The sequence below is a fragment of the Lagopus muta genome, chromosome 2 (assembly GCF_023343835.1).
Source record: "Lagopus muta isolate bLagMut1 chromosome 2, bLagMut1 primary, whole genome shotgun sequence".
In the NCBI taxonomy this organism is placed as follows: Eukaryota; Metazoa; Chordata; class Aves; order Galliformes; family Phasianidae; genus Lagopus; species Lagopus muta.
The window spans coordinates 11396925-11541103 of record NC_064434.1 but is presented as its reverse complement, the minus strand read 5'-3'; the positions used below and the strand labels follow the sequence as shown (position 1 = coordinate 11541103).

General features: G+C 37.5%; 1 protein-coding gene across 6 annotated transcripts; it reads right to left on the bottom strand.

Moving 5' to 3' along the window:
• Positions 1-65077: 65077 nt before the first annotated feature.
• CYRIA (CYFIP related Rac1 interactor A) lies at positions 65078-119223 on the bottom strand. 6 transcript variants are annotated; one of them, XM_048936236.1, is made up of 13 exons: positions 119044-119223; positions 102670-102720; positions 100675-100743; positions 84965-85044; positions 75642-75763; positions 74671-74776; positions 73197-73333; positions 73038-73115; positions 72633-72749; positions 72454-72533; positions 70808-70934; positions 68536-68657; positions 65078-67131 (listed from the first exon to the last, which is right to left on the bottom strand). In XM_048936236.1, exons 4-13 carry the CDS (start codon positions 85035-85037, stop codon positions 67068-67070), a joined length of 1026 nt encoding a protein of 341 aa, XP_048792193.1. In that variant the 5' UTR covers positions 85038-85044; positions 100675-100743; positions 102670-102720; positions 119044-119223; the 3' UTR covers positions 65078-67067. The 6 variants fall into 6 exon arrangements, with proteins under 6 accessions (XP_048792193.1, XP_048792195.1, XP_048792191.1 ...); XM_048936238.1 differs by lacking the exons at positions 84965-85044; positions 119044-119223 and adding exons at positions 85237-85316; positions 118784-118936; XM_048936234.1 differs by lacking the exon at positions 119044-119223 and adding an exon at positions 110090-110160 and having other exon boundaries at positions 68536-68606.
• Between the last annotated feature and the right edge of the window lie 24956 nt (positions 119224-144179).

Genomic DNA, 144179 nt, shown 5'->3' with positions numbered 1-144179 from the left:
CATGACATATGTAAACATTTTTATATTCCCTGGCTTTACATTCCTTGTAGCTCACAGAATTGACAGCTTTTTATTGCTTTTTTTCTGCTAATATTCTTCTCAAACCATCCTTTTTTCTTCAACTGGCTAATTTACTACCACAATTCAGTTTAAAATGGAGTAATTACTATCAGTACGAATTTAACTTGCTTCTATTTGAGCCTTTAAAAGCATGTTTCTCAAAGCTCTCTACAGCAACAGTTTGATTGACTTTCTCCACAAAATTTTATTTTAACGTCATTGATATAATATTACAGTTTTTTCACGTGAGTCATATAGCGTAGAATAGTGTAAGATATACTCTGCTACATAAAAATATTTAGTGCTACTTAGTAATGTACAGCATTTTCAGCTGAGTAATGAAACTGCAATTTTGATTCCTTTGTCTCTCATTTACATGTATTTATATCTTCTCAAGTTTTGATTTATAAGCCTTGAGTGACCACAACAGATCTAATGAAAATACTGCTTAGTTAAAACTACAGATTTTTGCCTGCCTTTAAGTAAAAATATAGTAACCTTTTTTTCCCCGATTTTTATGCCAATTCAGAGAACAATATTGAAGATTGATAGTGAGGGATAAGTTTGTCCAAATTATAGTGAATCATCAAATTTAATAAATTTTGGCCTCATTTGTTTTTTTCTTGTGCATCTGATCTTCAGAATCAGAGAATCACAGAACTGTTTTAGTTGGAAGGGACCTTTAAAGGTCATCTAGTCCAACTCCCTTGCAATGAATAGGACATAGTTACATCAGGTTGTTCAGAGCCCCATCGGGCCTGACCTTCAGTGTGTCCAGGGACAGAGTTTCCACTGCCTCTCTGGGCAACTTGTACTAGTGCTTTACCACCCTTAGTATGAAAAACTTTTTTCTTACATCCAATCTAAATCTCCTCTCTTTTGATTTGAAACATTTTTCCCTTGTCCTATCACAATAGATCCTGCTGAAGAATCTGTCCTCTTCTTACCTATAGCCCCCTTTTCAGATACTAAAAGGATGTTTTCTTGTTCATAAGATGATAGTGAAGTTCAAATATAAGTAAAATAACAGTAAATTTGAAAAATATTAGTAAATAAAGAGTTTAGTTTCTTAATAGTTTTATTTCATTTTAGAAATGTCTGTCACAATTTTATTGCTAAAGTATTGATTCAAATTTAAAATATTGCTAATTTGAGATTTTTTAATTCATCTGCTAGCATATTTAGTTCCTCCAAGACCCTCTGTAAAGTTTGGTTCCAGAATGATAGAATCCTTTGGAGCTTGTTTTTAGTTTTGACTAATTTCAGTAAACATTTTTCACTCAGACATCTGTGTTCACCTTTCTTGTATTACAAACTTCACAGCATAAACAAAGGAATAAAGCATTTCCCAGATAAAAAGTCAATAATATAAGCGGTCACAGTTTAGAAGATTTAAGCTGGCACATTATTATAGTTTAGAGATGGAAATAATTATTTCAGGTATATTATTATGATGAATTGATTCATTAGGTTACCTCCCTGCCTTTTTATGAAACAGCAGAGAGAAAGCTACTGCTCTGCCCTGCCTAGTGCAGGGAACTGCTGAGCCTGCTGTATTTCATGTGTGTCCCATCGCTAGCTTGTTGAGTATAACAGCTGTATAACTCTTGTGTTGGGAGTTGATAAAGCTTGTAATAATAAAATAGTTTCAGCAAAAAACCCCAACACTATTTAATATGTAACTCTGTCACTAGGACATTCACCAGGAATACAGCAGATGTGTCTTCATGTTTCATATCATGCATGTTTTACACTGGAAGCCTGTTTTCCTATGCCTTAAGACTATGGGACATCAGCCAGGTTCTTGATCTCTGCAGTTTCTGTTTAACTCAAATAAAGCCTGAAATCTCTTTTCGATTCTGTGAAGCATTCCAAGAGTAGTTCCTTCCAAATCTTCTTTTACCTATAAAATGTTAGTTTTTGCACATTTACATGTTCAAATGGAAATCCATGTAGTTAAAAATTCCCGATCAGTTCTACTGCGGTTAATTTTTTTCCCCTCCAATTCTCATAAAAAGCACTTCCTGGAGAATTATAAAATATAGCTAGCCAGTTTTTAATCTAATCTGGCTTGGCTTCCAATGTCTAAATCATACAAAGTTTGCCATTGTGTGTTTCTAAAAGAATTATGAACTGCGGTTTTCCCTAACTAAGTGAAAGGATGTCTTCCTTAATTTAGATTTCCCTGGCATGTCCAGCAAACAATGATTCATGAAAACTCTATTTTAAATTCTTCTTTACAAAAAGCCTTTTCTTTGCTCTATACGCAGGGAGAAAATTGACCACAAGCTTGTCTCCTGCAGAAGTGGTTTCCTCATCTCATAACTCTTCCAGCAGAGGACAATGCCTTTTTCATCCTAGTCAGAGCAAGGTTAACCAGTGAGGAAACTGTGTCCAAAACTGATTAAAGGAAAAAAAAAAGAAAAAGAAAAAGAAAAAAAAAAAAAAAAAAGGAAGAAGAAAAGTTCTGAAACAATTGGGAAACAGCCTTGCACATAATACGATGAGAAAATTAGTTAGAAGTGGTATAGACTTTTCATCTTGACATGGCCAACTTTTTGTCTCCCATAACCTGAATACCAAGACAGATATCTAAAGAGCTAGAAATGAATTTTATCACTGGGTAATCTGGTCCACCTATGTAAAACACTGATTAAAATCTATTTCTGTTTTTAAATTATGGTAAAAAAAGAAAAGTGTTACAGGAAGAATTTTCTTAGACTCTTTTCTATGCTGTACCATTCATGTCAATGGACATAATTCCAAAATGAGGCCTGTGCACTGTACCTTACCAGTCACTATTCTCATTGGAGTTTGTCTAAGAATGATACAAAATAAAATACTAATCCAAAACACTGCATTGGGAAATATGAAAAAAGTGGGAATAACAAATGCAATAAGATTTTTTTTTGTTTTTTTAATTGGTGTCCCATAGTGTGCTTTGCAATGTAGACTGACTATTCCAGGGACAAAACAGTATCTCCTGTTTACCTTTTTGTTTATAATATTTTTTTACAGTCCATTTCAAAATGTCAGCTATGTGGAATGTGTTTTCATAAAGTCATGCACCTAGAAAACTAGCAAAACTCTAATTAAAAATAAATCTTAATTATTAGCATCTTTCTGTTCTCCAAATTTATTCGAGTTTGTGAATTTTTAAGGTTATTTTTGAAATAACTATAGTTTACTATCCACATCCATAAGAATTATCTATGCTTACATAAATACCATGGAGTTTTTATATGCAGATTTTACTTACAAATTCATTTCCATACATTCAACTGAATGCAAAGGGAGCTGCAAAGAAAACCTTGATACCTCCATCTTTCCTGGTGATTTGAATGGGCTTCCAGAGATAAGTTATCAACATGAAATAATTGCACATGAAGTATATATGCAATTAATTCTGTAATATTTTGGTTCTGTTTAATGACCTTACCTGTGTATTTTCAAGAATGACAATAAAATCACAATATTTTTGACAATATAATTACTGATTTCAAAGTGCGCATTATTTTAGAAGAAATAAATTCCACATACATGAGTTCATGACACCCAATTTCCACATCTACCAATGTACTTAGAAATAGTTTTAGTAGGCCAAACACTACCTCCATTTTCTACTCCTCCCCCACAGCTATCAGAATGAAACATAAAAGAAACAGAAGAGTGGAAAAAAATTATTTCCTGAGATGAGAATTTCAGTTTTTTATACAAAAAAAAAAACATAGTTCTTGTTAACTAACTAAAACTGAATGGTTCATTTAATCATGGAATCATGGGGTTACTTAGCCCAATTGTTTAAAGCAGTTTTTTTCTTTGTTTGTTTTGTTCCCTTTTCCTAAGGAATTAAATATTCCTTCAATATTATTTTAAAAATCTCTTTTAGCTTTCCCTTTTGTTTCCACAGTTATTTCTGTAATTTGATTCTTAAGGAGATTTGGTACTCCTTGAATTCCATTTCAGGTTGAAATTGCTGTTTCTTCTCTAAATTTTCTCTGATGAAGTTCTGGATGTAATTAGCTCTTGAAGCTAAATCAATCCTATGAATAAATAAAGAGTTTCACTGAGCAAGTGCAACAGTCTGTCATCTTTCACACTGCCAGCTTTCACTAAAGAAACAGCAGGCAATTTCAGTTGTAGTCATAATGTGTCCAATTTTCCTCTTGTTTACAATATCATTCAATTGAATTTTGTTAAATTTTACATTCTACCCTTGGAAAAAATACGTGTAATGTAACAGAATGCATGGGTACCAATGTTCTTGCCTACTTTGTTATTGCTATTCTACAGATGAAGATAGAAAGCATCTTACACTGTATTGACTATTTACAATATAAAAAAATGCACCTTCATGTCTTGTCTAAGTAGATTAGGTAATACTAGTAATCTTTACACCCAGTCACTCATGATCTACAGACAACAACTTTTATCTCTGGAAGAAAAATCTCATTTTCCTCAAGGACGAGGATAAGTCCAAGTCATCTGTCTTGTTGGCGCCAAAGTTAAGAAGAGATATTGGAAAGATTATCAGCCTATAATTAGGGATTTATAATTACCTAATTAAAAGACAAATCCTCTCAGGCCCAACCCAACAGTTTCTGTTCAAACATGTAACTCCAAGTAACGTGCTAATTGGAGAGTCCAACTGGTGAAGGCTGCAATCTGGAGAGCAGCCTGGTATATTCTGGTCGCTCTTAATGAGGTGCTGCCCAGTGAGAGGTTATTTGCCCATTTCTTCAGTGCCATGACAGCTGTTTACAGTAACGGAATAGTCCTGGTGTTATAGTACTTCTTTTGGAGTACCTGTTGGACAGGTTATGTTTGAGGTGGAGTAGAAGAGAAATCCATAGGTCATTATAAGTTTACAGGGTTTGAATTCCAGCAGTGCTGAGTGGATTACACAATCAAATCTAGGTTTAGGACTGCAAGGAAAGCCATCTGTTGTTTGTATTTTGAATCTGAATGCATAAAATGTAGGGCAAATCAATCATCTGCATTAAACTGACTTTCTAGCTGAGAAGGAACAGCTTCCTCAGCAGAAAGGAAGGTTTCTGGTGGGAGGAGAAATCCAGCTATTGATTTATGTGGCAAAATGTCAACTGATTAATCCTATCAGAGAACATGAATTAGACACATGCTTGTCCCAGTGCTACTGCTGTGTATAGTATTGGCTGGAATGGACTTGCTGGTGTCAGCAGTGTCAGTCAGTTTGTAATATGCAATGTCATCACAGATTGCAACTGTGCCAAAAAGCTATTTAAGCCAAAATAGATTGATTTATACTAAAGTTTAAAATTAAATATATATATATATATAAATGAATATTTAAAGTTGTACTTTATGGTCCTTAGAGTCATTTTATTATGCAAACCAACAGATAAAGGCCAGATGGTGTGACACAAATATTTCAAGGCCTGTGTTAGAAGCAGCCAGAGTTCTTAGTGGAAGTTCTCTGAAAGAAATATGGATTTGCCAGTGTGGTAGCTAAGGTGGCTGAAATGTGTTCATGCAGTTTCAGGCAGAGCTGCAAACCTGTACTTATCTCTTGTTTTGAAACAAAACCCCCTCACAGCCCAAACCAAACTGCTGTCAAATATAAAAATCAGGTCAGGCAAGATGTGAAATTCGTACCTAAAAGAAAAGCTTTACTTGTCCAAAGAAAGAGGTGCCTTTTCCAATTCTGTTTTGCAGAGCAGTTTGGCCATGTTTTGCATGTAGGATTTTAAAATACCTCAAAAGAAACTTGAATATTGACAATAAATGGAGTTTGATCATTTTTCTGATTCACACTGCTTTCTAATACTCCATTTACCTGTACACTATTTTGATCTTCATAAATAAGATTAAACAGCTTCTTCCTCTATTCATCCAAAAAAATGATAAAGAATAAGATTACATTTTTCAACATCAGATGTAGGTTATTTACTAAAATAGTGATCACAGAAACATTTATTTCAGTTAGAGATTTCAACAAGATAATATTTATATCAGTTAATATTTATATCAGTTAATATTTATACCTGTTGCAGTGAGGGCTTATATACTAGTATAGTTACCTAAGGATGTCCCAGGTGGAAAAGGATTTTCATAACATCAATCATACAATCAGTTGTTTTCCCCTTTTCTGGATTATAGGTAAGAAAGCAGCCCATTCTCAGTGGACACAAGGTCTTTTTTTTTTGTTCTTCTCTTGAGCTTGTCAACAAAAGCAATTGAAAATATTGAAAAAGCAAGTTGCCAATACATTAATGGAAAGTTGAGCCCTGGGGTTTGAGCCTGGACAAACTGCATCTAAAGAAAAACAAAAAATCACTTGGCATCTTAAAACTGACAAGATGGACAAGTTTTGCTTTGAAAGGTGAACCCTGAAAACTCTGGAACAGATTTGACTCTTGGAGGTGAGACTCTTGGAGGTGATGTGAAGCCAGACAAATAGACAAATAGTAGCTTATATGTATGTCCATTGTGTTCAAACGTTCAAATAAAGAGACCTAGAAAACAGAGATAGTTTATCTCACAGATAGAGAAACTGAAAGGGCTAAAATAATTCATAAAGAAGGTCAGTAAATTAGAGAGGGGAATAACAAACCAAAAGGAAAATGAAGGTAAGCATTAGAAGAACATCAGCTTCACCTGAAAGGAATTTTGTTCATGTTCAGTTGGAACACAGTAGCAGGGACCATCAGGAGATTTCTTTCACATTTGCTGAAATGGTTGCCAGTGCTAGTAAAATACTCTGATGCATACTTTCCTTGACACAACATCCTTCAGCCTCAGGCCTCTCTTTTTGCCATTAGAAGAGTCCTCCAACACAGTCATGGATTCTGGCCCTGCATAGGTACTTAAGCCTCTTGCTATCCTAGCACCTGTCCTGGCTCCCCATCCCACTTCCCTCAAACACTGGTAGCCAAACATATTCTCCAATCTCCATGTTCCTTCTTTATACTGAGTTCACATACCTCCTCCTTTTATTCTTTGTACAACACATCACTTAGATAACCTACAAACATTGCTAGTATTCACATCTGAACTAGCTCAGTGGAAACATTGCAGAGGAATGTTTGCCAGAACACTGAATGAGGAGAAGGCAACACATTTATCCAATCAAAGTTCCAGAAAGAAAACCTTGTCACAATGTTCAAAAGGCACAGGGACAATGTCCTCATTCTAAGGAGAGCTAACGACACATCTCACATCAACTGTCTTTTGGTGACAAAGTGACAAAGGAGTGCATGCATGGCCTAAAAGACAATATCAAGTAACTTTATGCATCAGAGAGATCACTGAAGTCCTTGTGCCTATTCAGAACTCTGTGAAGAATTAAGATTGAAGGATGCTGTTCTCTGTAATAGCAAACAGAAACAAGGATCCATTCTGTGAAAATTAGCACAGCATTCAAATCCATTATGGAAATTATTTTGAGAATATAATATTTACACCTAGTACAGGCTGATATATGGAAATATCTAACCTAATCCAGACAACTAGCCAGTATCAGATGTTCACAAAAAGGCCATCACAGTTTATTCTTTTTCCCCTGAAATTTCTAGGGACCACTTAAATTGCATTTTCTGCTAGTTCATGTTTCTACTCATAGTTGAGTTGTCCACTGGTTTTGAATTTTGTTTTTATTTTTAATAAATAAATATATATTTTTTAACTACTCCCCAAAATGCTGGAGGTCTATTTTTCATTGAAAAGAAGGAAGGAAGGAAGGAAGGAAGGAAAGAAATAAGCACGCAATCAAGTTTTAAAGCAATGGTCTTCTGCAGGTTTTGTACTTCCATTAAAAGAAAACACTCAGAAACTTCAGGAAAATTATGAAGTTCTTCATAAGATATGTAATCCCTGAACATTCCAAAAGGATTTCAGTTTGTAAGAAATATTTAACTGAATATTTTTTCTTACCAAACAAAATCATACTCTAAATAAAAGGCCAATTTTCTCATGTTTTTGTGGAAAAGCAGATTAAAAAACGTAAGACACATGATCACTTCCATTCCATGCTCCCATCTTATAGACTGCAACACGCCAAAGCAGATTATAATTCAATAGAGTCCATTACTAACATATTAAACCTTTAATTCCTAGCTAATATGCTACAGGCAAAAAAAAAAAAAAAAAAAAAAAAAAAAAAAAAAAAGATTCAGTCTTACCTTAAAATTCAGTTTTTATAATAAGATTAAAAACATTTTGCAAATTCTACCTAGAATTTTTAGGGACTTTATCATATAAATTTACTAAACTATGAATAAAATTCTATACAGCTCACATTTATATTCTTGATTCTTACGAGTGCTGCTCAGTTAACAGAGATTGGAATTCAGTTTGAGATTGTTTAGCCACTAAAATATTGATTCCCCAGTTCCTCATATACTTCATATACTCCTATGTTGATTTTTTGTCTTTTAATTAATTTCCTTTTAATTTAGTAATAATTACAAATTAATTAAGGATCTCTTATTACTCTTTGCTTTTCTACTTCAGGTAGTTGAAATATCTTTCAACATATATGCAATGTATCAATCTTGAGTAACTGTAAAGTCTCTTACAGTTGTAGAAATACTCTGAATATGTTTCAATTTGAAAACATCCAAATAAAAAAATAATCAAGTAAATCTATATAGTAATCTTTGGCTGCACCCGAAAAGTTGTGGTCAGTGGAGTTAAATCCAGTTGGCCGCCGGTCACAAGCAGTGTCCCCCAGGGCTTGGCACCGGCACTACTTCTATTTAACATCTTTATTAACGATCTTGATGAGGAGATTGAGTGCACCCTCAGTAAGTTTGCAGACAACACCAATTTGGGAGGGAGTGTTGATCTGCCTGAGGGGAGAAGGGCACAACAGAGGGACCTGGATAGCCTGGATCTATGGGCCAAAGTTAATTTTATGAGTTTCAAAAGGGCCAAGTGTCGGGTCACAACATTTTGGTCACAACCACAAGCAACTCCACAGGCTTGGGGAGGAGTGGCTGGAAAGCCTCCTGATGGAAAGGGACCTTGGTGTACTGATGGTCAGCTAAATGTGAGCCACCAGTGTGCCCAGGTGGCCAAGAAGGCCAATGGCATCCTGGCTTGTATTAGGAACGGAGTAGTGAGCAGGACTGGGAAAGTAATCCTGTCCCTGTGCTCAGCACTGGTAAGGCCTCACAAGTATGTGTTTTGTTTTGAGCACTGCAGTACAGAAAGGACATTGAGATGCTGGAGCAGGTCCAAAGGCAAAAAGGCTTGTGAAGGACTTGGAGAATATGCCCTATGAAGAGAGATGGAAGGAACTGGGGCTGTTTAGTCTGGGGAAAAGGAGGCTGAGGGAAGACCTTACTGCTCTCTTCCAATATCTGAAAAGTGCTTACAGCGTGAGTAGGGCTGGTCTCTTCTTATTGGTGACAGGTGACAGGATGAGGGGAAATGGTCTTAAATTGTGCCAGGGTAAGTTTAGGTTGGATATCAGGAAAAACTTCTTTACAGAAAGGGTTGTTAAGCACAGGAATAGGCTCCCCAAGGAAGTGGTTGAGGTTGAGTTTTTGGCTGCGTTCAAAAACCGTTCGGATGTAGTGCTCAGGGATATCGGGTGCTCAGGGGTTGGACTCGATGATCTCTGGAGGTCCCTTCCAACCCCTACAATTCTGTGATTCTGTGATATGATTTAGTGGAGGATTGTTAGAGTTAGGGTAGTATGGTTAGGTTGTGGTTGGACTCAGTGATCTTTAAGGTCTTTTTCAACCTGAGCAATTCTATGATTCTATATGAAAATAGGGATTCATTTTAATTACTGATTGATCTTATTGAATCTAGAATCTAACATTAATTAAAAGCTAATACATTTATAAATCTTTTGAATGAACTTGTTCTGAAAGCCTTAGTTGCAAATGTTACCTAACAAGAATTCTGACCTTGAGGAAAGAGCAGACCTTCAGTGCATAAAATATTTTTGTTGTGTTCATAGTAGTGACTGATAATAAAATAGGGTTTGTAACAGATGGGAGGAATAGAAGTCAGTTTGTAGCAGAAGGCAGACATGCTAGCTAATGGAAAATCACAAAAGTGTGCTGCAAACAGTTGGATGAGGTGCACAAATGAGCTGTGTCTGTTATACAAACTGCATTTCAGTTAAAACTGTGAATATTTTAATAGAAGAATTAATGCTACCATTCCACAAGTATGTAGATTTCTAGTGTTTTTCAGTATGACTCAAGTGTACCAGACGGATCCACTTATTAAAAAAAAAAGAAGGAAAAAAAAAAAAGAAAAAAAATTCCAGCTGAGTGGCAACCAAGAAAGGAATGTCATATCTTGATTTACAAGAACTAACTGAATAATAAGTAGATACTAATAAACTTTCAGTAGCAGAATTTGCTATGAAATGATAATAGAATTAGTCACAAATATTTGAACAATTTCTATCAGCACTACATCTGACTGTAAAGATTAATGGGAGTTCTATGGGGAAAAAAAAAAAAAGGAAATAATGAGCCAATTCCTAGAAATGCTGATTAAATTATATATATTTGAATAGTGGTAGATAGTTCATAAATAACTGAATAATAATCAGTTTATTAAATGATCAAAGAATGGAGGAGATATTTTTATATCTATACAGAGACAAAATAGGAGCAGTTCAAGAGAGCAATATCAAGAAATGTCATGATTATTTGGAAACTGCCCTAATTTCTTAACAAGTCTTAGAGGAACATATCTGGAAGAAGTCTGTGAAAGAAAGTTAAAGCACGTTAAAGTCAGAACCATCTCCAGCTCAAAACTGCAACTCATTAGTCAGACAGAAGGAAATTGGAGACCTGGTCATGAGGGACATGGAGAAAGCTGAGGTGCTCAATGACCTCTTTGCCTCAGTCTTCACCAGCAAGGACTCTAGCCACGTCAGCTAAGTTGCAGAAGGCATGTTGCCGGCTTGTGTTGAATCTTTCATCAATTTCATCTTTCATCAATGATAAATCCTTCTCCTCAGCACTACTCTCAAGTCATTCTCCACCCAACATTTATCTGTGCTTGAGATTGCCCTGACCCGGATACTCTTGCACTTGGCCTTAATCAACATCTTACTGTCTTTTGCAAGCTGTGAGACTGTGTGAACAAATGACAGTAGAAAAGGTTTTGACTTTGCACCTCCAATTTCCTAAGGAGATTTAGGAGATTTAGAAAAATACCTAAGCATTGTTACCAGTCACAGAATAATACACATCTTTTAAAGATAATGTGTTATTTAAAGATAATTTTAAAGATAACATGTCATTTAATCTCTTTCTCAGATGTGTATATTAGTTATGTGTACGTGAAATGTCTTCTTCTGTAAGAGTTTTCTCTTGGCAAAGAGGAATCTGTGAGCTTGCCAATGTAAATTTAAATGCAGCATTCTGAGAAAAATCACTATAACTGGATAATTTTAAACTATTTATGTTAACAAAGGTCTCCTACACCTAGATCTAGTACAACTTGAAATAATAGCTGACTTTACATTTATGAGACAGTCTGTGGACAAAGGACCCATTACTTACCAATACCGTAAAGAAAAAATATATAAGCGTCTGATTATAAACTTCAGTGAGATGTTGTTTAAAATTGGAGTTGAGTGGAGACAAAAGCATACAAGAATCATCTGGTATGGCTGATTTCTCTCAGTCCATTTTATTTAAGTAGCTTTACTGTGCCACTGAGATGGGAAAATGCCACAAATTTGTATAAATTCCAGATTTACACTCATGTCCTTCAAAATCTCTGAAATAATCAGCCCATTATCCAAAACATTATATTGCAGACTTCATGAAATTTTTGTGGGTTTCTTTATTTGTTTGTTTTTGTTTGGCTATTGATAACTGGTTTAACAATGTGGCATTTAAAGACAGCATTGCTAAGCCATCTGATCAAAGTTCTATGCTGCTTTCCACATTATCATGGAGCTGTCATAGATTTGTGCAGGGAAGGTGACCAGCAGCTGTTGTGTATATGGCACATATTCCCGTCATACTGCATGAGTGCATCTCTGGGTTAATTCTTAGTTTCCCTTAAAGTGCAAGATGGTTTATATAAACCAATAAAGGATGTGGGAGAGATAAAAACATTTTTTGGATATATTTTTCCAATGAGTCTTTATGAATTGTTTTTAATGTAATCTTTTAATAATATAAGAAACAGGAGAAGATGCTGTATACAATACAATAACAGAACGGAATACTTTAGCAGAATATATAATTTTTATATTTCACACAAATAATACATACAAGTTTTGGATGTTTTATAAAGACCAAATGGCTAGTATTAAGGGATCTGGGGGAAAAAAAAGGGAAACCAACAACTGCAATAAAAAAAAAAACAACAAAACACAACACAAAACCCAGCTAAGGAATCTGTCTAGACTTTGTCTGATCCCCATCTCAAGTGTGTGCCTTGGCCTCACTAAGACCTGATTGCTCTTCCCTCCCATCCTTGGTTTCCATACAAAGAAAACAAAGGTATGCAGCTCCAGGCACGTTTGGATGACCTGAGGATCACACTGATAGCCGGCGCTGGCAGATAAAAGCACAACATGAATTCTGACAAGATGCTACTCAGAAATGTGAGATGCTTTTCTTGGTAAAGAGGGTTTTCCTTGGTTGATTTTTTTTCTTTAGTATAAACATTTATAGTTGTCATGTTCCCTCTGAAATGCCGACCTGCCTTTCTTACACTGAATTCCCTTTTGTTTAGCTGTGGTCTGGTAAAAAGATACAGTTCAGAGAACTGTACTTTTGTCTTTATCTAGTAACAGAAATGTAACAAAGCAGATGAGAGGGAGCTCATTACATCACAGAGTATATTCCTCATTGTGTGTAAACATAGACATTGTATTGGCTTCTTTATTCTGGTAACACTCTGGGAAATAGGTTCATAGCACAGTTACCAGCTTTGGCCCTGGAAGCAGCATGTATACTTGTGGGGTGTCAAAACCTAGGGAGTGCTTTGTCTTGTGAGGTAACGGGTAGGTTGGGAAATCTTTAGGGTGTAGCAGATAAGTGTGAAAGTGCCCATTACAATTATAGTCCTCAAAGCCTTCATGTCACAGTTGGGTACATTCAGTGAAGTCACTGGGTCTCCATCTGAGATAGGAGCTATCCGCCTCTGGAAGATCAGAGGACTGATAAGACTCTAGATGTAAATATAATTATCTCCTTTTACACTCTATTTTTTTCCTTGAGATACAAACAAAATATATGCCCTTATGTTCTCAGGTTGCAGTATCAGGAAAAGAGCATTCAGATTTGCTCAGATAGGATAATTTTGATTACTCTGTCAAGAAATTTTTTTTGTCTTAGGTCAGCTTTGCATTTCTATGTGAAGATTAAAAGGTTTGAGAAAAGATGTATAAGAAAGTAATGGGAAAATATCTCTTTTATACTTCAAAAGCAGAAGCAGTGTATTTTGAAAGTTATATTTGAGGCTGTTATTATGCCTCCTTGTCTGCCTCCAGAAATGAAGCTAGAATACAGAGGAGTCAGCATTAAAAATTGTTTTCGGTCCATTTTACTTTCCAAAGAGGAAGAAAATGAAAGGAATTTACTATACCTAAAGCAGCAACATACAATATATATATATTTTTTAAGCTGCAGAATCACAGCACAGGTTTATAATGTAATACACTGCAACAATTAATTAAATTTGAATTTAATTTAAAATTAAGCATCTTCACAGTTATGCAAGTGCTCTTTCTAAAATGAGACCCTGGGCCCAATATCCTAGTAAATAATGTTCAGTGTTGCAGGTAGGTTTCAGTTTGTAATCCTCTACCTAGACCAGATTACAGCACAGTTCAACTTCACTTTGAAATGATACTAGCAGTGATCAAAGTGTGTTAACCAAGCATCCTTTCTTTGTTTAAATTCTGTACCTAGTAATTATATGAGCTCTTTTCACCATTGCCAGACTTCTCAAATGCAGAACATTCTTCTATTTTTCAGTACATTTTTTTTCAATGTGTTTCTTCCATCATGCTGGATTTTGTTCATACACCTGTTTTTTTCTGTGTCATTTGCTTCCCTTTTCTCTGATTTCCCACTGTGAAATATTTTTATGTTCCTCAGCACTTAATGCCTTTGGATGGTTACTTTACAGCAATTGTAAAAATTCCGAGTGGTGCCATCTGAGAACATCACTATTAATGACACAGAAAACAGCAGTATATTGAAGGGGTTGCTTTCAGTTCAGTGCAATGTTAAATAAAAGAATTACCACTGATAAAGCTTGAAGGATTTAAGTCCACTTTAAAGGTGGGAGAAGAGAAAATAAGCAAGGCCCCATTTGGTGTGAAAGGGGAAAAATTAAAGGCATAGCAAATTCACTGGTGGTATCCAGAGAGGACAGCTCACATGAAATGAGCACATTAGAATCTTCCCAGCCAGAGCAGCTGATTTTGTAAAACATCTGTGTCGGTGCAATAGACAGAGCTCCCTCAACACTGACCCATAGTGGGAAATGAATTCCCATGGGAATGAAACCTTAGAACAAACCTCAACACTGCCTGCTACAAAAGCAATCTGCACATCTTCGACCTTACCTTTACCAGTATAAGTTTGTAGGCTGTAGTCTGAATACTCCACTGGTCACTGCAGATGACTATTGCCTGGGAAACAGAGGAATAAACAAATAGATAATAAATGTCAGCCATGTTCTAAGTCTTGATAAGGACTTAGATGAGGCAGAGGTGTGTCTGATTATTGAATGTACAGTAGAAAAGGGGTTGTGGAGGTTAATCACAAATAATGTTTCCCATGCAATCTGACATGAAGGCAGTTTGAGGTCAGGAGAATTACTGCAGTTTTACATGGTCTTGACCAAAGTGAAAGTAATTCCCTGATTTTTGTAAATATAAGTACAGAAAATCTAATTATTCACTTATTTTTAGTAAATGTCATTATCCTGAGGATTTTGTGAAGCTGACTTAATTCAGTAAAGAATGAGCTGCTGTAAGTATTTATGAAATACCTTTGCAATATACTGATAGCTGAAAAGCAGGTTTTGCGTGCAAGACTCCAGGCGTGAATTAGGTTGTCTGTTATTTGAATCTAAGTACCTGCCATTGTTTGGTACAGTTGTGTGAGTGTGTGAGAGTGCATGTGCTCTCCTGAGGGTGAAGTGAAGAAGAAATCCAAGTATTTACAGCATGATCCTAAAGAAAAAAATAATCAGTGCTGTTGGGGGGAGTGTTTAAAAAATGTGAACAAAGAAATCTCCTGACTCCATCTGCCACCTCTACCACAAATCATCCCTGCACAAATATTAACTTAGACAAAAATCAAGTGCAATGGCATAAACATGGCCTATGTGGTTGTTACTGTATTTCCCTTCTCAAAAATCACACAGAGAGAATAATAATTTATTTAAAACTCATTGCTAAACAGTAGGTCATTCACATTCTCGTTCTGCCTGGAAACATTAGCTAAAGAATATTTAAGACAGGAACAACCCTATTCCATTAATAAAAATGCTGGCAAGATATGAAAAGGCCTAAACATTACATGATTGTTGCAGTTAGGTGAGCTAAACAAGCTCTGGTTTAAGTAATTGCTTTGTGCATAGAGAAACTCTCCTGAAAGAGCAAGCATTAGACCATTAGGAAATTAAATATGCTATGCTTAAGAGAATGCTTTTAAGATCTATAATACTGCAAATAAAAACAAGCTGCATGTTAAATACTTACTTATTATCCCTAAAATTCACAGATCATTCAAACACAGTTAAGCTAATGAGACTGAGACTATTGATTTTGCATGTAATCTTTTGGTGAACAAGTCCAATAGGTGCATACTTCTCCATCAGACTGATGATCTTATGAGTTCTCTGGGCATAACACTTATCCACTGACAGAGCTGGTAATGCTGAAGATCCTGCATAGTTTCCATTATTAACTCCTTTTCATCCAAGCACTCTTTGCACTCTACCTTGAAAAATTCACTACGGAGCTGCAACCAGACACGTATTCATTCTCTATGTCTATGTTTCTAAAACTTTTAGTTTTAGAATGAAATAAAATGGATTTTTAAACTGCATGTTTTCCCTTAACACTAATAGTGAAATCTGCCCTCATGCTAAGGGTGTGTATCCCAATCTAGCTTTACATTCACTTAGAAACAAACTATTATTCTAGACAAAGCTTTTCAAAATATAAGAAATGTCAGTAAAGAGGAGGTTTCTACTGATGCAGATAAGTATGTTTTCAGGAACAGTACAGTGGCTTGAGTCATTTCTATTGCATTACAGACTAATTTAAAAAAATAATAATCTGTAGTTACCTGAGGAGAAAATTCTTTAAAATGGAACAATTTTTTTGTTGTTGTTATTTGGATTTTACAAATTTTTCCATTGCTGGCTAAATAATGTGTCAAGTTTTGTTTTTATCCCATCCCTTTTTCATTTCTTCCTTCCTTCTTTTCTTTTTTATTAAGTGATTTTTTAACATGAGGGAAAATTTTTCTTACCTTCTCTGTTCCATCTCGAAAAAGTACAACCAAATTCTAGAAAAAAATTTCTCTTTACATTTTACTTACGTGAAAATATTTCAAAGGTTTGGGTGCGGTCATAGGTTGATATCAGTTTATTTTTCTTATTTCATTCTTTCCTTTCTCATCATTATTATCAATATCTTTAACCTCAGTGAATTGTCTGCTTTGCTTGCCAGTCTGGAAAGGAAATGTTGGAGAGGAGAAGGGGGATGAACAGCAGCCTTAAGTTGTTAGGCTTGATACGTTTCTCTACAGTCAGGGGGAAGCAATAAACAGCTCAGGAAGACAACTGAAGGCATAAAAATTAAAGCAGGGCCTTTAGTCAGCTGAATCAGTCTCTAGACCCATAGACATTATGGACCATATCTTTGCTGACTAGAAGAGTTTAGACATTCAGCTCATATGTAAGCACATAAATACACCTGTACACCTAAATGTCTCAGTGAACCTCCTGCTGAGCAAGGCAAGTTGAGAGGCATGTCTCTCCCAGATGCCCTGAAACTTTCAATGTGTTGACACGAGGAAGGATTTTTTTTTTCACTGTCTTAGGAAAAAACCAAACCAAAACATCTACATTCTGTCAATTCAGTAATCTTGTTCATTTCTTCCAACCCTTCATTAATTATAGATTGCTGATTTAAGGCTCAAGGAAATCTTTCAACTGGAAAGATTTGAGACAGTAGGGAGAAAGATCAATATGCAAGCTCATTTTCTTACTACAAAACTTACTGAGGGGCAAAGATGCCGTTGTTTATTAATCTGCAGTGTAAATGAGTGAAAATTTCTATGTGACACGTGTAAGGAAACCTTTTATCAGGAGAGCTTAACCTTTCTTTTCCCATATTTCTCATCCAATACATTATAAGGCATGTTCTCTAGAAAGCAGCTTTTCTCATTGCTCATTCTTGTCAGCATTTCTTAGGTGTAATATTTTGGCTGCTCTGGGAAAGATTGCAGTGCAACTCCTTACTGTGGACTTGGTGCTTAAACAACAGAGCTATGAACTAACTATAAATCCTTAATGGTTGTCTACAGACTTACAGTAAAGAGCCCCATTCTGCAGTATAAACAGAGGCAACCTCCAGCCCAGATGTCATACAGTGAATGCTAGAACAACCTTGCGTTAGAAATACACTGTGTTACTGAGAGTTGTAGCATATTTGCAAGAACACAGCATGGCACAGTCATGGCTATAAGATTTCTGCAAGGGATATTAGCTCAAATGCAGCATTTCACTAATGCAGGTACTTAGCTTCCCGACAGGATCTTGCCCTGATTAATGAATAGGTATGATCTGTACACATCCCTGGACAGGCTGTCTGTGTAATGACTATTCCACTGCAGATGAAGTCTTTTTTTCTTTTTTTTAAACTGAGAATTTTTTAAAACATAAAATTACACTACTAGATTCTTGATGTACAAAGAACATTAAAGAGAATTTTTATAGATCTTCAGAAGCTTTCCAAACTTGTCCACAGCCCTTCAGATCTGAGATAAAAGATACTCTGTACCTGATGGGACCACTAATAAATTATTTTCCATGCTGTAGAGTCAGATTGTTTTGAGGCATTCTACCTTTATATAGAAAATATTAAACATTGTAGGTAATGACATTGGCCTCAATTTTAGTGTCAGATTCTTAGCAGCTGATGCTGGATTCATTAGCTTCTTTGAATGGCTTAAATTTACACCAGCTGAGGATTTGTCTCCTATACTTGAAAATCCAAGCCAACACAAAAGGACTTTCCTCTCTGCTTCTTATAGTCTTCCCAGTATTACATCTACTAATCCCAGATGTATCTTGTGCTGCTGACAGATGTCCTCAATAATTATATTGTTGGGTCTTCTACTTACTATGTTTAGCATGATACTGACATATGGCAATGTTGCGATGATACTGGGGCACTGAGCCAATGTTGTCATTTCCTATTTAAAAAGTAATATGTTTGGGAACTAACATGAATTCAAATAGGAAGGAGCTTTCTGATGAGGACCTCGCAGCCAGCACTGGTTAGTGGGAGGCATAATATGTAAATGGAGAGATTAAGTGCTTTATTTTAATTAATCAATTACTTAATTAGAGGGGCAGGGTTGGCAGCTGCATAATGAGTGTTGGAAATTTGGAGATTGAAACATTTTATTTTCAGTCTCACCACCTTCATGTCAACTTTCATTTCTGTCACCCCTTTTCCCACCCTGATGTCCTGCTGCTTTTTCTCTACAATACTTACAAAATCAGTTTCTTCCTCATCATTCTTGCTGTCCAGACATATTGCCTATTTGGCATAATTTCTTTTCAAGACTACTCCAATCTCTCTTCTTCCCATCTTTTCCACATAATTTGCTATACAGCTGCAGGCATTTTCTGCCACAGCCTCCTACTGCCTTGGTGGCTTTCTTACTCTGTGTTCATTGCTCAGTTCCTCAGTGCCAGAATGTTTCACAGGGATAAGACTGGCTCAAGGATTTTGTGTCTCTTCTCAATTCAAGTCCATAACGTACTTTGTAGTGTTTCCACTGCAAATAAGAGACTGTTCCCTGTTAGAACAGCTGCATGCCTCTTTCAGACAGATATTTTTCAGACAGCACTTTACCCCAAAAATTCCTGATGAGCCCTGTTTATTTGTTTGCTTTGAGGGTCAGGCTCTCAGCACTGGTTTGGGCAATCATTAGTGTTTCTTTCCTCAGTGTTGTTTTTCCTATCTCAGTGCCCTGCACACAGATGATTCTCTCATAACACAGCATTCCCCCAAATCCTCTGGCAACAAAAACATCCCATGGACATTGTTTTTGATGTGTGTGCTTTGCAGCAGGTTTTCTACAGATTTGGCCATCTGGTAACAAAGTGTTTAACAGCGTATTATCTAATAGATCTCACAGGCTGCTGGTTTTAAGTGAGGCTCAACTCAGACTATAATTCTGAAACAAAATGATAAAAGACAAAGACTTTAAAATAGCCTCCCTTGTAATCAGGTGCAGTTAACCTTAATAGTGCATTGGTCATTTCCAACTGCTAAGAGTACAGGAATTTTGCAGAACATAATAATCTTGCGTAGTGTCATATATGCTGTTCTGTCTCAAACAGGCAATTTGAGTAAGCAATACAGACCTTAACAGAGGCTGCGTGGAAAGAACAATCCACTCAGGCTGAGACAGATGCATGGCTTCATCCAGAAGTTCAGCAGCCCACAAGACATTTGCAATCAGTCTGCAGACTCAGATTAATTCAACAATTTTGACAGAATTAATCACCTACAATGGTTGTAGCAGACACAGATCTTTTTCAGTTGTACTGGTCCCAGTATGAATAACTGGATACTTAGGGCCTGAAGTTGTCAGCCAGTTAGAAGATGGAACAGTTGTCTTGATAATTTTCTGGCTGTAGTCCAGAAAATCCTACATACCAGTCTCAGTTGCTTCTCTTGAATCCTGTCTCACTCCAACACTATCTCTGCTGCAAGAGTACAATATCTATACCACGGAGCCTGTGTTTCATCCATTTATGTTTCACATCAAACAACTATACCAGTTGAAACTTGACCATTAGAAGCCTGTTAGTCTGTTGTTAAAAACGATAGCTCCTTCAGTGGCAACCACAGTGCAGAAGAGGATTGCCTATGTGAAATCCCGATTTAAATAGATCTGAAAATGTAAAAAGATGAGGCAATTTTTTTGTTACATCCACAGAGTAAATTCACAAAAATCCTGTGACTAAAAGATTCGGAAGAGAGAGATGAAGGGGCAGTGAGAAACACCACATTGGTTAGGTTGCAACATGCAGTTGGGTTAAACTGAGAACTACGTGAAATCTGAGGTCTAACTGCTGCTCACATAACCAGGAGCAAAGATTTACCACTGTCAGCCCACAGAATTGCCTGTGCTCCCCAGACTTGACAGTTCTCTTTTGGAGTTCATACACTTGTGAAGAGATGTACCCCATTGTTATAATGCTGTTTTGAGGCTGAGAAAACAGCTGAAAGGCACTGTTTTGACTACTGTTCCAACAAAACAACTTTAGAATAAAAACTGCCTATAAGTTTTGGAGTGAGAGTCAGCTGTTTCTTTTACACTCAAACGTTATTTCAGCAATGCAGTTTATATTTTTCTTACACTTTATTTTGTGTTATGGTAGACATTTTTAGCTACATCTGTTGGACATGTAGTATATATTTCAATAAGCAATATCTACATTAATGTGGAGAGTAGTCTTGTTACCCCTATAGTTGTCCAAAGATTAAAGGCTGGGTATTTAAATGAATCAAAAACTGTAATCAAGGTGAAAGTTCCACTCCATGGTGCAATCACTGTATAGGCAGAAAAACAAGAATGTCTGAATGAATGCTTTGATGTCACACTTTCACTCAAGCTCATGATTGTGGAGAAACCACAAGATACAAATAAGAAACTACGTAATCTTGTTCTTCATGACAGTGCATTATAAACAGAAATGTGAGGTATTCATACCAGTTTCAGGACTTCCTTCTAGCTTCTTGAAATACATCTCAAGAAGTGGATCTTCACCATCACAGATGACACAGTAGTTACAACCCTGAAACAAACAGATTAATGTGAAACAGCCACACAGAGGAAAATCATGCAATTGTGTGTCTTTTTTCTTCTGTAACTTTAGAGGAATGGCAAACACTGAGGCCTTCATTCCCACCCTCTCCCCTCACTTTCTCGTGCCCTTTATTTCTATGCCGTCTTTGCATATCTAAAGTCCACAATGTCTTTAATGTAAAGCTTCCTTTTGACAGACAGAGCACATTGCCTGGTGAGACTTCCCTTTTCCAATGGAGGCAAAGTCCCCTCTGCAGGCAGCACAAGGACACACTGCTTGTGTAGAGGAGTCCTCATCTCCAATAAGTGCAACTCCCTTGACTTTAATGACAGCAAATAATTTGGCTACAGGATCATTTTTTGTATTGTAGTGATTAAAATCCCTTTTGCTGTTATTATCATATGGAGAAATCAGTTAAAGGCACCTCAATTATTTGGCACAGCGCTGAGCACTCTGGATCTGATATTTCTAGGGCTTAGCATGTGGGCTGGTTACCATGCAACTGGGATTTTTGTTTGTTTTGGAAATACAAGATTTCTTTTTACAGTGCACAGATTGGCTGAAATTGCCAAATGCAATAAAGAAAATCTGAAACAATAAAAAAAAATTATTCCTGAACCTAATATCCTTTTATGTGCTTGAAATCACTGTTCTTTGTCTGCAACTGTTAAAAGATATACATATTTTAAAAACTGGAAATTGTTCAAAGCAAAAAGCCTACCAAAAATCAATCAAAGAATCAAACAAAAAACCACACACAAGTAGTATAAAATAGGAAAAAAAGCAAGAAAAGTGAAATAAAGTTCCAAAACACAACCTACTTATCTTTAAATTAGAGAGATTTAGATTTGATTGACGGACTATTTGTTGGATTAGGAGTTGACTGGATGGTCCATCTGAAGAGTAGAAGTCTGTGGCTCAGTGTCCAGGTGGTGACACTGACAAGTCCCTCAGCGTTCTGTGTTGGAGCTGATACTCTTTAATTTATGCTTTGGTGACATGGGTTGTTGGACTGAGTGTACACAGCAAGTTTGTTGACGACACCAAGCTTGACATGCTGGATGGGCAGGATGCTGGCCAACAGGACCTTGAAAAGCTTGAACATTGGGCCAGTGCAAACCCCATTAAGTTCAACAAAGCCAAGTACAACACTCTACTCATGGCTTGAGGCAATCCCAAACATCTGTATGGATTAGGTGATGAGCGGATTGAGAGCAACCCTGTGAAGAAGGATTTGAGTGGATGAAAAGACCGGACACGAGCTGACAGTGCATGCTTGCAGTCCCAAAATCCATTTATGTTCTGGTCAAAAGCAGCATGGCCAGCAGGGGAAGAGAGGTGACTATCTCCCCAATTCCACTCTCATGAGATCTTGCCTACAGTTCTGCATTCAACGCTGGGGCCACCAGTACTTGAAGGACAAGGAGCTGTTAGAGTGGGTTCAGAGACAACCATGAGAATGATCAGATAAATGAAGCACCTCTCCTAGGAAGGTAGGCTGAGAGAGCTGGGGTTCAGCTTGGAGAAAAGAATACTCCAGTGGAGTAACATTGTAGCAGCCTTCCAGTAAATAAAGAGATCTAGTGATAGGACAAGGGGCAATAGTTTTAAACTAGAAGGGGGCAGATCTAGATTAGATAGGAGGAAAAAATTTTTTACTATGGGAGTGGTAAAACACTGAAACAGGTTAGCCAGAGAAGTTGTGGATGTCTCATCGCTGGAAGTGTTCAAGGACAAGTTGAGGAACCTGATCTAGCAGAAATTGTCTATGCAAATGGCAGGAGTGTTAAACTCAACAATTTTTGATGATTCCTTCCGATCCAAGCTATTCTATGATTCTATGATTGAAAACGAACATTTTGTCTGTGGACATACTGCCCTAGAAAGCTCTCCATACTTTTACCTCCTCTCTAGAGAGCACAAATTAATGGAATAAGTTTCCTGTTATTCTAACATCATAAGTATTTTTGTTTTCAGAAACTGGTTCATCCAGAAGAATTCCATTGTTGCTGTTTACCAACACACTGATCTTTTACTTCTTCAACTGGTGAATATTATTAAGGAAATCACTGAAATGTTAAGATGCCACATGCCTGAAGTAAGTATGTTAGATAATACATCTTGATTACATCTGTGTAGGGCCCAATTCAAAGGAAGATTTTTTTTGCAACATGTAATGTAGCACCTAAAACCTAAACTCTTAGGTGTGGAAAGCACAGCTACTTACTCATGGGAAAGAGTGCTGATAGTGGTGAGCTTGTTATTTCAGCTAGGAAAAAACAAGTGATGGAGACAGAAATGTATCTGTAACTCTTCACCTGTCTCTGTCTTGAGCTTCTTCTACATATCCACTCTAGATGTGCAGCTGATGTTGGCCTCTCAGTTCAACCAGAATGCAGACCCTTGCTACCTATGTTGATTTGTGAGCGGGTACACAAATCAGCAGCAACTGATATCTAGGACATAAGAAAGTCCTTCTTAGCTTAAGGGAGTTAAACTCAGATTTCCTCTACTCTGAGAGGATAACCACAATCTTATAAATACACTAGATTGAGTCATTCACCACTCTTTCACCCGTTCACTGCATAACGGCAGTCCAGTTAACAAGTGTGAGACCAAAAAACAGAAAGTAAAATAAGAGATATGATATTTTCTGTTCTGCTGCTGTTGAATTGCTTCAGCATTTCAAATTAAATGAATAAACAGAATGAAATGGTTCAGGGAGTAAAACCATTTATGCTTTCTCCCACCAAAGTTTAAGTCACTGGAATACAAAATATGCTTTATCCTACCTTCTTTTTCTGAGGTATCATGACTGTTACATCCTTTTCTGCAAAGATGCCAATTTTCAAAGGTAAGGGGAAGAAAGGGTGTTGCAGTTTTCTGAAAGAAATTTTAAACTACATGTGTTCTATTATGTGTGAAAATGCTCAATGAATAAAACTGCTCTACCACCTCTTTTTGTCATGTTTCAATGAATGCCATGTGACTTTTTTATTTTATACTGAACTTCATGCGCTCAGCCTTTGTTAAGTCTGACTTATGGTGCACAAGCAGACTTAGAAGACTTCCAGTGTCTAAAGAGATTCAGGACTAGTGTCCTTAATTTAAAAGTCTATTTTCTATTTTAGAAACATATTCTGGACCTTTCCTCAGAAACTCATTTTCAAACTATGACTAATAGGTATTAAACTATATGTTATTTATGGGTTTATACTGGGTTTGGCATAGATGAGAATATTCTCCCAGATGTCACTGAAATTTTTTGCCACACTCCACCTCAGAAAAATGAAATCTGTTTCCATTTACATCTTCATTGAAAAGTAAGAATTTCTAACTATCAGCAATACAAAATAATCATTTTGACCTCAAAGCCCCTAGTGCCCAAATTCTCAGCTAGTGACAGTAATGATTTACGCCAGCTGGCACTGCCTCCAGATAGCCAGCCCATCACTTTGGGAACTTAAAGTGTCCATTTAAGCATTTAACCTTGGACTTGTAAGTTTGCAATTCAGGTCTTAATGGCTTTGTACTCATCTCCATAAGAGAAACACCTCCCTTAAGAAGATTTCACATGTTATCAGGTCTGCTTTTCATTTAATCAACAAGTAGCGTAGCAACTGCCTTGTCTGTTATTAGCTGTGAGAGCCTAAGCAGATACTTCAAAGCCCCTCTTGAAATTATAATGAAAAACAATTTCTCACTGAGAACAGTAGAAACATTTGCCTTATGTTCCCACGGCACCAGAGAAGAGAGAAGAGCACTATGAAGTTGAAGAGCAATGTGTTGACAGAGAGAGAGGCTGAAGGGTAGAAAGACATCTAAAACAATATACATCACATGTTACACAATCAAAATATTTCAGAGGACAAAGCAGTTCAGGAAAACTGTTTGCTTTTGCAGCCTTATAGTTTGATTTTTTTTTCATATTTACTACAGTATAATCATAGTTGATGTGCTGTAACTTTCCATTGTAGGGAATCGCCAGTAATCAAGCTGCATTGTTACCTCAAAGTCTACCAGAAATGGCCATTTAAGTATTATAAAGTTTATTTGCAGAAGACCCCTTCTCACTGCAGGTGTTTGAATTTTTTTGTTTTGCTTACAGTCATATTTCATATCAAGAATTGCTTTGTTTCTGGATGTATGCAACGTTTTCCTATTTCTTTCCTCTTATTCCTGTCTACCTCTGTTGTGCTGTTGCAAATACCCGGAGGAAAAAGACTGCCTAAGGCGAAGCTTTCTTGGTCCTCCTCTACAGCTGAGTTTTTTCTCTACAGGCAAGGAGGAGTGGGGAATAAGTCTCTGAACATACAATTCAACTTCTCTGCTGCCCTCAGTAGTTCTCCCCTCAGTACTCAGTGACTTCTCCCATTGTGTCATTACTCTCAGATTAAGCAGATTTATGCTCAGTCTTCTATCTGGGACTGATGGAGGACGATGGGATTGGGCCATGACAGAGGTGGCTGTAGCACTTGAAGCTGCAAATACTGTTCATCTTCAGTCAAAACTGGGGTGACTGAAGAGAAGACCTGAATACACTAATGCAGCCCCCAAAAGGCAGAGAAAAATATCATCTAAAATCCTTTTACTGAGCACATCACTGCTTCAGGTTGCTACTGAATGGAAGCCCTGAAGATGCAGCAATGGCCCACTGTTCATGAGTTATCTACTGCAACACCCATCGCTAATTGAGAAACTGGTGTTTAGTCCTTCCTGTGCCAACAGAACTGGTCTAATCTATTTTTCATTCCTGGCATATTCTAACTTTCCATATTATTCATTCATGAGTCTACATTCCAGATTTTTCCATGGTACTTCATTTCTGCAAGTAGCAGGGAAATTTTCTGCTTCATTGAACTTCTGAAAATTTAATTTCTCAGGGATTTAGGCACTGGAAGAAAGAAGAGCATCGATACATGTTTATGTAACTTACAAAGGTGTACAAATTGTGTCAAAATAAGCAAGTCCCTTTGCTCTGTCTTTGAACACACACTGTATGGCCTGATGATCCATCTCTATCAACTGGCTAATTACTGCTTGCATGTGGAACTAATTTTCTTTAGCCACATCACAGACTGATGTAATTATACAGCTTCAAATTAAGACAACCTCTGCATGGTCTGCAGTGTCTCCATGTGGATATACCATCTTAGAATGATACTCTACAATTTCCAAATAAATAGATCCAAATAGGCCAACAATTAATTGGCAGATATATTTAATGACTAAAACTCATGCTTGTGTCTTGCTTTATGGAAATTTGGAAAGTGTATTCATTTTTCATAACTTGATACACAAATCGATGTAGTTTTTCTTATGTATTTATCTAATAACTACTTTTTTAAATTCTCAACCTTAGCACATACCAAGTCTAGCCAAAATCCCTTCCTTCCTTCCTTCCTTCCTTCCTTCCTTCCTTCCTTCCTTCCTTCCTTCCTTCCTTCCTTCCTTCCTTCCTTCCTTCCTTCCTTCCTTCCTTCCTTCCTTCCTTCCTTCCTTCCTTCCTTCCTTCCTTCCTTCCTTCCTTCCTTCCTCCCTTCCTCCCTTCCTCCCTTCCTCCCTCCCTCCCTCCCTCCCTCCCTCCTTCCTTCCCTCCTTCCTTCCCTCCTTCCTTCCTTCCTTCCTTCCTTCCTTCCTTCCTTCCTTCCTTCCTTCCTTCCTTCCTTCCTTCCTTCCTTCCTTCCTTCCTTCCTTCCTTCCTTCCTTCCTTCCTTCCTTCCTTCCTTCCTCTCTTCCTCCCTCCCTCCCTCCCTCCCTTCCATTTCTTCCTGAGTGCTACCACTTCTGATGAGTTATTTCATCATTTCTATATTCCATTCACAAAATTCTATATAAAATATTTCTTTCTTCTTTCTCAATTTCATATACTCATTTACTGGATTATTTATTTGTGTTGATAACTGGGTGAGTTGTTCCCAGGTCTGGAGCCAATCTGTAGGTCAGCCAGTTGGAGGTTTGACAAAAACACTGAACTGCATATCATTCCCCAGGGGCCAGCAGCTCTTCTCTGAAAATGTGTTAATTCTTTTCTCATGTTCTGCTGGCCAATGGCCTTTAACTTGATGTCCACTCCTTCATCCTCTAAGTTGGCAATTGCCTTTTGGTTTCGCAGTGATTATGTCTGAGTACAAAACCTGAAGGCTGTACTGAAAATAGAATGAACTGTGACAAGATCTTATTTGAGCATCTCATTTTCTCCTTAACTGGTATTACAAGAATCAACATTATAAAGTTTAAACATTCAGGACTGTTGAAGTCTTCAAATATACAAAAACTCAGAGCTGAAGTTACTTCTTTTCACTTGAGCTTTAGACCAAAGGGAACTCTTTAAGTTCAAAGACTTCTCTAAGTTAAGGGTGATTCAGGAATAAAGGGAAAGCTGTCATTCTGCCATTCCAACATCTTTTGATTTTAATAGTTTCAATTAAAAATTAAAGGTTAGTTCTTGCCTTTGGCAAGACAGCAGCCTTGCATATATTCAGTATAGTTTGGCTACAGTTTAAAGTAATGAAGGCGTATCAGTTCAGAGGTGTTGAGATGAGCATAGATAGTGTAGACACAAGAATATGCTGATACTGTGTACTTGCATAATTGAATCTGTAGGTGAATTTTTGCCAGAATAACTCCTCAGAAACTTATAGCAATATAAACTCATGCTTTCAGCAGACTACAAGTAGTGCTCCAACAGAATTATTTAGGAAAATATCTTGGGTGACCTCTGTTTATACTAGAGTGGTAAATTCAATCCATGCTGCAGAGAACTGCAAAATACTGACTTACTGAAAATGCCTTGAGTCAGCTTAAAGGTTTCCCTCCAGAGTCATTAATGAGCCAACACAATTTTCTTAAAGCAAAGGGTAATTTAATCTCCACAAAAGTAACACAGAGTAACAAGGGGAAGTGTTAATACATAATAAGTCTAAAGAAAAGCTTGTCTTCCACATTAGGTCTTTTCTTTATTGTTCCCTTTTGATACATTAGGCTCTAGGATTTGCTTTATTTGAGCAAAATGAATGTCTCTTTCAGACATACTATTAAAATTCTCTGCCTCCAACTTTTATCAGTTTGATCTCCCTCACCTGTATTTATTATCTTAAGGAAGACAATCCAGCGAGCCTTCAAAGGAACAGAAGCAGTACACCACAGGTGCTGGGGAACAGCTACCTTGGCTGCTGTTCATCTTCCTGATCACAAAGCTATGGAATTTGGATAGAAAATGTATGACCTGCTCAAAATCTCTCATCAACCAGTGCCCACAGATTATTACAAACTGCTTCCAGCCTGTTGCCTCAGTATTGTTTATCAACTGTCAGTGCAGTTTTCAAGCACTAGATTATCCTGAAGGGATAGTGCTTGTAAAGTCCATTAGATAAAACATTATGGAGACACAAGTTGCTTATGTACTGCCTTTGCAGTTGGGAAACAATAGCAAAGCCATCTACATAACCTGAATTTGAAAGAGATTTGCATGCTGCATGTTAACTTTCAAGGCCAGATTGTCACCTTGTGTATAAATAGCTGTTAATGGAAAAAGGGTTTATCTGGAGTTCCCTTGGATATTCTCATGCAATTCACTACTTGTGCTGCATCTGTTTGTTTCTGTCACCTCCTTTCTTTCACTTTAAGATCCTTAAAACCCAGTCAGGTACAATTTTTTCTTTGTATCTTTGCATCACACACAGGTCAAGAAAAGTGTCCTCAAAGAACTGTGGTGTCTGCAGTGATTGTTGGAGCCTTTCAAGGTAAAGCCAGTGGTGCCTACAATGGATGCATGGCCTGGTACATATGTAAGCCAGGGTCCCTGATGGAGGCCGGTTCTACTTGCATGCACCGAGAACCAGGTATACTCCTCACTGACTTAGAAACTGACTGAATGGCTGGGTCCAGAGAGTAGTGGTGAATGGAATTAGACCAGCTGGTGGCCAGTCACAAGTGGTGGCTCCCCAGGGGTAGGTAATGGGGCTGCAGTTAAAAAAAAAAAAAAAAAAAAAAAAAAAGGCATAAAGCTATTAGAGTGTCCAAAGGAGGGCTACCAAGATGATGAAGGGCATAGAGGGGAAAATGTATGAGTGAATAATGTCCTTGGGTTTGCTCAGCCCAGAGCAGAGGAGCTGACGAGAGGCTTCATGGTGGCTGCAGCATCAGGGCCCAAGAGAATGGCATGGAGCAGTGTCAGGGAAGAGGCAACTGGGGGTTAGGGAAAGGCTCTGCAACGGAGGGCAGTGGGCACGGCCCCAAGCTGCTGGAGCTTAAGGAGTATTAGGGCAAGTTCTCAGATACAGGGTCTGATTTTTGGGTGGTCCTATGTTGAGCCAGGAGTTGGACTTGATGATCATTGTGGGTTCCTCCCAACTCAAGATATTCTATGGTTCTATTTAAATTGATCTAATATATGTATCCTAGAACATATTCTATATTTCTCTAGCCTGTACAACTTGTGGCTGTATGATGTAATTCCACTAGATTCTGCAATTCACTGTCGTATGCGAATAAATGTTTAGATATTTCCCAAAGTAATTGTATCAGTTTTTCAATTCTTACATACTTTTATCTAGGAAGACAGAGAGTATCTCTTCCAATATTTTTTTGTATTCAGTTTTCAGAAGTATTAATGAGAGAATATTATCTTATATTCTCAAATAATTCATAATGGAAAATGATGATTGTCTGCAGCAGGCTCCGAAGTTCAGTAATATTCTCTAAACTGCACTACTGAAGGTGTACATAGTACATTTAGAGCTTAGAAATGCTGATTAGCATGGGATTTTTAAGTTCATTTTATAAGAAAATATTTTTATTTAAATTTATTTAAATGAAAACTACTGCTTTTTTTTTTTTTTTTTTTTTTTTTTCCCCCATATCAAGGACTTTTAAATTGAAGATCCTGTTGTCAGACAGAAGAAGTGCTTCTTGTTTTAGCAATGTGCAGGGGGCTGTAGACAGGTTAGGGTACTGACCGTACAGTCCTCATATACTCACAGAATCACAGAATCACAGAATGGCCAGGGTTGGAAGGGGCCTCAAGGATCATGAATCTCCAACCCCCCCTGCCACATGCAGGGTCACAAACCTCCACGTTTAATACTAGACCAGGCTGCCCAGGATCCCATCCAACCTGGCCTTGAAAACCTCCAAGGATGGGGCATCCACAGCCTCCCTGGGCAGCCTATTCCAGCACCTCACCACTCGTCAGGGCACTCTTTAGTTCTGGACCCAAACTAGTTTACCAGCACAGAGATTTATCTGCAGTGCTCTCTGGGTTTGTAGTCCGCAGTCTCTGAGAAAACAGCATTTTAAAGATTCTTCTGAAAGGATCATGCATTCCTACGTTGTATGAGAAACTCCTGTTATTTCCTATGAAATTCCCAGAGTAGGGGGGGGGGTTCAGTTGGGCTTGAAGTCATTTATGTTGTTGTAGCAGAAGCATTTTTTTATACCTGTGCGCTTAACATTACTGGCATTTCATTTTTCTCTTAATCAGCTTTCACTGGAGTTGATCTTGACTTAAGATAGGGGATGACCTCTCAAGGTCATACCCTTTCTGTCATCTGAAAAGTATTAACTACGGGACAGCCTAGGACTTTTTTTCAAAAGGCAGGCATGTTGCCTGGGAGCACAGTTTTAGATTTGACTTGTTAGTACTTTCTATTTTGAACGGTGTTTTGCTTTACAAATTCTTCTGTACCTACTATATTCTTCTGCCCGTGAGCATGAGGTTTCAGCTTCTTCCAGTCATAAATCAGTGTCACCAAGATAATTTTTCTGCAGAAAACAAAAATTGCTACCAGGTCACTGTTCTTAAAAGCAACATTGAAAGAGTTAGACAGTGCTTTTCACCTTGATCTAAAAGAAAGTAATTGCCAGCCCTTCATGCAATATGATATATGTATATTCAAAAGCAGAAAGTTGACTAAAGGTGGAAGTTCCCATTATGATTTCTTCCAGTGATGTGCATACACTAACTATAATACTTTTTAATTCAAAAATACATATCTCAAACTTCCAGCAATTGCTTCTCATTATTTATTTCTTCCTAGACTGAGTAGTTATTTAATATCTATGGCTCTCTCCCTGTAAGTGTACTGTGATTCAGATCAAGAGCAAACCTACATCAGAGGCATCTGAGGTATCTGAGCTGTCTTGGTTTATACTAACCAGCAGAAGAGGAAGTGTAGAGCAGTGTAGTACAGAGACACCAGAGCTGACTGCACGTTAAAGAGCCCAAACCCAGAGAACAGCATACTTGTGTTTGCAGGCAGGCTACAATTAGAGCTAATTATCAGCACTTTTAGCATGTTGAGACCTCACATTATGTTGCTCCTTCACTTTGATCCCCGAGTCTGTTTCAAAGTACTGTTTATGAAAAGATCCAGATCATCCTGCCTGCATCGGTTTATCTTTATTTACTACTTTACCAAGTTTTTTTTTTTTTTTTCTTCCTTTTTCCCTTTTAATTACAAATGTTATCATAAGTGATTTATTGTTTACTTTCAAAAATAATCAGTGAAGTCGTTGAATGGTATCAAGTCTGCTACTGATCCCCATGAAACTCCATTATAAGTATGTTCAGCTGTTGATAATTTCCTGGAGACAATCTCTTTTCAAGATCTACCACTTAACCAGTTCTTAATTCATAAAACATTTGCTTTATTAATAGTATAGGATGCCAATGTTTAAATCAGAACATTCTGTGTTACTAAATTCAAATATTTTACAGAAATCTGATTACTCAAACAAAGCTTGCAATTTCATCAAAGTAAGAGGGAGATCTTTTGACATGATCTGCTTTTACTAAAACAGTGTTGTCAGGAATTAATTTTATTTCTATCCTTTAATTATTTCTCTTCTCAACTTTTCTGTTACATTTTTTGGAACAGATGTCAGACTAATTGACCGACACTTACTCCAGTCATTTTGTCAGAGTTTTTGAAGCAATAATTTATTTTAAGTCACCTGGAATTTCCCTTGTTTTTTAAAATTTGCTGAAAAAGGGGATTAAAGATTTCCTAAATCTATTTGAGTGCAAACCGTCTATGTCCACTGAATCAAAAAGTGTTCATTTCTACTGGAAGTTGTTCTGCATTCCCCTCAGACTGTAAGAAGTCAGAAAGAGTTTATTGTTTTTATGTGGTAAAAGTATATCAAATACAGTTTGTTTCTACAAACTCTATTTTATCACTTGTAACTATATAATTATGACTTGTATCCAACATCAAGGCAGTTCTATATTGTCATACTTTTCTTCTAATATCCATTAAAAAATGCACTGTTATGCCAGCATTTATCCTCATCATTTGTAGTTTGTCATATTCTCTTGTGGGTATTTTCTGTCCCTCAAGTCATACAGATGTGTATTTTTATTTACTGTAAACACTGTGGGTTTTTCTCCTAACTTTTGCCTTACTTACTGATATAACCAGGCATTTTAAATAAATAGCTTAGAAACTTGTTGTGAAGTAAACTTTGAAGTAATTAATAAATACAAAAGAAATAATATTTGAGATATCCATTCTAATTTCTCAACTTAAATATAGACAAACTACAATCAGTGGTCTTTAAGCAGCATTTCCAGCCTGCCACTCATACTGTTATCTGTCACTTAACCCAGACTGTGACACTGCTGTAGAATCTTGGAAGCACAAAAAGAAACTCCACTTATCCACAAAGAAAGTTATCAGTACAACTGACTTTTAATGATCATAGCAGTCTGTCCTGAAGAATAAGGTGGAGTTATCCCACGTCTTTACTTCAGCTGAAGAATCTTCCTCATGGTTTCTCTTGCAACTAATTTAAAAAAGAAATCTGTTTGAAAAGATGTTTGTCATGACCAACTGTAGAGCAAAGAAAGGGGCAACTTGTAACGGTAGAGTAAATTCACTTATAAAAGAACCGACAAATGAGTGAACAAGATAACCCGATTCCTCATGAAGAACAGCAGCCTGTATGTAAAGGCAGGCAAGCTTTCCATTGAGCACCTCTCAGCTTTCGGCTGAAGCCAATTAGTAGAGCAATTTGCAAAGTATTACACTGCTTCATGAGATATTTAAATGAATTCATTATCTTTTATCTGAGTATGTCATAAGCTTTTCAACCCTGCAAGAAAAATCTTCTCTGCCTTTTGCTGTAGTTTTGTTGGTAATGGAAAACTGAGGTTCAAGTGAAATGTTCAGGATCACATGTAAAATGTGCAGTAGAGCAGGGATTTGAATGCTGTTCTTAAAAAGCTTTGAGACATTAACTCATAAACTGAACTCCCCTTCTGTAAAATCTACAGCTGTTCTTTGGCTGAACAAGGAATTTACTTCCTGCACAGTCAATTCATCCCCTAGCAGCTCTTACTTCCTGTTCTATTACATAGCTTATCTGTTTCTAAATCTGAACAGATAGAGAAATGGACAGCTCTGGAATGAAGTTCATGATGAAATAAGTTATAATAATTCCAGGTAGCCCACTAAACTTTTACCAGTCTACAGTGACAATAAACTTACAATAATCTACATTCCCATCTCCACCTTTCATTGTTCTAGCTGTTTGTTTAAGCCTCTTCACCTAATTACTGAAATTCATTGTTCTCATTAGCACCATTTGTTACCAAAAAATAAAAAATAAAAATTCCTGCCAGAGTTGGAAAATTCCCAAAACGTGCAGTTGGCTCCAGCAATTTTCTCATTCTCACTAGCTTAGACCAGCACAAAACATCTTTGTTTTGCAGTTGTCAAGGCTCTAAGCAGTTGTTGAGGTCTCTGCATACTGCACATTTGCCATCACTTATGAACAATATAAAATATGTTGACAGTGACATGGGTTTAATTCCCAGATGAGATTACTGAAGGCAATTTTTCAGGAAATTGAAGTGTTGCAAATTGACACTGGAATAAGGGTTGTCAGGAGAGAAAATAAAAAAACAGACTTTTCTGTGGCAAGTTTGAAGGAATTATAGTTTGCATTCCTTGCCATCTCATTCCAGTTCATTGGCCAAACTCCTTTTCCCACAGAGAATCCAAATTGCCTTTTTGTGCAAAATGAAATTCATCTAAGAATTCATCCTCTTCTTAATTGACAATGTGGGAAGAATGAGGTTCTATGTTAGCATTTCTTCAGTGCCATCATTCAACTCTAGCATTTGATGTATCAGTTACAAGCCAATTTTTACTATGGAACGTGGCCATGGTTGGATAAAATTTTAGTTGGAAGTGCAATTTTTATTTGCATAATCAGTGTACTGAAATTATGTGACATAAATTCTTGGAAAATAGAATACATACCATTTTTTATTTGTGGCATGAATGAAAAAAATGTGTACTTGCTCTTGTACAAACTTCAAGAACTTCCTTGTAAAAATATCCAATTCTTTAGGATGACATTGAAGCTTTCTAAACTTGCTGAATATGAAGAGCTTTGAGATGCATGCATTTAGACATCTAAACCATGTGAGAAAACCTGTTTCTAAAATATGTAAGAGTTGCTATGTCCCCCAGGTTTGTGTACATGAATGATCCGGCATCTCCACTTAATTAGCCTATATTTGTTAAGTTATATTTTTCTGAAGGCCTTTTTTATCCTGAAGCTTTGTCCATATATTAACAAACACATTGTATCTTGTACATGGAAGAAATAACAGAAAATACATTATCTGACTTAAACCTTACTATGGTTGCTTCAAATCTTACTTGAATTAGGTTGAAAGCCATTGGTTTGAATAGGAAATCATTCTTTAGCTAAATCTTTATGATAAGCCAATATGGAACCTGTAAAGGCTTTGGGAAGAGTGGCCAGAAAGCTGCTCAGCAGAAAACGACCTGGGGATACTGGTTGAAATCTATCTGAGCATGAGGCCAAGATGTCCAACAACTTCTTGACCTGCATCAGAAATACTGTGGCCAGCACAGTAGTGATTGTCCTTCTGTAAGTGGCACTAATCCAAGTATTGATCTACCTCCAATACTGGATTCAGTTTTGGACCCCTCTCTACAAGAAGAATATTGAGTTGCCTGAGTGTGTGCTGAGAAGAACAATGAAGATGATGAAGGGACTAGAAAACAAGACATTTGAGGTGTGGTTGAGGTAAATGTGGTTTAGTCAAGAGTAAAGAAGGCCGAGGGGACGAGGAATCATTACTCTCTCCTCTTCCTTCATTTTCTCCACCTCCAATCTAATTTTACTAGTAAAAACTCTCTCTTACTCTGCACTCAGCAAATTTCCCGTCCGATCACAGGCCATAAACATATATTTCTTTCTTGAAGTTTTTCAGCAGTAGTGAACAACCTCACTTCTTTCAGTAGGGGCATTCCTTCCTGACACCAATAAATTATGAACTGTTCAGACACAATTTAGCTATTTTAGAAGGTAACAAACAGAGTAGTTACTTGAATAGTTTGAGTTGTTGTTTGTTTGTTTTCTGTAAACAAGGCCATCTCTTTTAGCATTTAAATAAACTATACAGGAAAAATAAATTACTAAGCCAGCTTTCATTAAGTGTGCCTGTAGGATGTGTTTTTATTTCCTTTGTGAATTAAAAAAAAGTGTATATTACATCTGAAGAGTATGTTGCTGAACTATTGTTATTTCAGAGAGTCAAAAGCTGAAAAATCAAAGCAGAATTCTTAATTATTATGCACTGAAGTCCTGCCTTCAGTGCATCAAGGGGACCATAGTATTTATTTCAATGGCACTGAACTTTCACCCTCTGTAGCAAACTCAGCAATTCTCTTTACTCACAGAGTGCTTCGATCAGGCCCTTAGGATATTGCAAAGACCAAAGCATTTTCCTCTTCAGAAGCATTTCAGAAAGCTCTGGAAATAAAAGCTATCTTTTGATTTGGAAGTGTCTGTCACCCTTTCCTTCCTGGAGCTCCTTCAGTGATGAACCATATGCTTTTCCCAAGTAAGAATAATTCTATTACATGCATGCAGCTTTTTAATTTGAATTAACAGAGTAATATTAATATATAAAAAATGTATATATTATATGTATAAAATTTAATTGCTTGGGCTAGGCTTGCCAGGTTGTGGTATTTTATATTGAACAGATATCAAGTACAACATGGAAGCAATGTCAACACCAGTAAATTAAACGTGGTCTGCATTTTTCATTGTCACTGAGGTCAAACTGCATAGAAGAATCTCCACTGAGAACACTGCACTCAGTGTGAATGCCCAAATGGACAGCATTCACTTCATGCTAGCTTCTAAACTGTTTCTGAAATGCATCTGGGATAGGGAGGCTGACGTGCCGAGGATCTTTCTATCAGCTTGACAGCACAAATGATAAACTTCCAGTCCATAGGGATGTTCAGTGGGGCTACTCAAAGTACACCTATATGTGACACAGTCAAAGAGCCACAGGATGAGGAGTCAGAGCACACCCCTAGTGATGCCAACCACCTGCCTGTGTTCTATGCCACTGACTGGAGGACTTGAAGGTGCTAACACACTCGGAAGAATACAAAGCACCTATGATAGATGCCCTACCAAAGCCAGTCAAATAACTAATTTAAGTGCTTCTCAGAGTGAATAAGGAGTTGACAGCTGATCTCTGACTGTAGGATGAAACAGAGTTTAGCACTTTCTGTTAATTGCATAGCTGAACCACTATGGAAGTGCAAATCCTCTGCAGCTCTCTTCTCTGAGCTAATTCCCTGACCCCTGATTAATAAGAGTTGGTGGAAATTAGACAAGCTCACATCATCGACATAAACTGAAAGCGAATTCTAGTCTTGAATCAAGTGAATCAGCAAGCTATCTACAGCATTTCCTGCCTTTTACTAGTATTAGTATTTAACTTACCTCAGTGAGTTCGGAACATCAGTATGTTTCACAATTCAATTAGTAATTCCCAAGTGAAGTACTGTAATTGATTCTTTTTTGGTCTCCACTGGTGATAAAAGTAATAGATTTGCTTTTGTCAAGCAAATGGACTTCCTCTGAATATCTGCTTCTCCATGTCACTGCCTCTTAAGTTAAGGGCGAGACATATTTCTATAAATAGACAAGTAGTTAGCAAAAAAAAAAAAAAAAAAAAAGGTGAGAGAGGTAGAGAAAGGGAAAAAGTGTGGAGAACCATATATTTACTGACATTGCAACTTCCATGATTCCATGATGGGTTAATTACCACGAATACACACTCAGGAAGCCGAGAATAATTTGGATGTTAGCAGATACTGCTTAAAAATAAAAAAGGAAAACAAATCAAATGCCCCAGTACAGCATCAGTGGTTTCAGTGTGGGGGACCTGGAATTCTTAAAAAAGGCAGCAGGAACACCTCAGTAATAAAAGCTGCAGCTTACAGCAAAAACTGATATATCATTTCCTAGCAGCTGGTCTGCACTTGAAAACCAGGAGAAGCCGAGCTTGAGAAAAGCAATCAGCTGTGTTTGTCACAACTCTATGAAGTCCTCAGTTATGGATATAGTTAACTGAATACAGCTTCGCTGCATGCAGTGAGGGGCACCATGCCAAGAGCTGGGATAGAATTACCTTGAGAAACACTCCGACTGCCAGGTTTTAGGGCCCCTCTGCACAGAGCAGTACCTTCCCCCCTTGCAAAGCTTCCTCTTGCCACCTAGAAAAGAACAGGTGTACCTACGGAACATCCTGGATCACATTAAAATCCTATCACGTCCAAAAGCTCTGGGAAGAATTTTATTTTTTTCCTCTCGGAAACTCAAACTGCTGATTCCTTGGCTCTTGGCCAGTGCTGCAGTGTAACAGAGCAGAAATGCCTGGATTTCTGCCAGGATCGTGTGCACGGATTCAGGAAGTACAAAAGTAGCCGCTGGAGGTAGAAAAATATTAGCATTTGTCTGCCAGTAGTGGTCCTTTCCTTCTTGACATTCATGTGAAGATGTCAAAAGGAGAAATCCTGGTATTCTGGGGTCTTCGGGAGACTGAAACAGAATAGATGTATTCCTGGGTAGCTCATGTAGTGTTCCTGGTGGTCTTCTGGCTTTTGATCCATCTTTCAATTCAGCTGATTGCATGAAAGAAGAGCATATAACACCAGCAATGGATTATATTCGCTGTATTCACCATTCTGCCAAATCTTCACGTTAAATTAAGGACTTCTAGAAGCAGGTCTAGAGGAGAAGTGTTTCAGAAAAGGCTGATGATGCTTTCCCTAACTGTGTTTAAGTCCCCCATGTTGTTGGTCCTGGGCGAAATATAAAAATGTATCTGAGGATTTTGCATGTTTTCCGAAAGCATTTTTACAAAAGGAAGCCAACTTTGTATGGGAATAGGCATTCAGAATTTCTTCTGAAATTTCAGAGCTAACACAGCATACGTTAGAACTTTTCCTCCTGCAGTTTGCTTCTCAGTTGAGAGTGGTACGACTGTCACACACTTAAAAACTGCTGCAGAATTTTACATTAAAGATGGATAAAGAAGTCATTTTTATAATGACTAGGAAAGTAATCTGAAGCAAAAAGCTTTTTTTTTTAAATTAAATTTAAAATATGTTAATAAAAAATTGGATTTATCATAATTAAAGTTTTAAGGGGTTGATTAGGTTGTTATTCCATGATTCCATAAGTGTAAAATATAACTTTCAAAAAAAAAAAAAAAAAATTAACTATTGTGTTTCCTTTTCCTTGTAAGTTATGTAAAGTGTCTGAGCATTTAGAGGCTTTTAAGAACCTACTAGTTAAACCGTCCGATTTGAACCTATGCGATGATGGTACTCCAGAAGGATAACAGTTTAATGGTTTCCCTTCTTCCACAGAGAGATAGCACTGCAGGTTAAATGTGAAGGGAAGCTAACATTTCTGTGTGCCTATGGCCATTGAGCAGGGCTGTATCTTGGTGCACATTCTTGGCAGAGCGAATATGGAGCTTCTGAGTGAGCCAGAAATAGGCTGACTTCACTGAATTCTTGCTGGTTTGGATTGCTATTAGAAAAGCCCACTTGACAACAGTTTTTCCATACGGAATTTCTTTTTGTCAGTCGCATGCCAAGTTTTACAAAACATTCGTGTGTCAGCGCTTCTTCCCCTGCTGGGCGAGGAGGTGGACATAGAGAAAGTGTGGCAACTTGCTTGGTTTTTCTCAAAAGCACAGCTGCCTGCCTAGCATTTTCTATTTAGTGAAAATAAAATCATGTTATTTTAAATAAGTCCACATCTTTAACTGGTGTTTTGTAACATGATCTATTGATTTTGATGGCTGCTGATACCAGTTTCTTCCAAACGTGGACTGGGCTGTCGTCAACAAATCACTTACCTTCCCAATCACCTTGGGAGTTGGCTAATACATTCTGCTTTATCCTATTTACATTATAGTTTATGGTCTACATGTTTTGAATAAGCTTTCTCTCTTGCATTTTCAACCATGCTAAAACTTATTTATATAATCTAATAATAGAATCATAGAATCATAGAATCACAAGGTTGGAAAGGACCTACAAGATCATCTAGTCCAACCATCCTCCCATCACCATTACTACCACAAGCCACTAAACCATGTCTCACAGCTCCTCATCCAGGCACCTTTTGAACACTGCCAGGAACGGCGACTCCATCACCTCCCTGGGCAGCCATTCCAGTGCCTGACCACTCTGTGAGAGAAAAAGTTCTTCCTTATGTCCAACCTAAACCTCCTCTGGCATAACTTGTGGCCATTTCCCCAGGTCCTGTTTGTTGCTTGGGAGAAGAGGCCAAAGCCCTCCTCATCACAACCTCCCTTTAGGAAGCTGTAGAGGGCAACAAGCTCTCGTCTGAGCCTCCTCTTCTCCAGACTAAGCCAAAACTAATCTACTAATCTAGATGCCCCTTTATCAGTAGAGCACATAGGCACTTCCATAGAGTGATTTATTCTGTCCTAAAAACTATCTGACATGAAAGGTTCTCTTTCAGAGTGGAGGGTGATCTCATAGGCAGTTTTAAAAACAGGAGAAGCCAAGGTATATGAACCATTGTTTTGGTGTCATAGACACAAGAGAAACACTTTATTGATAAAAGAAAGTTATACCAAACTCATTCAAACACCTGTTAATTTAGGGATGAAATGTGATGGTTCCAAAAGCAACTCACTGACCTCATTAGCCATGCTGGAAAACTGGAAGTAGTCTTTTTGGAAAAAGATGACAAAGAAGGGAAATGTAAACATTTTTTTTTCCCTCCCATATATATCTCAGGATTCTGTGGCACCTTCACTGAACCACAGCTGCACTATGGTAGTTGAAAGTATGCAGAGATATAAAGGTAGCAGCACAGCACCGGCAGTGAAATGGCACAAGATGAGTTCACCAAGCAGCTCTCAAGGACCTCCTACACCTGTTTCTCAGAGCTTAGCAGGCCACTTTTGATGGAGAGAGGTTAGCCCAGAAGCAATGGAAGATGAAAATTCTGGTGAAATTACTACAAATACTGAATAGAGAGGATCCTGGAGAGATTTGCAGCTCCATCTACAGCAGAACTAATGAAGCCTGGCTTTTTTTTTTAATGCGTTTGTGTCTTGTGGTTAGATCCTATGGTGTGAGTACCAATTAAAACTTTTCCTGTGGCTGGAACAGCCATAATGGCTGTCTCCTGCGTGAATTTTTCAGTGGATGGAGTGCTTGCTCCAACCCTGTGATCAGAGAAGGTATGTTTTGATTAGACCATTAATGACGTCCCTCCTTTCTGCTTAGCCACCTATTCTTACAAAAGTGGATACTTAACTCCTTCAAAATTTCATGGAGTTGGATTGAAACTAGCTAAGTTATTGGGATACAGATGGAAATGATAAACAGATCTGTGTACAGAGTTCTGCACATGAACAAATGCACTGTAATTTCATAACAATAATTACTTTAGAGGAACCGTCATGAGATGGGAATGTATGTATATGGATCTGTGAAACTATCTGCCGGGTAATGCTGTCTTGTGAATTAAAAAACAAAGGCTGAAATGTGTCTTCTAGCAAGATGATGTTGTTTACTAAGATGGTAGGGATTACAGAAGTGGTTTTGAAGACATATGCCTTTTGATATAATAAAAGTCAGTACAGGCTTGTGGGTAGACAGCTGCATGAGGCAAAGGCAATGTCAAATCCAACTTGATGTGGTAATTTTTGGAAAGCAGTTTCAATTACAAGTTTTCCCGTTAGTAAGAGAAAACTTGTGAACCCTTCCATCCACAGAAGCATCCTCTTCATTAATTTGCTACCACATTTTCATTGACTGATACTTCTAAAGCAGGGAAATGCTCACTTTTTACAACGGTGATGGTAATGACTATTGATTATGGGTGCCCCACTTGTGTGACCCGGGATTTCAGGTGACAGTACTTTCTTTTTCAGGAAGCAGAACTCACCGTCAAGAGAAAGTCCAGAGCTCTAATGTAAAGGTCTGTGAAACATTAGCAAAATCTGAATGGATTTTCTTGACGCTCAGTTCTTATTGGCATTGAAATAAGTGGACTAGTTCTCTGAGCTACTCTCTGAACTGCTATTTTTAGTAAACATTTAAAGTGACAGTAAAAAAGGAAAGAGTCTCATATTTAGCACTGTTTTGGCTTCATTTCCTGGCTTGACTGCATCCTGCTGTATGACCTCAAATCTTGTAACGTCCTTCACTCAATAATATTTTTTTAATTGTCTAATAGAATCTTTGTAAACCACTACTTCTTCCTCTTTTTAGGTGTAAAGGTATTTATTAACAAACAGAAGTCTGCATATATCTATATGAATATTAAGATTAATATAGTTCTGAAGCTACTTAGTACCTCACAGACATAGGATAAACAACTGAATTCAGACATAAAAGCTAACATTTTACAGACTGCAGATTTTTGGGGGGGCAGAATTCTTATTTTGTTCTGGAATTTTAACAAAAGTCAAAAAACCCAAATAATAATAAAAACAAACAAAAAAACCCACAAAAAAACAAACAAACAAACAAACAAAAACAAAACAAAACAAAAACAAAACAAAAATCAACCAACCTTACCCCAGCTAGAGATTTAAACACTAAACAGAAAACTTCTGTAAAGGCAATTATTCTGCATCGTGTCCAATGATTATCTTGATTATAATACTATTGACATGCTCTGCTCCAGAACCATCAGCCCAGATTCACTGCTGTGGATTTTGGTGTAGCAGAACTCTCAGAATAGGACCATTTCTATAATCTGGTCAAAATGGTGATCCCATCTGCTTGCAGTCAGAGACAGAACATAGAATAAAACTGACTCTTCTCAGATGTCAGCAGAGAACTGCCTTGTATTCGTGGATCTTGTTCCTGAGGAAAGTTATGCCAAGAACACCCCCACCTGGCCAAGGAAAGAAACTGGAGTCACAGAAACATCACATCTGAAAAACAGTTCATGAAACCCTACTGTGCTACCTTACTGTGGAGGGAGAAAAAAAGTAGAATCGATCATTTTTAGACTTTTGTTGTGGTTCTTTGAAAATTCATCACACATCATTACTATCTGTATTTCAGACTGTGGTACATACTCAAGTTGTATATATACATACATGGCATCAGCAATCAGAAGTCTGTAACACCAGACTCAGCACAAACTAATTTCATTTGTTGATACTGAAGAACAATTGTTTTCTTAATTAGCAACCCCAGAGCTAGATATGGAATTCCTGTATTTACAGGAACTGTGCTATGCTGCACTCATTTGTTATTGAATCCTCTACGTATGTCTGCTTAAGTTGCTGTTTGTGAATTCATGATATAATCTTACTTCTCAGAACCTAAGAAAAAAGCACATTATCCATAAACTGTTTCAATCCTCTTTGAAATTCCCCATAACTTTTTCAGTGATACTTCAGTGATTGGTCAGAACCTATTGGGAAGCTAAAGCCAGCAGTCTATTATATCGCTCCACGAATTGAAAAAGTAATGGAAATGAAGCATGAAATCAGATTTGCAGTCTCATACAGGATTCATGTAATAATATTTCTACCACTCCGTTCAAAAGAACTCTTAAGTTACAGCTGGATAAAGCTGGAGTTTCTACCCCTTGAGAAATGAGAGCAGGCACATTCACTGGAAAGAATTTTGTGAATTTTAAACATATGGATTTTTTTTTTTTTTTTTGCAAGGAGATTTGTGTGGTGTTGAATACTCACACAGATCTACCACCCTCATAGAGCAGTGCAAAAAAACCAAAACACCAACATGATTTTATTCTCTGTAGTAACTATTAGCTTTCCAAGAAGAGCAGCAAAGCAAATCAAGAAGGCCTGTTTTATTTACTGTAGAAAATCAGCTTATAATCATTGCTAATTCAAAGTTCAGAAGTCCTTAATTAGCTGATATAGTAATTGATTTCAAGGGAAGTTTTATCTGAGTCAGGATTTCAGTTGAGGTCAAGGAGTGAGCCTGGAGGAAACCTCACCCCTACCCAGGTGTGTGGGTGAAGCTGCACAAAGATTCTCCAATCCCTGTAATCTCCTTCATCCCTCTGTATGGAAAAGGCCATATTTTTACTGTACTACCACAGGAATGTAGAAGCACCCAGGCAGGGTTAAATGGGTTTCAGAAAAGATATGAGTAAAAAAAAAAAACAATAAAATAAATTAAAAAAAAAAGATTTTAAGGTAAAGTTTGGGAGTAGGAAAGCTTTAGAAAAATGAAATGAGGGGCTGAACTTGACACTAGGTTTCTATGAAAAACAAAAAAACAGAAAAACAAGAAGCATATGACAGGAGACAGGGAGGAAATTGTAAGCAGGATGTGAAGGAACTGAGGCTGGATGGAGAATGGGAGGTGGAACCATATGGCTGGGAGAGGCTGTGGAGGGCTCTGGACAAACCTCCTGCTCAAGCACAGAAGTAAAATTGCACCAAAGAACTGGTGGATCTCTAAAGCTGCAAGTATTGCAGTGAGACAAGAGAATGAATTTACAGGGAGAATGGGCTGAGATATCATGCCTCTACAGGAAGACTGGCAGGCACTGAGGCGCTGCAAAAGGCACGATGCCCCTGCCAAATGTAAAGCCTCCTGGCATTTGGGTCATTGAATTACTTAATCACCTCTGGGACATGAATGAAATAATGTACTTTTCTCAAGAGTTATATATTAATTGTTTGAAACAGCTGAAGAATTTTGGACAAAATTTTCAATGCACATAGACAGAATTGCATGTGAAGCAGATGCTCAGCCTAAAATATAATAGCCCAGAAAATAAAGGAAATTCTTAACAACTGCAAACAGATTCCCATGTCTAGCAATGGCTTTAACCTTAACAAGATATAGGTGCCCCTCTAAGACTTTAAAATATGAATTAAAAGATTTAGCAGAATGCACATAACTATAGGTAGATGATGATGTCCAGTAAATATAAGTATAGCAATCAATAGGCTTGTATCGGCTTTGTAATTAGTTTGCTATTAAAGCTAAATTAGCTAAGGTATATTTCAGACATTTGTTATAATCTAAATGATTGCCAATAATTTTTATTTTATTGAAAAAAACACTGCCCCTTACTGAAAGGGCCATAAAGCAAATCTGAAAATCTTTATCCACGGAGTTTGCCTGACAGCCCGTGGTGCCATCAATAAAACATCTCCTGAACTGCTCACTGTGCTATGCAGAACACTGAATCACTAAAAGCAGTAGGTATTGATCATCTTCTGTGCCGACACACTCTAACAAATGCTTTCAGTGCTGGCGTTGCTCTTGGATCATGTCTCACCCCTTTAGGACGTGTCAGTTCAGCATCCAGCTGACCTATCCAGCATTCCTGGCATGCCTTCAGTCAAGCCTTGTGAGCTGATATCCATAAAAAGCCACTTTAGCTGACAGGAAGGGTACAATACAATACCTCGCTTTTAAATGCCGACTTTAAAAAATGTTTCATAAAACTTCTTTTTTGCTTTTGCTTGAGCCTCCCTTCTGTTGTTCTTTGATGCTGCAAGAAGCAATCTCCCTTCCAGGCTCACATCTTTCCCCATTGATGTTACCAAACCATCCTGGGAGAAAGAACGCATGGTTAAAACTCTCACAAACCACCCGTGGGAGAAGGAGTCTCTGTAAAATATCCCTCGTATGTATTCTGGGCATGCTACAGTTCCTCTCCCATGTGAACCAGGCGGTTTTCTTTGCATCCTGTCATTTACATTCTGCCTAGATTCATCAAGAACCATTCCTCTACAGAGGAGTGATTTTTACAGATTTACTCTACTGGCCAGACACCAGGGTGGCATTTGAATTTTTTTCTGATTTCAGTGGGATTCACAACAGAGCCTCAATAGTGGGAAATCTCCCAGCTGCTGCAGCTTCAGCTGCTGTGGAAATCATCCCTGTCTGAGGTGGAAGGACCTTTCCAAGGCACAATCCCTGCCTGAGACTTTTGAAGGAGCTGAGGATAGCTGACACTTGATCTGGCTAATGACTATTAATGAGTTGCTATGCATCGGCTGAACCACAGCAGCTCACTGCATACTTAATCATTGCCCATTGCTACTGCCAAGGATAACATTAAAGATTTGTCTTTTTCACTGAGGTCTGATGCGACTCACTTGGTCTTTTGGTGTTTTCTACAAGCTGCAAGCTTAAAGCAGTCAGAGAGTCAACTACTGCCACTCAGCTGGCATATGGTAACTCAGGGAACTATTATCACAGGGGATACAGGGAAATGAGGAGTCAGGTTCATGAGGCCTCTTCTCCCATGTAACTAGCAATAGGACTAGAGGGAATGGCCTCAAGTTGCACCAGGCGAGATTTGGCAATTAGGAAATACTTCTTTTCTGAGAGAATGGTCAGGTGCTGTAATGGGCTGCCCAGGGAGGTGGTGAAGTCACCGTCCCTGGAGGTGTTCAAAGAGCACTTAGGTTTTGTGCTGAGGGACATGGTTTAGTGAGAAATATTGGTGACAAGAGACAGTTGGAAGGGATGGTCTTAGAAGTCTTTTCCAATCTTGGAGATTCTATGACTTAATGATTCTATGATCAGAGGTTCTCATGCATTTCTGCAACATGGTAAACAAAACACCAGCAAATATTTCCTGACTTGAAAAAAGAGATACTTCAGCTGTCAGGAGAACAACTGGAGTGATACATGGAACACTGCTTGCACTGCACATACACAAAGGCTCTGTTTCTATATTCCCCTGGACCCAGGTCTTTGTACTTCACCCCAAAAGAGACGGTCTCTTCAGATCTCCTTCACATGATCACCATGCACATGATAAGAGGATGAAGAGACAGTTTGTGGACTACTGCAGCCCCATCCAAGTAGATGTAGTCTAGTCATCTCCTATTCAATGTGCTGCACAGTTTAACTTTCAAACATACATTTTCAAGTTTATGCATGCAAACATATTGATCAAGCCTTGTAGGTTATTGAGAAAACTGACCTCTTTGATCTTTTTGATTTATACGTTTAATTGGTTGCTTGCGTTAATGCACATATCAATCATAGAATCATATAATGGCCTGGGTTGAAAATGACCATAATGCTCATCTAGTATCAACCCTCCTGCTATGTTGCAGGGTCGCCAACCTCCAGACCAGGCTGCCCAGGCCGCTGTGTACATAACATTTAAATTCCAGTTCCACAGAACTGATCAGCACAGTGCTGTGCCCACCACCTAACATCCAAATAAGGATGTGTAGCTTCTTCTGTGAACTATTTATGGGATAGAAATGTGTGGTTTTCCTGAGGTCAGAGGGCCTAATAGCCTATGTCTTTTTCATTATTGGCACCAGAGGGTGTCTGTACTTAGAAATCAGTCTATTAAAGCCTGTTCCTTGGGCTGACCACATCTTTGTTACTAAGCTGCTGGCACTTCCAAAGCAGTTCTAACTTCTCTGTAACTCTGAGCTTTGATTCTCCAAGGTGGAGAGACGATTTCTGCTTTTTAATTAAGATTCCCAAGATAAAGTTACCAAGCTTCCAGTGTAAAACATCAGAAGGGAAGCTGCAAGTCCTGGCAAAAACAGGCACCCTGGGGCAGACTGTGTTTCTCGTATTTTAAATAAGCATGATAAAAGTGTTCAGTAATAGATGTAAAGAGGAAAATAATAAACATAGAGAGAGAAAGTGTATGGGTCATACAGTGAGGACACGTCATTCATTTCTCAGCTGTGCCTGCTCAGAAAGGGATCACTGCTGGTTTAGAGACTTAAAACCTGCCCTGTTCTAACCTTGCAGGAAGTTCTGTGCAGCTTTTCACAGACCACAACTTCCAGGATCCCACAGTGGGTGGAGGGCTGCAGGCACCTGTCAGCACATCCCTGGAGGGAGCACTGGCATTGATGGGAAAAAACTAGTGCAGCTCGCAAAGACATGGAGCAACGTGATAGGGATGATAGTTCAGCAGCTTGCCTACTTCCAAAGTGACCTTTTACTAAATTATTTTTTTACAAAATTGCTGACGTGTCATCTGACAACACCTGCTTCGCCGGGATTCACATCAAGGCTGCGGTTCCAGAGGGACCGGCGGGGAAATTATGGGCAAAGCAGCACCAGTCCATCTGGGGCTGCTCGAGCAGAGTCCTGACAGGTGATGGACGGGCAGAAACCGGCACGGCCTCCCTGGATCCTCCCGGCACAGCGTGGCTACAGCCCAGGCCACCACACTCATTCAATAGCCCCACTGCTCCCAGCTGCCTCACCCTGGGGCAGCACCACCCAAAGCCGCCTGCAGCATGGGGGCTTTTCCCCTTCCCCTTTCCTCCTGTCCCATCAGATGTAACTATTGCACAAATGCTATGGGATGTGTGTGAGTGCTCCTGGGGGTGGAAGGGAAAGCCACATTTCCCCCACCTTGTTAACAGGACAGCTGTATCAGCTCCTCACCAGGCTCAGCCCAGGAGGTTTTTAGTCTATGCATATGGTACTTGTCCAAAGAGTAGAAGTTACCTAACTTGCTCGGCAAATCAAGATCTTTCCATCTGGTTTCTGCTATGTGAGGAACTGTTCTTTAAATATATCTGCAACAGCTTGATTAGCACCTCAGTGACAGAGTTGCCTCCTTGATTCAATCATTTTCCTCAAAATTCTCTGAAGTCTAAGATGCTTTGAATTGTCTATAGTCTTCTTGATTACCTGCTTCAATCTCACACTTCCTAATTACAGAAAAGGATTGTTTAAAACCTCTGGTAACACAGCAGTGGTGCCACTTTGTAAGACGAAAAATAAAAATACCTGTTTAAAAATCAGGAAATTCTCTGCAGTTTAACCTGGGATTTTTCATTCACTTTCTATTATATGTCAGATAACGATAATGATAATCATGGAGGATTAAGTACAAATATCATAGAAAAGATAATAGTATAATTGAGCATTAATTAATTGAGCATAGGAGGAAACAAGAACTGAATGAAAAATAATTGATCTGTAAAGAAAACCAGATTTTACTGTATTATTATTATATTAATATTTATATCTGTCTTCCTTCAGATAGATATAGGAATATCACTTTCATGTCCTTTTTTTTTTATCAGTATAAGGGTATGCCTTCCCTACAGCTGCAGTTGTTAGCAGCATTAACGGGGCTGGGGAGGGGGGAAGGGGGTTGTGTGCTTCAGGGATAGACCTCCGAGAGTACAAAGTGTTTTGGTGTGCAATACAATGGATTTGTTTCACCTCTAGATGATGATTCAGAGACATCAAAAGATGCTTAAGGAAGCAATCAGAAACCACCTGAGCTGGCTCTGGAGAGGTCCTAATTGATGTGCCACTAATTTCTCCAGTATTCCCTACATTACTTGTCGATACACAAAAACCAATATGTCAGCCCAAGTGATTAATACAGAGGCCTTTGAGTCCACAGCATTGTACAGCTGACAGTTTCGTAAAGCTAAGCTTCACTTGAGCTGAATAATCATACTATGAGGTTAAACAAGAGACCATTAATAGAAATGATAGCTGGATGGACTGGAAAAGCAACAAGACAGAAAGTTGAGGTGAAGTGCTGTGGCTTTAAAAGTAAAAAGATAAACCTGATTGTCAGCTTTCAGAGTGGATTGCTTCACAAGAGTGGCATTTTCCTGACCTCAGAAAAACACAGAGCTGTTCTTGCTAATTTCATGAAGCACACGTATAAACAGATTTCATTTAGGTTTTATTAGCATATAAACTGATAATTTTAAAAGCAGTGCAATAATTTTATGCAGCAATCCTGCCATATTAAATTACATACATTAGAATTTGACAGGATCTGAAACCTTCAGAAATACTCAAGCTTTAACTGGCATTAGTTGCCAAATGTTATCCTCGTTAAATAATCCAGCTGCAAGGTGCATGGATTTATGTTTAAAAAAATCAACTTCCTTTATTTCACTAACCTGCAGTACTTCAGTTGAAACTGCCAGTCAGGTTTTTGCCCCTTCTTAAGCCATTGCTGATATCTCTACAGCTCCCTGAAAGCAGGTTGCAGTGAGATGGAAGTCAATCTCTTCTCCCAGGTAACAGCGTTAGGACAAGATGTAATGGCCTCAAGCTGTGGCAGGGGAAGTTCAGGTCAGATATTGGGAAAACATTTCCTCAGAAAGAGTGGTGAGGCATTGGCACAGGCTGCCCAGGGAGGTGCTGGAGTCACAGCCTCTGGAACTGTTCAAGATGAGGGTGGATGTGACACTGAGGGACGTGGGTAGTGGGCATGGTGGGGGTAGGTGGATGGTTGGACAGTGATCTTAGAGCTCTTTTCCAGCTTTAATGATTCTGTGATTCTATGATTGGATGGATTTTGTTGATGCTGCTCTGCCCAATTTAAGGCATGAACTGACACTTGGAAAAATATTTCTGTGATACTTTGCAAAAAGTGGGAATAGTTCTAATCTAACCTAGAAATACTTTCAACACTTTATTTTATCTTATTATGATTAGCAAATGGAGATAGAAACAAGCAAAGTTCTCCAACTGCTGCTCTACAGGTTTGCCCCCAGCACATGCTTGCTTTCTGTTGCTGTAATTTTGCATTCCTGACAGCAGCTTTAATAAGGCCAGAGGTGTGGTGGGGCACAACTGTTTACAAGCACATAACAAGATTCTACTGTTTTGAAAACTGTAAAGGTTTGCTTTGACATCATAGGTGATCTTGACATTTCCATTCAGTGTAGAGATAATGGATACTGTCCAGAAAACTTGGCTTAGATGAATGAACAGAAACCCTGGGAACACCTCTCTTCAGTGTGACTTACAGAGGCACTGCTGAGCATGATCAAACTCATGCAAACACTGCTTGCTTTGTCACACATGGCTTTCGGATGATTTTAATGTTTTAATGAAACAGTTCACAGAGAGGAACTGAGCACTATTTATTTCATAGAATCATAGAATCATAGAATCATAGAATCATAGAATCATAGAATCATAGAATCATAGAATCATAGAATGGCCTGGGTTGAAAAGGACCACAATGATCATCTAGTTTCAACACCTCTTTTATGTGCAGGTCACCAACCAGCAGACCAGGCTGCCCAGAGCCACATCCAGCCTGGCCTTGAATGCCTCCATGAACGGGGCATCCACAACCTCCTTGGGCAACCTGTTCCAGTGCGTCACCACCCTGTGTGTGAAAAACTTCCTCGTAATATCTAACCTAAACCTCCTCTGTCTCAGTTTAAACCCATTCCCCTTTGTCCTATCCCTATCCACCCTCATAAACTACCATTGCCCCTCCTGTTTATATTTCATTCATCCTATTTGTTCCAGACTCTACCATATTACATAGCACTGTGTTACTAATGTTCTGGTGTTTGCAGTAGTAAAAATTATCACAATATTTATTTTAAATTGCGCCATTAATATTCCCGTGAATTACAGTACTTGATTGTTCTATACGCAGTTCCTGTTTGTTTGTTGAGAATTCAGCTCAGTGAGCATTCTATAGTGTTCATACCAAAGAAAAACATTAATATGAGCAGTTTTAGATACGCATGTATTAAATATGGATTGTTGAGACTGTCTAATGAGCTTTTAATTCTCTGTTAAATATTTATGATGGAGAAATCCAGTATAGAATTTGAAAGGCATGATTTCATGATGAATCCAACCAGCAGGTCTGGTTGGAAATATTTACAAGAAAGCCTTTATGCTTCAGCAAGAAATCATTGTGTATAATGCTAATAAAGAACTAGCTCAGATTGTTGTTGACAGCAAAATCTTCTCAATTGCTTCAACCAATCAGGCTCCCACATTTGGAAAGTATTACAAGCAACTACTAGGAACTAGAAAAAAATGAAAAAAAAAAAAAAAAGAAACATGGGAAAGAGTGGAGACAACGTTCCTTTTCTCCCATTATTCTTAGCAGGTTGGGATGACCATTCTGAGTCCTGACTCAGCCATCACCCTCAGTGGGAGCCCCTCTCAACACACGAGTACAAATTTGCTTCTGTGTTCTGTATGTTATCCAGACTTCTGGTTTGTGCTTTATTAAGCAAGACTGGAACTCTTAACGTTTTAAAACATTAAGATTATTTTGATTCTGTGATTTTCCTCAAATTTATTTTGAAGTTAGATGCTGCAGCATTGAAGTGCTTCACAAAGTAATGCTCACAGGCAGGAATTTCAGTTGATTGGAGGGAAGGTGGGCTTTGAGATGCTCCAGCTCTGGTCAGCTTGATGCAGAGGTTTTCTTAAAATGTTGATGCAAGTTATGTTTTCCTATGATTGTTGGCATCAGGGAATATTACTTGATTATGGTAAATAATAATGAAAGTTGTAATGCTGTCACTAAACTCTTTAGTAGGGTCTGTTGTGATAGGACAATGGGAAATGGTTTCAAACTAAAGGAGGGGAGATTTAGATTGGATATACGGAAGAAGTTTTTTACCATTAGGATGTTGAGGCACTGGAACAGGTGGATGCCCCATCCCTGGAGGCACTCAAGGTCAGGCTGGACAGAGCTCTGAGCAACAGAGGAGTTGGACTAGATGACCTGTAAGAGTCCATTCCAACTTAAACGATTCCATGATTCTATGGTTCTATGTTGTTAGCTGACCATCTTTGGGTTATGTCAAATTTCAGGAGTTATGTGGCCCAAAAATAATGGATGTGTAGTGCAAAATAGTTTGTGCTGAGGATGTGATATTCCTTGTACACATATTTTGGAGGTGTTATATAAGTTCAGGTATATTCTTGTGATAATGGGCGTTTAGCATAGGGAAAAGGAATCACTTCATGTGCTCCCAGTAACTGGAGGTGTCTGAGAGAGCTAATCCAAACCAAAACACTAATGCAAATGCTCCCAAATATGTAGTTTAATTGTTATTGTGGGCCTGAGTATGGACACAAACTCTCATATCACCTGCCGTCATTTAGGTTTAGCCTCAAGCTGCTGTATTTGCAGATGGAGCCCCAGCCTGCCTTGCCATACCAGCATCTCTTTTGCAAGAGAAGAAGAGGTAAATGCAGCTCTCATTTCCTCTATTTAATCTACAGACTGTATAATAAGGAAGTGGAAAATATGTGTTTGATGACCTCAGGCCATGTCTCTGCCTGAAAATAAAGGCACATATCTTTGTGAAGATCACAGCCTGGCTCACACCCATGCGTGGTAGCTCTTTTCCCTCCAAAACCAAGGTCAACTCAGGTAAAATACTCACTCCTCCATAGTGAAATTGTAAGTCTCTCTCATCTTTTTCCTTTTCCTTTTCCTTCTCCTTTTTTTTTTTTTTTGTTTTGTTTTGTTTTGTTTTGTTTAATCTTGTTGAGACTTGAAGAAAAATGCAGCAAATCCAGATAGACCCTCTTCCTGCCGTATCTCTTCATGCAAGCAGCACTATTGGGCTATTACAGTTCTTTCTCATGGGAACAATGAAGTTTCCAAAAGCAGAAAGATGTAGCCATATATCTTGTAGTGTAAATTATATGAATGTTATAATCCTCCTTTGTTTTGTTTTATTTTGTTTTGTATTGTTTTTTGCCATTTTAGAATAATCGCAAGATTGCAATTCCCCTTTTGAAGTACGTTTTGCTTCTGTGCTGACTTCTGAGTGCACCACCTAGATCTTGTGCCACCCTATTATCTATCTGAAATTTGGTTTGGCTTTCCAGCTTGGTTATGATGAAGTATTAAGGCAAACCAGAGAGCAAGTAATTCTACATGTCATTGAGCTGATACCCAACCTGCTGCCAACAACAGATACCTGTGGTAGTCCTTGTGTCCTATATTTGTTTCACTGACAGCCTTCAATTTCTGCCTTCTTACACAAGACAGAAGACAAAACAAACAGAAAATCTGCTCTCACTAGCAAAAGTCACAGCCTGAAAAACATGATGAAAAGACTTCACGTCTCCGATGTTGTATATCCTCAGTTAAATCAAAGCGTGAAGTCTCTGTTCAATCTTCAAGTAGTTTTTATTCAGACAGAAACCTTGTGGCAGAGAGGCACTTCACCTCACCGGAGACCTCAACTGCCTTCTGAAGGTATCAGTCTTATATTCAGGTTTGCAATAGATAATCAGCCCAAAAATGCTGCTCTGCCCCTCTACACATCAGTAGGGAATTAAAACTGCGGTTTTTGGTATTGCCCTCATTGCCTTCCCATGACGAATCAAGCAATATAATAAATATCTAACTTAGAAGATTTCTTAGGCTTTTATCAGAGAGATAAAATATATTTTTCTAGAATTTGGAAAAGAAGAAAAATCAGTACTTTTGAAGAATTATCTTCTTATGCCATTACAACTTAGTGAATTGCACTATAATAGAAACAATATGTAAGAGGAGTCTTGGGCTCCTAAATCATGCTTATGTTGGCATTTGAGTGAGGAAACCTCTTCTCAGAGCTGTACACAGATCATTTTCTGCAGAGCATTGTTTGTAAAAAGCTGTGTTGTTCCCTATTCCAACTCACTCAGAGAGCTTTTTGTGTTTTTTTTTCTTTCTGCTTTTATTCCCCCAAATTTTACACACTGCCCATTCTTTTTTCTTTTTCTTTTACCACTGCTGTGTCATGCTTCCTTCTTTGACCTCCTTCTGGGGTGCAAAGGAAGGAGTTCAGGCTTCTACCTTTCCTCCCATAAGTAGTGTTTCTCTCTTACAGCAGCCTGCAGCATGGCCGAGGCACAGGAGCATCCCAAAATTAATTCTGAGACCCACAGTGACTGGGCTGGAGTAGTCAGGCTCAGCATTTCATATATTCAGAATCATAGAATCATAGAGTCATAGAATCACAGAATGGCTTGTGTTGGAAGGGACCTCAAATCCCATTCAGTCCCAACGCCTCCCCATGAGCAGGAATGTCACCTACCAGATCAGGTTGCCCAGGGTCCCATCCAACCTGGCCTTGAACACCTACACTTAGGTTGTATCATCATTTAGTTCACACACTCCTGGTTTTACTCAACAGGCATTAAAACAACAACAACCCACAAAGAAAATACAAAATATCTTGCACTGCATTAAAGATTCCTTACTGAGAGAATGCCCAGAGAAACTGTGGATTCCCCAACCCTGGAGGTATTCAAGGCCAGGTTGGATGGGGCCCTGGACAGCTCTGATCTGATGGGTGGCAACCCTGCGGAAGGGTTGGAACTGCATGGGCCTTGAGGTGCCTTCCAACCCAACCCATTCCATGATTCTATGAAAACAGAGAAGATGTGTCTTTGTCAGGTGACATCAAGGTGGAATGCAAATGAGATAGAATTCACAAAATTCAGTTTTTGTCTGGCACGCTGTTTTATTAAATCAGTTGTTATCACTGTTATATTATCTTCTTTTCTTTTCTTACATGGACTGTTTGCTGGTAATAATTGCTTAATAGGCATAAAACACCAAAAGCAACATTCTACTCATTTAGTTATGCTGCATTTCACCTTTCTCAGATTATATTAGTTATAATTCATGGCCTTAGCAAACCAGTCTTATAAAGGGGACTCAGATAAAAAGGAAAAACAAATGTGATGTCTGTCTCCAGTGCACTCACGCAAGCCATGTTTACCCACTGATTAAATGGTCTATCCTTGTGTAATTATCCCTAGATCACAGACTGGTAAACAAACCCAAAAGGCTGGCTTTCCTCAGGATAGTCAGCACAAGAATATCTTAGCCATTAATTTCAATTGAAGAAAATGTTAAAAAGTTAGTTTTTTGCTTTAATGTTTGCAAACTTCAGTTAGGGGACATTCTTATATTTGAAATCAGCTTTAGAAGGGGATGAGAAATGTGGTATTAGTCCCTCATATAAATGCGATATCAGTCCCTTATATTTTGAAATGCATGGCAGAGTTTATATTTCATCTGCTGACTAGAATTTTGTATAACATTGCTTAATAAAATTTCATGTTTTCCTTAACACAAAAGAACATTTTCTGGTGTTTGCTGAAAGGAATAACTGCACAGCAAGTGTAATATAAAGCAAATATATAAATACTTATTTTCTTTCCCCACCCAACATCTGTCTTCTTGTCACACAGTTATTTGGGGTAAGATTCTAGGTGCCTGTGTGGTTGTCTGAAAAGGATCCAGGACTGGCCTCTGGTTGGCACATTCTGGCAACAGGGGTAGACTTTTTCTTTCACTGCCTCCAAAATATCACATCTGGGACGAGCCCCACATTGAGCAAACCCCTGGCTGCAGGTTTCTCTCTGAGGACAGGGCAATGGGCTCAGCCCAAATCTTGCCACTACACTGCTACTGCCAGAGCCTTTGCGTGCAAGGAAGCTGTAGCAGGTCTATCTGGACAACATTTCTTCAGCTCCATACAGGAAATCAACGTGAGGTGCCGTCAAAAGCCTTACAAAGGCAAATTACTTGCCACTGCTACTTCTCTTCCACTGCTTCTTCCTTTCTCTTTAGGAAACTACAGTCCTTTGAGATGGTCTGAGATGGCCTATTAGTCTGAGATGGCCTATTATCTAACTGGGCTCTTATTTTCCACCTCATTCTGATATTTAAGGACAGGCACTTGCTTTACCACTCCCTTCAAAGTAATCACACGTAACAAGAATCTGTGCTAAGCCAGTTCATTAAATACTTTCCAGTGAAGTTCATCAGGCCCAGTCTACTTCAAGTACTGAACTCAGCTGAGGCATGGAAGCATGAACTTGATATTTAAGGATATTACTTCCAGCGTATCTACTGCTTGGTATGGGATAACTGTGAAAGAACGCTAGCTAACAGACATCAGCAAGTAACTGCAATGCTCTTAGGGCATTGCTTTCTCATATTGCTATTGTCAGTGCTGTGTATTGTTGGAAAAAAAATTGCTTTCTCTCAGCCTGTTTAATGCTTCCAGGTCTTCACTGTTTTATGTTGAGAAAGATTCTCTCTCTAGGAATATTCCCACAAATACCAACCCAGAGCAGAGTAACTCCACAGAAGCCAGTACAGCAGTACCTATAGGAGTGAATGAGGCTTGTTAGGTGTTCCAAAGAGCTACGTTGTTTTGCAGTACCTCCTGATTTTCTGGCCTGGATCTATAGGCTTTTTGTGAAGTCCTAAACATTTCCAGGTCCCCCTGTCCCTTGTTGTTTGTATTCGTCTTTCACGTTCTGATTTCACTGCTTAAAGGGCAAGGAAAGTTTACTGAATGGAAAGACCTTGGAGTGTACAACATCAAACAGCAGAGTGGCCTCAAAGGAAAACATATTTCATTAAAAAGAAAAAAAAGTTTCCTTGCAAATCCAGCTTGTTTTACCCACCCAGATCTGTCTTTTTGTTGCCTCTGTGGTAACATATGTTTTACGTGAGCCTATATTAAGATGAATTTTAACCTACAAATAACTGGATACAGCTCTGAAGTAGGAGGGAATTCCTACAAGATGATGTCAAGTATTTTAAGCAGTAAAATTAAAAATAGCACATAAAATCTGACCAGTAGATTTGGATCTGAACCAAGGCAACACATTTGGGAAACATTATCAAGTTTATCAGGGGTAACATATCACAGAAAATCTGCTTCTGTTTATACGCCATTTATTATTCATTTTTGACATTTCCCTTTTTTCTTCAACTTTTTTACCCCGAAGCAAATATATGTTAGACTTAACTGAAATGTGAGATAACAGACTGGCATTTTTATTTCTTTCTCTGTAAGACAGAAGCAGACCTGACTAGAAGAAAAAAAAACAAAAAAACAAAAAAACAACAACAACAAAAACCAGACACACACACACAAAAAACCAAACACAAAACCAGTTGACAGAATAGCACTGGTAATAAAGGAGAAATCTGTCTCACAAAGAAAACTAAGAAAAACTGAAACGTCACGTAAAATGAAATTAAAAGCCAAGTTGTGTCCTTCCTTGCGCTGTCTTGTGCTTCACGATGCATGAACACCACATTACAAACTGCTTCAAGCTAACCAAATTCATGAAAAAAAAAAGATTTATTTAACAACTAGGACACCTGCATCAATACGAATGCCAGCAGAGATGATTTTGCCTATGTTTTTCAGGATGTTCGCACTTCATAGTTGTCAAGTCTATCTCAGGTGATAATACAAACAATAAAAGCAAGTTAAACCTTGGTAAGTGACCCAGTCCCACAATATTATTCAGCAGAATTCTCACTGATGCCATTGCACCAAATTTTAAATGATAATTTTTTTCTAAGACTGAACAGCCATATTGATACTGATCTATCCTCAAGATAACAGCCATTAAGTCTGTTTAAATGTGATCCACAGTCAGCTGGGACACATGCAGCCTTTCTACTGAATGCAATTCAGCTTGGAGCTCAACTTAAACTGCAGTTATTTTGTGTTAGTCCTTTGTTCATTGGTAGTTTGTGACTTTCTTCAGTGGATCGTGTCCTTGAGACCAGTTATGGAACATTGTTCTGTTTTTGAAGCTCAGATCCCAGCTGAGGTGAATGTCTGTTATTCTGAACTTGCAGGAGCAAAACTTCTGGACTGTTTTCAGGAGCACATCTTCCACATGTATGCACTAGAATACACATGTATCAGAAAGGGCTCCTCACGAGTCAAAGAAAGCAAATGCAATACAGAGCAACATGGTGAGACATTCGTTTTAAACTGCAGGCAACATCCCAGAATTAATCTAAACATACATCGTTCAAGTTTTAGCTTAGCGCATACTGCAGTTTTGAAAATAGAGATTTTTTTAGAATCTGTGTAATAAAATTGCTCAGTGATTTTAAGATTTGTTGCATTCTGTTGCTGATGCGAAAGCTTCATTAGAATAACAAACTATTGAGTATTTTCAATTAAACAGTTATTTATGGTCATGAAAGAGAAGATTTAAGAATCTTGTAATTACAATGTATGATTGAGTTTTCAGATTCACATCCCAGTGCTACAATGGAAATTTTAGATAATTCTCCACGTCTGTGGCAAAGCACAAAACTGGTGTTTTGGCAAAGGTAAGCTAACATGTCTTAAAACATAGTGTTTAGAGGACATTTGTTCAAAGTGGATACAGATGGAAGAGACCAGAGAGAGTAAGTCAAAAGGAGTTCCTCGTAACCCAGTAAGGTTGAACTGCTGAACCCTATGGTGAAAATTAGCATTACTGGTTCTGCTGTCAGGTAGCTGAGTGCTAGTAGAAAAAAAAGATGATTTATTAGAGCACATGAAGAGCAAGCTACAGCTTGTACGAATGAAGAGGGTTTTTGTTTGTTTGTATTCAGCTTGGCTAATGACTTGAACAGACTTGGAAACACCCCCAAAAGTCAGCTAAACCAGTATGAGAACCAAATCACTTATTTATAGAGTTGCTTTTCTTCCTCTCTACCATTTTTGCAGAAATCCCAGCAGAAGACAGCTGTGACATCACACTAAACACTACTCAAAGGAAAAGCTTTTGCATACTGGGAACACTGATGAATGCAGTGCTTCACTTTAGAATTAGTGAAAATGTTAGCATTTTGTCCAAGCCAAGATCTTTGGCATTTCAATCCAACCAAAGATCTCTATGGTCCACAGTGGAGAAGCTGAGACATTAATAGAGGAATGATTCAGTCCATTATAACACAGCAGATCATTAAAGAATTAGGCTCTTTAGTAGCCTGCATCTCCCATATGTGACATATAGGTCATAATTTGCTACCTTAGACAAAGCCCAGGGCTTTGTAAGTGATGCTACTTGAAAGACTAAATGAAAATTTAGGTTCTAACACCTGCCACCTCTGTTAGTTAAGATGCTGCAGGCCGGACTCAGAAGTCTATGCTTCAAATGGCCTGTCAGGCCAACCCAAACTAAGGAAGAATTTATATGCTCCTAACACAAATAAACCTGCATTTTCTAATTTTGAAAGGAGATGATAAAAGAAAAAATTAATGCAATTAAAAATAAGGCACTGGAACAGGCTGCCCAGAGAGGCTGTGGATGCCCCATCTCTGGAGGTGTTCAAGGCCAGGTTGGATGGGGCCCTGGGCAGCCTGGTCTGGTATTATATATGGAAGTTGGTGGCCCTCCCTGCAGCAGGGGGGTTGGAACTCAATGACCCTTGAGGTCCCTTCCAACCCAAGCCATTCTATGATTCTACGATACGATTCTATGATTGCATAACTTTCCGAACACAGAAAATTCCAGACTGACTTTCCGAAAACCTGCTGCTTTTTAGCCTTTTATTTTACACAGAAATGGTCCAACTAGCATCTAGTTTAAAAAATAGTATGTATTAAATTGAGGACTGTAAATTCCCACAGTTAATATACACAAATGTTTGCTTGCTAGTCTCTTACTACAAAAAATCACCAGATTTTTTGTATAGTATGATATTTCAATTATTATTGGGACAGGAGGGTAGGACAAGTTCTGCTTTTATTATATTTTAAATTTTTTAAAAATTTCCTAAGTATGACAAAACTGAGGGATATCAAACTTCCCAACATGAAGAATTATCTGTAGCTCAGGCCATGTCAAAGTCTACCAAAATATTTCTAACCATGCCTCTCAATGCAATCTACTTACATACTCACTCAGGTAATTCTTGTATTGGAAAACTCTAGTTTCCATTTGGAAAATACATACAATAAGGAGGACTACTGGTGCTTGTTTGAAAAATAATCTTGTCTCTGAAGTAACTTTTTTTTTTTTAACAGATAAATTTAAACTACTTTGCAGACAACACACTTGAGTGTTTTATTGGCTTCATTTAACTTATACTGGATTGCATTATTTATAAATAACCAATTACATCATGAATGAAAAAAAAAAAGAAGAGTAAAATATTTGGTTTTACTTATTTACCTCAATTAAAGTGATTACAGTTGTACAGTATATTCAAGTCCACTGTAAGGAATCATTTGGGAGGGTTTCTGTTAAAGAAGTGATAGGAGGTAAGGTTAGATAAGCCCTTAAGCTTTCTGTAATCATGACAAGTTCTTCATTTTGGGTAGAATCTTTTCCTCACCAAAGCCCTTAAGTTCCCTCTCCATCTAACATGATCCTGGGACATTGCCATGTCACACAACCCACAGCATAGGATAGTTTCTGAATTGTACGATGCCTACATCCACACCAGATCTAGAGCTTCCTTCTCTTTTTCTTACGCTTTCTTGCGTCAACTATGTTGAGGTTGATCTACTACTGCCATCTTCAATCTTCTTCTGTATGTCTGAAGAAGACAGAGAAATTCTGCCGTAGTTTTCATGTCTGAAGAGAGCAGCTGTGTGTAATTTCACTAAAATTCAGGGAAATATTTTATGAATCCATTCATTAAAGTCAATGTAGCATCAGAGTAAGAATAATCATATGGACTGTAATAGCAATTTTCATCCAAGCCATGTAACAGATTTCTAAACTTTAAATTATTTATAATCTTAAAATGGCAAGAGGAATGTCAAAAATGTAATATCCAGGTCTATGTATTTGTCATGGTCCAAATATCCAAGACAAATTTTGATAATCCCAGAATGGACCCAAATTAAGATCAGTTCATAATTCATGACATATCCTCTCTTTAAACTAGGGATCAGTGTCTGGTTGGTCTATTTTTTAACTATATACATATTGACTTTCTAGAATACCTACTGCACTGTTCTTTTTAGTTTTAATTTCAAAGCAGTCAAGAGTCAGATTGCTGCAAGATTATCAAGTTACGTCATTGATCTGCCCTAGCAGAAGACTCAATTTGCTCAGTAATAAGCAATTAGGGTCAAAGGCCATAACTGAAAAAAAAACCCAAAGGATATCATTTACACCCATGTCAATCAGAAACAGCTCTCTTGCAATCGACTTACATTTGTATCAAATTGATGCAAAGGAGAAAAGGGTTTTCAGAATTTGGATTATCTGGCAATTTGGAATTCACCTTTTTCAGTCTGTTGCTACCTAAAATATTAGATCTATTAAATTTGCTTTTTAACTGAACTGGGTTTTATTTACTTATTGATGAATTATAATCATATCACTGTTTCAGCTCACTGGCTTCATGTCTGTAGATTCTGGAGTTATGCATTAGAGAAGCAATTTGCAGGAAGAGAACATCAGTGAGTGGACTACTCTTAAAGTAAATTAAAAGACTCTCTTAAAAATATTAACATTTTGAATAAGCAAGATTTGTGTTTCTTGACATTTTATGTTCTTCAAATCATGCATTTCTAATAGTTTTAGAACACATGTAATTATTAAGGCGTATTTTCAAATATAAAACCATAAAGCAATTTTCAGAAAATATTAAATTTGGGATATATATCTACATATATATTTTAAAGGCTCTGGGTGGAAGAATTGTATGGGTTACATTCCTGAAGAGGAACCCAGGGAAGCTGGCTGATCTTCAAAGATCCAAGCTCATCCAAGCTCAAGAATGAAAGGTCCTGATGAGCAGGAAGCCAAGCCAAACTTAAAGTAGCATGCAAGAAGAGGGAACAGGGAGAAGTGACCTAAGAAGATAAAGCCTCCCTGGAGTTAAATGTGGTCGAGATGAAGACCAAACAAAAGGGCTCCTATCAGAGTATCAGCAGCAATAGGAAGGCTACAGAAAATGTATTCCCACTGCTGAATGTCACAGAGGACCTAGTTACAAAGTATGAGGGCAAGGAACTCAGTGCTTTCTTTGCCCATTTCTTTAATGGTTGGATTTGCCTTCAGAAACCTCAGAGAGAAAGTCTGGAGTAAAAAGTTACTCTAAGTGAAGGAGGTTAGGTTAGGAAATATTTAAATAAACTGGACTTACACACATTCATATGACCTGATTGGAAGCACCATCAATGCTGAGAGCTGGCTGATGTCACTGAAGATAGGATGAAAACAAACGCCACTAGTTGTTAATTCAAGAATTGCAAGGAGACTTTAGAGAGCTTCAGGCTTCTTGGCTTCACCTGACAAGCTTGGCAATCCATGAGAATCTGATGTAACAAATGCTCCTGGAAACAATTTCTGAATGTAGAATTGGACAACATTCACTGTTGACTGATAATCTGGACATTGTATCTGATAAACCTGCTGGCTTTCAATAACAAGATGACTGGCCTGGTGAATGAGGGTAGAATTGTGGTTGTTGCTTATTTTTTACTTCAGCAAGGCTTTTGACAGTACCTTCTAAAAGATTTTCACAGAGAAACTGCTGAAATACAGACGAGATAACGAGACAGTGAGGTATACTGACAAACAGCTGAACTGCCAGGCTCAAAGGTGCAGTGAGTAGTAGCACAAAATCCTTCTGGATTCCAGGCACTGGCGGTGTACACAGTGGTTGATACTGGAGCCAATATCGTTTAACATCTTTGTTAATGATTTGGAGGGTGGGGTGGGAATTTTGTAGATGAAACAGAACTGGGAGGAGTGATTGATACAGCAGATGCTTGTGCTGCCATTGAGAGAGAATCTCAGAGATTACTGAATTATGAAGTTTAACAATGGGAACCATCAAGTCATGTATCTAGAGGAGAATAACCTCCTCCATCTGTACAGGTTGGGGGCCAAGTAGCAACAAAGCACTTTGTCAGAAAGAAAACTGAGGCTCATGTTGAGCAGCAGAATGCACGAGTCTGTGATATGCCCTCATAGGAAAAAAAGAAAAAAAAGTGAGCATGAGTAAATAAAAGGCCAGGAGCATCCAGGGCTGCATAAGGAATAGTATCATGAGCAAACTGAGGAAGGTGATTCTTCTGCACTGTTCAGCACTGGTGAGTCCAGTCCAGACACATCTGGACTGCTGGTACAGGGTATGGGGTTCCTGGTACAAGAAAGACATGGACTTACAGGAGTGAGTCCAGCAAAGGGCTGTGAAGATGATGAGATGATGAGGAGACCAAAGCATCCGTCACATGAGTACAGGCTGAGAAAACAGGGACTGTTTAACTTGGAGAAAAGATAGCCCAAGGGGCTCCTACCAAACTGCACAACATGGCAGAAAAAAAAAAAAAAAAAAAAAAAAAAAGACAGAACCACTCTTTTCAGTGGTGCCCAGAGACAGGCAAGAGGCAAGAGCACAAATGAGATTCATGAAATTGAGCCTAAATATATGAAACTTTTTTTTTCTTTTTTTTTTTCTCTTTTTTTTTTCTGTAATGGTAGGCTAACACTGAAACAGATTTTCCACATAAGCAGCACAGTTTTCACTCTTGGAAATATTCAAAACCTGAAAAAAACCTGCTTTAGTTAATCATGCTTTGCGCCGGGAAGGTTAGAATAAACCTTCAGAGGCCCCTTCCAATCTTGACTACTCTGATTCCACGAAGTTCATAATGCTGTTTAAACATTAAGTTTTTCTTTCATATTTCTCATTGTTTCTGAGGCCTTGTTTTGCAAATGTGAAAAAAAAGGATATTTGTCTACATTCAGGTTTTCTTTAAGGCCTGTAGAGATATTTCAAAATGCATACAAAGATCTCTGTAGTCAAAACTAGGTACAGGATGAAAAAAAGATGCCATATTTCCAAACACTTGCATAGGTGTAATGATGCTGTATTTCTGTAGGAATACATTGATTCTATTAAGCTTCTCAAGAATGGAAGTGGGGAAAGAGATCATTTTATATGACAAATTTATGTCTTATTTTACTTAATTCAGTGTATTTATAGAATACAAGTTATCTTATATACTACTCGCATCCCAATATCAGTGTAAGTTTAGCAGAAATACAATAGAAAAACAGAGATGATTTTTTGTTGCTTTGAAAGCACATGGAAAACATCAGATAATTTATGAGTGATGCTGCTCATCGCATACTAGTAAATATACTTCTAGAGACTATGGTTATTGACAGCTGCTCAGTGGCAGCATAAAGCTTTGAAGTTACGAGTTATGCTTCTGAATAGAAATTCATATCAACCTAAAATAGCACCTTTTTCTACCACAGAACAACCTCAACCCTTTTTTTTTTTTTTTTTTAGGGCTATTCTGATCCAAACTAGTCAAACTTATTTAAGCCAATTCTGAAATGTTCTCATTATGATATGATCTCTCATTAAGATATCATCTTACGTATTCTCATGTAATGACGAGTCACAGAAGCAGCATTGCCAAAATGGAGACCTAGCTTTGACCACTAGCTTACAGAGCCTCTCTTCTAAGAGTAATTCATTTGCACTTAAGATGAAATGAATCATCCTCTAGTGATCTTACTGATTATAAAGGCAGTCTGAAATGTCCACCACAGCCTAGGATGACTGATGTGCAGATATAAATTTCATGGATGGCCTCAAGTTGTGCCAGGGGAGATTCAGGTTGGATGTTAGGAAATGCTTCTTCTCCAAGAAGGTGGTCAGGCACTGGAATGGGCTACCCAGGGAGGTGGTGGAATCACCAACCCTGGAGGCATTCAAGAAAAGTTTAGACGTTGTACTGAGGGACATGGGTTCAGTGGGAAATATTGGCAATAGGTGGACTGGATGATCTTGGAGGTCTTTTCCAACCTTGGTGATTCTGATTCTATGATTTATCTCCTCTGCTATGTAAACCATTATCAACAATTTCCCCATGTCAAGATGACAGACAGCTGACACTAACTGTCAAAAAATCAGGAACTGTTTAACTAACTTGAAGTTGTGTCAGTGTGGCATGCAAGTGAAATAATTCAGATGATATTTAAATAAACTATACACTGGATATATATATATTATATATAAATATAAAAGTGAGCCTACTATATTTCAGATCCAAAACTTAAATGAAATCCTTCTCAACTTTTTAATGTTGTCTAAATACAGACAGTGCCAATGCTTACTGTACCAAACTTTTTATTATTTCCAACAAACTTCTGTACAAAAACATCACAGCAGGCAAAGAAATTCAGTTTTTTCAGCAAACAGCACATAACAACTTGCAGAATGCTTTAAAGTTTACATTTTTATTACATAAGTGATGAATATCATTCCTCTGGGCAACATAAAGATTTCATTGCTTGACAAGTGATTGCAGGTAAGCATGTATTAAAATTAGATACCAAAAGTCAATAGAATGATGTGTAATTCATGTTGATTTAACTAACTGAAAGTGACAAGAACAAAACAGAATTTCCCCTAATATATATTTGTAAATGCCTCCCCATTAAAAATGGAGTTTGTAAACAGTGACTTTACTACTATAAAATAGTAGTGTGAGCACTGCTTCTGAAAAACAATTAGCAATTTCTAATTCTGTTCCCGATGATAACAGTGATCTGCTAAAATTGCAGATCCATGAAACGACCTCTACAGTTGCAGTGCTCTCCTGCATTGTTATGTGTATAATGCTAACATCTGTGGGTTCTCATGACATCTGAGAAGCCTCATATAATTCTGCTCACAAATAAACTCTAACGCAATTCTAAAGAACTTATGAAAGTTAATACTTTTTAAGGACAGAGTTGATTGGCTAAATTTGTAACAGTGCAGCTGAGTTTTAGCAGACCAAATGCATCTTCAAACTCTTATGGTTAATATTTTCCAGAAGTGAAAAGCATAAAAATTCCAGTGACAGCACACAACCTCTGATTACGTACAGAAGAATAAACAAATCTGAACCTGTGCACAAGCACTGGAGTTTTCATGCACATATGCAAAGTACACAATTGAACATATTTTCAGAATGTGACCTCTGCAAGAATATGTACAGCAATTGCAGATCACTCAGAGAAGACATTTAATAGAGCACAAGCACTTTGCTGCTTTTGGCAAAATATTTCTATTCCATTTACTGGAGAGAATTGCTAGAAAGTAAGAACAACTGAGTAAGGAAATCAACTCCTTGAAGCATCAATCACACCTAGAAAAATAGTGAAAAGCAGTGAGCTGAAACATATCCGTGCTGATTCTGAATCAGCTGATGAATATTACCATCAAGGAAATTGACCGAGTGCTTAGGAACAGCTCAGGTCTTGAAAATTCTTTGTATCATCCCTAGTCTAATTAGACCAATTTGAGACTAGGCAAGTCTACTCTACAAAAGAGTGTTCTCCTTTATTCAACCTTGTATTAGCAAAAATAATAGAAGAGCTGTCTCTAACAGATGTTTGCCATTATGTGTTTACACAGCAAAACCTTCTCTTTTAAAGACATCAGCATTTTCCCTTACCTTTCTAAATCTAATAAAATTAATCAGAGTTTTCAGAATCTAGCAATGGTCTTGAAATACACTTTATATTTATTTATATAATATCTGAAAACGTATTAATTTTCCCAGTGATGGAAAAGAACAGGCTAAACATATTAAGAGAAGCAAAATGACCTCTTTACAATACATTTTTGGATGTTGGCCAGCACATAACCCTTAAAATTAGATAGATCTCCACTAGTTACAGGAAAAACAACATATTTAATGAAGCTGATGAACATTCAGGTATTCTCCTATACCTACAATTTTACTTTCTCTTTTATTAACTTTCTCCTCCTTTGAAGTTCATCTCCTATGGCAACGTTGACATTTCAGTTTATCTGATTTCCTTTTTATCTTCCAGAGAAGGCATTTAAGAATTAAAATGCACAGATAAACTGTTTCAGCTAAAGTATCTAAGTAAAAAAGTATTTTAAAGGTCAAAAGATAAAGGCTAGCATATAAACTTAGGCTGCATTATATATAATCAGTTGGGTAATGACTACAGGTTCATATATTTTAGCAATGTGAAGAAAATGGTTATGTAAATACACACAAGTATTAACATCAAACTGTATTAAATTATGTAAACATACACATCTTCTGTGGTCAATACAAACATCTAAGTTGTCTCAGGACACTACTGCAGCATAGCTCGGATTTGTTTGGAAGTAGATTCATCATTCAGGTGTTTTGTAGTGAACCTAGAAATTACAAATTAGAACAGTATTTAACAAAACAAGCAGGGATTTTAAAAGTCTAAAAAACTCATTGGCTGTTTTTGAAATCAATGTGGTTCATTTACACAAAGATGCATAGATGGGGGTTGGACTCGATGATCTCTGGAGGTCCCTTCCAACCCCTACAATTGTGTGATTCTGTGATTCTGTGATATATATTCCTTTGCTCATTGATCACTGGAATTTAATTACTAAATGTCCGCTGCTCTTCATTTTCTAAATATGCCTTACATGAAATTATTCTTTGTTAATAGGTTGAGAACTGAGGCTAAACCCTGGCCTGGAGCCAACAATCATAGCAATGTCAGTGCAGCAAGATTTAAAATGTCAATTTAAAAGAGAGGTCTGCAGTCAAATGCAGTGTCTGTGATTTGGTAGGAAACTGAAGTCAAATCATCTTATTTCAACAACAGCACTTGATTCTGCAGAATTCTCTTTCTTTCAGTTAAATCCTCAAAAGAAATACAGTACATGAGATGACATGAGAAATAAGGTAAAAACTACTAAAAGGATTTAAGAACCTAAATTGAATTTTGACAAAACCTGAAAGCTTAATGTTAAGAATCTGTCTTAAAGGTCCTGTACTTTTGTACCTTATGACATAAAGTGTTTCCTGTTTTTTTTGTTTTTTTGTTTTAACCAGAAGTCTGTTTGGTGCTGAGCCGCACATTTAGGAATATCCTAGGAGGAATGAAGAGCTTTTAGCGTGTTTCTTCCATTTAAGCCCAACCATATTCTTCACTGTGTACGTTGGTAGGGAAATCAATCATCGCACAAGCTCAAAAGACATCTGATAGCCATAGGATTTAACTCCACATCAATTTCAATTCAAAAGATATGATAAGCAAAAGCAGAGATGGTCGTGGCAATACTTCTTGCTCTATCCAAACACTCAACAGCTAAAAAATTCAACACAGCTGTAAAAAATTTGGTACTATGACTCCTTTCTGAGTTTCAGAGAAGTCACATCATTGTGTCTTGTTTTCCAAAACAGCACTTTTAACTCTCAGCTACAGGACTCACATTTGGGTAGCTGTCTTCAAGTTGTATCATTAAGCAAAATTAAAATAGAATGGTTTACTTGATCCAAATGAAAGAAAAAAAGGGGAGTATAAATACTATGAGAAAACAGGCAATTAAATGAACTTTTACTATCTCTGTCATTCATAGAGATTATGACTTCCAGTATCAATAATCATTGCCTACAGAAGTGAAATGGAACTAAGACGAAGAATGTAACTTAAGAAAACCTCATGTGATAAAGCCAAGCCTGAAATGACAGTTTTCTTAACAGAACAAGATTATAAGGTTAAAAAGTCTTAAATTTTTAAAAAATTAGGAGGAAAAAAATTAAGGCTCCATACATACCTGAGAGCATTCAGAAGTCCTTCCACAGTGTCAGGTGGTTGTTCCTTTAAAACTTTTATGCATCCCTTCATCTGGGAACAGAAGCATGCCACTACTGAACAATAATACATGAATTGCACTAGCTGAAAACAAGGAAAACTTTCACCAAAGATAGGCAGCCTCTTTTTCCTACTGAAATGTTAATGCTGCTTTATATGAAACAATGAATGTGTATCTTATCTAAAATGATGTTCAATTAAAAAATTAAAATATAATTAAAATTAAAACATAATCTTCTTTAAAAAGCATGTGCAGATACTAAATTATAAATGAAACATATATATTTTAATTCACACACAATTTCCCCAGCTGCAACTCAAAAAAATATTCCACAACAACTGATAAACACAAAAAGAATACCCAGGATTTTAAGAGACTGTTCCCTGTCACTCCCAGGAACTGTAAGAAGAAATGTTTCAACTCTGACTTTTATATTTATATTTGTACACAAGGAGTACATTTTCAGTATTCAGTCTCCAGTTGTAAATAGTGATAGCTTACAGTTTGTTTCATAACTAGCAGTTTCTAGCTTCATCTGAGATGAGAAGTACCTGATGCTGATTTTAAACACCACAGTGAAAGAACATCTGCTTGAGAGTACAAAAATCAGGCTGAAAACACTGTCCACATTTACATCAGAAAAAATGAAGCAGAGAAAGCAGACAGAACTCATCTGATTCAGTCTACAGAATCCCTATGTAGTTCACAGAGAGGAATAATAAATTCCTCCAACCTATTCAGAATATAACTTCAGATGTAGTTAATCATGCTCTGGAAGTACTCTTTTCTTCCATTGCTAGGTATACACCCAGTACTTATCCAGAAGCCAGTCTAGGTGAAACTCAAAAAACTCAGTGCACAGTATGCAGTAGCAGTGTGTGTTGAGATCAGGCAAACCCAAAGTGGAGAAAAATTCAAATGATTCAATTCCACTTCTGTTAGAATCAGGATCCTTAAAACAGCCAGAAAAGAGAAGCTCTTGGACATCTAAGCTAGGTGCCTGCAGTCAACAGCTTGAAATAGTTTTGAAAAAGTAAGGAAAGGTTAATTTGTGCCACTGTCCCTGAACTCTTAAAATGGATTCCAATAAGTGATTGGCTTGGAAAACAGAATTGTTTATTGTAGTAATACAAATGCATCTACTGATTTTTTATTTTTATTTTTTTTAAGAGAATAATCCCCAAACTAATTAAACTGATTAATATTTGAGACCATTTACTCATTAAAAAAAAAAACAAACAACAGCTAAGTTTCTGCCTTTCATTTACATTAACTATAAGGTTACAAGGCTTTTGGTTAAACGTGAGAACCAAAAGTGCACACACTATATACAGGACTGCGAAAATTTTTACTTCTGCTGTCTCTGTAGAGAGACTGCATTAGCAGTCAGGAAGTCTGCATTCAATTCCCAGGCTCTATCTGCTGCGTGACCTTCAGCAAATCAATTCACCTCTTTCTGACATATCTTACCCTCTGTTAAGCAGAGTCAAAAAAGGGATGTGGTAAAATAGTGTTATCTGCAGATAAAAAAATGCTAACAAAGAGTGAAGCACAGTAATATTATATACATGTATTTATATATTTTCTTTAGAAGTAGGCTGTTTTGTAAAGGGAAGGACTAACCATGAATTACAGATTATTTCTGTTGAAAGATGTGCCCTATGAGATTTAAAAACATTCAGCACAAAAAGAGTACTTTTTTGTGTGTGTGTGCTTGCAATATCTCAGATGAAAATATAAGGTTGATTCTGCTGTGACTGGTCAAGCCAAAACTAAAACTGAAGGCTCATTATTAGCATTACAACAGTGGGAGTTCAGTTCTCTTTAGATCTCAGGCTAAGCAGAGACAATATAGAATAGCTGCTTATTTACAACAGAGCTAGAACCAAAAATGAGCATTTCAGCATAAAGAGATTACGTGATAAATAAAAACTTATGACTACAGAACTTATTCAAGAGTAGCTGTATCACAGAATTATTATAGGGTAACCATACAGCTGGCAGAAAAGCAGAAATAAAGACAAATGAGTATCTATGTCTGAGAGAAAATACAAATACTTATTTTAATTTCAAACAAGCTGATATATGAAAGCAAACAGGTGAAGATAAATTCTAAGTTTTGCTACTCAAAAGTTATTAAAATGGTTTATAAAAACTCATAAGTCTGTGCTGGAAAAAAATCCACAGACTGGTGTTCTCAAACCTACGAGACACTAAGAAAAGTCATTCTTACATCAATCTTTGATGTCTTTGAGAAAGCTCCCACAGGATGAACATGATCATACAGTATGATAACTCCCACCATTACCCTCATGCAGAACATAAGAGTCTCTTCGCTGGTGAATCTACTCCTGTACTCCCTGAAAAATAACAGGAAAAAAAAAATGTCTTGACTATTATTAACTGGACAGTTTTGCAAACCAGGTTATGAAGGAACAAAACCTAAACATTGTACTTAAAAGTACTTAAAAGAAAAATCTTTGCAAAATCTTAAAGATCTTTAAATTGCATAAGTCCCAGTCAATTTACAAAGCAGGTTAGAAAGCAAATAGATATCTAAATCTGTTTTACCAAACATTCCCAGTTCATAACCTCGTTTCCATGAGGCCAGCAACTTTTGCCGAAGTGTTTCATGGCTGATAAAATATGATAGAGACTCATCATACTTCTGCTTCTTCTTAGAAACACAACATATGGGACCTCACAGGCAAACTATTTTTTTTTTTTGCTTAAATTCTTACTTTGAAACAAGTAACGTTTAGGCAGAATCTAATTTCAGCAGCTTTTAAGTATAGGCCTTCACCTGGGTTCATAATTACTGATACCTCTTTTCAAAGTACATAGGCAACTTCAACAACAGAGGTTTACCAGACATCTAAAAAGTAGAGGTATATTGTATGGGAATGGATTGAATCCATTCCAAAGAGTTTCTCTTCAACTTTTCAACTGCAAAATAAGAATATGGATGATACAGTTAAGACAATCCTTATTACAGCTCTTTTACCTAAAACTATCACAAAGAAGTGAATTAAATGTAACAGAGAGAAGCACAATGCCTGAAAAATGGCAAGCACCACTGTTACAAAACAAATACCATTTAAGTAGATAGTACATAGACTTGTCGACTGTTATGTACTATTTTCAATATACAATGTTATTTAAGGTAAAATTAAAATTTCCTAAAGCTGTACTGTACTACCTCACAGCTTACAATGACTTCAGATTTCATTCTCTGATTTAGAGCTATAAATACAGCACCATAACATGACCAGATTTAAAGGCTATAGAAATTTAGATGTGAAAGTGTCTGATTATCTCACAATTAAAACTAAATATTGGAGAATAAACTCAATTTTCTCTTCTGGTAGACAACTCACAATTTACTGTTTCTCTACTTATGCAAAAAAAAAAAAAAAAAAAGAGCATACACATATGGGTATTTTCAGTGACTCATACTAAGATGTCACAGGATTTTGAGACGATTCCCATCTACTATATGCATATCTGTGCCAAAATCTAGCCCCTAAGAATGGTAATAATTTTGCAAGATGGGCAAGAGACAGTAGTTGCCCTATAGTTCTGGTTAGGTGAGACAGATACCAAAGCCTATGGAAGATTATACTCGTATGTTAACCTTCGTTGAATACCCTCCCTAATAAAATTCAGCACTGATTTGTGAAAAAATATCTAAGGTGGTTAAAATAGGAGGCAAAATTTTCTAAAAACACATTGTGCTTTGTTCATTAGTGTGACTGCAACTGAAGGCAAGCAGGAAATCATTTGGAAAAAAAAACAACAACTATTTATTCCAGATGGAAATAAATAAACACGGTAAAAATTGTCACATACAATAGAAACAAGATTTAAGATAAAACTTACGGTGTTTCCAACATGACTTTACATACACTAGCCATAGTACTTAAGCAGTCTGTTGTATTTTCAATTGGCAATGTTTTGTTCTAGAAGAGTTAAAAAAGAGTCATCATTGAGTAGATCATCTTGTAAAATTAAAATTAAGAATGTCTGTGTGTTTTGCCCTTTTCTCTCCCATTACTTACTTCTGATACAAAATGTGTAGTTGCATTACTGAGTGTCTTCAGCATCGGTGTTGCTTCTGCATAAAACAGGGACATCCTATTGGCCATTTCATTGTTGACTTCATTCTCGATGTCTAGCTGAGAAAAACATGAAAAAAAATTGTTAGTTAAACTCTTAAAATCTTGACAGCAGCAAGAAAAAGATACAGAGCACGTTCACGTCAGGAAGCAGATTGCTGAATGAATAGTTCCAGCCTAATCACTTTATCCAGACTGCTGCTTAACTCTCACTGTGAAGCTGAGAATATGACAGCTAACAAAAACAAAACAAAAAAACCCCAAAAACTAACGCTACCACAAACGGTATAGGTATACACAAAATGATAGGTTTCAGCATTAAGAGCAGATCAGACCTTATTTACTTACATGCATGTTGTTAATCCTGTTGCGACTTATTGTGCGCCTATAATAACTGAAGTCATTTTGAATTGCTGGGTTTCTCATCTTAGTGAAAGAAAACAGAAAATAATCAGTTTTGATTCAAAATATATGGAAAAAAAATAGCATGCAGTAAAAGAGTTTAACCTTAAGTTCATCAAAACGAAGAGTAAAATGTAAGATTTCTGCAAACTCTTTAGCCAGAGCCTGTTCCCGTTCCAGGTGTTGAGTTGGAGTATAAGGTGGGCATGTCAAAGATTCCAGTAAGCTCTGCAAGGCCTTTTCTAAAAACAAAATATTTTCTTTTCAGTCCATATTAAGGTAAGACTTTACATAAGTATTTAAATACTTGTTAGAAGAGAAGGAAGGCTAAGAATATGCACAGCCCTAACAAGAATCCCCTTCGTTTATATTCTAAGGTGAGAAATTAATTAAAGGAATTTCTTACTAAGTTTCGTTAAACTTTCTGCCATTTTCTCTCCATTCTGTATCAACAAACTCTTTTCCATTATGTCCCTTTTTCCCATCTAACACCCTTTATCTCGGAACCCTACCAAAAATTCTATGGAGAAAGCATTTCTCCTATATTCAAATATTCTGCTCTCTCTTTTTCATCTTCCTGAAATAGCCATCAACACAGTACAGAGATTGTTCTGGCATCTTAGTTACAGAAAGTGTACTCTTAGGCACCGATAGAAAGGTAGTTCAGCTCCTGTGGCTATAATTACTAACATTACTCAAAAACTGATAGGCATAGCAAGACTTTATAGAAGAATTTTTGTTACAGGGAACTTTCATAGAATCATAGAATCACCAAGGTTGGAGAAGACCTAAAAGATCATCCAGTCCAACCGTTCACCTATTCCCAATAGCTCCTACTAAACCATGTCCCTCAACACAACATCCAGCCTTTCCTTGAACACCTCCAGGGTCGGTGACTCCACCACCTCCCTGGGCAGTCCATTCCAGTGCCTGACCACCCCTTCTGAAAAGCAATACTTCCTAATGTCCAGCCCGAATCTCCCCTGCCGTAGCTTGAATCCATTCCTTCTACTTTATAGAAACATTTTTTTGCACAAAGATTGTCATCCAGAGTCTTAATTCAAGGCTTAATTACATCATTTTTTGAGGGCAGCATGGATGGTTAACTCAGTTTAAAATGTGCCCAGCTTTGCATTTTCACCCTGCAAAAGAGTATCGATATCCTCCTGTCCTTGTTATCCCCCCTTCTTTTTATTTAAAAGCAAATCTCAAAATATTTTTGTCTTCATTCCTTTTAAAACTCTGTTCTCTATGAGAATTTAAATTAAAAAATGTAAACCACATCAGTACGACAAACATCAATGAACGGTGGGAGGCAACAGATAAAAACGTTACAGTCACAATTGCATTCTCTGTGCTCTATTTAGATAATATACAGTTTAGGTGGCAAGCCAACAAACTTTAAATAATTTTTAAACCAAAAGAAGATAAAAAAATCTGCACTGAGAAATGTGACTGAAGGCAAATATCTGTTAAGATCAAAGAGTCAAAACAAAAGCCATTTAAAATCAGTGGAAAAAGAAATTTCATATTTCTTTAAAGTAACTGAATAAAACAGATGTATTAAACGAGGGCTCACCTAATCGCAGTGAAAATTCATAAAAGCGCTTCAGCCTCACGACCAGAGGACACACTGAATTCCATGCTTTCTCTTGCAACTGGATATCATTGGGGTTTTGTATTGCCTGAAATGAAAATTCCACCATAAAGAACTGTGAATTACAAACAGCAAGTAAAAGGTGATTTGGAAATTGTCCAGTACAGTATTTCAGAAAGTATTGTAAAACATAGGACAATTATAAGAATTAACATCATGTGTGAAAGTTATTAAGTCTAAAAAATACCATTCTTTTCCTTCTTCCCTTTAGCATAACTTAAAAATACTCATTCTAATCCAACACTGACATGCAGGAATCTTTGAATAAAAACATACTGCAAAAGCATCAGGAGTATAAGTACTGTATGCAGAAATAAACAGCTTTTTACAATTATTATTATTTTAAACTTATGTAGGTAAGAGCTCAAACTAAAAGTAAATTTGAGGCTGACACAGGGAAAGGTTTGGTCAGCTGAGACAAACTGTAAGTTACAATTCAGAATTGTACCTCAAAACTAGTTTCACAGTGTAAGATACGTGCAAAATTGATATAAAATTCCAATTTACTGTATTTCATTATCTCACTTACATAGAGTAGCTATTTCCAGTATTTTTTCCTATGAGTTTCAGACATTTGAGTATTATTTCTTAAGTATTAGTTCTTAACTGTAACTTTAGCGATAAGGTATATGAAATGAGATATACAAAACTGTCTCAAAGTGAAAAATAAATATTAATTAATTGCTAGTAGTAGACCCAAAAGAAGTTCCAATAGCCATCATTTAATAATTTAACATTACAACTTATCATGTTGCACTGAATCCGTAAGTTTTTAAAACAGAATTATAAAGATTCTCATACAGCTCCATAGAATGTGCCTGGATACAGAACAGAACACAGTGTTCTGTTCAGTTTTTCTTCTAGAGCTTTCCCATTAGCTTGAACAAACATACATCTCTAATTTCTTGTCCAGCTCCTTTGTAAGCCTGAAGATCTGCAAGCATACTTTCTGAGTCCTGTAAAACTGCACTGATCTGATTCCATACTTCTCTTTCTCCATCTGTGGGCTGGGCATCTAAGAAACATAAAAGTAAAATGTGTAAGACAGAATGTAGCTGCAATACTGATGGCAAGATTATTCAGTTTACGTTATATCACTTGACTTTTGCACTGTCTTTTTTTTTTTTTAAATGATACAGTTATACAGTTATTCTGCACTGCCATTCAGCTATTAAAGTTTTTCCATTGTTTTGGTAATCTCTGGCTCAGAAGTCTCAGCATCATAAGGCAGTGTAATTAGAAAAGAGGATAGTGTCTTGGTCCTTCAGTAAAAAGGCACCTCACTCACGAGCTCCAAAGATCAATTATAAAGGATCACTTACTTTCCTTGCAGCTTGGGGATAAAATCAAGCCTTTCAGTGGATGGTGCAGTAGAATATTATGCCATGTCACCCTTCCTCCAGGCTTCCCAGAGTATTTTTCTCCTTCTATGCAACGTAAGTACAGTACTACACAAAAATAAACATTTTCCTTTTGAATGGCAGACACCATTCCCAATACTTGAATAGCAGCTCTATTTAATCCACTTCTATCAATCATTACTTTGTTTTCAGGGTGGAAGTGGAGTGATATGTAGACCTTCTATATTCAGAGTAATGACATTTTGAAGGAAATCAAAATGCCCACATGTGTCTCAGGTCCTGCACCTGGCTTGGGGCAATCTCAAACTTCAGTAGAGACTGCAGGATGGATTGAGAGCAGCCCTGAGTAGAACGATATGGGGGTGCTGGTGGACAGAAACTGGATGTGAGGGAAGCAGTGCATACGTGTGTCCCAGAAAGCCAGTTTTAACCTAGTCTGCATCACAAGAAGCATGGCCAGTAGGCCCTTTACTCCACTCTCATCGTGCCCACCTGTGGCAGTGTTCAGCTCCAGCACAAGAAGGGCATGCACCTGTTAGAGCAGACCCAGGGGAGGGCACAAAGATAATCAGAGGGCTGGAACACCTCCTCTGTGGAGATAAACTGAGAGAGTTGGGGTTGTTCAGCCTGGAGAAGAGAAGGTTGCCTGGAGACCTTAGTGGCCTTTCAACACTTAAAAGGGGCTTATTATAAAGATGGAGGGAGACTTAAAACAGTACTACTCTATACTTCAGAAGGAAAGTAGAAACAAGGAGAAAACTGCTCCAAAAATGAAAATCCCAGCTCAGACATGGCTGCTGAACTGAACTATTAGTTAATATTAGGTTTGCAGTGATACTGTTTCTTTCCCCAAGCTGCAAGAAATCCCAGGTGTATATACCATAATGGTTATTTGACTTTGTGAAAAAGAAGGGAACAAAACAGTAAATATTTCTAAGTTTCACAAGGAAATTGGTATTTTTGTTTAAAACTTCTGTACTATCCACAATTGAGTAGGGGGAAGGAATGGGACATCTATAAGTCAGTATCCACACTCTAATAGTTTTAATAAAAGTTAATTAAAATAATGTTTCCAGCAAATATTAAGGCATAAAAGAGAGTAAGCTATTGATTAGTACAAACCACAAGTGTAAAATCTGCACAATCACATCACCAGAAGCATGATTTGGTTAACAAAGAACTTCTATGCTACTTTCACAGTTCATTTTCTTTAAAAAGTATTGCCCCCTAATAAAAATTTAAGCTCTCTGGACTGCTCATCCCTTTGGGATTTAGAATTGGTCTTTAGTAACCTCCATTGTAGTTACTATTTTTAGATTTTCCCAATTCATCTTTTGGAAGCTGGTGAAAAAGTGAGTACTTGAAACCAATTGAGCTTTCTGTGGTATTCCAGCATATGGGGAAAGTGGAATAGGAGAAGGGTAGATGGCTGGAAAAGGGAAGGGAGAAGGCGGCAAAGGCTACAGAGCAATAGGCTTAGCTTGCACTTGCAGAAGCAGTTTATATATGCAGAAATTGTTTAGCTTAAAAATAAAGCAGGGAGGATGTTTCAGGCTCTTTTTAACATGCATCTTATGTGTGAACTATATGTTATGCAAATACGCGCTCTGATAAAATTATGGTCATGTTTCAAAAGGGATTTTACAGTAATATTTTGACAAACATGGTTAGCTAACATATCTCTGATTGATGACTTTGTAGAGGATTTCATCTTGCTTTGAACTATACCAACAACAAAAATTAAAAGAAACAAAGAATTCTTCATGACCGAGATTCTGGCTTTTAAAATTGTTTTTCTATTCCAGCAATACCAAAGCTCATTTCCCTGTTCTGAATTAAAAAAATAAAAAAATAATAATGAAAAATAAATACTATTCATGAATCACCTCTTGCAACCCTAACTCCAGACAATCAGCACATGCTTAAACAATTTGAACATATTTATAAATAAATCCATAGTCACTAGCTAATCCAAATTGAGAGCAAGCCCTCTCTATTGAGGGCTTACTGTTGTAAGTTCCCACTACCACTGAATGTACCACATTTGAAGTCTGATAGACCTCACAGTACCCTTAAGTCTGACAGTCTTTATAGTACTAATTATTATTTATCAGAATACTCTTTCTTTAGCAAGACAAAACAGGAAACTGATCCATCCTCTCTGATAACTAAATCCACTGGAACAATCGCAGTCCATTTGTAGATGCATTATATATTTGAGGTACTTAATGAGCTTGGAAGGTGGAGCAAGCTTTTTTTTCCCGAAAATACATCATTTGTTTAAAAAAATATATCTTATCCCATCCTTCACCAGTTACACTTTTGAAAAAAAAAAACAGAAACTGCAGCATATGTTACACATCAATACTCAAAGGACAAGATTAAATATAAAAGAACGAATATTAAGTACTAATTTATACAAAGTCAAGCATAAGACTATCTCAACAATTAAGACAAAACAAGTCACTTGTACAAGAAGTATTTCCAATCCATGCACTCTTTCTGCATCTGAAATGCAGACCAAAAAGCAGAGAACTTCATTCCACCCTCAGTCAATGTAATTGGAAGTTAAATGGATTCCCACTGAGACTGGATAATGCTTGCATTTCAAGTGCATTAAACGCGCAATCATATTTGTCAGATAATATCATGGCCACCTGGTTTTGGCAGCCATGCAAAAGAACAGTGAGTTCAGCAAGGTGTCTTACAGGCTCTGCTTTCAGCATTTCAGCAAATTAGAGCACAGCATGCGTGTATACACATATATATATATATACATGCATACACACACATTTCAGGTCTGACACCATGACAATGATTTTTTCCCCTTCCAGTCTGGCACATGATTAGAAAAAAGGCTAAGCTTACGTCCTTGACAAAGACAGAAAGTATTACTTTCAACCCCAGTGAATAATGCATTTCAGAGAGTATATCCCATATCCCATACATTAAAAAGAATGGTAATTGAAAAAATAACCTGCTTGCCACATCTGCCAGAATTCCATAATTAGCCAGAACAAAATGAAGCTCTCTAAAGGAGCATGAGGCTATGCCATGGAAACAAGCATAAGGTCACTGGTTTGTTGCTCTCAGCCCTGTAATGCATGAGGAGTGGACATCCTGAAGAGGATGCCCTTGGACTAAAACACCACTTCTTGCTTAGGGCACTTTTGGAAGTGCAAGAAATGAGTTTAATCTTGCCCTGGCTGGATACAGATTACACTTCCAGCCTCTCTGCCTGTGGAGCAAGGGCACTTATTAACATCCTGCAAAAAATAGTCAGTTGCTCTGCTGCTAGACACGTTCCATTAATAGACACTTTTAATCATATATGAGCAACTATAACTCAACATTTCATAAATCTTTCTGGGGATAGAGCAGGAAGAATACTGGAATATAAGTATCCTTGATTCTTTGGAGAAGGACCAGACAACAAGCCCACCTAGCTAACGTTTAGAAAAAAGAGAAACCTGTTAAGGTTCTGCATTCAGAGAGTTTGGTCTTATAAAAGACCCATGTATCTGGGGAGATGATGGGATGAAGATGCCACTAGAAGACTGCCAAAAGCTTACAAGCTTTCTGAGCATGTTATAAAGCTTTAGCCTTTTAGATTCAAAACAAATTGTTGTTACCAACCTTCAAATTATTCCCAAGAATTCATATTCAAATATTTATTCACCTGAAAACTAGGCAGCAGTAGTTCGACAACAGAGTTCTGCAAAAATGAGAACTCACAACGTGCTACAGAAAGAGCTTTAAATACCCAGAATTCATTTACCTTTTGCAAATTTAATCAAGGTCAAGATCTAATGAACAAAACCGTTGTTGAATGGAGAAAAACCCACTTCAAGAGAATCACCCTATGGGGTAACAATGAAACCTTAATTAGCTGTGAAGACCACAAACTCACAGGACTTGCCATGCGCTCACTTTTGCTAACAAGGTTTTATTCAAGTTTCTCAAAGGTGAGAAAACAGGTATATGACAATTTCAAATAAATGTCACTGAATACAAAAACATCAAATGTGGAACAGCAGAACAGTTTGCTATCTGGAAATGAGACTTCTTTATTTAAGTATTTCAGCAGACCTTCCAACATTAATTTAGTGGAATGCACAGTTTGAATTTCACTTCAAAAGGTTGGGTTTTTTTGTTTTTTGGTTTTTTTAAACACCTGCATTGGAGAACACTCTTCACTAACCTCTGAAGTTGGGCACTACTTATCTTCAAGGTTGGATTGCATAAATCTTCAAATTGTTTCTACTTGTACAGATTAGTAGCTATTCCATGGCTCAAGAATGAGAGAGCATACAGAACTGCTTCTGCCCTATAACATTAATTGAAATTAATAAGAGATTCAATCTTTTTAAAAATATATATAATCACAGAGTTACAAAACTTGGTTCCTACTTTGGAATCAAGAATTGGATTAAGTGACATCAGTAGAACATGTTGTAAGGAATACTACTGATCATATATAGAGATAGCTGCAGAAAATTGGAGCACCGTGATATTCTAAATAATTGTGGTAGCATTGAATTTTCAAGGAGAAAATTAAAATAGCCATTAAATATGTTTGGAAGGTGAAATTTTAAAACACACTCATTTATGTTTCATTTATGTTTCATGATTCTTTCTTATTTCAAATACAGCACAAGGCAGAATTTGAAAAAAAGAACAATTTCAGGTGAGAAAACTTGATTTTTCTAAACGTCCTCTTTCTACCTGCTCACTTTTCTAGAATTGCATAGAGATGTACTGGAAGAACTAAAGCTAAATATGAAAATAATCGGTTGGTAAAAATATTAAAGAGAAAAGTGAGTTTATATTTAAAAATAAGCAAAGAAAAAAGATTTAAAAGATGCCATGCCAGATGCCCACCTCAAATTTTTCAAAGCAGAATTCTGTCCTGGAGAATACTAACTTTAAAAAATATTTGTGTGGCATAAAAGAACTCATACTAGCTTATCCTTACAAGACATTACTGGAGGCATTCAATGCCAGGCTGGATGTAGCTCTGAGCAGCCTGGTTTAGTGGCTGGCGACCCTGCCTATGGCAAGGGGTTTCAACTCAGGCCATTCTATGGTTCTATGATTATCTGGGTTGTAAGGGAAAAAAGTAAAACTGAAGTTTACTATGCTGAACTTACAGTGTAGTTTCTTAACTAAGATATCTAAATCTGTTCTGCTCGTGTTATTCTGCTCTGCATTTCTGTTCTCTTGCGCACTAAAAGCTAAGGCTCCTCCAACCATGCAGTCATCCAGATTTATGTGACTGAGAGACTATTTAGTAAGTTGAGGAAAGAAGTAAGTTGGTAGGTATTTTTCTTTTTAAATATATATATATACTTGAACAGCTAGTTCCTAGCAAGATAATTTTCCCACACAGTTATCACACATAACTTGTGCAACAACGTTTGTTATACACATTAATTCTAGCACATGGCTATGAGTCCACATGACATAGCATTAGCTGTGGAATCACCTCTTTGGAGAAGCACAAACTTAGATTATCTTAAATCAATTGCCCAGGGAATTTAACACCCTCACATTCTTTTCCCACTTCCTATATACAAACACTCATTACTTTTCAGCAGTATCAGCAAATAAAGCCACACAATTTTGATGTACGGAGATAGAGAGTATCTAGATCCACAGATCTACTGCTCCATAGTAGGAAAAAATGTTGTGTTGTTTTAATTAAAAAATATATATATATTTATTCATTTTTGTTTAAAAACAAAACAAAGCACTAACACAACAATATTTGTATGGCACACTTTATGCACAGGAAGAAAAAGTATGTCACACACTCTTTTCTGGTACAACAAATTCCAAATGAAGAACAGCAAAAAATACCAGGGCAGGAATATCCCAAAACCCTGCAAAAATTGCAGAAGTAGTGCTGCCAGACTTACTTTGAGGTTTTAGCTTACTGCTAATGAAAAAGTGGATAAAACCTAAAAAGAAATATACTGATGCAAAAAATGAAACACAGTAAACACATCAAATCAATATATCCCTCACTTAAAAAGGGATATTCTCCAGAGTATTTCCTGTGTTTTTATATTGTTCAGTATTAATTCTTTCAGTTGAACTGAAATCTCTCTGGGATACATAAAATTGCACAGCAACGTTATCAGATACTGAATAACAATACTTCACTAACACTTGAAATTGCTTAACTTACTTTCAGCAATTTACACAGTCTAAAGCAGAGATGAACACAGGCATGATTTTTTCCTCAGAAAGTATACAAACAGGTATTGCATAGTTGAATAAATCCCTGGAACACCAGTAGGATTTCTACTACCAACCTAATTCTTCGTTTAATACTCTCATCTAAGATCTATCATGGGAATCAAGTTGGAAGATAGCTGAATGATCAGTAAATATTTAAAGAGACTGGAAGCTAACCTTCTTCATGCAGTATATTTGAAATTGAATGTAGGAAATCTGTGATTATCTTATATGAACTGTGAGCATAATACAAATACATCTGAAATTGCATTAGCTGAATGTTTTCATAAGCAGAGAAAATTTTTTGCTCCAAAACTTCTGCCTTCCTCTTGGCATTCTATGATTCTATGATATGATTCTGTATCATGAATCAATCAAAACCCAATTTTTCATTAAAGACATCTTCTCAAAGCTTTAGAAAGGCTTTTTATTATTTTTCAATTTATAATCATAGACTCATAAAAAATGGCTTTGGTTAGAGGGGATCTTAAAGCCCATCCACTTCTAATCCTGATCACTGTGAGCAGGGTTGTCATCCACCAAACCAGGCTGCTCAAGATCCCATCTCCAACCTGGTCTTGAATGCTGCCAGAGATGGAGCATCCACATCTCTGGGCAGCCTGCACCAGTGCCTCACCACCCTCTGAGTAAAGAATTCCCTCCGAACACCTAACCAAGATCTCCTCTCTTTTAGTTTAAAACCACTTCCTCTTGTCCTATCATTACCAGACCATGAAGGAAACCTTTGTAACTGCATTCGTTTCTAATACGACTTTTTTTTTTTTTTAATCCACTGAACTTGAACTGAAAACAAATTGAAAACATAAAAAGTCATGCGGCCAGCAAGCATACATACAGACTGGCACTCATGGCCAACACATTCGAGTGTGTTTTTACACAACTCAGTGTTTCAATGCAAAAAAATGAAATACAGAAAACGCATCAAGCCAACGTATGTCCTTGCAGTTACGTTCCTTCCACAGAACACGGATTTTATTATTCCACAAAAATTTCCAAGACTATTTCATTCCCTGGGTGGCTGTGCCTGACAAGTGCACAAGTGCTTACACCAATTGCTTGCATTTCTTTGGGAAAAGGCACTTAAGCTCACTTCTGTTCCTGTTGCAGAGCAGGTTTTGGAAAAGAAAAAACAACAAAAAACCAACAACCTTCTCTGCCAAGGCAATAAAATATGCATTTTCCCCTCTCACTTCTACGAGGCCTCCCATTGCCAGGCCACCTGTTTCCTTCTAAGTCAGCAGTCACAGCTAGTAAGACCTTCTTACAATATAGGACATGATGGGACTGATGAAGTCTGGAAGTTCAAAGCAGCTGAAAAGCTTTGCAAGAACTTGGCACAGCATCTACTAACGTGTCCTGAAGTTTGACAGAAAAAAATTACATGATGATTTGTACAAAGGTTTAACATCCAAGTTCTAGAATAAAATTCTCAAATCATACAGACAAGCAGAAAATGGATTGAGGGCCTGTAGTACCTTATTCCAAACCCAAAATAACCAATTAACTTTCTTCATAATTTAAAACCGATTCTTTATGCTGTGGTAAATGAGATCTAGATGAGAAGATTAAAGTATGTACAATGTTACATTCGTACACTCCGGTTCTAATCCAAGAAAGCATGTCTGAACAATTTCTTCAGATTTAAATATGTTTTAACAACTTTTAGAACCAGTGCTTCTAAGCACGTATATACATACTTTCTCATTTCATGTCAGTAATTGTTTTTTTTAAGAATAACTTAGGAATAAATTATTTCAGAAAAGTATTCAAGGTGATAATATGTGCCTACTTATCCCAAATTCTCTCTTCAACAATGCCTCAAAAATCAAATTATTAAAGAGGTAGCTTCTTTCAAAACTCTTTTCCGTTGTTTAGATGAAAGGTTTTAAGAGACAGAACATCACATGCTGTTAGCATTCTGATAAAAAGCATTTCACGCAATTAATGAAGATTAACCCATATTTAAGGATTTGATGATCAGTTTTCAAGAAAGTGTTCAGAAGTACATGCAGGAATAGCATAACCAGCAGAAGGGAAATAGCTTTGATTCAGAAACAAATGTGACAAGGAAATTAGTATGTGAAATACTGTTTGCAAACCGATAAACATGCAATTAAGAGAGATGCAATCAAGTACTTACACTTACACCACTTCATTACTCTTTAAAAACTATAATAATCCAGTTAAATCACCACTGAACCAGCCACCTACACTGCTGGTATTTTTTTAAGCTTTTCATAATTATTTCCACTGTAAATATATTTCCATTCAATGAAGAAACATGAAGAACATATATTATTAACCCTGATTTGTTAGAGTAAGCTGAAGTAAGTTCACTCACATATAAATTTAATAATGGCTTACAAATGTTCTGAAACTAAATCATATTTTATTTGCGTATCTATCATCCTGCCACCTTCTCATGAAGTAGTTATACATAGTCTTGTAGTTATCAAAAAAACTCAATACTCAACTAAAGTGTAATTTAATTTGCTTGCAAATCCCTTTTGAATTGCTTCATGACGCGTAAGCACATGCAGTTTATTAGGAAGTAATAAGCAAAGAAGGCAAGCCAGGCAAGAAGCTTTGCTCACTTTCAAAGTCAAGGAAAAAATTTGGCCCCTGATCAAGCTCTGTGCAAGTGAGAACTTTTAAAAGATTTCCCATTTGGTTCCTGAAAAATAGAAAAGGAAGAGAAAAGGAGTTCTGAGTGAACAAATGGTTTTAGAGACAAGGACTTGGATAGACTGGTTGCGCTGGAAAATAAACACTGCAAACAATCCATCTTAAGATTTTTTTTTTTCCTTAGTTCACTATTAAGTCAGGGAAAAGATTCTCTCACAATCTTGTAATTGTTTGAACTTACTTTCAAAATCCAGGAAAAAATGTGGATAGTTTTCAATTTCCCTGGTAAGGACCTTAAGAAGATTACCCATCCCAGCAAACCTAGCAAATGCAACAAAATCATAAACAGTTATATGCATAAAATTAGAAAAGTACCACCAAGGTTTGAAACAGTCTGCATCATTCATTAAACAATATGACAAGTTCTCAACCACAAGAAATATTCTGATGGTCAGCTCTGTAGAGAGTAAAACCTTGTACAGATACAGAAATTCTATCCATCAATGTGGAACTGAAACATCAGTGCCTTATTAAGTACAGATATTTATGAGTTTATTTACTTAGAAGAAACTAACTGAAAACTGTGTTTACATTTGTAAATCCTCTAAATTTCTTGAATCACATTACTCAATACCATTACAGAGCAAAAAATATTGTAACTGCTGAATTGCTCTTAGCATAAATTTGCATTATTTCATTAGAATTACTCAATTGTTTAAAACCATATTACAAGAGAAATGTATTAGAAAGCTAAAATGCCTACTTTTTTAAAAAAGCTTTAATTAAAAAAAAGTTCAAACTCTGCACTCTTTTATGTGCTTTTTTTTGTGCTATCTTTTATCACAGTGAAAATATTTGCATCTGCAGTTAATAAGAAAAACTGACAAAGGAAAAGTGACCAATTCTCAAAAACCAAGTCTCCATGGAAGAAAAAACGGGAGCACCAAAGAAAAAGTTGGTTTTATTTGGTTGTTTTTTTATTTTTGTTTCTTTTACACCAGCTCTTAACATGATGTATTATTCTAAAACTATGTGAAAGTACAGATTTGGGAAGTAAACAAACTTTTTTGCAGAAGTGAAAATCAAACCATGAAAATCAGATATTACACTATAAACAGTCTCCCTGAAAGGATGTAGAAAAATGTGATTTTAAATTTCAAAATCATATGAAAAAACATTCTCAGTACTCTGAACCATGACTCTCAGGGCTCACATCTCACAGTCATCTATTTTTCAGTTTGAGAGATCAGAACATACACACAAAAAATTTATTCTAAGCTTGTATATAGTCAAAACCCCATGTGAGGAGATAAAGGTATTTTTCCAAATTCTCCCTCAAGCACTACAGAAGAAAAAGTATGATAAGCTCTCATTTTTATACGTATATAAAGGATACATCTCCTAGGAAGGCAATGTAAGATTTGGAGATTTAAAAGCAGTCACAGTCATTCCATAATGCACAGAGTACATTCAGAGTACACAGCTGCATGTAAACCAGGTTTTTGCTATAGCTTTGCTTTGCATGAAATACTTCTTCAAACTTTTCTCTCCAGAAGAGCAGTGAGCAGACTGGCAAGTCCAATACAGTTAGCATCATCTTACATAAACAGCATTGAAACATGAAGAAACGTCCTGTGTTACTCATAAAGTTACATCTATTTGTAAGCACAAAAACAAAATGCAGTTTCACTTTCACAGGATGCACATTTTATGAACTGAGCCTACCTCTATGATTAGCTTACAAAGGGGAAAAGCGTGAGAACAGAGGAAGCAATTTTATACAGCACCAAACCTTGCATACTCAGTGATCCAATATCTCATCACACTTCTATATTGCATTTTATAACATCATTTAGATCAGGGAAAACAATATGCATAAACCTAGTTTCCTTTACTTAACCCTGACATAAACAACTTATATTACCAAGAAATACTACCACAATCTAAATTACTGAGTCGGTTTGTATTCTTCACTTCCAATTCATTTTAAGCTGTATCTTACCTCATTGCCTTCAGTCTTCAGAGATAATCCAATCATTTCTTCTGCTGTCAAAGTTAGCTCTGCATCCGGAGACTGGTTTAGCTGACAGCATGTTTCGAACACCAAGAAAACTGTTCCCTTTGCCAAAAACTGAGGCTAAGCACTCTTATTTGCATTGAATAGCTTTAGGTCATGTGCCCAGTTTTTGGTTTCAGTTCCTTCTTAAAGAACCATATCACATCATAGCTGTGGAGATTTCTAACATATTTTTCCTGAACTTCTACTACATTTTTCAGCTTTTCATTTTCTTATCCTTTCCTACAATCCTCATACAGAAAACGAATCCAGATTTTGAAAGTACTAAACAAGAACCCAGACACAAAATTTACATCAATTTTCAGGGTTAAACTACAATTTCCAATTATCTTAAAGGCAGTGGCTTGACATTACCATTTTCAATATACACAAAAAAAACGAAAAATAAGTGATACTGAAGACCAACATCTAGAAGTCGTGGCTCAAACATTTAATAAATAAGCTTCATTTTTTTAATGATTCAAAATAGTTCCTTATTTGGCTTTCTAAAAGCAAAACCAAAAGCAAGTCTAGTTCCAAGTAACATTTGAACATATTGAACATCATTCAATATTATGTTTTTAACTCTGTATCAGAAGACTAATCTTCATCTTAATAGAAACATTAATAAGCATATTCCTCTATCCCAAGATGCATTATTTTATTCTTCATAGCTTTCTGCTTCCACAGCTTAGATCTTTCAAACTGTCTTTCCCTGGAAATAACATAATGCTTTTCAAACCTCAGGAACTGCAAAACACTTCCATAACTTCTAATGAGATTTCAAAGCAATCAGCGGCATAAATTCTCAGTGAGTCAGTTTATAAACTACAGTTGTGACAAAAATGTAAACATAAAACTAATGCACAGTAGCAAATTAGAAAGGCTTAATCTAGAGACTTCAAAATTTCATTTCATTAAACTAGAAAGCATTTTCTTTTACTTACTGCAAAATCAGTTCAAATGATGAAATAAGACTCAATGCATGCATAAAAACACTGCTGTCATGATACTCCTAAATGATAACAGCTTCTCTTTAGTGTCCAAATCCCTCTGAGCATAACCTTTTATCAGTATGCTTTAAAATGATGATATGCAGACACAACAATGTTTGCATTTTCAATTTTCTACCTTTGCAAATGATCAAAGCTTACCCTAATATAAATATATGAACTATGAACACTGAAAATACTTTTCCGAAGTACTGCTGACAGCTGAAAGCTCGTTAGTCCTTATTCAATGCTCAATATTTAATTAGTTGCACACAGATGCAAGTAAAATGTAAGAAATTTGTGAACAAGAGCGTACATTTAGAATTTTGTGTTTCACACATCATTATTCACTCGCATTTTTTAAAGTGCTGAGCTTCAAAACTAAAATACCATAGGATGGTTTTCTGTTGCATCACTTTGCTCCCAAAATTTCGGTAATTTAGTTCAGACATTTTAGAAGTATTGCTATAAATTCCTTCTCTTACAGTAAATCAATCAATTTATTTTTGAGTTGTGGAAAATAAAACACTGACATAGCTCCCCACCAATCAATCCTTCAAATCTGACATGGTACTATCTACACTCTCAGATATACTGAAATCCTGTGTTGAAAATGTCATCAACTTTCACACAGGGTGTCATCAACTCAGTTTTGTATGTCAAACGCTAAACTATTTTTTTAAGATCTTCAAAATATTTGTGGATTTACTGTTTTAAGTCACTGCCTAATTTTAAATTGTGAAGCTCTGCACCATTTTTAATTGATAGCTACAATATTATACACATTGCTAAGAAGAAGTAAATTTTAATAAAGTTATTTCATCTGACTTGACAGGATGAATTCACATCAGCACAAACTCAAAAACAGCAGTATCACAATGGCCACACGCAGACATACAAAGTTTTTAAATAGTGTTCTAGGGAAAAAAGGCACATGGATCAGCTCAACCCTTTACTGTTGATCAGTGCTCCTCCACCATATATAATTTCCTAAATCTGCCCATGTACATAAACATAGTCTAAAAGGCTTTTGTGAAAATGAGTTGGATCAGCAAATACCTACTGCTGAAATTCATTTAGACCATCCTAACTAAATGGGGCTGGGAGGGTTCTCATGAGAAGCTCCACTGGGAGTTTCAGGAGAAATAGAGACTCCCAAGCTCAGGAGCAGCAATCAGTAATTAGGAATGATGACTTCCAATGGAATAGCTGCACTGATGTATGCATGCATCCACAGTCTGAGGGAACTGCAGTGTACTAAGCTTATTACTATCATTAAAGCAGTGTAACTGACCTTACTGCATGAATAATTAACTGTGATATAAAAACCAAAACAAAATATAGCACCATCTGAACCCAAGATCTCTTAGATCAAAACACCCAATTTCAAGTTGTCGTGATGCTCACCTATGTAATTTCCTGCACTGCTCCATTACAACAATGCAGAATCGCACAACTTAGAAAATAGTTTACTGACTTACAGAATGAAATGATAATGGAAAAAAAATCCTGACTAAACATCAAAGTTTCTTAGCAATGATAACATACTTTGTTTTCTGAAGAAAACTCTTATCACTCATTTTTTTTTGTTTGGGAAAGTAAGGAAGATTTAAAAGAATCATTTCTAGCATTTGTCAACTCTATTACTAACATTTTTGCTTTTGCTTCTTATCCTTTGCAATAAACATATTAAAAACATTTTCTCTTCTAAAGCACTTGTGGAAGACTAACTCCTAGAAAATGGAAATACGGAGTCCTTGGAGTCATCCATAGAGCGAAAGCATACAGAGTGACTGTAGTACAAATAAGCAAAGAAATAACAGTGTCTCATTTCCTTATTCAGGTGATGGATATACACAGAAAAAATCCAACTAAATTCTATCCCCCAAAACTGATGCAAAAAAATGGAAAGTAGAATAAAAGAAAAATGTTGCTCAAAGTAAAAGCAACCCAAGATAAAAGAATAGCTTCTGCTTTGAACAATTAATTTATAATAGTTCCTAGATAAATAATGCTTCAAGCCAAGAGCTTTTACTGTCAACTAATAGGTAGCTTGCAGGACACAATTAACAACTATAAGAAAGGTGAGGCAAGTTAGAAGAAGATAACAAATGGTTTGTAACGACAAATGGATTTTTAAATAATCACAAAATGTTAGAAGAGATGGCCAAGAATACGAGTATTTATAGCCCCAAGAATTAAGAGCTTGGCTTGTGGTTTCACTAAAATCAGAAAGTGAAAAAAAAAGGGTTACCTCAGATGAACTTGCTGCTTTTTAATGGAATTTTTCAACATGCCAACCCTCACATCTGAATACACTTTGAAGAGAACACCTATGTATTTTCAAAGTGTATCATGTCAAAAAGCCTTCATGAAAGAATGAAAACCAGAAAACCAAAATATCTAGATTCTGACTCATAGACCAATAAAAAGAATGGAAACCAATGAAATAATTAGAATAAAAATTATGTTTGAAATGAAAAAAATACTGTTGTAATTTTCAGTAGTGTTGTACTGAATGTGCAAAGTACAGTAACTGTAATCCAATGAATCACTTCCACAGATGCTTAAAACACCAGAAAGGGGATCAATCTCCCCATACTCCATCAGTTGATGATATCAGGTAAGCAAAGCAGGAATGGTTACCAAATTGATGCATGGAAATGAGATGCCTTTAATAGAAGCAGAACAGGTTTAGCTAGTGTTAAGAGTTACATCCTTCAAAACGAAACCATTTCATCTTTTTTCAGGAGGAATTGAACTTGTTTCACAAATACTCTAAGAGAAGTCACAGCCACTCTTCTCAGAATTTTCTTCTTGTCTTCTCTCACAAAAATTATTACCAAAATGTGAACACATATGAAAAACTAGAAACACAGAAAAAAAGCTATTATTGTTGCTCTTTCTACCTTTTAATGTCTTCCAATTTTTCAGCCTTCTAACTATGCCAGAGTATTTCACATGCTCATAGAATGCTCATAGAAAATCCAGTGCAAGTGTCTGAAATAAAAACCTACACATGCAGTTGGTCTGGTAATCAGAGAGACTGAGAAAAATTACTTCATCGTTATACTGGACAATAAATTAAACATAAAGCAGATTAGAAAAGTACTAAATTTGACATTTTTCAAGGATTGATTTTATAGTCAGGGTTAGGGAATGGGGATTATATTGAATATATTGCAGAATGTGTCTTCTCCAAAGCCACAGTGTAATCTGTAATTAGGCAGAAGCTATAGAAATGCATGAATTCCAGCAACTCTTCCCTTTAGCTTAATTAGCTTCGTGCCATTTTTTTTTTATTCCTTCTGATATTATTTTATTAACTTTCATTCTTCCCCATTAGACTCCCAATTCATTAAAACTTACAGGGAAATCTCAAGACCATGGCATTTCCACAAAATATCCTGCCTTAAAAATTATATTCAGTTACTAGGCAAGTATATTAGCCCTCTTAATTATGGAAATATAAATCTTGTATTATTAAGCACTTGTATCGTGCCTAATACTTTAAGGAGCACATCCTCTAGGAAATCCATTTCCTACTTTTATATGCAAAGAATGCCAAAAACATTTTTGTGCTGCAACTTTTTTTTTGTATTTTAACAAATCTGCAAATTCCATACAATGACAAATAAGGGAAGAGTACTGTGAATGGCACTGAATTAAAACTCCATCCTTTTAATTAAAAATTCCATTAGATAGTGGAAATGAAAATTGAAACAACATACTGACTGACCCTGAGAGGCTTCACCATAATTAATTTAAATAACTACAAGAAGCTACTCTTAATTTAGCAATGAGATTTGTGGGATATCTTTTTGTTAAGACAATAAAAATCGATGCACAGTGACTTCATTCTACTTCCCTATAAAATCTATTTTTACTTAGCTGACAAATTTTCATGATGATTAATCACAAACTCATTTACAACAGCTTATTCCCTTCACATTACAAGATGCACATGCCTATAGAGGCATATTATACAAAGAAAACAGCATTGTTCAGTGATGTGAGCAAAGTTAGACATATGGACAAAAGTGAACATTGTACAGTTGTTTTGACAACCCTACAATGCTACTCAGTGGATTTCCTGTGAAGGAGACATTTAAAACTCACAGACCAGACTACAGACGTTTGCTCATTCAACATGGCTTCACTCGAATAAAGATAACACAAACCCAGGAAGCTTTTGTTGGTGATGTGGTGCCCTCTACTGTCTGAATGGAAATCTCAACCGGAGACACACCTGAGTGTTTTTAATCTACACAACACTGTACAGCACTGCACTATGAAAGAAGAAGTTTTACACAAAGCGCATGAAAACATACGCTCTAAATAAAAACTAGTCACATTTTATCTGAAATGCTTATGATCTTCATGCTTAAGATGCCACTGCTTGTCTAGATGTAATTACTAATTTATATTTGCACTGAACTACCAGTGCTAGCTTACTTCTTCAGAAGATGCACACACAGAACTGAATTTTTATAGGGACCAGAACTACAGTAACAGTGGATGAACTTAGCCTCTACCTTTACTTCATTTTCTAACTAAAGCCAAACTAATCAAATTGCAGAATGAATATCAAGATCAAAACCCATTACATTGGTTTCCCATTCCCTATTTCTTTAACTCGTAACATAGTTTAAAACCAACTGTAAATTTACATTTAAAAGTATGAAAACCACCATTTTTCCTGAAGCATTCAATGCAGTGAGAGCTATGAATGAGACATCTCAACTTGCATGTAACATGCTACATCGAGTCTTTGACAGTACCTGTGTACTCTACATATGAACAGAAAGTCTGTCTACAATTATTCAAGTTTCTATTAGTACTGCTTGTTTTGAAGCTTAGAGGCAGACTATAAGTTGAAAAAGAAGAAATCTGGTTTTCCTTTTGTAGTTTCTGACTCAAAATTAGATGCACAGGATGAGAGACACTAGCTTTAAAAAGCCAATTATCTGTAATCAAAATGTAGGAAGTTAGTTCTATCCAACTTTTTTTTTTTTTTTAACTGCCTTTTTTGAGTTGTGATGTTTGATAGGCAATTTGTGCCTTTTAGAACTATGGAAAAAAACACCATAATTAGGTTTAGAGCAAAATTTTATAAGTTTTACTCAGTAAGGACCCAAGAACCTCGCTTAATTTTCAATTGTAATTAACTTTCCATTCACACCTAAACAGAAGTGATACAAAGAAATTGTAGAACCACTGAATCGTAGGGGTTGGAAGGGACCTCTGAAGATGATCAAGTCCAACCCCCTGCTAAAGAAGGTACCCTACAGCAAGTCTCACAGGAAAATGCCTAGGCAAGTTCCAAATTTCCGCAGAGGAAAAGCACCCACAGCCTCTCTGGTTCACTTGTTCCAGAGCCTTCGTCATCCTCACAGCAAAGTTTTTTCTCATGTTCTTACAGGACTTTCTACGTTCAGTTTGTGAACACTGTCTCTTGTGTCACTGCGCACTGCTGAGAAGAGCTGGCCCCATCCACTTGCCAATCGCCCTTTGATATTCAAATAAGCACTGATAAGATCCCCGGTCAGGACTCCCAGCCTTTCCTCATTTGGGAGATACTTCAGGCCCTTTATCACCTCTGTGGACTCTCTCTAGAAGTTCCCTGTCTTTCTTGAACTGAGGAGCCCAGAACTGGACACAGTACTCCAGAGGTGGCCTCACCAGGACAGAGGAGATAGGGAGGGCCGCCTCCCTTCATCTGCTGGCTATGCTCTTTCTGCTCCGGCCACAGGAGAAAGGCTGTGATTGCATTCATCTCAGAGACATAAAACTGAGGTTTGTGCTACCTCCTTACTGTGAGCTCTTTGGAGGATGGGGTGAGGCAGAAAAACCCTCAATTATTCCCAATTTCATGATACACAAATGTTGTTATTTAAGTCAGTGAAAATTTAAGTCAATCTATAATAAAGCAGTGGAACATGACAGGAAATTTAATGTTGTTTTCTTCTTTCTCCTTTGATTCGATCAGTATTTTACTGTACTTAATTACTGTACATTACTGTACTTAATTCAACTTACTGACTAATGAAAGCAGTGCAATTAAAAACTTCAGAAAAACATGAGACGTTACATAAAAAATGCTTCTTCAAGGCCATGGCTTGTCCAGCCATCCAATCCTCCAACCACAAATGCTAAAAACGAAAAATTCCTCAAAACACCAATATAATCAGCCTACAACCATTTTCAGTCACTAAAGGATGAATACAAGAGGACCAAGAGTATTTAATATTTTAAATGAAATGACAAATAAAAAGATTTTTTCTTCTAGCTTTAGTATTATGTAATAAATGACTCTCACTTTTTAACACGTTTCATTAAGAACCTGAATTGATTAGCATGGACTTCAAAAAATGGGGAGAACGGAAGGTTCTTTGAAAACATGCAACAGTCGGCAGATTCTAGCCAGGAAAAAGACTACAACACAAAGAAAGATATCTTTCACTTTGTTTCACACTCGGTTTGTTTCTGCAGACTGTAGTTAAGGTCATTATCCACTAAGTGGCATTATCAACTCAAACACGTAAATTTGACAAAAAAATAACCATAATAAAGCTCATTTTTCCTCCTAGAAACAAATTGATAGAAAACATTTTCTTTGGAGGATTTTAGTTATGTTTGTCAGAAATTTAGGGATAATTCCAAACAGTCCAGTCTATTAGTGAATCAGCATTAACCATTTATTCTTTGCGCCTAGACATTTGCAAATATCTAGCAGAATGATCAGGTTAGAAATAAGGCTATCATATAAGAAAGGCATATTAAATGAACAAAAATATTGGAGTAATACAAGCACAAATTAGATTCATAAAGGTATAATAAAGTATTTAAGAAGTAGCTGGGATTTCAGAACTGATATACACCAGTAATTTAATATTTACAATTGTAAAACCTAAAAACATCAGGAGACACATCTGGTGTTTACTTCACTTTTAGATAAAACGTTTATTAAAAGAAAAGTAAATCTTATAGACCAGATAAGTTGATGTTAACTGATGCTAAAAGGTATGTGAAAAATAATAAACACCATTCTTACTTTCCAATGGTTATGTTTTAGTAATTATTTAAGGGTTGGGTTTCAAGATGTTACTTAATGATAAATTAGAGTAAGTATAGTTTTTTTTAACAGAAGTTTATTAGAGTAAAAGCATTTAGAAATATAAATACAAGAAAAAAGCATTTGATCAGAACTCTCAATTTAAAATAGGTTTGTTCTATTGTTTGCCCCCATTCTTTTATCACTGTCAGTTTGTACATGCACATGCAACTGCTGAAAATAAAATGAAAAGAGAGCAGCTCGGCAGAGAAGGACCTGGGGGTCCTGATGGACGAGAGACTGAATATGAGCCAGCAGTGCGCTCTGGCAGCTCGAAAGGCAAATGGGATCCTGGGCTCCATCAGGAGAGGGGTGGCCAGCAGGGACAGGGAGGTGATCGTCCCCCTCTACTCGGCTCTTGTGAGGCCCCATCTGGAGTACTGTGTCCAGGTGTGGAGCCCTCAGTACAAGAAAGACATTGAGATTTTGGAAAGGGTCCAGAGGAGGGCGACTAAGATGATCAGGGGGCTGGAGCCACCTCCCCTATCAGGACAGGCTGAGGGAGTTGGGCTTGTTCAGCCTGGAGAAGAGAAGGCTGCGGGGTGACCTCATTGCAGCCTATCAATACCTGAAGGGAACCTACACCCAGGAGGGGAGTAAACTCTTCAAAAGGGCTGACAACAGCAGGACGAGGGGAAATGGTTTTAAGTTGAAGGAGGGAAGATTTAGGTTAGATGTCAGGGGGAAGTTCTTTACTAGGAGAGTGGTTAGGCCCTGGAATGGGCTGCCCAGGGAGGTTGTGGATGCCCCGTCCTTGGACGTGTTTAAGGCCAGGTTGGACGGGGTCCTGGGCAACCTGATCTGAATGTGTATGTTTGGTGGCCCTGCTAGGCAGGGGGGTTGTAACTACATGATCCTTGGGGTCCCTTCCAACCCGGGTGATTCTGTGATTCTGTGTGAAAAAAAATCAGTACTACTGTACAAAAGAGTAAAGGAAATTGAAATAAGCAACTGCTTTCATCTCTCTTTGTAACTTCAAGGCATGACTTTTAAGCTTGAGAAATGTCCTATACATGCACTCAAAATTCTGAGCATACTTCAATGCTAGATTTTTTTTTTTTTTTTTTTTTAAGTGATTTTTTTTCCCCACTGGTCACAAAGGAATTGCATTAGGACATAGTCCTTTTTCCCTACATCCGCCTACAACAAACATTTGCTGCAAGTCAGAGACTCCAAAACCAAATTGTTTACAATTAACTCAAAAAGTCATTTAAAAAAATTGTTTCTTTGTTCCAGTTGGATAGAGAGAGAGCCAGATGTGTGGCTTGTTGATCTTGCTCTTTTCTGACCTCTGAGTGTAGGAAGAACTGTAGCTGAGGAAGGAAGTCAGCAACTTGTGTTAATGAAGGTGAACAATGCAGAAAAAGATGTTTGCAATTTTTAAAAAAATATATCAGAAAAATCCCTTGAACAGTTTCTATTAAATGAATTATGACCTTTTTGCTATTGGTGAAAAATTGGAATCTTTGTTTCTGGAAAAGTCAATAGAAAGTGCAGCCTTTGTTCTGTTTGAAAAATTATACTCTTCTTTTCAAAAACTTCAAGAAGTTAATCACCTCATCATTAACAACTGCTAGGACACTGTTTTCCTGTATGAATACAGAATTCAAGGAAGCCATTTCAATTTCGGATTCTTACTGAATCACACTCTGTTACTGCAGATAAAAATCCATCCTAAAGCTGCTTCAAACTGAGAAAGTGATGGATGCACTCATCTCTCTGTAAAACATAGCTGGCAAAATACACAAGACAAAGAACTGTATTTTCTACAGTACACTTCTTCATGTTTCCATGAAACACATTCATGCGTTATATTTGTAAATATTCAATAATTAATTAATCTGAGCTGAAAACTATTTCTTACATAGTTCACCTGATGCATTACAAAACAAGACATCCTACAAGCATAATAACAAATAGTCAAAGACTTCACACTAACAGACGTGAAACTTTATCATCTTGTTTCTAAATTTTCTAGAACATGTCTAAAAGATATTCTAGACTCCTACTACTCAGGTTCTCCTTCTATCATGGTACCTGAAAAGTCAGCAAAAAAGTTACCATAGTTGAGGTACTAAAAACATAATTCCTGTGAAGTAATAATTCATTCATAGTTCTTGTGAAGTAATAATTCATGCCAGAGATTCAGTTTAGATGATTATTTTGGCACCTATGAATCAATTCTGACTCTACACGGCTTCAAAATGCACTACAGGCATCTATATCAATTGCCTGAATTAGATCAAATTTATGAAGGTGTTCTCCCTGCACTATTTTCATCTTAAAAACTCACAACAGTTTTGGTAGAAAATAATCATATGTAATTTTGGTCAACTGGTTATTAGGAATTTTCCTACCTTCCAAAGACCTGAAAAATATCATCAACTTACATTTATTATGTTACTATTTAATTAAGAAACTTTCCTGTGTGCTCTTGGAAAACAGGAAATTGAAATCTAGTTTATTCTCTTCCCATTCCATGTTTCTCTTGACCCCCAAGGTCATTTCAAAAATGTTAATAGATACACATGAATATATACACACAAAAACATTTCTGAGAACAGATTAACAAAATCTTACAAGGAAATTCAAATTATGGGAAATTAGAACAATTTCATGCCATACATTTTGAAACAGTTGTAAGAGATGCAGCTCATAATAAAAAACCTACAAGACTCTACACTAGGAGAAGTGGAAAATGTTATCATGCAAGACTTTCAACACAGCTCAAACAGCTTGCAGCTATGACCACAAAGAACTGCTGTAATATTTAGAAATGCTTTAGGGCTTGTTGTTGTTATATTAATATTTCATTCTTAGAAATTTATTTTGAGGAAATGTGTTCAGATGCTTCTACAGCTTGCATTTTGTCTTTATCTTTCCTGATAGTCAATCTTTCAGATCATTAAAGGAATATTTAATGGGTTAATTTTGAAAAAAGAAATTGTCTCCACATCTGTAAAAGGTTTATAATAACAAAAAATTAAAACTTCATAAAATTGTCAGCTTAAAAAGATTACCAAAAAAAATAATTCAACCAGTAGTAGTTCCTACTAAAAGAATTATGAACTACACTGTAAGAACTAATAACTTTCTTTGAACTGAACTAAATCGAGTAAATCATTATTTCCTCATTTCACCTTCCTTGTTTCTCATTATTTCCTTTTATTTTACAGTATTCTCTGGCATTCCTACAATTTTTCCCTTTATTCTTCCATTCCATTTTACTTCTCCTGTCTTTAAGATCTCCTTGCCCTATACTTCAGCTTATCTCAGTCCCTCTCCAGTTGAATGGATAAGCCAATGTAGAGCAGTCATTTTTGAGACTCTGTCCTTACTAACACAGCAAGATCTTCCTTCACTTAGGAAGCTGAATGGGCCCTAAAATGTATCTGAAATACTATCTTCATAACATTTAAGAGGTAGGACTTATGCATAATTCCTATTTTGAATTCTACATGACTGTATCAAGACAGAAGGCTGGAAGGCCGTTTAAGGAAGACAATAAAGTGTGAAAATAAAATGCAGCAACTTCATTGATTTAGTCTAAATTCCTTTCAAGAACCATATAATTAACTTGCAAGGTAGATAAGAATAATTTCCTGCAGTGCAAAAGTTATCAATGATGATAGGCTTACTCCATTCAATCTCACATCCATAGACCTGGATTTGTTTAACCACCCAGTGAAATGAAACTGGAATACTGTTTTGCAAATATGTTGCTTCCACTTTCAACAGAAACCTTTGTGATCCTTAAATTAATGAGTCTTAAACCTTCCAAGCTCCTCTGCAGGTGGCTTTGTTGCTTTTGAACAAACACCCACATAATTAGCAAATACCTTTAATTTGATAGACTGCCACTGATTCCCTGGGGTCATTTGGATACTGCAAACCCGCTTTGATAAAAAGTCAGTCAGACTGCTGCCAGGTTGGGCTTGCTTTTACCTACCACAAATTGAAGTCTTTGTGGTTATCTGCCCACAGCAGCCCTTTCTGAATTAATGGCAGTAAAATTTCCTTTTCTCCAAAACCACTGGATGAATAGTAATACTACTTGAGACCTTACTTTCTTTAATAACTTAAGATATTAGTTTAAGTTTTTAAGTGTTACATACTGCAGCAGTCCAGCACAAATTATGTTTGCTTCATATTTCCCAACAACGTAGAACAGGCTGGCAAACAGCTGAGTGTTGGGTCAGAATTGACAGAACTGATTCCAGCAACGTGTAGCCTTTGAGCGCAGGAACCATGACTGACACTGACTTGGCCGTACATGAAGCATTACATTTAGCTTTCTATTCTGATCTTCACAAGCTAAACTGACATGACTTGCAATATTTGACTACGAAGAAGAAAATCTTCTGTGATAACTTATGACTACATCTACCTATTAAAACCTTTTAGTTCTACTCTACCATCGTCTACTTCCTCCCAAGTTACTTAAGACTGCAGCTGTTCACAACTTCTTCATCTTATTTCTCATGCATTAAACTTCTCTGAGCAGAGAGCAGGCAAGAAGGATACATTAAAGGCAATAAAACAGTTTGATGTCACAAGTACTAGCACTGATTTCCCTGTGTCAAAGCAGCATTTGTTTGATTCTACTGTGAGATGATTCACAATCTAAGCTGTGAGAAAACTAATCTGGGCTCCTCAGTTCAAAAATACAGAAATCTTCTAGAAAGAGTCCAGTGGAAGGCAACAAGGATGACTAAGGGCCTGTAGCACCTCCCGTGTGAGGAAAGGCTGAGAGACCTGGGACTGTTCAGTCTGGAATAGAGAAGGCTTGAGAGAGGATCTCATAACTGTTCATAAGTACCTGAAGTGCAGGAGTCAAGTTGATTAGGGCAGAATCTTTTCAGTGGCATGTAATAACATAACAAAGGGCAAAATGCACAAAGTGGAACGCAGGAAGTTCCATACTAGCGTAAGGAAGAACTTCTTTACTGTCAGAGTGATAGAGCACTGAAAGTGGATGGCTGCCCAGAGAGGCTGTGGAGTCTCCTCTGAAGACATTCAAGATCTGTTTGGACACCTATCTGTGCAACCTGCTGTAGGAAACCTGCTTTAGCAAGGAGGTTGGACATGATATCTGGAAGTCTCTTCTAACCCCTACAAATTCTGTGATTCAGTGAATCCTAGAAGTCATTGAAAATCACACAGATTTTCATCAGCAAATTCCTTAATGCCAAACATCACAGATGGCAACAGGGATGATACAACAGGAGGGGCAGACAGAACTGAGCCACCATGTTTAATGGCAATCAGCTTACCAAGCATGCACTTACTTAATCATAACATTAAATCCTATATATGATCAGACCACGAAGAGTTGGTTGCAGGAAAATAAAAATTCATCAGAAATGATCTCTTATTCAATCTCAAGCAAAAGTGGACTTATTCTACAAAGACAAACACTTCATACACACTAAAGTTTAGCTTATTGCATTCCTTAGCTTTCTTACAACCAGCGTAAAAGAAAGGAGATACTTCACACAAACACTTACTATATCTTACCTGGAAATAAAGTAGTTCCAAGTCACATTCGAAAATCCAAAGTGTTGATGCAAAACATTCAATGCCTGTCTGTCATGAAAAAAATTCAAGATTAAACATGAAAAAACTCTGCTTTTCCCTCACTCCTCAGAAAAAAAAATAATAATATATATATATATATATATATATATATATATATATATATATATATATATATATATATTTTAGAAGTAGTTACACCACATTCCTTCAATTGGAAACTGAAATTTTATTTTAAAAATGAAATATGAAGTATCCACAAATCTATAAAGTAATTCCATTAAAAATTCCTGTGAGGTTGAAGAAGTCAGATATTTAACTTAATTTTTATGCTATATAATTCTTCAGAACAAATTCAATTTAATTTCAATTTTTTAACATGCAGTTATCAAGATTGTTCAGCCACAGGTACTCACTGGTACTATTATGCATTACATTAAGAATTAAAAAAAATAATAATGAAATAACAAAAATAACACATTTCCAGAACATTATAACAGCTATTTAGTGTACAGCTGTACGTACACACTAAGTAAATAATTGCTTACTTATTTATGGCTGTATTTATTTAGAGCAATATTTACATTGAAAGAAGTTAACCAGAAGTGATTTAAATTCATAAATGAAGTTTCCAGTCTCTTCTGAAATTTAAAAAATAAAGAATGAAATTTAAATGATCAACAGTGATTATTTCCTTTTGAAAATGTGTGGGAAGAAAGCTGAGAAGAACACACATGGATTAGGTACTTCATAAGGAACTATAGGGACAACTATTCCTGAGATCTGGCTCTTACATCACTTTTACAACTCCCTAAATAAAATAATTTACAGCAGTGTAAGTTTGCTCCAACTAAAAAGTTGAAACCAACTTAAGAGAAAGTAATCTGCTAAAGACAGGAAGAGAACTTCCATTTCAGCCATGCCCTCAACATTGCTAATATGGCTCCACACACAGTCTTTTTCACAAATATTCTCATTCACTATTCTAATGAACATGGAAAAATGGAAGTTCATGAGATCCATAAATCAGCTGAATTAAGTTCTGGTATGGAAAATTTCATGGTTATGTTTCTGTGGCTGTACTTATAAAGATATGGCTAAAATCATACCTAATCTAACTACAGATTTTTGTTCATTTCAAAACATAGAAGTTTTTCAACACTTTCCAAAGAAGAATCCCCTGTTGAAGCTCAGGGAGTGATGTAGCATTTTTTTTTCTTCACCCCAAACGAAATACCTCACTACGAAGTACTATAATTCATTACAAAGACAGATTAAATTAAATCAGAATGAAACTCTAATTTCTCAAGTACAGCACCCACACAGAGAACTAATTAGGAATAATTCCTTTGAGTAAACAAATCTTTATACCAATTAGCAGCTGGTCAAGTCAGGGAACTCCCCTTCTCTAGGGAAAAAAAAAGTACTTTCAGCATTGCTTTATTATGCTGCTGGCTGCAAATTCTCTCTAGTTCTGTAGCAGTGGAGGGGATACAAAATTTATTTTTGAATCAATTTAATGGGAATGTGGTCAAGAGCTGAAAAAAAAAAAGCAGCAGGAAAAGGCCTAAATTATAACAATATTAGGATTTTTTTTTTAACTTTTTTTTTAACATTTTCAATCTAGGCCAATTCTGTTCCAAAGTCTAAACAGAAAACCTAATAGCAACAGTGAAATGACTCAAAGCAAACAGTAGCATTAATGAAAAGAAAGTACACAGAGAGAAAAATTCTCATTCTTTTGTTCTACCAAAAAAAAAAAAAAACAACAAAAAAACAACCCCAAACCCAAAAACAATTAAAGCCACAAAGCAGGAATATTATGCCAATGCAGCATTGAAAGCAGCAGTTAGGTGCAACAGTAAAACTGGATAACAAGATGCCATTCAAAGGAGGTTGATTCATTTATTATTTGTGACGTTTGAATCTGCTCAACAACTTCTGTGCAAGATTGAAAGGTGCTGAACTGATTCCTACCTTGTTGAAGATGATCCAGAGCCTTCCTGATACTTAGAGAGAGATGGCAACCTGTGAATTTTAAAATTTGATACAAGAATAGTTATTAATGAAAGTTTAAATTAATAAGTAAAAATAATAATTAAAAAAAAAAAGTTACCTTAGTGCCTTTAAAACATTATAGTAATTTTTCTTTTTTAAAAAGCAATGAGAATGTATCTTCTCTTGTGCGTTAACCCTGAAGTAAAAGGTCAATTATCATAGTACAGTGCACCAGGATAGTGAACTACTGTTCACAGGGTTAGGATACCAAAAAAAGCTCACACCGAGCTTAGGAAGGTCCTGTAGAGTTAAACTGGATGACTCTCGGCAGTTTTAACTGTTTCCATGGAGAGTTACAAGGAACTGAATAATAGGAATCGATAAAACCTTTCTACTGTTTTAACTTCACAACTCGTGGGAAAGAAGCCAAGAAAGAGGAATCAGTGAACAGGCAAAACAGGAACACCCACGGACAAAAAAGAGTCTGGAAAAAACCCACAGAACCCAGAAAACTACAATTTCCTCTGGAGCAATGATAAAGCAACAGAAGTTTTTTGACCCTCCAGCCCTATAAGGCACAGACAGCATCAGCTACCATAATTTTCCACAGCCTCTACTGATTAAAGGTGCATGAAATCATCACCCCTTTCCTCTTGACCTGCTGACACTGAGGACAAATCTGAAGGATTCAGTCACTTCAGCACTAAGTGAGCAAGAACGGTAAAGTTTCAAAGAGGGTATCTCACTTTATCTCACTTAGGGCTTAGTGTTAACTCCAGCTACTGAGCGTTTAGCTACTTTCCAAACTTTGTGTCACTAAGAGTAACTGAAAAGAGTGGTCAAGCCACAACAGAGTAAGATTCATGTTGAACGAAAACAAAGCAATTCACAACACGGGATGAGAGAAAGTGAAGTTGGTAGAATAGAAAGGATGAATATGGTAAGAAAGGATTCCACTGTGCAGGTAAAGAAACAGGAGTGTGAAACTTGAATGCCTGATGAAAAAAGGAAAGAAAAGCTAGAATTTAGCTTTGAAAGGGCAGGTCCAGCACAGACTATTCCAACACTGTATTCACTTGCTTTGGAGACGAGAAACAACAACAAAAAAAATCCTCAATCAGTTTGACAAAGCGGAGGAAAGTCTAGATAGATAAGCACCTTAACTCTAAACAAATACATTAATTAATCAATTAAAAATCTCATGCCAGAGTAGGCATCTGCAGAACTGTACTTATTAGACCCATCATCAGGAGAAATCAATTTGAAAAAACAGACATTTTCAGCCACTGACGCCAGGGGCAACAGAGTTTAATTGAATTCACAACCCAGTATCACGAGAAAGAAAAGAGAAGTGCATTAGTGAGGGAAAAAAGCTGCTAAATTCCCACTTCTTTTTGAAAGTATTAAATGAAAAGAGGACTACAAAGTTCACAATTCAAATGTCAACAACTACTAAATTCCCTCTAAATGTATAGGATGTGTCTCTCAGAATTCCAGTAAAACATATGAACAGAGATGCTTTTCAAGAAATTAATTATTTATAGAACAATTCATCCAAATTAATTAAGATAAAGAATTGCTGGAATCATTGAGACAGAAAAAAAATCTAGTCTGTATGGAATGAAGAGCTGCTGTAAGAAATGAAAAATGATGTTATGATGTAAGAACAGAAGACAAAACATATGACAAACTTCAGAATTGGTGTAATGCAAAACAAATTAACTGGATTGTTTTAAAAAAAATCTCTATGTTCAGAACAGGAGTCATCCCGAATTGTACAGGTGATGTGAACTGGAAACCTTGACATCCATTGTAGATATACAGAAAGGTAAGTGAGTTTTTCTTGAATTACAAATATGCTGACCATTTCCATATATTTTCCATATATTCATGGATAGCAAAGCAGATTTGTCAAACAATTCTCTTATTCTCACAAAAAAAGGACAACGCAGGAAAAAATGAGCTCTCCTACAGCAGGCATAAAGTTTACTAGAAGCTTACAGACTGGCTGGACTAGAACAGTTACTTACGAAGTCCAAATACATTTTTATATAGAAAAACCAAGTTTTTGAAACAAAGCCCAGCAACTATAATGAAGTACCTCCTGTTCAGCATAATCATGAAACTACAGCAAGCTTGCTGTTTATACTAACTGTTCTAAGTACAACTCAGTTACGAGCTAGCACTGTATTAGATTTTTAACAAAACCTGCTTTATGTTGTAGAAGCCTTTTCAACGTTTTAAAAAACTTATTCTCGATATCCAAATGTCTTTTGATCCTAATTAAAAATTAAAATAAAAAAAAATAATCAAATGTCTACTGAAAACAATGCCAGTCCGGTTCAGTAAAGCTAACACAACAAAGGGGTATGCAACAGGCATGTAAAAAATAACAAGTAGATGCCAGAAGGCACATCTTGTTCAGCTAGCAATAAATGCATGGAATGGCCCGCAAGGCAAGTTTACTGAAACATTTGGGCTGATGGAGATGGCACTGAGTGGCAGAGAGAAAATAAACTACTCTAATTGAAAGAGCTTCCAATTTTCTGATTTTGCTCTTTAACACAATGTTCCTTTAGAAGTGGAGATAAACAATCAGATTGCTATCAGAGTCTTCCAGAGGAGAGCCAAGGGAATCATAGAACACCACCTTAAAAATGTTAATAAGTGAACACCAGTATATTCCCTACAACACTGTGACTCAAATGGAGTGAACAAACATATCACTGAACAACTGTTCTTTTCAGCATGAGAATTCTTGCGTCAGGAAGAACACAAAGTCATCGCTTCCTTAACACCAGCGTAATGAAAATGCGCAAAAGCAAATACACGCTGCTGCTTACTCATAGAACCGCAACAAAAAAAGTCAACCACCCTGAATGCCAGTTTAAAGGAAGGAGGTCAACAAGGAGGAAAATCATCACAGATTAATGTAGAAGAAAAAGTTCTATGCTGCTTTGGTAAGACCATGTTAAATTATCTCTAGTCAAAAGGCATTTATGAAATGAAGCACGAAGTCAGAGCAGTAGTCTGGGGGCCCTGCTGGCGCTAACACTTATTCCACACTCAGGGATTTGAGCAGTAACAGTTCACAACCAATTCAAACTTTAGGCAAAACACAGCTGTTACTCTGAAAGTTTCCTGTTGTGCAAGAAATAATTAAGACTGTATGAACAGGATTCAATAAAGCAGTAATAGTAAAGACGCCAAGTTAATTCTACTTGCAAATGGGCTACAAAAAGTTGCAGTTCAAAACTGAAACACTGGAGTTAAATGAGATGTCACGTGTAACAGAGAGGTCAGGCTATGAATTGTAACAATGCAACCGCAGTATTATTTCACATATTAGAACTCATTCACACCAAAAGTAGAAAGTACAAGTTCCAAAACAAAATTACAAATCTCTATTTCATGGGGGGGAGGAAGAGGGGGGAAAGGAAAGAAAGCAGCACTGTGTATAGTGAGAAACACAGGCTTATTAAAACCTTTCATATCAAGCTGGTAGTACGTAAATATTGTGCAGGAAGATGAGAGAGATGGATGGCAAGATGGAGATCTTAGAGCAGTTCACACCACTAAGCAGCAGCACTTAATCTAGGTCTTGTTGCTTCCTCCACATGACCTCATCATCATCAACATCAGGAATTCCAGCCCAGAAAGCAGCATCCACCATACTGTCTCCCTGTGGACCAGAGATGTCTAATCATGGTCCATCCCAGGTGGAGAGACAGGTGCTGAGTTCACTAGGCAGCCTTCACTAATCACACAACTATTCCTAGAGCAAAGAGGCTGGGAGACAGATGGAAGCACACCACGGACTACATGCAACCCATAAGTTGTCAGTGGGCCAGACTTTGTTAAGATATTAGGTTGCTAATAGCTTTAATGCTGCTTAAGAAAAATAATAAAAATAAAGAAATCAACTCATTAGTTCTTGCAAAATACAAAGTTAGACTTACACCTACTTGACAAGAGGCAATCAGACAATTAAAGAGTTGAGACATTTTCTTGAAACAGATTCCCCTGGGAAAACTTAAATCATTCAAATTCAGTTTAGTATTAGCAAGTTGTTACTACTGCTTTGGTTAAGAGAAGGCAGAACTTAGGAAAGGGATAAGTTTTACACTATTATCAGGAGGTCAGAGGACACTGCAAGTGCCATCTGCTTACATTTAATTTACTCATTTTGATTTAAAATGCCAGACCATTATTTTTCATATATATATTTTTCTAAATACAACTTTTAAAATGACTCATTACCTGTTTGTTCCATTGGGCTTTTCTCGTACAAACAATACAAAACTCAATTATTTTAAGATTTAAGGTTGCTCTGGATTATTTTTCCAGCTTATACAGGTTCTCAGCTTCAGATTTGACTGATTTTATTTCTTTGCAGAAACTCCTGCCATTGCAGGAGCTCTCAGATCCCAGCTTCCTGAAAAGCAGGATTTGGGGCTGCAAATATAACAGAAATCAGAGCAGAGCAAATAGCCATGCTTGGAGCTTGGCACCAGCTAGCATGGTACAGTTTGTGGCTGTGCAATTAAAATCCTGTCCCTCCAGAACAGCCTGCTCAGATCCAAACAGCTTTTTGGAAATGGTCCACTGTCTATACTAACCCCAGAACTATGCTTGGGCACGATGTGGGAGAGTGTTAGTTGGCAAAGGACAAAAGTGTGTCAGGATCAGTATTAAATTTTAGCAGTACAAACAGGCACATGCCATATCCACTCCTTGTTTAAATCCCACTATAAACATGTATCATGATTATAGTTCCCAGTTGTTCCTGGAGAACTTCATTTTGGAATTTAATTCCATAAGTTGCCAATGTACTTCAGAATCAACAGGTCACCTTCTCCAGGCATGATGGCTTCTAGTTCTAATATCACGCCTTCACCTAGGCTGCTGTTTTCAAATGTACTTTCAAATGAAGAAATACACGTAAAATAGTTGACTATTTGTTTCCAGGTGTATTATGTGCAGTGCAGGTGAAAATTAGCACTCTCTACATTTTGAATTTATTTATGTTCAGGTAAGACTGAAGAAGAGCATTTAACTTCTTCCTTTTAGCAAGCATGGATATCTGCCAGCAGAGTACTGGTCCAGCCCATCAGCTAGCACAAAGTGGGCACAGCTCTGCTGACAATTAGCCAATGTGCAGCAGCTGGGACTCTGCTTCTCCAACCTTGACCTGCAAGTCCGTGCCTGGTGGGCAAGGAAACAAGTCATACACTTTGCAAGGTTAGTGTTTCATGAAATAATCTGCTGTGCTTTCTTCATTAATTCATAGACTCGCTGGTATCTTCACAGATTTATTCTAAATCAGAAACCCAGAATGTGTTATTTATCATGCAAATGCAAATCAGAAGCATTTAGATTTAATTAAAATATAAAGTAACAGAAGCAACAGTCCTTGTGAACACAACAAAAGCATGTAACATTTTTCCAAAGGGAAATGCTCACTACTCTGGCACAAAGTGGACGCGACTGTTATAGTGAGGAAGAATGAGTGTGTTTTAAACTTTGCATAGATGTAAGCCACATTACCCAGTGACACAAGATAATGAAAAATTACTGCGAGTGCAAAAACGTGCATATCTTTCATAACTGCATACCTATAAATTACCCCAATCTGTGCTTCTCCTGGTCTCAGCTCTGCTTACCTTGAAATTGCCTTAAAATGTAGCAGCACTGGCAAAATTGCCTATTATGCTGTGAAACCTACCCCAATGTTGACACTCACTGGACCACTGGCTGCCAATCCAGTTCACTAAGTTCTGAAAGTTATTCTCATTCTCTGCCCAGTGTAACCGTTCCAGACAATGAACTCCTCTATGCCCATTTACCTGGGAGTACTTTAATTGTAGAACCTTGAGCTACAGGTACTTCTGTCTTACAAAGAGAGAGAAGAGATGCCTCATCTACCCCAGCACTGACAGGAGCAAATCCTATGAGCACGTACACAAAGATCATTACACTCCAATTAACCAGAAAACTATCAGATCTTCCAGAAGAAACGATCAAAAAACCTAAAACACAACAAAAGCCACACCATGTAAGTGAAGTAACAAACTCATTAAATCTCAGTGACAATTGCATTGCTGTCATGAAGAAGGCATCTGTTTCTCACAGATTTTGGCCTAAATCCTAGTTCTGATGTGGAAAAAAATGTATTAAACCATCTTGTCAGAAAGATGGATTTTAACTCCAAAATCACTGGACCGTTTTTCTCTTTCTCTGATGTGCAGTGCAGAATATCTACAGTGACATTAGAAAAAAGACAAAGGTATGAAAAAACTGCTCAATACCAGTAACTACTTCTCTCCAGTTGCCTTTAGACTCCCTGAAAAAAGTTTTTGTTCCATAAAAAAGTAAACGTTTAAGTCAAAGAGCTTTAATTTCACAGCTGTGAAAGAAAAGACTATTTTGGTTTCCACAGGTAGATCCATCCTGCTGTCTTTTCTAATTAAACATGTTGCATTAGACTGAGCTTGAAGAGAGAGGCTGATTTAGATGCTTCCTAGTCAAATTGGTTCAAAGCATCAGCAAGTAAAGGGAATGTACAACTGGCTGGAACCAAATTAAATCAATACTATGGATTGACTTGGAGATGGCTTTGAAAGTACATTGAGGAGATCAGCAGGGAGCATGGCTGCAGTTGACAGATTAAGACTGGTTCTGGCTGTACACTTAGATACTGAAACATAAAAAACCAAACACTACCTGGTAAACCAGGGCAGAATCTTGGTGGCACTTTAGAGCTATTTGTTTTCACCCTGTGGCGACAATGTTGCCCTCAATGTGAGGATGATACTTTCTGTTAGAAAGCATCACAAAGAAAACACTTGCTGAAAGTTACTGTAAGATCCCAGAGTAAGTGGGCGCAAGACCTCCAGTCCTGGAAAAGCACTGAGACTTCCAGATTTCAGTTCTGGGCAAGTCTTTAGTGAATCCCCTGAATATTTTGTTCTCTTGTGAATGGAAAATGAACTTTTAACAGTACAAAATTAAGCAGTAAACTTAGGCATGCCTGTCTACAGTCACTGGCACAAGATGGGAGAATACCGCACAGTCATTCTTCTAATCACCAGCAGGAAAGGAACATTTCTGCAGGTTTGGAGGACAGCCTAATCCCAGAGAAATGTGGGTTTTTTTTTTTTCTTCTTCATTCTAAATACATTTATATTCAGCCTCCCTTTAGAATCTCTCACCCGTGTAGCACACACACATAAAAAACAAAGCAAAAAAGAAACACCAAAAAAGTAATTCTAAGAATGAAATGTTTTATTTCAGTGTCAGTTGAAGGGAACACTACCACGTACTCTGACAGTTATATGAAATTAAACATGGAAAGCAGAATGTCCAACAGCATGTGAAACAGTGCAAGAAACAAAGCTACCTGAATAATCTCCCCCCAGCTCCTCTTTCTGTGATCCTCTCTCTGAAGCAAGTCATATGGCAGCACTTTTCTCCTTTTATGGGAGAAAAAAAAAAAACAAAAACGGAGAAAGGAAGTCAGCTCCACAAGCAGGACTGAGCGGCCACATGAACCGAGAAGCTCAGTGCTACTCACTCCTTCCTACCAAAGTGAATTAAGAATATATACCCTGAAAGAAGCATGCCATGAACCAATTGCCATTTACCTAAGGCATACATAATTACATCATAGAATATTTCATGCTTACTGAACCAGAGAATGTACTAAACACTAAGAGAGAGTTGTGTAATATATTTGTGTTTGCTTATCAAACGTCATCTTTCCTCGTGTGAATGTCCTACCATTAGCATATGAATGTCTTCTTTCCGAAACAGCTGTAGTGATAGTATGACTCAGAGCAGCAATTAAAATGCATTCCTGTGAACTATCGTATTTTCTACTCATATATTTCTCTGTGCTTTGTACCCTGCCTTGTGCCCAGCACCCACTCCCAGTTTTGTGCACTTTATTTTTTGTTCAGCACCAAACATGGGTGCAGAGGGCAGAGGTGGAGAAAGATACAAATGACGTGACGCAGTTTGGCCTTTTCAAGTAAACTGTTGAAATACCATTAGCAGAAAACTCAGAAAAGGTAACATACAACACTCCTTATTAATCAAGCAAAAAGGCAAAAAAAAAAAAAAAACACCCAAAAAACAAAAAACCCAACATTGGTCTATCAATAGAAAAAAAAAAAAAAAAAAAAAAAAAAATCACTGCTAATCAAAACAGCTAAAATTTTAAATTGTAAGAGAGGACTCCTAATTACAAAAAGCTGAAGAATCGAGAAATAAGAAAGCACATTTCCTCACCACATACAGGTAATGAGATCAAGAAGCTGTAGTAATTCCCATTTCCTCTCCAACAACAGGCAGCTGGGTGCATCACCCAGGCCAGCTGGGTAGCAGATATGCTCTGTGCAATCAGGTACTTAATTTGGCAGCCTCACACGTACCTGTCATTGACTCAGAACCACCTTCTTTTCCTCAGCTGATGAGAAATCATTCCATGTTTTATTTGACTGCTTTTCTTGGAACTCACCCTGCAAACAACTGAACTCAATTACACAGTTACGCTTGCTGGGTTGCAGCCCACGCACCAGAAATTAATAACATAGATAAGCACTGGCCAGGTCAGTCTCTGTCCATAAGGTGTTTTTTTCTTGTTTGTTTGTTTTGTTTTTTTTTCTTTTTGAAGGAAGGAAACAGTCTTCCCAGTTATCACTATCTGGTCAGATCAGATGGCCAAAAAATTAAAATTATCCTTTTTTTTTTTTTTTTTTTTTCCCCCAAGTGCATGAAGTTCACTGACAAAACAGTCTATCACTGCTATTACATGGAAAATGAAATTTGTTAAAAATGTAAATATATTTTGGTTATTGTTAAAGATTATTGCTTACTCTTGGGAAGCTTTTAAGTATCACCAGTAGGTACTTAGTCATTTTCTGATGAAATGCTCTTTCAGTATAAACAAGGCATGTATTTTTAAAAAGTAGTATTTTAATGTGTAGGTGTCCCTTTGCCTTATTAGAAAACACAGAATAACTGCAGTTGCAGAAGTACAAACACTTTATTACGATTGTGGTGAGTCAGACGCCAGGATTTGGCAGCCCACAGTGTTCCTCAGCAGCAGAACAAAAGGGGATTTTTTTAGGCAGATTTACTTTTAGTTCAGTAAAGGACAACATGATACTGTCTGTGCTGCAATGAATCAAAACCACAGAAAAACAAAGGCCTAAGTAGTCAGACCACAATCAATTTTGTCTCACGGTATAAACATGGGCAAAAACATTATCCGTACTTCTAAGGCCTATCACATGTATGTTCTCTCCATGTCTTTTGGATACAAAATTTAAAATACTATGCCTAACTAATTGCAGAAATACAAACCTTTTCTACAGGCAGCAATACCCCAGAATATTCAAAATTAGGAAACACTTTCTATTTTCCTCTTGAGTACAAAAAGCGTTGATAAAAAAAATCCACTTACTGTTCCGTAACATCTTCTCTAATTAAAAATATAAACCCTCAGCACTGCACTCCAACAAGACCTCTCATGTATTCAGAGCACGAAACACATTTTGAGAGACTCATTTTCCAGCTTCCCAGTCATGCTCTCATTTGGAATCACAAACCGTCCCCGCAGTAATTGATATTACAGAGCTCTGCTTTATTATAGTATTTTGAGAGGATGAGGGAAGTGCTCCAGTCCTACAGGGTATTTATGCTTTAATAATAAAAATACAGGAAAAATGGTTGCAAAATGCCAGTTCCCATTTCCTCCCCTGCCAATCAGTTGTTAGGAACATGGCTAAAGTCTTGCTTCCAGAAACTTCCAAAGATGCACGTATTCATAATGCAATCCTTAACTAAAGGCGTCACCAGCAGTCTACAGGTGATCCTTTGAGTAAAGCACTGTGAACTTGTCAAACAAAGCAGTACAAGAAGTCAGACTATGTATATGTGGGTGGGAGGAAGCGTAACTGATACAAAATCGGATTCGCCACGGAAATGAAGCACAACAAATTCAACAATCTAGTCTTCTACAACCTAAACAGGTTTGCACAACTGAGAATTATTACAATAAATCTTTTCCCTCCCCCAAATCCCAAAGCAGAAAACCTCCAAAAAATTAGGAACAGCAAATCATCTGTACCAAATAACAAACCAAATGATAAATACCACTGCACATCTCTTACGATGGCTGTTTAAATACAATTCTGGAATCAATTGACATGAGACAGGATCAGCTCATAATGGTACCACCACTCAGCATTTCCCTATCAGCCAACAGCTGATAGTAATAAAGTTTTGCCCCACAGCTCCCCACTATTAATATGCATAAGAGAAACCAGAAGACATACTTTCTGCTCCCTTCTCAGAAAGCTATTAACTCAAGCTAGCCTCCCAGACTTAATGTGGGGTTGCTGCAAAATGAAAATGAGAATGATCAGGCTGTTTACCAAACACACATGCAATAAAGAAAACAGAAAGTAAGTTTTCTTTGAAGTGACTTCGAAAAACAAGAAAAGCATCCCTTCCCACTATTTCCCAATGTAAACACATTCAGCCTATAAAAGAGTAATCTTAGCACACAGCAGTCTTCAGAGGTTGTAACTACATGGTTTTTGAGATGCTGTGATCCTACACTCTGGGCTCAGTTCAGCTGTGTAAGTAACAAGTGCTAAATGAAATATCCTCAGCATCAACTTTATATATAACATCCAAGCTGCCCAGCAGACCTTTCACCAAGCAGGACGTGGTTTTTTTCTACTTCTTGAATCTTCTACCCAAGGATACAGTGGACATCATAAAGCATCTCAGACGATTGTGTCAGGCAACTGAATCAAACTATGTTCAAATCATGTCCTAACTCCAAAATAACGACTATTTTTGGAAGGTAATCACAGCATACGTGCCAAATTCTGGACTTTATCTTCTCCAAAATCTAAGCTTTTTTTAGATTTACTAGTTAATATGAGAATAGAAGCACAAAAATGGACTCTCATGAGAATTCTAATCATGGCTACAGTAATTTCAGTTATGAACTTTAAGTAACTGGGATGGTAAGCAGGAAGCCCTCTAACCCAACAGGAAACAAAGTTGAGAAGCCTGCAGTTTACACTTGGAAGCTCAAGAGGTATGTTATGTTATTAAAAAAAGGTTTTAAAACCTTCAAGCCTCTCCTGGAGTAAAGCAGAAAGTCATCCCTTTCATAAACTGATGAGGGAAGGAGTCAGATAATTCTGAAGTTTCAGATGAGAAGGCAAGAGCACACCCTGGAGCACCATAGAGCAATTTAAGAACATCAGCAAAGCAACCATGAAGGAAGTAAAAGCACCAGGTGGTAAGTGGTCTCGGGCCTACAAGGCTGGCTCACAGTCACACGTCCACATGCCAGGGCAGAGCCAACAGACCACTGTCTGTTCTAGACTACACCCACTGATGGTATGAAATTGAGCATTTCCTGGATCAAAGAACGAAAAACCCATGAAAATCAGATTTCCCTCACCTCAGATGAATGCCTTGATCACAGGACATGTCACCCTTCCTGTGGCCTAATTAACACCACTGCATGTGAAATAAAGGTTTCTTACCACTACAGAACAGTTTATGAGATGTTGTCTGCTGTACTCTCCTGGGAAGTCAGAGCTGTGAGCTTAACTTACTTCAAGTTGAAAATGGGACATAGAAACAAGCTTGCACCTCATAGTTAATTGATGCACCTCATGCATCAACGAAAATAATGAGAGGAGGGAAGAGAGAAAAGCCACTGCAAATTCTTCTTCCTTTAGTTTAAATAAATAGTTTGCACTTCTTATTTATTTCTTAGCCAAACAAGGCTTTCAAATCCAGTGGGAACACTCCTGTCTGCAGGTGCCAAAAGCAGTCAGGTGCAAGAGAGATAGAATTCTCCAGAACAGTCCTGGCAATAACAGTGCTGAACGGATGCACAAATGAAGTTCCATGTTTCTCATTTTTTCTACAGAAAAAAAATACAGATAGCAGAGTGCTATCACACAGGAGTTTTAAGAACACCATCACCAGCTTTAAGGCATCTAATTGTAAAACAGGCCACTCAAATAATTTATGAATTCAAGTTGTAATTCAAGAAGAAGAAAGACTTTCCCTCCAAAATTCCATAAATTATATATATATTTATATTTAAAAGCTTCTAATAACAACTTGAATGTGTGTGTACCAGAGTTCTATAGGACAGTACAGGATTGCTGTTACCTAAAAAAAAAAATAAATCAGTGCAGGGCTACATATCCCCAAACACCAAACCACCTCCACAGCATTATTAAAGCGTGCAAACTTCAGCACCCAGCTATGACTCAGTCTTTCAGAGCTCACCACAGATAAATAGGGGACCAAACGCCAGGTCCCAGTATCATAGAACATATTTCATCATGTAGTCCATATATGACAACTCTCACGATACACTGATGCTGTTCAACAGATGTGAGGACTGTAAACTTAGGGGTTACATTTATAAACTCAAGACTGACAAAACCAGAGTGGCATTTGTGGGAGGCATAAATAACACCACGTGTTGCATTGCTAATGGATCCTTCAAAATGAATTGCTCACATTTTTCAAGATGCACAAATTTCTTACAAAGATTTATTGAAAATAGGTTCAGGCTTTAGCTCCGTTTTTTGCTCTGCCATTCACCCAACCTAAGCTCTTAAAAGTCATTGCCACTCCAAACAGCCCTTCAGAAATAAAATAATGAACAGGAAAAAAAAAAAAAAAAAAGAAGTCTAAGATTCACAGAAAGTTTGCACAGAGCCCTGGTTATGCCCTCTATTGACAGGCTTGTCAATTAGACTAGAATATTTCAGCTGTTGGCTTGCAAAAATAAGTATTATTGAATGGAGGTAAGTCTGGAAATGTGAAGATATTGCTCCTGAGAACATTTCTAAACATTTTAAATCCTTAATAATAACAGATCTTTAAAATATCAGTGTCTCAGTACCCTCCTCCCCCCAGCTCATACCCATCTTACAATTTGTCCAATTTCTGATATTTTTGCCATACAAGCAATGACTGCTACCAAATCATCAATCTTTATCAGATGGTATACGAGGACAGAAAAATAAGGCACATGTTTTTCATTTTAATTGCAAGTATGGATTGGAGTCCTGTGAAAACAGAAGAATGGTAAAATCAGTGCTTCGCATGAATTAAGACCTATACATCTCACATCACTCGCAGTGCTTTCATCATCATTCACACGTGAATGCCTAGCAGCTCCTATTACAGTTTCAATTTAAACAGCAAAATTCAAATTTATGACCGTATTTTTTGCAACTCACAAGCTGTCCCATATATTAAATATTTTAATTCATGCCTCTCAAACTGTTTTCCCTGATTTAATGCTACTGTTTTGCATTCATAGATAATGTAAGTAGAAAGCGCTGCTAAAAGAATGATTGATAACACTGAAACAGATCCAAATACATACTGAATTCATTACACTGGAAACACTATGAGGTTTTGGCTCCCTCAAATTTGTATGCATTATTACTGCACATATTCCTCTGTCCATTGATACCACAGCTCACAGTGACATACTAAGTCTGTTTCCAGAGATTTAACAGAAGACTTAATGATGTCTGGATTGCATACAAGTTCTGGATTTAAAACATTATTTTTCTGTTCTGTATAAAATGTGAACTGAATGATCAAGTTCATGTTCTCCGACGTGCATCATGCATCTGGTACTAAACAATGCCAGTGATTCCACAAAACCATTTTCCATTTTCCCTAAAAATTCCAAACAAGATGGTATTTGGAAATATATATATAAAATCAATTAAAGAAGTCTTACTTAAAGTGCCTGTACACCTATACAACACGGTTTCTGATAGAGTATTAGAACTATTATTCATCTAGATTATGTCTATTTTTATATACATTTTTAACCACTAATTTTGTGTAACACATAACCTGTAGAAATCAGCAACATACTACGCATGCAAACCTTTGACATCTTTATGAGACTACCAAGCTGCTGAGGACAACATATTTTAACCTAACAAAACTGTGTTAAAAACAATATTATGAAGACAAACTAAGCATATTAACAATGAATTATCTTCCCAGTACTATAAAATACATTAACAGACTCACTGTTATGGCAAAATGGCATCTGCTGACAGTAACTATGAAGTAGTATCCTAGAACTTCACCATTTTCCTTTGTGAATTAATCAAGTATTTTTCATTCTAATTACTGGCATACATTGTCTTCTTAATTACTTGTGGTTTGCTTATTTTTTGTTTTTAATAAAGAAGTTCACAGGCATATGTGACTGCATAAACAGTACATGGGGACAGTGAAAAGTAAAGAGCAGAATACAATAAAATTTTGGACAGTCATTAAGAAACCATGCAAATAATCCAGAGAGCCTCTATTATGCTTGCTATAGTTTACATCTCAGTGAAACCTTAACATTCAGGTACACTACACTACGGTGTTCAACATGCAGCTGAGGAATTTCATTCTTAGCTGTTACCTTATGCTCTTCATAAACTTAAGTCAAGCCTTTCATGCTAATCCCATTATCTGTAATTTCATTTCATTAAGACATTCTTAAAATCTACTCTAGGAGAGTGAAATTGAGGAGCTATAGCACTTTATGACATGTTTTTATTTTGGGCCTGGTGAGGGGGTGGTGGCTTACAAGAAAGCAGGATCCAACATAAGAAACTGCCAAGTTTATTCCCTAAAAAAAAAAAACAAAACAGCATGCTGTTCTGCTGTTCATATATACATTACAAAGATATAAAAGACAGCATATTGAGAAAAGGTAAATATTATCTTAGTTTTTCTCTGTGCAGTGTGAGTTGGGATATTTTCATATACCAGTGCTGGATGTGCAGGGTACTCTACCCACAAGGCAACCTCTTGTCACAAGTGCATCTCATTCCATCTCTCCCCACCTAAGCAGAGCTCACAGTCAAAGTCATTTTCAGTTTTTTTTTTTTTTTTTTCTCCTGACCTTGCAGATGGCAAGGAGAAGAAATGCAAAGCAAAAACACCCCTGTCCCCATTTATCCTTTCCACACACGCATTGCCTTTAGGAGCTGGTAAACAACAACCAAGCACAAACATGGTCTGTATAGAAATGGAGAGCTACCAGAAACAGGTTGGGAAGCAGGCTGAGCTGCCCTCAGCAACGGCACTGGAAGGATGTGAAGTTCTTTCCGCATTTCTCGCAAATTATGGAACGTTTGGTTTTATCCATTGGCATATATTACCAGGGCCTTACTGTAACACAACCCAGAGCAATAAAATTAAAGCTACACTGTCTTGAAATTAAATTAGGGATGAAGAAATGCAAGCGCGGTATCTGCTCAGCGTAACACAGCACTGACAGCGATTCGTACGATGAGCAGCACATTACAGAACGTGATTTTCCTCCGTTCTCACGTCTAGCTCTCGAAACGGAGCATCCAGTAAGCCGTGCTCCCGGCACGGCCAGCAGCCGCCGCAGAAAGTTTTCAGCAGAACCCAAGTTGGGCATGAGAGCCCCCTGCCCCCATCTGCAGCACAGGCAGCGGAGCTCCGCGACCTTTTCGTTCCGTCCGCCTTCCGAGTCCCCGTCACAGCCCAGCACCCGGTTCGCTGCCTTCTGTCCGCGGCCAGGTGCCGCAGCCCGGCCCAGCCCGTGTGCAGCGATGGAACCGCGGATGCTCTGCGGACGGAGCGCCTCACATGAGGAGAGCCCGCCCGCCCGCCCCTCGCCTCCCCACCCGGTCCCGCTGCCCGGGCTTGGCAGCGAAGCGGCGCGTTCCGAGGCAACAGTTGGCCGCTTCCCCCGGCATCGCCGTCGTCCCCCGGGACCGTCCGGACAGCCCTCCCGGGAAGGACGGGGGGGAGGGAGGGAGAGGGACGGCCGCGGGCCCAGGGCTGGACTGAGAAGGGGGCACAAAGACGGCAGCTTCCCCCTGCAGCCCTCCGGGGAAGGCAACACCCGAGCGGAGATCAAAATAACGCGGGGGCTGCGGGGCTCCCCGCTCCCCTCCCAGCAAGGGGAGCTTCTTCCCACCCAAGAACGCCGCCTCAGCCCCCACCGGCGGCCGGGGGACGAGGAGACCCGGCTTACCTGAGCCGCCCGTCGCCCGTGCCCGCCGCGGTGACCCTCGTCCATCCCCCGCGCCTCAGAGACAGCCGCGGCGCGGCCCAGCCCTGCCCGGCCCAGCGCCGCACTCGGAGGCCCGCCCCGCGGTGACTGCGTACGGCTCCAGCCAGCTGTCGGCCCCGGGCGGGCGCGGCTCACCCCGGACCCGCCTCCTGCTGCCGAGGGGGGCGAGGCGCGCGGGAGGACGACGGGGCCTGCGGGCTCAAACGCGCGGGGTACCGCACCTCTGCGCAGCCGTTCCTCCACATGCAGGGCCCGGCGTGCCCGCCTTGCCTCAGGCGCTCGCCGCCGTGTCACCTATGTTGTCGCTGAGGCGGCTTTCACCCATATCTCTCGGTTCCCAGACCGTCCGTCTCCTTTCCCCTTTGTGGGCTCTCTTTCAGTGTGTGAATGCTTGAGTTCAGCAGGGCTGCAAATACTCTTTTTTTTTTTTTGGCTTCACACAAGTCAGTACTTCCTCAAGATGTCAAAAGCAGATCTGAGCCCGTTCGCAGCTCGTGAAAATGCTTTGTACTTCCTCTTGCTTCTGGGAGGGTTAAGTAAGGTTAAAGCTGTGAGAGTGTTTCGGTGCTTGGTTTCCCCCTTCCCCAAAAGCTAGTCTGAGTCATTTACAGGAAGAAAGAAACCAAAAACAGCCTGCGAGTAACAGCGTTGGGAGTACAGCACAGAAATAGCAGGTTATTTGTTCACACCAAGGCTTGTGCTGCTGAGCTCTGTAAACGTGAGAAGCCAAACGCTGACCACAATGCCTGTGTCACACTGCCATGGAGCCAGGAGCTCACAGCTGTGCTCTGTCTGGGGAAATGTGTCAAAGCTGGGGCCTGTGCCACCCAGCAGGTGTGACTCAGGTTGTGGGGAGGCTGTCGGTGTGTAGGATGCTCTGCTGGCACAGTTCTGCCTTTTGCACCAGAGCAGTGTCCTGGGCAGCAACACTTCCACAACCATCACAGTATGCACCTGGGTATTTTTGAACTGCATTTTTTTTGGTCTGAAAATTCCCAATTTTCTGGTCAGAAGTTAGTCCATGGAAAGGCTCTGCTACAGTGCATGTATTTAATACAGCTATCCCTACAGCATCCAGCTCAGTGGAGCGCTAAACTGCTGGCTTGCATTTTTTTATCTACTCAAAAGTAGCTTGTAAAAGCAGTAAAAAGCATTGCTCCACTTTCAAGCAGGAAGAACACTTACGTGGACAGCTTGAGCCTGGAGACAATGGAACCTGGGATTCACAGCTAGCAGCTCTGTGTCCCCTTTTCCTTTGTTATTTTTCTGAGGCACATGTTCTGACCGCTATATGATGGGCATATCTTTAACTGAATGCCATTATAAAAAAAAGCTGTCCCTCATCACTGGTGAATACTCCAATTTTGTTTGTATATGTTATATATACTCTCAGAATGTATGCACTGAATGCCGATGGGATTTAGCCAGAAGAATATTTTGTTTCTGGATTCTGGTAGTATTTAGGAATTAGATTTTTTCAACTTTTAATTCTGTCGAAACGTATGTTATGTATTGATGAAATGAATTCTGGAACTCTACACAGCTTTCGCGTCACACACTGCCATAAGAGTGAAGTTGAACAGCCTTCAGGGGGAATGGCAGCTGAGTGATAGATTTCAGATTCTCACTTTTGGACAGTGACGTTACAGGCTAGGAATTAATTGTTTAATCAGCTCTTTGCGCATTAGCCATGCGACAGTAACTGTCTGTGTGGAACTGCTATCCCAGTGCAGACGTGAGACAAATTCAGCTTGGGACATATTTGGTAGGGTTTGAAATCCTAAAGTCAACTCTTATCATTTGGACTCTACAAAATGTGTCAAATAACACCCAGCTTTTGCTCAGAAGTAGTGCAGGATTCCCACAAACATGTCTACCAACCCTGTGCCAGTATCTCAATCACCCTAAACTTGCTTTAAATTTGTGCTTGCATGTAGACAGGTGAATTGTGCCTCTAAATTTAGATGTGTAGACACTTACATGGCCTTAGATGTCAAGCAGGTGTTTAATCTCCCACTGCAGTCACTGTGTACTTTGCTGCACAAGTGAATCTACATTCATTGCAATGGAAATTTAGATACCTAGCTGAAGACACCTGCATACAGACCACTGCAGTTTGGGAGTTTGAATCTCACATTGAATCCCATCCAAATCTGTTTGCTAACTCAAATCTCAGAGGTATTTAACATGTTTTCTTGCAGCTATGGCAATGCATATGGAACCGTAAGCCATGGCTCAGCTGGGACATGGTAGAAGAGCAGCAATCTTACAAGTTTTTTAGATTCTGGCATTGCAACATCTCCCATAATTTGAAAGACCACATCGTTTTGTTTTTGTTTTTAAAGAGGAAGGATATATTCAAAAAGTCATCCACAACACTGGCAAATATCTGAATGACTATCTATCTGGGACAACATTTTCTAGTCTTTTGTAGAGGGTATGGTACCTTGCAAGTCCTAAAAATCATGACCTTATGCTGAATAACAAGCATCTGGATGCAACCAATGACCTCAGAACAGATGGAAAAGAGTTTTTTGCTTGTGATGTTCAAATTGCCAAGCAGAAGTAATAGACTTATTTAGCAGTTTTCTCAAGTATTACCTGTAGAAGTTGATCCGTGGAATAAAAGGACATCTTTCTTAATGATTGTTTTAGCTCTCTGTTGACTGCCATAGAAGGTTAGTAAAAACAATGTTCTCAGAAAAGAAAGGTTTAGCACTCACTTCAGAGATTACCAAATTTGAAAGAAAGTCTCTTCAATTTCAGAGCTACTTAATCATCTCCTCTGTCTGGAAGTACTTTGGGTTTTTTTGGTTAACACACACAAAAAAAAAAAAAAAAAAAAAAAAAAAAAAAAAAGAGAATGCTACTGGATTCTATGAAGTAAATTAAGTAAATTTTATGAATATTCAGTATTCAGTATTATCCTGTCATCACTTGCATAATTCATGGTACTGATGCTGTTTGGAATTGTAGCTGTTCATCGCTTATGAAGACAAACCTCAGTACTAATCTGCAATTTAGGGACATAATTTTTTCTCAGTGATACCAGACAAAATTAGGAAGTAAAACCAATTTGAGACATAACCAAAAAAAAAAAAAAAAAGAGAGAGAAGAAAAAAAGGAGTTTATCTGTCTTTCTTATGAGTCTGAATCATATCTGAAATTGTTTCCTACCAGAGAAATATGCTGCTGTATGTTTGTCATTTTTTTTTCTTTCCTCGTAAAGAGTCAACCATCAGTAAGAGGGCAGAGAAAAGTTTTGTATCTCAGTTGTTGGCCTTCTGCTCAAATAGCTTGCTTTATCAGCGTGCACTGGGACTTCGTTGGAAATCCCCAGTTTATTTCTTGCATCAGCTGATGAAAGAACTTAGCTGAAGCATGGGCAGCCCTTTTCTGGCAGAGGATCAACTGCTGGATATTAGAGAAGCTACACTGATCACAAAAATACAGGCATCCCAACTGAATACAGCTGGAAATCTGTCTTGTATTTGTTTACCTATTTGGGAGTCAATGCATCAGAAATATAATCCCCATTAAAATGCATGTACACACCTTGGAGAGGTGTACAATAAAAATATGTTTATTTAATGTCTTGATTATATTCATTAGGCATTCAATGTAGACTCAATTTTATTATCAGTCTTACAGAAGTTAAACAAGTTTGCTCAATAACCTCTGTGATTAAGCTTCTTGTATAAGCTTTTAAAGATATGGGCATGTGCACAGTTCAAAAATAGTTGAGATTTATAAAATAGAATAAAATACATAATAGAATAAAAATAAATGTTACTTTTGTCATTTTTAACAAGTCTGAATATTATATATTTTATATATACTATTTGTATACTATAAATAGCATATATAATAATGGATCTTTGGTTATGTAATTGAATGGGAATATGGTTAGACTCCGGGATACTTTTTGGGTATGGTTCTCCACTGTGAACATCCAAATATACATGACAAAGCATAATAATATTGCTCCTTTATACTGCAGATGCATAACTGGTAACACTGTAGTACTGAAAATCATAAAAACAACAGAAAGCTTACCTTTTCAGAACTCAGAAGTTTATCAAGAAGCTTGATAATGCTTACTCATTTTGCATGCTTTTCCTACAATGAAACTGCAGGGCAGTGGAATTATAGTTTACAAAAAAATAGTTCAGATTTGATGTAATAATAATACTAATGCAAAACGAATAGCAATCATTTCAATATCTTTCTGGATATGTAATGTTGCATTTATCACTATTAATGTTAATAAGAAAATGTCTATGTACCAAGCTATTTTAAGCTGGTCGGCACAAACCCATTTTCATTTGCATCTACTGAGATGTATCCTGGCAACCGTATATTTTTGGATTCGTAACAATTTATTCTATTCATTTTATGCAAATGAGATAACCAATACTGCAAGAATCACGAGAATTCAAGATGGATATCTCGGATAACATTGTTCAGAGCTATAGATAGATGACTAAGGATGATCTGTAAGTCATATAATTTTTTCAACAATTTATTAAATATTTCCTTCAACACATCAACCCAGCTAAAAGGTTTATCTTGCATGATTCACATACTTTTTATTCCAAAATGGAAAGCATTAGCAACCCAATCTGTGTCCTGTGAAGTAACGATTATCCCCCACCATGGTTCTGCTTCCAATTTGTTCTTTCGTAAGTTGAAAATGCTGCATGTTTTCCAAACTCACACAGAGCTTAATCAGCTGGAGGAGAAGGAAGAGCAAAGACTCCAGCCACTGATCGCATCTGTACATGCTGACTTGCTAACTGAATAAATAAAATAGTGTCTACATCAAACACAAAGCTGAAGTGCTATATATGGAGTTACTATCTTATTGTGTCATTGAAATGTCATTGAAAGGACTCTTATAAAAAAAGTGTCTTATGGTTTTGCTGTTTCTGTGAGAAAGATTTGTATGCATTTGCTATAGGAATAGTTTACAGCAACTTGCACATCTTCAGTATATTTTGGTACCATCAAAACTTTTACTGTTTCCCTTGAGATCTAAGGTCAGCTGGGCCAAAGCTTTGTTTATGTACGGTGTATAACACTGTCCTAAGTACAGAACACTATCAAAAGAATTAATTCCTTTTCCCTACCTTTGTTTAAGAGATTTTAGCCTGAATCTAACTCACTGAACCTGAACAGTCCAAAAGCCAGGCCTATGTAGTTCTTCTGAAGAAATGGCAATTCTGAAGCAGCGCAGCTGGTAGACTCAAGCTGTTACCTACCAGATGTTCCTCAGTGCACATGATAAATTTTGCTGTTCCACTTTGAGACAATGAGCTTCCAGTCCTGACCAGTAAGATTCAGTCATATCCAGAATAAATTCAAACTGGGCAGCTGAAATTGGTCCCCAATCAGTTTTCCTGTCCTTGCTTCAGCATCAAATCTACGTCTAGCATGAGTGATGGAACTATTTCTGAAGCACTTCCCAAGCCACTGAAGTTTTCAGCTGGCCTAGGATTCATTTTTCAGTTTATTATAATACATAATACTGACAAAATACAATATTAAGAACATGCTTCCTGAGCTAATCAGTAAAGCCTTTCTTGTGTAGAAAATTTCAGCAATATGTTTTTGCCTTATTACTACATGGCAAACTTAAGTTTGACTGAAATCTTTAAGAGAGGTAAAAGATCAGGACTGCAGTTTGATGATGTATGAAGTGATGAGCTGTTGTTCCAGGAAATTGCACAAGTATGTCAAAGTAGCAATTGGCTTGCTAGAATAGACTCTTAGCTTTTATAATAGGAAAAGCCAGGATTTTAATTGCACTTAAAATTTCAGTATGGGTCCAAATACATAAATGCCTGAAGGGATGTGATGAATATGGAGTTCAGTGATGACCACTGCCAGGTTAAGAAGCATTGGGCACAATCTAAAGCATAGGAAGTTCTGTCCAAACACCAGGAAGCATTTCTGTGCTATGGAAGCGATGGAGCACTGGCACAGGCTGCTGCTGCAAGGTTGTGGGGTCTCCTCCTTGTTCCTCTGTTGTTTTGGTAAGGCACATTACCACTTCTAGCTGCTTGTGAACTTCTTGCCTGTGATTGTTATTCCCTAGGATTTACTAAGATGACCTGCTAATATAGTCAACATGTGATAAGTTAGATCAAACTGTTTAATTAGTAGGTCTTTGCTGGGCCAGTCATTTTGACTGAACCATACTAGAACATGCTCACCCTGTCAGCCCTGAAAGAAGACATAAGCAAATGTGAGATCTTCTAGCACAAAGTGGAGAGAGAGGCATGCAAGTTGTTCATACAATGTGCATCTGCTTATCACTCAGCAAATTTAAGGAATTCAAAACTGAGTCCTCCCTTCTACAACTGTTTGGTTCTTCCGATGCAGCAGAAAACTTAAAGCATAACTTAGAGCATATACTTAAAGCATATCCTTTATTAAAGTTATTGGGATTTAACTGTTCTTAGCTTCATCTAAACACATCTCAGGTGTAAATCTAGTGTAAATCTTTCAGTAAATCTGTAAATTCTGCAGGTGTTTTCTTCTCTTCACCTATGTTTCACAAATTGTTGAGGATCCATAATACATGCAAGACAATAGAAGACTAGAAGATTGGCATCTGTTTTCTTTTCAAGTTTATCTAAGTAAATTTTAAAACAATCTTAGATATTGTATTCAGCTAACCAAAACCACCCTGAAATTTGAAAAATCGAAAATGGAAAATGGTACCTCTTTCAAAAGAAGTGCTTCTGCCTTTTAGTCAAACGTTCAAAGAAAATTTACATATAGGAGCACTGGTAAGGGCTCCATTTGAGAGGGTGCCAACATGAAAACAATTTAATTCTTCAACAATCTAGGCATTCCAAGCTTAGTCTATCATTTCTCTAGTTTATAAAGTAAACAGCATAGCAGCAGAAGTGCCAGGAGCACTGAGAAACTGCTTAACTGCCCAGGAGTACATTACTCTTCTGCTGTCTTATTAGAGTTAGAATTCTTGTAGCTTATATATCATCCTCCTGCTAGATCATATCAAAATTAATTAAAAAAGGTAAATATCCTTATTATTAGTAAATTACTTAGGCATTTTCTGACATCTGACAAGGAAAGATAAACAGATTTTCTGGAGTTCTCTACATAACCATTGCATATCTTCTTTCAAGCATTGAATCTATACATAGATGAAATGAACTGTTGCCTATCTGAAAGAAAATTGCAGCAGTAATTATGAAAAGTCAATAGGAATCAAGCAAGTGTTCGAAATTAACAGTAGTTAATACTGAGACAATTATGAGAAAAAATGGAAAGTTTATTTACATGGGTGGAAAAAGACCTGTTTCCACAATGTATTTAATAATCATAGGATCACAGCATCATTAAATAATTCATGTAGGAAAGGACCTGGTGCAGTTTGTACTCCAACCTCCTGCTCAAAGCAGTATCAGCTGTGAGATCAGGCCACATAGCAATGATGTTTATCCAGCTGAGTCCTGAAAACCCCCAAGTCTGGAAATTGCACAGCCTGTGTCAGTCTACTGTCTGACTGCCCTTGTGCTGAAAAGAGTTTTCTTTCTAGCCAACGTGCACATCTCTTCAACGTAGTGTGTCATGTCTCCCTCTCCTGCCATACATCTCTCTGAAGTGCCCATGTCTGTCTTCCTGGATAGTATTCTCAAAGGTATTAGAAAGCTGCTGTTAGTCCCACCCTAATAGCCGTATTCAATAGACATTAAATCATCTGTTTTTTCCCATCAGTTACTATGAATGAAAAATAAATACCTTACTCCACCTTACTTTCTTCCATTTGCCTCATAATGCCACTTATCCTAAAGCAGGTGCTCAAGTCCAGGATCATGGAGTCATAAAAAGGTTTTGCGTTGGAAGGGTCCTTAAAGCTGACGCAGCTCCAACTCACCTGCCACAGACAGAATAGCCACCCACCAGATCAAAACCCACCAACATCTAAACTAAACCTATTTAGATTATGTTCCTTGTGAGAAAAGCTCCTCACTTTCTAGCAGCAACCAGATGTTTCTTGAAATCAAAAGTGTTTCTGGCTTTGGCATTGCTTCTTGCAGCAGTCCTAGTTAGACATTCTGCAGTTCTACCTTGTACAGTTGTTTCAGCTTTGTTACTATGGTGAAAAACAATCCAAGTATTTGACAAGATGATATGCAAACAGTCTTTTCTAACTCATTAATAGGTGACAGCTGAAAGCTATTTCTCCCATGACAAGAAATATGTTAATTCAGCTGTTAGAAGAAACAACTGAGCACTGAATTATAGAACAATTAATTTTGCATAAAACAAATGAAACATAAAAATTTTTGTCAGGTGTTTATAGATCTCATAGTAGGACTGAAGCATATTTTCTGCTTCAAGTTTTTCAGTGTATTTTCTGCATTTCTTTGCATACAAGAGATGGCTTACTCTTACAGGGTAACACCTATAAGAGATGCTGTAGGAATGAGCTGAGAGCTGTGTTTTAGCACAGGCCTAACAAGAGAATTCTGTCATGATGAAAACAGAAGAAAGCATTTAAAAATTTTGTGGATAACACAACCTCTATGACTTCAGTGGCACGGGAGAAAACAAATAGGATAATTGTTTGCCATCATAACTGAATCAGATCGCAAGGAGCTCCATCTTCATCATGGAGTTTGAAATAGTGCCAAAATCTCACACATGACTTAGGTGGAGGCTGGTTTTCCTGAGCCTGTGCACAGAGCAGAGAGGAGTTCTGCCTTTTGTTGAGGTTCAGGACAAGGGCATGACATTTCTTTCTGTGTGTTTGCTTTGTGCATCCAGTGATTACAAATGGTGTTTTCTTTACCCTGAAAGTTCCACAGTGATAGGGAATGCCACACAACCAACGACAAAAGTCATACCATTACAGTTTTTCCTTCCCCAGCATTACTTTGTATCAGATTTTGTCTGGAATGAATTTTTATTAACTCCTTTCCACCAACTAAAGTAGTTCAGAGAGAAGGCTTAATGCAAATGAATCAATAAGGTAATTAGTGTTTTAACCAAATGAGCAGGTTCATTTCATGCAGTACCAGAAAGGCATTTCCAGCTCTGCTTCCCTGACAAACTTTACCATTAATCAACCACATCTAGCTTGTAGTTTGCTAAATAGCACAAAGATGACGACATGAGCCAAGCTGCTGTATGTGATTTGCAATCCATTGATTATCATACAGCAAACGGAGAAAAGAGGAGCGAGGTTAAAAGTTGTATTTTAACATCTTAATGGCTCTGGAACCTACCTATCAGGGTCTTGTTCAGGGTTTCAGTCTCTGGCAGTCAGCAACTTTCAGATCTCTGAAGGGTTCCTCTCTCTCCAAGGGCGACTGCCATGTGAAGCTCAGAAAGAGGCAGCACAGATCTGCATATTCAGTGCTGGGTACAATAGCTCCATTCTCACTGTCAGGTCAGCAGTCAAGTTCAGCGTAACTCCTCCTTCTGGTTCTGAATCAGGACTTTATGGAAATGCTGCGGATTTTTAATAAAGCGACTCTGCTGTGAAACAAATCTTCCCTTAGTGACAGCTTTGTGCTGAGCCGCAACAGCACAGAGCTTATTAAGTCAAAACTGTAAAGTTCAAAGACAGCATCAGGTTTCAGTAGGCATCTCTCCTCCCCTGTTCTTCACAGAAACATAATTTGTTACCGCCTATATTTTTGTTAGTCAAGTAAAGTCTACACGCTCTTGCTGCTGTAAAGCTCAGTGTATTTTAGTAACTAGTGAACCATTCTCACGTTTGTTTGTTTTTTTAATCAAAAGCCAAAATTTCAGATTATTAAACTTATTTTCAGTCTTCTGTACCAAAATTCAGTTATGGGCTGTGATTTCTAATCAGCAATAAGCTCTTCCATAGCTCTGGAAATGATCATTTTCAGTGATCCGTGTCATGGTGCAGTATTAAATTAATGCGTCATAGAGCAGAGGAATGTTATTCCATGGCTCTTAATTCAGTCATATGAGCTGACTTATGGAAAAATTTTTCTTCCCAGAATATAATTTATGCTCTGAATGAGCTCCATCCTTTTAAATTTCAGTGTTATGGTCTTTGCAAAAGTTGCAAGTGATTATAAGCTCGTGTGAAAGCAGCAGCAAGTTTATTTCAATTTCAAAATAAAAATGCAAACCTTAAATCTTTATTTATTTTCCCCACTGGTTTTATAGAAACCCTAAACAAACTCCTTATATATGAATCTCTGCACCACTTAGAATTTATCATTTTCATTCTGATTTCAGTGCTTTGTGTTGCAACCAAGTGGAACTCAGTATTTAAGCGTAGAGGGCTTGCATCATGTTAAATGCACAAAAAACAATTTCCTTTAACTGAGTTGTTCTTAGTCCTCATTTAGAGTATCAGCCAGCGCTGTGGTTTCCCTGTCATCGAGAATCCAGCCACTGGCTTGAATGTGACATTTCTAACATGGCGACTGGGTCTCTGGGACCCTTTTTTGGAGATTTGTAAATATAAACTTCTTTCTTCCTTCACCCACAGTGATCCTGTAGATGGCTGCTGTAGATCATGGTCCAATCTCAGCCTCTCTGTTTTTCTGCTGACTGGGAGTCTTTCCTCAGCCACTGCATCAATCTCAGCCACTGCATCAAGAATTAAGCATCAACCACATTTAAGAGATTTTGGAAAGAAGTTTTTGAAAGCAGGCCGGTCTCTCAGTGAGTAAAATGCAGTGGGTAAAAAAAAAAAAAAAAAAAAAGAATTTTTGCAACTTTTTTTTTTTTTTTTTAATTTAAACAAATAATTTGATATCATCTGCCTGGGTAAACTTTGAGTGTGACCAATGGATGCCGTAGGAACTGAATGACTGAATGAGGACAGATGTGGAAAGGATCTCTTTGAAAGGGTAGATAACTGCAGGACAAGGGGAAATGGTTTTATGTTGAGGGAGGGAAGATTTAGGTTGGATGTCAGGGGGAAGTTTTCTACAAGGAGAGTGCTGGAACAGGCTGCCCAGAGAGGTTGTGGATGCCCCATCCTTAGAGGCCAGACTGGACGGGGCCCTGGGCAGCCTGGTCTAGTATTAAACGTGGAGGTTGGTGCCCCTGCCTGTGGCAAGGGGGGGTTGGAGATTCATGATTCTTGAGGTCCCTTTCAACCCTATCCATTCTGTATTCTGTGATTCTGTGTGATTCTGTGATCTAAGTGGTATATTTTTTCCCAGGGTAAACTCAGTGCATATCTCCTTTGCTATTGTGGTCATGGTTTTTTTTGTTGTTGTTGTTGGTTGGCGCTTTTTGTTGTTGTTTTATATTTCTCTTGGTCAAAGTTTCCATTTTCTCTGCAGAAAGCTTTCACCAAGCTTTCTTTGGTGTCTGTCTGAAATGATATGCGGGGTGTCATGCAAGGTGACAGCAGAATGAGTAAAATAAATAGGATGCCTGTTAACGAAAGTGGATTTCCTTCTACACAGTCATTACTTATGTCATGCTAACTTTCCATATCCTGTAAATATGAACCTCACCTCAAGCAGGAAACACATGTGCGCACATTCTTGTCATTGAAAAAAACGATACAAGGCAAAGTTAGCTGGCACCAGACTTCTAAATTGCAATGTTTGTGAAAAGTCACAAACACACCAAGGGGAGATCTATATAAAAACATGAAGCATGAAGTTACAGTTAAAAATGTACAGTGATATTTATATTGTTCTCTTAAATAAGCCTGAGCATTCTGATCTCCTTTAAAACTGAGGTCTTTTCTTGTGCCCAAACCCAAAAGAACTCTACTAGTGATAACTCTCTTTTGAAGTCACAGGGTTAACAACACTGTAGCTACATAGTCCTGTTAAAGGGCTGTTCATGTTAACGTAAGCTGGAATAGCTGAAATGAAATCAAAGGAACTATTTTTGAAATGCTTGCATATATAACATAACCCATGTTATTAGGACAATTTAAAGAACAGCAAAAATCCATTTTTTCACAAATAATTGTTCTCTAAGATTATATTTCTTTCCATGCTACTAAATGGAACAGTACATAAGAAAAACACTGCAAAAGTTGTTTTAATGAATTTTGGGAATGGATCTTGAGGGAGTTGCAGGAGAATCTTATGAAGAAAGTCTCTGGTAGCTTTAATTACAGAAACACTACCTGCATACACGAAGGAAAATGAGGCTCTTCATCCCTTTTTTCCTTTCACAGCCTGTTGTGTTAGGTCTGTGCTCCACAATGCACAGTAGAAGTTCCGCAAGGTTTAACAGCTGTGGTGGCCTGAAGGAGCTGCTGAGATGAGCATTAACAGGCTAGGAATATTGATAGAGCTGTAGCAGGGGTATGTGTTATGAAAGAAAGAAGAAATCTTACAATATATTTGAGAAAAAATGTAACATCATTACAGAAATTTACCTTCTTGTAGGAGATGTCATCTGAAAACATACATCTGATGCCTGTAGGGATGAATGCAAGTGGTGTTAATTGGATCTAAGGCTGAAATGTTGTAGCTTAGTTTGGGAAGCAGTTCTCAAAATCCACTCTTTATTTTACAGATGCCTCAAAATTTCATCAGTATTGTTTCCTAATGTGATGAATGTGGATCATGGAGCTCTTCTCATTCACTACTGCAGAAGTCACCATGGGAAGGGGTGGGAATTTATGCACTTCAGATGATGTGTAGGGAGCAGCTGGAGTAGAAGGTCCATCTGTTCTCCTGGCATAATCTCCTGACCTCTGTCTTCTCATTGGTTATGTCAGAAAATAGGAATTATTTTTCTAAACAGGTATAAAAAAATCCAGTGATCTTTTTTAGTACATACCTGTTATGAATTTTCATCAGAAGTCAGTGTTTCTAACAGCCCAGCAGTGTGCCTTTCCTGTTTTCTTGCTGCAGAGACCCGCATGTAGCCTGCAGTCATACAGAGATGTACCACAGTATCTACCACAAGTCAAATGTTCGTAGGCAGCTGTAAATACATGTCAGCTCTTGATCAAGCCTTATATGGATTTTATTCTTTAAAGACTCATGGATAGGCTGAGAGACCTGGGGCTTTTCAGACTGGAGAAGAGAAGGCTCCAAGGTGACATGATAGTGGCCTTTCACTTTCTGAAGAGCAGCTACAGGAAAGAAGGGGACAGACAGGATTGAGCACAGCCCTGCTGAAAAACCTGGTGTAATGGTGGATGAGAAGCTGGACATGAGCCAATAATGTGCCCTCACAGCCCAGAAAGCCAACTGTATCCTGGGCTACATCAAAAGAATAGTCAGCAGCTCAAGGGAGGTGATCCTGCCCCTCTATTCTGTGCTGCTGAGGGCTCACCTGGAGTACTGCTTCCAGATGTGGAGTCCTCAGTACAGGAAAGACATAGACCTGTTGGAGTGCATCCAGAGAAGGGCCTCAAAAATCATCCATGGAATGAAATACCTCTGCTATGAGGACAGGCTGAGAGAGCTGTGCTCTTCAGGCTGTAAAATAGAAGGCTGCTAGGTGACCCGAGGGCAGCCTTTCAGTGTCTAAAGGGGAGCTTCAGGAAAGAAAGGGAAAGGCTCTTTAGCTAAGTCTATTGTGATAGAACAAGGGAAATGTTTTCAAGCTTATAGAGGAGAGATTTACATCAGATATAAGGAAGAGGTCATTTACAGTGAGGGTGGTGAGGCAGTGGAACAGGCTGCCCAGAGATTTGCTAGATGCCTTGTCCCTGGAGACTTTCAAAGCAAGGCTGGATCAGGCCCTGGGGAACCTAATCTAGCTGTGGTATCCCCATTCATGCAGGGGGGTTGGACTAGATGACCTCTAAAGGTCCCTTCCAACTCTGAGGATTCTATGATTCTATAATTCAATGTTTTCAGCTGGCTTTTTTAATACAAACATTAAAAAAAAAAAAAAAAAAAAAAAAAGCCTAGGGCTGGTGTCCCAGCTGCAACCAAAGAAGTCACTTGAGAAAAGGCATAACTGTTCAAAGAATTGGCAAACATGGATGTTGGCAGCTGCCATCCACCCAGTTCTAAAAAAGTCTTACAAAAGATGAAGCGAAATTTGAGCTTAAAAAAAAAAATAATACTGCACACACTAAAGCGTAGCCTGTAGAAAGTGACACTAGGAACATTAGATGCTTGTGTTGTAGTCAAGTATAGCCCTTAAGAGTCATCATGTGTCTAAAATGTTGCTACTTTTTTTTTTTTTCCTGTTGGTCTGCTTTATAATGAAGTCAGACCAGTTATGGTAGCAGGCTTAGGCTGCAAGAGGTATTCATTCCAACTGCGACAATATTTGTAAAAGAACATTCCTAGGAGGACTACTGGCTTATTTCAAAATGAATTTTTTTTTAATAGAGGTCATCTTTCATTTGAATACATTTGTTTATTTTTTTTTCCTTGTTCCCTTGGTTTGTTCTGGAAAATATAGGGTGAAAAATTCAAAGCAGTAAAAGCACTGCAATATTCATAACCTTCCCAGAGACGCGGTGCTTGTAGATGATACAGAATACTTGAAGGTATAGTGAAAAGGCATATTATAGTATATCACTTATGTGCTTTGAAGGCAGAGCAAAAAAATAGTCATAGGCAACAAAAAATCTCACTTTTAATATGGATCCATACCTCCCTGACTACTGCCAAACACAAGATGTCTTCTCTATCTCACTTTCTTTCCCTTCTATGAAACTTCATCTTCTGCGTCTCTGTTTTCAATTCATGTGAAACAGCAAGGTGTTGAACATAATTAATTTTTTATCCATTGCTATAATATTCAACTGTTACAAGTTCCAACTGATGGAATGGAGAACAGAACCAGATCACCCAACTGGGAGCTGAAAAAGAGCAGTCTTCTCATTGTGAAGGCACAGGAACAAAGATAAACAATACTGCTATAAAAGCTTATAAAACACAGTTTTAATGTAAATATAAGAACACATGTATTTATGCAGTATTTAGATTCTAAAGCTTTCTCTTCTTTGTCTGGCCAGCAGATGGATGCTTCACAATCCTCTGGTTAAGGATAATATATGTACCTCCTTCAGTATTAAATATTGAGGCTGCACAAGATCCAAATTCTGGTATAGTTCCTCAGAAGTAGCTTTGAAGCATACTCTGATTCAGTGCTCCCTTCTTTCCTTCTTACATGAATTTCTTGTTCCTTAATTGCTCCAGGAAGGAGTTTTGACTTTCCTGTAATTACATGGTTGTTCGCTTCCCTAAGTTTTAGAAACATTACGGCCAGAAGTTATACCAGAGGAGGTTTAGGTTGGATATTAGGAGAAACTTTTTCTCTCAAAGAGTGGTCAGGCACTGGAATGGCTGCCCAGGGAGGTGGTGGAGTCGCCGTCCCTGGCAGTGTTCAAGAGGCGCCTGGATGAGGAGCTACAAGAGATGGTTTAGTAGCTTGTGGTACTAATAGGAATGGGAGGGTGGTTGGACTAGATGATCTTGCAGGTCGTTTCCAACCTTGTGATTCTGTGTGATTATCTGCTATTGTCATGGCCACGTGCAGTTAAGCTGTACAGTTTTCTTGACAGTGAAGCCAGTTTGACAGTGGAACGGTCTCAGCCTACTTGTTTCTACTTTCTACTTCTTTTTCTCCTGTTGTCTGGACTTTCAGATTACACCAGTTATTTGCATCGCCCTTGGAGAATTTCACTAATCTGCTTTCTATCCAGTTTTATAATTAATTGCATTTGAAGAACTGAATATTTGATGAATTGTGGCAAAAGGGAGATTCTTTAAGTTTTCTTCTATACTGAGCAAAGCAGTTAATAAAATATTCATCCCAGCATGGCGTTATTAAATTTTGAGTCTTTAGTTAGAGAATATTGTAAGTTTATTTTTAGGATTCCTAGCACCAGATCAAGATCTCATGAGCACATGATAGTGATTATTATTCTGATATAAACCAGCTACATGAGTTCAAATCTCTTTGATTACCTTCTCTGAGACACAAACTTGCAGTGGTATGTTTTATGCACAGTAAGTCATTGTCTATCTGTTTCACTGTATGCTGCATCAAATGCTTGCCATTTTCTCATATTTAGCCTAAAGAGCACAGAAAGATATAAAGCCAATATAAATGTAGTATATGCAACTTGTACCTATTGTTTCAGTGTGAAACTCTTCATATGTTAAGACTTATAAATCATAAGAACATATGAATAGAAATAATCATTCTGACTTCTGACATCCCCAGACACTGTGGTAACAAATCACTAGAAGGAATGCAACTCCTCCCTCCAACTCTGTCCTTGAGGGATACCATATAACGTGATTCATCTGACCTAACTTTAGATCTTCACATCTGAGCTAGCCATACTTCAGAGACAATGAAGAGAAATGGGCATGTGATTCATTTGACCTATTTCAGCCACATACTTTAGGATGAGTTTAATTGCAGTCTAGAAATGTGTCTTAGACTCCTTGACCATAAAATTAGTCTACTGTGACCTGATCAGATGAAGATGTCTAAAATAGGTCAGATGAATACCATTTAAACTATCTGAAAGCAGAGACCACACTATGTAAGAGATGCCACAAAGAAGGGAGAAAAAAAAAACGAGATTGAATCTTAAAGCTACTTAGTGCCATGAGAAATTATGGATGTCAGGTGCTTGCTGAACCATTTTGTGTCATAAAAGGATTGATAAACATAAAATATTCACATACTTACTCACATATACGCATTCAGAGCTTTTGGGGGTGTCTGAGGGTATTTGAAAGCATTTAACATGATTTGAAGATTTAAAAGAATTGAATATGATGTAGATCCAAGCAATTTTGGAGCAGCAGGCAGAAACCAGGTTGAACATTTAAGACATACCAGAATCCTACATGCCAAGGTAAGGAAAACTACATCAGCTCTCTAATGTTCTTGTAGAAGGATATCTAGGACGGTTATCATCTTCACATGGAGATGCCCACACTTAGATTTCTACGTATATGTGTGTTTAGTGTCTAAAGTTCTGGTTATAATCAATAAAACTAAAAGTCTGATATATTGACCTGCATATAAGCACCTAATAATGTATGAGATACCCCAGAGCATTATACTTAGCCTGCCAAAATCACTACAACAATACAAGTCCCCAGCAAGTCCTGTGTCATTTAATAAATAGTAACAGATGGCATTTTTTTTCAATAACTTGAATCCCATTCCTATATTTGCCCTTGGTAACTGCAAAGAGAAATAATGTTGAAGGGATTGGGAGCACAGGTAGTATACTCCTCAGTCCTCTCAATTGAAGACTGAGGTTCAGACAGAAAGAGAAGAGCAGACCAGTTGAATTAATGGTTTTGTGTTTGGTTTCATTCTCAGGCTTTTAAGTAATATGATCTTGAACACACCTTCAGTGTCAGATGGGACACAACTGATCAGGAGGAACAAGAATATACTTGGCAGCAGGCCGAATGGGCTCATCACCAGAGCTTTAAACTAGATTTGATGGAGGAAAAGGGAAAGTACTGCTGAGAGACAGAGAAAAGCCAGGGAGCACTGTCACTTCAGGATGCAGCTGGGAAAAGCTTCAGACTGGTCCCAGAGAAATTTGGGAGGTCTCCTCCAAGAAGGTAACAGCCAGTAGCCCAGCTGAAGTGGCTCTACACCAGTTCACTCAGCATGGGAAATAAACAGTCTGTAAATTTTGTCATAAATTGTATTGATGATAATTGATGTAATGTATTGAATTAGTAGACATACTGAAATCTATTTTTTGTCCCATTTTATAGCAACTGGAATACTTATAACATATTTCATGTTTGCTTGCAGAAATTTAGAAGACTGCTTCTAATGGAATTGTAAAAGACTTTTCTTGCATAATTCAAGCCAAGTTATATCTGCTAGAATTTATTCTCAAGAGACATGCACATATTATTATATTTATAATCTCTAGTGTTGTACAGATCACAAGCACCGAAAAAATAGATATTTCACATAAAATATAGCAGAACTGAATACCATATAATCCAGGGATCTCTGCATTCTGACATCACTGATCTCTGAAAGGAAATCAGATGATTATTACAGGTGAAGACATTGCCTACATGGTAATTTTGAGCATTAGTCAGAACTCTGAATACAAGTAATTCCTAGATATTCTCATATGAATACTGAACAATATCAAACTTGAAGAGGATTTAAAAACCATGACAATATTTATTTCCCTACTTACTGTGATAATAAAGCAATCGCTAATATCGCTAAATAAAGATTCAGATCTGACTTAAAATTTATTCAGATTTGAGGCAATTCACTTTGTGTTGGTGAGAGTGCATATTATAGATCTTGTTGCTTAGAGACACGACTATCTCCAAGAACAGCAACTCACCACAAACATATTCCAGGGTCCTGAGCCAATCTTCCAAACACTGTAACTCTTTTGTTCCTCTTTCCCTCTCTCCTCTTTACCCCAGCAAACACAGTAAGATCTGAGCTGGGAAAACCTTTGCCAACAATCACCTTCATAATTCATTACCTGAATTAGATTAAAATATCAAAAATCCCTGATCCTACTCCCTTTCCTTCTGCTTTTGTCTTCCATGAAGGCTGCAAAAATAAATCCTGTAAAGCTATTTTCCTATGTTTTCCTCTTAGTTTTAAGCAGTGGAGTAATGTTCTCTTAGGACTGACTATCCTAGTAGAAGTAATCATTAAGTAGAGAAAGGAAAATGTTTTAAATGAACAAATTAATATTTTTTTTTAAGGTTTCTTGCAATGCTTAAGAAATTCGATGTTTCTCTGGCAAATTAATATTTCTGCATATGTGATGCCATTTTGTTCCTAAACATTTTCTTTTCTATCTTTGCAATTCTAAACACAGATTATTTTAGTATTTCATATAGTTGCTTATATTACATGAGCTTTGCTTTATTATTCCTTCTAGAATCAGTAAATTACAGTAACCCTTCAGTGTTACAAAAGTCCTAAGCTGGCATTAAGTTCTGCAGTGAAGATTGATTGATCTTGACTTTCAGACTTTTTTTAAGTAGACATAACTACTTGGATGAGAAGATAGACTGCAAATATAAGAAAGATTTTCATAAATGTACTTTCAGCCATTGCTGTGTCCTGCTAGAAGTGCTGTTGTCCACTCCAAATTGAGGGTTTTAAATGTGCTTCAGACCAGAGTAAACAGTTGAAAGGAATGTTAAAATGGTCTCAGAGTATTTGATCTGAACTTCTGAACAATTTCCCTATCTCTAGCCTGAAGTGATAGGCATGTTTAAGTAACACATAATTCATTGCTACTCTGGATGAGGTGATATTTACTCCCTTATTATGGAAGGTAAAATCTTCAGCATATGAAATGATAAATTGCATGTTCATATTTTTGGTGACACATATGGAGGGTTATACTTCATTGTGAGCTTTCCTATTTTCCTTGGCTTTATGTGGAAGCACAGAGTACTAGTGATAAGTGGCTACTCAAAATTCAGAGATGAATGTTCTCAGCTGTCTTTCAAAGACATACCAGAATAAGTAAATTAATTAATCGATTAATTAATTCAGCTTTGATATTTTCCCACCACTAGGAAAGTTTTTGCTCACCTGGATTGATGCACAGACTGGCTGTGTATTAATTAATGGTATTACAATCTTCTCAGCAGGACAGATATTTTGAATATAAAGATTTAATGGCCTGCATTTTCCAACTGAGGTAATTGGGAATTAATCACTTCCTCCATTTGCCTTTTGGAACAGCCTGTTCCTTGAGGACTGCAGAGATGTTTCAGGCCATGTCCTCCCAGACCTGAAGGCAAAATTAATCTTGACATTCATGCAGGAATGTGGAGAAGAATGTGACCTGTGCTTTATAGTCCTGCCCACTTATAGAGACGCAACTTTTTTGGAATGAATAAGCATCAACTCTCTTTAGTTTCAACCAGCAATACCAAGGTGAGTCCATTGGGTGTGCCTGGGAAGCTTTTTTGATCCTTCTTTCTCTCAATGTGAAACAAATTCCTTTTCCCCAGGATCAAAACATGGTATGTTGCGTCATGCTGTTGTTCAGGAAAATTGAGTGAAATTAATCTTAGGGCCGTAAGTAATGTGAATACACACATTCTACATAAATGTATGTGTGCCTATCCTCTAGAAGTCTTTTCTTCTGTGAAATATTTTGTTGTAAGTATAGAAATGAGTGTATGTAAGTGTTACCTTTCAAAGGAATTAATAAAGTTGAAAAACACTGCAAGGACAGTTAAATATTGTTTCCTGAACCTGAAAACTTAAAATAATAATTAAAAAAAAAAAAAGTTTTAAATAATCATATTGCTGATTTCTTGCTTAATCTGAAGCAGACCAGCTGTTTCTGCTTGCAGTTCCTCTCCACCTTTTGATAATTATCATGGCAGATGGCTCATTGCTGAATGAGTTTGATCCTATTTTTACTGAACTTCATATTTAGATAACTATGTATCATATTTCCTGTTCATTTATTGCTATTAATTTTGTTCTTATAAATCTGTATATGCATCATTTATTAGTTCTACAATCCGTGTTAATCTATTTATTGCTTTAGTATACCATTTAGAAATAATCAGGTGGAGTAAAACAGTGCCATCTTGTGGCACTCATTAGTTGTGTAGTAATTTCTAGATAATTCAGTTTTATCATTTCATAAAGTCAGCATTTTCCAGAGTTGATTTTTTGTTGTACCAAAATGTGTACCCAAAACAGGAAAATCTTCCTTTTCTTAAAAAGTTGTTCGAGAAAGCAAAGAAACCATATTTCCCTGCTCAAGCATGAGCATTTTTGAGGTCTTTTATTTTCTGTTAGAGAAATATATTAATACCACTAAAAGAAAAAAAACTTATCCTTTATGGGACACAGTTTGAACTATCTAGGCATGCTGTGAAAATAAGTTGTTAAAAGGATGACCTGACAGGTTGTCCTGATAAAGACAGAGTTCATGGAAAATACCATTTTGAAAAAATTGTCTTCTGGATGGGTGAAGTATCTTGGATGCCAATGTACTATGGACAAAGCATTCAAAACATCAGTTGCTCAAAAGGTTTCAAGAATCTATTACATCGGTCTACCAATCTGGCTACACTTTCCCCCAGAACTGTAGCACTAAGCAATTTTTTCCTGTCATTACATTGTGTTGCTCCTGATGAGTGTTAGCACCTGAGGAGGAGGCTCAGTGTTTATGAGCATGATATGCACTCAAAAGAGATTCAAGAACTGAGTAAGTGCCTTGTCTTGTCTTCTGTTCTCTGCTTGACTTTCAGTTAGAAAAGGTAGCGTGAGATTTTCAAAAGCACTTAGCCTCGACCTACTTCTCCTCTAATTAAATCATTCCTCAAACTCCCACTCAGTGAGAGATCATTTAGGCCATCCCCAAATACTTTAAAATTAGTTCTGTTGCTTATTTATGCTTCAATTCCTTCCCTCTGTATAAAGGATTTAATAATTACCTGCTCTGTAGGAGCTCTGCAAAACTTCATTAGTACTGTACGAAACTAACTTCAGAAGTGCAAAGCAATGTGTGCTTTATTTCACATATTTCAGTTCAGTATGCACATCTGACCACATCATGTTTTGTTACACAGCTCATAGGAAGGATTGTCCAGCTTGTGGAATGTCAGTATGATATTTCTTAAGAATAAATAATAGGGCATGCATATTAGGATTTTTAATCAAATACCTGCAGTTTACTATGGACTACTTTTGGAAATTGAGTAACCCAACAAAACAGCACTGCAATTATATTACAGCAAAATGTACCCTCAGTGATAAGTTCATATGGAACCGATTTGTATGTATTGCAGTGAAGACTAGCAGCGTATGAGACTGCATGAGCAAGGACACAGCCATGGGAAGAGGGGAAATTTGTTAGTATCACTGATATATTTTTATTATTTATTCCATCTCCTAACCAATTTTTTTCCATAATTATAAAACATTTATCATCATCACATGGAATGCTAGGACTGGGATAGGAAAAAAAAACACCCACAGTTCTTCATTATTGAATCAAAGCCCTAGGGAAACCGAGGCCCTTGAAACTTAGCTATAGACACTTTGTTAGCTCATGCTCTACTCTTTGCAGAGTTGTGTGCTATTATCTAGAGTCCTTGATTGTTCTTGAGAATAAAATCATAGGTAGAATGAACTTATTTACCATAAACACTGTAGATTCTGTTTAATGAATGTATTCCATTCTATCAAAGGGAAAAGTTAAAAATTGATTTTTTTCCTAATCAGATTCCTGCATGGCACATGTATTTCATGGAGAAAATGAGTTAAATTCTGGGCCATGTTCATTACTACTCTCAAATGTGGTTCCAGACAGGCTCTACTTTGTTCCCTCCCTGCAATACTTATTTTTGCCTTTGACCACAGACTCATGTCCGCGTTGTCTCAACACTGAGAGAGAAATAGAGACTCCTGTGACAATTTTTTTCAACCTCTCTTTGAGCCCTATCTTGCTCATGGCCATTTTCTGCTCAAAAACATTTGGTACATCTCCTTTCATGGCTGTACTGAGCTCCACATAGGCAATAATGTTTTAGTGACTCAGCACATATATTAAAGCTACATTGCCATTTTTTCCAGTGGGGGGGGGGGGGGGGGGGGGGGGGGAGGAAATCCATGAAATGCCCATCTATCATAAAAATAATACTTACCAAATTAATATACTAAAGTAATACTAAGAAGCAACTAATAAAGAATGGATACTCCAAATGTCACAATTTGCATGTGTGCAGTTGATATGACATCTGACACAGGAGTCTTGAGGGGTATAAAGGTGATACAGGATCATGTTTTCTTCATATAGTCTAATAGTCTCTATTGGGAAGATATAGGAGCCAGTAAAATCAGATCTTTTGGAGAAATTCTGTTGTGATTTCCTAGGAGGCAAATATTAGGAAAAGAGTGCCATGTTGCAAGATAGAATAATAAGCCCAAAATAAATAGGGGATGGTAAAAGGCTGTTTTTACATCTGTATCTGCCAGCACCTAGGAAACACAAGGATGATAATTAGGATTACAGCTTGTCCTTCCACAGCCATATTCCAGGCAGCACGTGCCTGGTAAGAGCAGATTAGCGCCTAATACACAAGCACACAGCTCAACAACTGACTGGTGATGTATTTTAGAACTACAGTCTGCCATTTGTTGACATACCTCCAAGTGTGTTCAGAAACAAACGATGAAAGATATGTCAGCTGCACTTCATGAAGACTGGGAGGACATGTATAGAAAACACGCGTTGTGCTTATAGGTGGGGGCAAGAGCTGGTGCGCGAATATAGGAGACTTAGTGCCTGGGCTGGGCGCTGATAGAAGCTGCCGCAGTCCAGCAGGTGGAGCTCATTGCTAACAAAAAGGCAGCAATACGGAAACGGTGAAAGCGTCTTTGTTTACATTTTCTTGTGACTAGCAGCTCTTTCGGTGTCATTTTTATGGTTTATCACCCTGTAGCTGGTATTACAGTATTGTTCGCAACTAGTGCTAGGTAGTGGCATAGGTGAGGTGGTGTTGATTAGCTGTTGAAAGAGCTGTGAGCGCCTTAATGACATCCTGTGGGATTCAGAGTGCTTTGAGATTCCTGTGAACTAGACTCCATCATAGTGCGAGCAGAAATGCCAGCTAATCGCTGTATAAGAGCACCCGATGTTTAAAGGGAACTTCTGTAGTGAGCCTGTAGGGAGATAGCCCTGACATCCGAGGGCAGATTTAAAGAACTCACAGCACGGACTATTCGCTGTACTGTATTAAATGATATTTAGCATGAGAATTGTATGTTTAAAATGCTTGATGGGAACATGAACAAAAATCCTCAGAACCTTCAGATGCTGATAGGAAAAAAATAAGTCAAATGTTGTCTGTATTTACAAGTTACTTTCTACCTAATCAAATTAAGTTTTGTAAACTAAAGCCAGATAATGGTTTTTTTTTAATTTGTTTTTGTACAGGAAAAAAAAAAAAAAAAAAAAAAAAAAAAGCCTTTCTATCTGTTTTCAAAGGGATATGACAATGACTGCCTAGTAGATTTGGAAGATGGATTTATAAGACCTCCAAGCTGAATGACAGTGACCAGCCTCTGGCAGTCATCAGCTGGGCAGTGCTGCCCACTCCATGCAGAAGTAATGAGCTGGCGTTTCATTGTGTTGGAAACTGTGTCCCAGCTGGTAAACAGTATGGAAATTACCTGCCCTTATCCTGGTACAGAAATCCCAGAACGCTTCCACAGGGCTGGTCTCTGAATGCCTCCAAGGTTCCAACATCACATTTCATTTTGACCTTTTAAAGAAAGACATCCCTGAGTTGCTCCTCTTTTTTGGTCAACACAGAAAATAACTGTAATAATCCCAGTCCCTGGGAGAGATCAGAGGCAGATGCCCGAAGTTGCTGATACTAAATCAACAGCTACTGAATCCTCTCCCTTCAGAAATCAGGTTAATCTCAGACCTCATTACATTTAAAATGAAAGAATAAAGAAATCTTTATTCTGGTCTTCATCTTAATTCAAAGAATGATGTGTCAGTAGAAGAAACAAAATAAGAAGTGTGGAATAAAAAAGTAGGGTTTTTGTTTGTTTGTTTGTTTTTGTCTTACTAAATGAATACATTCCAAGAGTAGAAATAGCTGTATTACTCTTCTTCTTTTGTACAGAGCTAGAAGCAAATGCAGAATCTTTATGACAGATTCTTGCTTTAAATAGTAATGATGTTGCCTATGATCTAAGTACTAGATATAGTAGATATATTGCTGCGTTCCAAAGCAATCATACAATGTCATAAGGTAAATTAACCTATGCAAACCTGAAAATCTGTCTGCTGTTAGCAATTGCACTGGTATCATATAAAACCAGGTAGAAAAATATGTTAATAACAGACACTGGAAAATTGGGATTTTTACAAGTTTGTCCTTAACAATATGCTTTTATTTGCTAAGCAGTAGCTTCAGTCAGCTGTAATACACATATACATATGTACTTGGTAAACAAAAAATAATAACACATTCAGGAATTGCACTGACAATTTATATATTACACTGAGGTAATTTTCTGTCTCTTTAGCCAGTTCTAACAGACATTTCATTGGCAAGAGTGGATAATGAATGTTTTCTTGTTGTTTTGGGAAGGTGGGTGAGGACCCAGAATAAATAGTGAATTAAACTAATTTATTTAACAAAAACTCCACAGGGCTCATCAGGTTCCTTCCACAGCCATCTACATGTGATTATATACCAGAACAGTAGGCCATGTGTCCACAGCTGCTGGCCTAGAGACAATACTTTTAGTGAGTTTTCCCTCAGGTCTGGCCAGGAGCAGGTGATGTTACAGCACAGCTCCAGTTTGGGTGAGAGGCAAGGTGCCCACAGACACAGAACTAGCTGGGAAAATGGCTGGGATACAGGGCACCTACCTGGGTAGATTTGACAATATTGTTCCTAGGGGA

Excerpts from the sequence above, each read along its gene's own strand:
- CYRIA (XM_048936234.1), bottom strand. The coding sequence starts at position 110,145 with ATGACTTGCTTCAGAGAGAGGATCACAGAAAGAGGAGCTGGGGGGAGA. Across the intron at positions 75,764-84,964 it reads TTTTTTCCTTGACTTTGAAA|ATGCCCAGCCCACAGATGGA; the intron begins GTGAGCAAAGCT and ends TATGTTTCTTAG. Across the intron at positions 72,534-72,632 it reads CTACACATTTTGTATCAGAA|AACAAAACATTGCCAATTGA; the intron begins GTAAGTAATGGG and ends TAACTCTTCTAG.